The following is a 121896-nucleotide window of genomic DNA, read 5'->3' as shown; positions in this document are numbered from 1 at the left end:
GGATGTGCTCCGCCTTCGGACGTCTCGTGCTGTAGGAAAACAGACCTTCAGTTTCCTTATCGGACTTGGAGGGAGTTGTATTTCATATCTAAAGTCCCGGCTCCAGCGCTGCCGCGTAGACGCCCAGACTCCCCGCACGCTTTCCGCGTCAGTCTCCCAGGAGACCAGCGCCACTTCCGGCAGAGCAGGCGCGTCCTCGGAAGCCCCGCCCCTTCTCAGTGGGCGGCGCTGATTGGCCCGTTTGAAATGTGCCGGGCGCAAGCTCACCTGGGCTCGCCGTCGCGCCGCCCGGCTCCACTGAGCGCAGCGCTTCGGCCCCCGCGTCCGGGTTTCCGCGGCGCTCCTCTGCGACTCGCCGTCCCCGCCAGGCTTCCCCGTCCAGCCCGGCGTCCGCGTGCGCGTCTGGGCAGCGCGGAGCTTGCTGCCATGATGAAGCCAGCGTGAGTACGGGGCCGGGAGCCGGCCGCGGGGATGGGGCGGGCGTCTCCTCACGCCGCGGACCCTACATGCTCCATGGAGTCGGGCGCGGCGCGGAGACCCGGCCGGGGAGGTCGGCCCCAAGTCGGGGGAGTGGGGAGGCTTGTGCCATGCCGCCGGTTCCCGGTAGCTGGGCGGCCGGCACCTGGCTCTGGGCCGCCCCCGCCAGGCCTTTCTGAAGTCGCCCCTTTCCCTCCTGGCCGCCCGCGCTCTCAGGCGGCATTTTGCCGAGTTAGTGCGGGTCGTGTCGTGGGTGGGGTCGAGTGTTGAGCGCCGTGTGGGGGCCGGTTCGGGGGTCCCAGGCCCTGGCTTCGTGAGCGCTGCGGGCGTTCCCCCTGCCGGCGCCGGGGCCTGGGGCCGAGCCCAGCCCGGGTGGAGACGGGTGGCTTCACCGGGTCCTCCGGCCGCAGACGGACCCGCCCACATTCCTCGCCGCGTCGGGGACTTGCTCCGCGCAGCGCAGTTCCCGGACCGCTGCTGGGCAAACAGAATTGTGCAAGGAAGAGGGTCGGTGTTACCATGATTACCGTCATCTGCAAAAGGCAGCTTGGTTTTCTTAAGAGGCAAAGGTCAAAATCCTTTATCTTTTTTTAAAAACGTGCAATGTTAAGTAAACCTATCACAATTATCTTGCACTTAAAACACTAATTTGCTTCTTTTCATTTGGGAAAATGTTGAGAAAATAGTTTCATAATCTGTAGCCCAAGCCAATCATTTCACGTGATTTTAGTGGTAAGTGTTCAGCCTGTAGATAAATTGGAGTGGGGGGTGGGGGCGGCAGGCATCCTAGAGAAATAGTGAAATAAATCAGAATAGCTTTTTCTGTTGTCCCTACTGATAAAATTTCAACTGGGTAAATTTTAAAAATCTTATGGACTTTTACTCAACAGTTCGTGAATTGGGGCGTGGGGGGGGGGGGGGTTCCTCATTTAACAGCTAGAAAGACCTGAGGAACTACATACAAAATGGGAGACTTGTTTTGTATTTATTTTTCAAGTTTTATTTTATTGTTTAAAGTATTACAAATAGTAGTAGATATGTCTCCTTTTTTTCCCCATTGACCTTACCCCGGCCTCTGGTACATGCCCTCACCACCACCACCCCACCCCCAGTGTCTTGCGTCCATTCGTTATGCTTATGTGCATGCATACAAGAGACTTTTCTAGGCTGAAAGGAGCAGGAAGAAGCAAAGAGCCAGGCACCTTCCTTTGAGGGACCACAGGGATCTGTGAAGGTGTTTACCTCATTGATGCTGACTGAGAAATTCCATACTGACTGGCTGAGATTGTATTTCTGGGAGAGACTAAACTGCTATTAGGTATTAAGTCTTGGTTTGGTGACGTGGGCTTAGCACAGGTGGCTCCATTTGAGGCCTGTTGTGTGCATTACATTATTTAAGAGCAAGAAATTGCAGTTTGGGGACCACATTTTGTTTGGGGGACACAGGATGATAGGTTTTAAGAATTCAGTGACCTTGAAAGTATAGACATAGGGAGAAACCAAGATGGCGGCATAGGTAAACACCGGAAATTGCTGCCTCGCACAACCACTTCAAAAATACAACTAAAAGACAAAACAGACATCATCCAGAACCACAGGAAGGCTGCCTGAGTGGAAATTCTACAACTAGAAGGAAAGAGAAAAGCACACAGACTCAGGAGGTGCAGAAGTAAAGTGCAGAGGTACGGAGGCTCGCGCGTGCAGAAAGGGGCTGGCAACGGAAGACGCCGGTGTCTTTTGCAATTGCAATCGGGCCCTGACTCCAGTTCCAGGCGAGTCTCTGAGGACCCAGACTCATATGGGGAGAAACTGGGCTGTCTGGCAGCGGGCGGAACTTGAGTGCGGCTTTCTCTCAGAGGTGCTTGCAGCAATTACCGGGACACTGAGACCCGGACCTCTTAGGGCAGGACTGAGGAGCAGCCATAGCTGTTTGCTCCGTCCCACCCAAGCTGTGCACAGAGACTTTTGCATATGAATGGGCTGGCCCTTTGAGATCTAAAATTGCCTAACAAACTGCAGCTGGGTCAGAAAGACCCAGAACACCCAAAAGAAGGCCCAAGGCCCCACAGCAGCTTGCATTGCTTCACAGCTGGGCCCCATCTGGGCACCTCCAAATCCCAAACAAAGAAGAGGAATCTACAGATCTCTCCTTAGCTCCTGCTGGGTAGCCTCAGGCAGAGGCTAAATTAGCACCTCCTTAGTGATCCAAGAGCCTGTGTACCCAGTGGTCAGATTGGGACCATCCAGATTACAACTCCTCAGATCCATAAGGGACACACTCAGGGGGCAGACTCAGGGAGCACCAAAGCCCCACTGAAGCAAGTCTTGCCCCATAAGGGTGTCTTCAGCACAGAAGTTCTCCCACTGTAGACACAGCTGATTCTCACGGACAATTGGCCTGGAGGTCAATTCCTCCCAGTGATACCTACAACAATCAAGGCTTAACTACAACAAGACTGGGCACACAGCTCACAAAGGGGTGCACCAAGAGTATCCACCCAGGTAATTGGGGAGGGCTGAGCCACTGGGCCCTATAGGACACCTAGCACAAAAAGCCACTCTATCAACACAGGGAAGCATAAAATATGCAGAGACAAAGAAACAGATCACAAATGACAGAAATGGAGGAAAGCAAACTACTGGATATAGAGTTCAAAACCATGGTTATAAGGTTTTTCAAAAATTTTCTAGAAACTGCCGATAAATTTAGTGAGACCCTCGAGGATATGAAAAAGGACCAACTAGAAATTAAGCATACACTGACTGAAATAAAGAATAATATACAGAGATCCAACAGCAGACAAGAGGATCCCAAGAATCAAGTCAAAGATTTGAAATATGAAAAAGTGAAAAACACCCAACCGGAAAAGCAAAAAGAAAAAAGAATCCAAAAATATCAAGATAGTGTAAGGAGCCTCTGGGACAACTTCAAGCATCCCAACATCCGAATTATAGGGGTGCCAGAAGAAGAGAGAGAGCAAAATATTGAAAACCTATTTGAAGAAATACTGACAGAAAACTTCCCCTACCTGGTGAAAGAAATAGACTTACAAGTCCAGGAAGCACAGAGAATTCCAAACAAAAGGAATCCAAAGAGGACCACACCAAGACACATCATAATTAAAATGCCAAGGGCAAAAGACAAAGAGAAAATCTTAAAAGCAGCAAGAGAGAAACAGTCAGTTACCTACAAGGGAGTACCCATACAACTGTCTGCTGATTTCTCAACAGAAACTATGCAGGCCAGAAGGGAGTGGCAAGAAATATTCAAAGTGATGAATAGCAAGAACCTACAACCAAGATTACTTTACCCAGCAAAGCTATCATTCAGAATTGAAAGTCAAATAAAGAGCTTCACTGATAAGAAAAAGCTAAAGGAGTTCATCACCACCAAACCAGTATTATATGAAATGCTGAAAGGTATCCTTTAAGAAGAGGAAGAAGAAGAAAAAGGTAAAGATACAAATTATGAACAACAAATACACATCTATCAACAAGTGAATCTGAAAATCAAGTGAATAATCTGATGAACAGAATGAATTGGTGATTATAATAGAATCAGGGGCATAGAAAGGGAGTGGACTGGCTATTCTTGGGGGGGAAAGGGGTGTGGGGGATGCAGGAAGAGACTGGACAAAAATGCACTTATGGATGAGGACAGTGGATGGGGAGTGAGGGAGGAGGGTGGTGTGGGAACTGGGTGGAGGGTAGTTATGGGGGGGAAAAAGAGGAACAAATGTAATCTGAACAATAAAGATTTAATTAATAAAAAAATTATGAACAAATACATATCTATCAACAAGTGAATCTAAAAATCAAGTGAATAAAAAATCTGATGAACAGAGTAAACTGGTGAATATAATAGAACCAGGGGCATAGAAAGGGAGTGGACTGACAATTCTCGGGGGGGGGGGGGGGAGTAGGGGTGTGGAGGGTGTGGGAAGAGACTGGACAAAAATCGTACACCTACGGATGAGGACAGTGAGGGGGTAAGGGCAGAGGGTGGGGTGGGAACTGGGTGGAAGGGAGCTATGGGGGGGGGGGGGGAAGAGGCACAACTGTAATAATTTGAACAATAAAGATTTATTTTAAAAAGTAAAAAAAAAAAAGTATAGACATAAACCTTGATGAAAGAATGGATTCCTCCACCTGTTTTTATAATTTATTGAAGTTAACCACTTGTCAGTCTACCTTGGGCAATGGCTGTTGGTGCAGCAAGTGTGCTTATGCACACACATAAATGTGTTTTGAGGTAAGTGTGGTCATTTATCATTAGAATTTTCAAACTTGTAGTGCCTCTGTAAAATTGTCACTCAAGAAAATATCCCAGCTATTTTAACTATGAAGTAGGTACATTTAGTACCAAAAATGTCTCCTAAACCAAATTTTAATTATATTTGGATTATGCATGCCACAAACACTACTAATGCAATTTATTCTTTTTTTTTTTTAATGCAATTTATTCTTGTGTTGGTTATTTAGGGTGTAGTGTTTTGGAACTGCTCAGGAATAATTTATAAACCTTGGAAGTTTTTCTCTGTATGAATTATAAGTGAGGTTTTTGAATGTTAGTGCTGAACTGAAATGTTTTGTGTGTGTTTTTTTTAATCTCTGACCAGGAGGACTAAAACACCCAGGAAACCTGCAGGGAAGAAAGGATCCCAAACGAGTCTTAAAGACCCAGTTGGGGTGAGGTCTTCCTGTGAATTTGTGTGTGTTCTTTCTTCATTCCTTTTATGTCTTATGTGTATGCTTGGAATGGATGGAGATGTGGAAGTGGAGTCAAAAGAACATTTAGTTAAAAGAACTGTACTAAATTGCTTAAGGCTGGTTCCAGCTTTCTAATTTTGTTTCTACATATGATTCATTAGTTCAGAAAAATGAAATTTTTAGTTGTCAACTACATGCTATAGTTGACTATAACTAATTATAATTTGAAGAGTTAGGTAATGAAAAATATTCAACTGTCCCAGAGAATTCTTCATACTCTGTAAGATGGGAGAAAACTTTCTGCTTGGACGAGCATCCTCTCCCATCTTCTGGACCAGTGGTCAGCAAACCGCGGCTCGCGAGCCACATGTGGCTCTTTGGCCCCTTGCGTGTGGTTTTTCCACAAAATACCACGTGTGGGCGCGCACATACAGTGCGATTGAAACTTCGAGGCCCATGCGCAGAAGTCGGTTTTCAGAAAGGAGATAGACGAAACAAATATATAAGACGAGTGTGGATGGGAGAGTTGGAAGGGGTCGACCTCAGTGAACTACCTCAATCAGATTGAGGACGTTTTTAGCAAAGGCCAGCTTAGGAGTACCCTAATTAAGTTAATAACAATGTACCTACCTATATAGTTTAAGTTTAAAAAATTTGGCTCTCAAAAGAAATTTCAATCGTTGTACTGTTGATATTTGGCTCTGTTGACTAATGAGTTTGCCGACCACTGTTCTGGACTGTAACACACCAATTGATGGCACGCTTCATGAGGAAAGCCCCAAACTCCATACTTTATGGGACCAAGTTTAAGACTGATATAGAACAGTTTAATTCAGTCTAATGACTATTCATAATTGCATGTACTTCACTAGTTTCAGGCTTTCAAAAGCAGGTGATAACACTGGACGGTGTGGGTCAGTGGTTGGAGCGTCAGCCCATGTACCAAAGAGTCGTGGCTTTGATTCCTGTCACAGGCTCATACCTTGGTTGCAGGTGATGATCCCTGGTCCTGGTCAGGATGCAGTTGATATCTCTCACACTGATGTATCTCTCTCTCTCCCTCTCCCTCCCTTCTCCCTCCCTCTTTAGTTTCTAGAACAGTGATGGCGAACCTATGACACGCGTGTCAGAGGTGACACGCAAACTCATTTTTTTGGTTGATTTTTCTTTGTTAAATGGCATTTAAATATATAAAATAAATATCAAAAATATAAATCTTTGTTTTACTATGGTTGCAAATATCAAAAAATTTCTATATGTGACACGGCACCAGAGTTAAGTTAGGGTTTTTCAAAATGCTGACACGCCGAGCTCAAAAGGTTCACCATCACTGTTGTAGAACATCAATAGAAACAATATCCTTGGGTGAGGATTAACAGCAACAACAAAAGGCAGGGGGCAAACATAGGACTGTTGATTTGCTCTGGAATATTTTATTTTCATTTTTAAATATTTTTAATTGATTTTAGAAAGAGGAAGGGGGAGGGAGAGAGAGATAGAAACATCAATGATGAGAGAGAATCATGGATTGGCTGCCTCCTGTACACCCCCTGCTGGGGATCAAGCCTGCAACCTGGGCATGTACCCTGACAGAATCAAACTGTGACCTCCTGGTTCATAGGTTGATGCTCAACCACTGAGCCACCCTAGCCGGGCTGCTCTGGAATATTTTAAATCTCCCCTTCACTGGTACTGGAATGTGTCTCTTGGTCTGAGGGAACCACATACTCTGCACATAGAGCTAAACAGTTTTTCCTCAACACTGTCATTGATTAAGAAAACCACATTTCAGATCTTGCATCTACTTATGTATACATTAAGTGTTAAGCTGGCAAGTTTTAATTGACATTCAATTCCAAAGAATTTGAACAGATTTTCAAATAATGCTCATTGTGTGATATGTTATTGATTTTTAGAGTTTTAAATTAGTAGTATAACTTTATTAAATTTGTGCCAATACAATAGTGAAAAGAAGCTTTGGGTTTGATGCTTTTGTTACCAAAATGTTTTAGATTTATGTGCATTTAAAATCTCTCATATCACCTGGCCAGTGTTTCTCAGTGGTTGAGCATCGACCCGTGAACCAGGAGGTCATAGTTCGATTCCCATTCAGTACACATGTCTGGTCGATCCCCATTTGGGATGTGCAGGAGGCAGTGATGACTCTCTTTCATCACTGATGTTTTTATCTCTTTCTCCCTCTCCCTTCCTCTCTGAAATCAGAAAAAATATACTTTAAAAATAAGTAATAAAATCTCTTATATCTAATATCTGTATTTAACAGTCTTGGGTAGCAGTTTTCATAGCTCTAAGTTTATTATATTGATTTCTTAATTTAAGATACCAAATATTTGTTGAATGGATGAATAGGAAGCTTAAATGAAAAATCAGGTAAAAAGTCAACTTTTGTTCTTCAAACACTTCCTTGTATTTTCAGGTATATTGTAGGGTGCGCCCACTGAGCTTTCCTGATCAAGAGTGCTGCATAGAAGTGATCAATAACACAACCGTTCAGCTTCATACTCCTGAGGGGTACAGACTCAACCGAAATGGAGACTATAAGGAGGTACTTCCTATTGAAACCAAGCTGTTTTTACTTGATATGTTCTTTCCTAAATGGCTTTATTTTTTTTAATTTAACAAAATTCATGTTGTGTTTTTTAATTTTTTTTAAAATATATTTTATTGATTTTTTACAGAGAGGAAGGGAGAGAGATAGAGAGTTAGAAACATCGATGAGAGAGAAACATCAATCAGCTGCCTCCTGCACATCTCCTACTGGGGATGTGCCTGCAACCCAGGTAGGTACATGCCCTTGACCGGAATCGAACCTGGGACCTTTCAGTCCGCAGGCCGACGCTCTATCCACTGAGCCAAACCGGTTTCAGCTGTTTTTTAATTTTTTTTGAAAGACTTACCTACTTCACTGTAACCACCATACCTAAAGTTTTTAATTCCTGAGATATTCAGGCACACCTTTGGTACACTGGAGTTAGAGAATTGCTTTCTAGAAGATAATTTAATGTATGGGATATTTATTGCTTCTTAGAGGATATGTTAGGGATAGTTTAATGTGGAATGATATATGATCATGCTAGGAACAGACACAAAATTTCATATGTGGAGATTGAAATAACATTTAGTAGGCATTGTACACTTGTACCTACCTCTTATGAAGTGTTTTTAGTAAAATGTGCAAAATGAGTTCAATTCAGTTTAACAAACACATTGTGCTAAGCTTGGAGGGTGGAAGGAGTTTTTAAAAATAAGTGAGACACAGTCCTTGCCTTTTTGGAGTTTATAGCTTGGTTAAGGGCACAGATGGTAAACAAGTAACACTCAAACAGATAAAAGGTGTGCTAAAAGAGATGACTGTGAGAATGCACAAGAAAGGATCAATTCAGGCTGGTTTATACTTTCAAGTTGCCATTCACTCTTTTTTTTTTTTTTATTGCTTAAAGTATTACAAAGGGTATTACATATGTGTCCATTTTATCCCCCCGCCCTAGACAGTCCCCTAGCCTCCCCTATTCCCCAGTGTCTTATGTCCATTGGTTATGCTTATATGCATGCATACAAGTCCTTTAGTTGATCTCTTACCCCCCTACCTCCTGCCCCCCAACCCTCCCCGGCCTTCCCGCTGCAGTTTGACAATCTGTTTGAGGCAGCTCTGCCTCTGTATCTATTATTGTTCAAAAGTTTATAATGGTCTCTATTGTCCATGAATGAGTGAGATCATGTGGTATTTTTCCTTTATTGACTGGCTTATTTCACTTAGCATAATGCTCTCCAGTTCCATCCATGACGTTGCAAATGGTACGAGTTCCTTCCTTTTTACAGCAGCATAGTATTCCATCGTGTAGATGTACCACAGTTTTCTAATCCATTCATCTACTAATGGGCACTTAGGCTGTTTCCAGATCTTAGCTATGGTGAATTGTGCTGCTATGAACATAGGGGTGCATATATCCTTTCTGATTGGTGTTTCCGGTTTCTTGGGATATATTCCTAGAAGTGGGATCACAGGGTCAAATGGGAGTTCCATTTTCAGTTTTTTAAGGAAACTCCATACTGTCTTCCATAGTGGCTGCACCAGTCTGCATTCCCACCAGCAGTGCACAAGTGTTCCTTTTTCTCCACATCCTCTCCAGCACTTGTCGTTTGTTGATTTGTTGATGATAGCCAGTCTGACAGGTGTGAGATGGTACCTCATTGTTGTTTTGATTTGCATCTCTCGGATGATTAGTGACTTTGAGCATGTTTTCATATGTCTCTTGGCTTTCTGAATGTCCTCTTTTGAAAGGTGTCTATTTAGGTCCTTTGCCCATTTTTTGATTGGATTGTTTATCTTCCTTTTGTTAAGTTGTATGAGTTCCCTATAAATTTTGGAGATTAGGCCCTTATCAGATATGACATTGGCTTGCCATTCACTCTTTTGTGCACATTACTCCAGTGAAATTGTTCATCAAAAGCCCATCAGTGACACACCTCTTTGTCCTCATTATAATCTATTTCTCAGGAGTGCCCTCTTTCCTGAAACTCTCCTGTTCCCCCTGCAACTTTCCATGTTCTGTATCTCTTGGCCACTCTTTGCGGGCTCCTCCTCTTCAAACCTCTAAATACCAGGTTGGACTAAACTCGGGGCTCTCTTCTCTATGTGTACTTTTCTATGACTGTAAATGTTGATTATATAGTAACTAGAGGCCCAGTGCATGAAAATTCATGCACTGGAAGGGGTGTCCCTCAGCCCAGCCTGCCCCCACTCACAATCCGGTAGCCCTCAGGGGCAGGAGGCGACCCAGCAATCAGGGGAAGGCAACACCCCATCACACCTCTGCTGCTGCCACTGCCAGCAGCGCAAGCCTTGGCCGGCCCTGGGCAGCTGGGCAGCTGCCATCTGAAGCTTGCCTGTGCCTCGGGCCGGCCCTGGGCAGCTGTGGGAGGCTGAGGGGACTGGGGAACTCTGGAGGCAGGTGCATGGGCGGGCCTAGCCTTGCCATGCACCTGCCGCCCCAGTGGGACTGAGTGGACTGGGCACCATCATCTTGTGGCAGTGGGCACTGCCATCTTGGCGGGGGGGTGGGGGGGGGCAGTCAGTTAGCATATTCCCTCTTTATTAGATAGGATAATTCTGAAATTTTTATCTCCAACCTAAATCTTTTCTCTGGCTCTAAACTTGAACATCCACTGCTTGGATGTCACACAGGCATCTCAAATTTAAGATGTCCAACTCTTTATATTTTTCCCTCCCTCTAAATCACTTTCTCCCTTATCTTCTCAATAAATGGTGCCACCATTATCTGTCTGTTTGCTCAAACCAGAAAGCTTGTTCCTACTTTCTCTGATTCCCCCTCATATCCTATTTATCAGTAAGTCCTACCACTTCTCCAGTGTATATCTTGAACTCATCTTTTCTATTTCCACTGCCACCACCCTCGTGTGAGCCCTGTTATTAATCATGGAGATCAGTGCTTCTCAAACTCTGGTGAAGGAGCAGCTTTTTGAAATTAATTGTGACTGATACATTTATGGAGTTTTGCCACTTGAAACTAACCATGTCAGGGAGCAGAGAACCTGTTTATCTGTTTAGTAAGATAATCACATTAATCACATCCTGTTGGAGCCATGCCAAATGGCTACAAAAGTTTCTAAACATTTCCTCTCAATTTCTGCAGTTATCTCCTAGACTGGAAACAAACATTTCTCAGAGAGGCACTGGTTTGCTGACCTTACCCTGAGTAACATTGACAAGACTGTGCTAAAGCCCAACTGGACTGCCTGCTTCTACTCCAAATCTTCTCTAATCCATTTTCCACAGAGCAGCCAGATGATCTTTTAAAGCATGTCAGACCTCACCATTTTTATGTTTCAAACCTTCTAAGAAAGCTTTTAAATAGGCAAAATCCTACTTAATCTGCTCCTGTCTATATGGCCACCTCATCTCTTAGTACTCCTCCAATCCTGGATTCCTTAGATAAACCAGAATTCTGCCTGGACTTTTCCTTTGCTCTTATCATGGAAGGCTCCTCATCTTGTTTCAACTTAAATATCACCTCCTCAGAGAGTTTATCCAGACTACCTCAGAAGTAACACTGCTCCCCCTTGTCACCTGATCTTGCAGTCACTTTGATAGCATTTACCACAATCTGTAGGTTTATCTACTTGTTTATTGTCTCTTTCCCCTGGTGTAAGGTAAGCATCAAGGGCTGTTGCATCTTCTCTGTCTTGTTTGCCAAACAATAAATATGGATTAATCATGAATGAATGGTCCAGGGAGGCTTCATGGAGGAGTAGATCTTTGAGGATATAAAATAGTTGAAAACGAACTTACTGAATTTTACTTATTAGAGTTAATTTCAAGTGTGTGTAATTAGTACTAAAGGTTTGGTGGAGATTAAAGGTTCTGTCTTGTGACACAGAAGGCAACATTGAATAATGGAAAGAGTGCTTTGATGCTAATTAGCTCTGTGGATTTAGAGCAAGTTCCTCCTTTGGGTCTCATTTTTCTTCACTGGGAAAGGAGGGATTTGTTCATGAGGACTTGGAGTCATCTGGGAGGTCATCTGACTACCCTGCCAGCACCATCCTGTATGTATCCTTTCCATTCTAAGATTGTTTGTTCTTTTTATGAATTCTAGAGCTGTTTCACAGGAGTGGAAGGAAAGCTTCCACAAAGGTGAGAGTTGCCCGGGCTGAAGTAGGTGTGTGATCTTTAACAAGTTATAAAATGAGTATAATAATTAATAGTACTTACATCAGAGGTTGTAAGAATGAAATGATTCATTACCATGCTAAGGTAGTGCTTGGGACATGGTCAGCACTAAGTGTCAGCTGCTGCTGCTGCTGCTGCTGTTGTTATATTTGAGTACTAATCTATATGTCTCCTTTTGGGGGACAAAATTGCTAATTTTAAAAACAAGGGTCATGCCCTGCCAATGTGGCTCAGTAAATTGAGTGTTGATGTGTGAACCAAGAGGACACTGGTTAGATTCCTGGTCAGGGCACATGCCGGGTTGCAGGTGTGATTCCCAGTAGGAGGCATGTAGGAGGCAGCCAGTTGGTGATGTTTCTCTCTCATCGATGCTTCTATCTCTCTATCCCTCTTTGTTCCCTTCTCTCTAAAATCTATAAAAACATTTTCTTAAAAAACATAAGGGTCATGAGATTGGTATCTGAGCAGGTTTAGTTTAAGGTAAAGGTAGTAAAACAGAAAAATGGGGAGCCATTTGCCAAAGGCTGTAATCCATAATAAATTGTAATAAATACTCATGCACCAAATAACTCAGCACTGACATTTCATGAAGCAAAAACTGCAAGAAATTAAGGAAACCTGCAGAAACAATTGCAATATCTACAATCCAATAAAACTAAAAAATAATAAAAATAGAAATAGAACTCTAGCCCCTGAACAATTAGGACATTTTAATTTACATAATTTATACCCCAATCTCCAATGCAATTTTTTTATTTTTTTATGCTGAATTTACCCCCAGACCATAAGTTTTTGTCTCTTCAGTTTCTTCTGGGATATCTTTTTCTTTTTTTAATTTTATTTTATTGTTTAAGGTATTACAAATAGTAGTACATATGTCTCCTTTTTTTTCTCATTGACCTCCCCCGGCCTCCCCTACTCCCCAGTGTCTTGCGTCTGTTGGTTGTGCTTATATGCATGCACACAAGTCCTTTGGTTGATCTCTTATTCCCCCCAACCCTCCCCTACCTTCCCGCTGTAGTTTGACAGTCTGTTCGATGCTTCTTTGCCTCTATTTTTGTTCAACAGTTTATAATCTACACTAATAAAAGAGAAAAATGGTAATTGGCGTACGACGATACCCTTTTCATTGGCTAATCAGGGCTATATGCAAATTAGCTGCCAACTATGATTGGCAATTAACTGCCAACTAAGATTGGCAGTTAACTGCCAACTAAGATTGGCAGTTAACTGCCAACAAGATGGCGGTTAATTTGCATATGTAGGCACAATGCAGGGAGGCGAAAGGGAAAGCAGGAAGAAGCCCCCTGCCACTGACAGTGATCAGAAACCCAGGGGGGAGCTAAGAGCTGGGGGCCGCCTTTGCCCTGCCCCCCAGCCATGATCGGAGGAGAATCAGGTGCCTTTTCCGCCCTGGCTAGTGATAGCAGGAAGTAGGGGTGGAGCCAGCGATGGGAGCTGGCCACGGTCGAAGCTGGCAGTCCCGGGAGCTAGGGGTCCCTTGCCTGGGCCTACAGCGGAGCCCACGATCGCGGGGCCGCTGCAGCTGCAGGTCCCCGCTGCCCGAGCCGGACGCCTCAGCCAGAGGCGTTAGGCCTAGGCAGGGGCGGAGCCTGCAACCGCGGGGAGCTGGGGGTCCCCTGCCCAGGCCTGACACCTCTGCCGGAGGCCTCAGGCCTGGTCAAGGGGCCGATCCGGTGATTGGTGATTGGAGGGTGATGAGGGTCAACTCCTCTGGCCGAGGCATCAGGCCTGGGCGGGGGGATGAGCCGGGGATTGGGGGGATATGATGGTACCCTTGCCCAGGCCTTAAGCCTGGGTCAGAGGCGTCAGGCTTGGGCGGGGGGTGGAGCAAGCGATCAGAGGGAGATGGGGGGTCCCCTGTCCAAGCCTGACACCTCTGGCGGAGGCGTCAGGCCTGGGCAAGGGGCCGATCAGGTGATCAGAGGGTGATGGGGGTCTACGCCTCTGGCTGAGGCATCAGGCCTGGGCAAGGGGCAGAGCCAGCAATCGGAGGGGTCTGGGGGTCCCCTGCCCAGGCCTGATGCCTGGGCCAGAGGCATCAGGCCTGGGCTGGGGGCAGAACCAGTGATGTGGGGAAATGAGGGTCCCCTGCCCAGGCCTGACGCCTCTGTCAGAGGCTCAGGCCTGGGCAAGGGGCCAATCCTGCGATTGGAGGGTGATAGGGGTCAACGCCTGAGGGCTCCCAGTATGTGAGAGGGGGCAGACTGGGCTGAGGGACACTCCCCCCTCCACACACACACCCAGTGCACGAATTTCGTGCACCGGGCCCCTAGTGTTTTTTATATTCTACAAATGAGTGAGATCATGTGGTATTTACTTTTCTCTGACTGGCTTATTTCACTTAGCATGCTTTCCAGTTCCATCCATGCTGTTGCAAATGGTAAGAATTCCTTTCTTTTTTACAGCAGCGTGGTACTCCATTCCATAGATGTACCACAGTTTTCTAATCCATTCATCTGCTGATGGGCATTTAGGCTGTTTCTAAATCTTAGCTATTGTAAATTGTGCTGCTGTGAACATAGGGGTGCATATATCCTTTCTGATTGGTGTTTCTGTTTTCTTGGGATATATTCCTAGAAGTGGTATTCCTGGGTCAAATGGTATTTCCATTTTAAATTTTTTGAGGAAACACCATACTGTTTTCCACAGTGGCTGCACCAGTTTGCATTCCCACCAGCAGTGCATGAGTGTTCCCTTTTCTCCGCATCCTCTCCACACTTGTCATTTGTTGATTTGTTGATGATAGCCATTCTGACAGGTGTGAGATGGTACCTCGTTGTTGTTTTGATTTGCATCTCTCAGATGATTAGTGACTTTGAGCATGTTTTCATATGTCCCTTGGCTTTCTGAATGTACTCTTTCAAAAAGTGTCTATTTAGGTCCTTTGCCCATTTTTTGATTGGATTGTTTATTTTCCTTTTGTTAAGTTGTATGAGTTCCCTATAAATGTTGGAGATTAAACCCTACCAGAGATAACATTGGCAAATATGTTCTCCCAGGAAGTGGGCTTTCTTGTTGTTTTTGCTGATGCTTTCTTTTGCTGTGCAGAAGCTTTTTATTTTGATGTAGTCCCATTTGTTTATTTTCTCTTTAGTTTCCATTGCCTTAGGAGCTGTATCAGTAAAGATATTGCTATGACAAATGTCTGCTATTTTGCTGCCTATGGCTTCTAAGATTTTTATGGTTTCCCATCTTAGGTTTAAGTCCTTTATCCATTTTGAGTTTATTTTTGTGAATAGTATAAGTTGGTGGTCTAGTTTCATTTTTTTGCAAGTATCTGCCCAGTTTTCCCAATACCATTTATTGAAGAGACTGTCTTGTTTCCATTGTATGCTCTTGACTCCTTTGTCAAATATTAATTGAGCATACTGGCGTGTGTCGATTTCTGGGTTCTCCTTTCTGTTCTACTGATCTGTATGTCTGTTCTTTGTGCCAGTACCAGGCAGTTTTGAGAACAGTGGCTTTGTAGTATAGCTAGATATTTGGTATTGTGATCCCTCCAACATTGTTCTTCTTTCTCAAGATTGTTGCAGCTGTTCGGGGTCTTTTTTTTATTCCAGATGAATTTTTAGAGAATTTGTTCTAGGTCTTTGAAGTATGCCGTTGGTATTTTAATGGGGATTGCGTTGAATTTATAGATTGCTTTGGGTAGTATGGACATTTTAATGATGTTGATTGTATCAATTCATGAACATGGTATATTCTTTCATTTGTTCATGTTTTCCTCTATCTGTTTTTTTTAGCGTCCTGAAATTTTCTGAGTACAGGTCCTTTGTCTCCTTGGTTAAGTTTATTCCTAGGTATCTTAATTTTTTTGTTGCAATGGTAAATGGGATTGCTTTTTTAATTTCTCTTTGTGTGAGTTCAGTATTGGTGTATAGAAAAGCCATAGACTTCTGGGTGTTAATTTTGTATCCTGCTACATTGCCAAATTCATTTATTAAGTCTAGTAGCTTTTTGATGGAGTCTTTAGGGTTTTCTATGTACAATATCATGTCACCTGCGAATAAGGACAGTTTTACTTCTTTTCCAATTTGGATGCCTTTTATTTCTTCTTGTCTGATCACAATGGCTAGTACTTTCAATACTTTGTTGAAGAGGAGTGGGCATCCCTGTCTTGTTCCTGTTCTTGAGGGAAATAGTTTTAATTTTTGCCCATTGAGTATGATGTTGGCTGTGGGTTTGTCATATATGGCTTTTATTATGTTGAGGTATGATCCTTCTATTCCCAGCTTGCTGAGAGTTTTTATTAAGAAAGGGTGTTGGATTTTGTCAAATGCTTTTTCTGCATCAATGGATATGATTATATGGTTTTTATCTCTCAGTTTGTTTATGTGGTATATCACATTTATTGATTTGTGGATATTGTACCATCCTTGCATTCCCGGAATAAATCCCACTTGGTCATGGTGTATGATCTTTCTAATGTAATGGTGGATTCGATTTGCTAGAATTTTGTTGAGGATTTTGGCACCTATGTTTATGAGGTATATTGGGCTGTAATTCTCTTTCTTTGTATTGTCTTTATCTGGTTTTGGGATTAGAATAATGCTGGCTTCGTAGAAAGAACTTAGAAGTGTTCCTTCCTCTTGAATTTTTTGGAATAGTCTGAGGAAGATAGGTTTTATTTCTTTGAATGTTTGATAAAACTCCCTTGTGAAGCTGTCTGGTCCGGGGCTTTTGTTTGTTGGAAGTTTTTTTGATTATTGCTTCAATTTCCTCCATAATTATTGGCCTATTCAGATTTTTTTATTCCTCTGGTTGAGTTTTGGAATGTTCTATTTTTCTAGGAATACTAGTATGTGCATTTCCTCCAGGTTATCTAGTTTGTTGGAGTAGAGTTGCCCATAGTATTTTTTAACAATTATTTGTATTTCTGTGGGGTCTGTTGTTATTTCGCCTCTATCATTTCTGATTTTGTTTATTTGGGTCCTCTCTCTTTTCTTCTTAGTGAGCCTGGCTAGAGGTTCATCAATCTTGTTTATCCTTTCAAAGAACCAGCTCTTGGTTTCATTGATCTTTTGTATTGGTTTTTTTTGGTCTCTATGTCATTTACTTCTGCTCTGATCTTTATTATTTCCTTCCTTCTGCTCACTCTGGTCTTTTTTTGTTGTTCTCTAATTTTTCAAGTTGCAGAGTTAGATGGTTTAGTACCAGTTTTTCTTGTTTTTTGAGGTAGGCCTGTAATGCTATGAACTTCCCTCTCAGGATTGCTTTCACTGTGTCCCAAAGATTTTGGATTTTTGTGTTTTCATTATCGTTTTTATTTCTTCTTTGATCTCTTTGGTAACACACTCATTGTTTAATAGTATGCTAGTCAGCCTTCAAGTGTTTCAATTTTTGTGATTGTTTATTCTGTAGTTGATTTCTAATTTTATGCCTTTGTGATCTGAGAAGATGTTTGATATGATTTCAATCCTCTTGAATTTGGAGAGACTTTGCCTGTGTCCCAATACATGGTCTATCTTTGAAAATGTCCCATGTGCGCTTGAGAAGAATGTATATTCTGTAGTTTGGGGGTGGAATGTTCTAAAGATGTCGATTGGGTCCATCTGATCTACAGTAGGTCCTCGGGTTACGTTGGAGATTCATTCCTACGGCATGATGTAACATGATTTTCGCCATAAGTCCGAATCCACCTACATAAGCACCTTCGTCACTCGCATGGAGCACATACACAGCAGTAATGAAGTGAAACAGTAAAAAAAAATTAAAAGAAAGATAACAATTCCTGACCTTTACTTGTGGTAAATAAATAATAAAAAACATAAAACATATGTACATACATCAAACTTTTTTTAAATATATAAATACTGTAAATGGGAGATGGTGATGTAACCACAAAATGATGTATGTTGAGTCCGACGTAACCCGAGGACTGCCTGTAGTGAGTCATTTAGGATTGATGTTTCTTTGCTAATTTTTTATCTAGAGCAGCAGTTCTCAACCTGGGGGTCGAATGACCCTGTCACAGGGGTCGCCTAAGACCATTGGAAAACACACATAAAATTACATATTGTTTTTGTGGTTAATCACTATGCTTTAATTATGTTCAATTTGTAACAATTAAATTGGGGGTGACCACAACATGAGGGACTGTATTAAAGGGTCACAGCATTAGGAAGGTTGAGAACCACTGGTCTAGAGGATTTATCCAGTGATGTTAATGGGGTATTAAAGTCTCCTACTATGATTGTGTTGCCGTCAATCTCTCCCCTGATATCTTCCAGAAGTTTTTTTTATGTATTTGGGTGCTCCTGCATTGGATGCATAAATGTTTACCAGAGTTATATCCTCTTGTTGTATCGATCCCTTTAGAATTATGAAGTGGGCCTTTCTTGTCTCTTGTTATAGTCTTCACTTTGAGGTCTATTTTGTAAGATATAAGTATTGCTACCCCAGCTTTTTTTTTCATTTCCATTTGCCTGATAGATATTTTTCTGTCCCTTCACTTTCAGTCTGTGTGAGTCCCTTGTTCTGAGGTGGGTCTCCTATAGACAGCATATATATGGGTCATGTTTTCTTATCCATTCAGTCACTCGATTTCTTTTGATTGGAGCATTCAATCCATTTATGTTTAATGTTATTATTGACTAGAGGCCCGATGCACAAAAATTTGTGCACTCGGGGGGGAGGGGGGTCCCTCAGCCCGGCCTGTGCCCTCTCGCAGTCTGGGACCCCTCGGGAGATAACGACCTGCTGGCTTAGGCCTGCTCCCGGGTGGCAGAGGGCAGGCCCAATCCCTAGGTGCAGCCCCTGGTCGGGCTCAGAGCAGGGCCGATTGGGGTGTTGGGGCGCCGCCCCCTGTCACGCACAGAGCAGGGCCCATCAGGGGGGTTGGGGCTCCTTACCCTGTCACGCACGGAGCAGGGTCGATCAGGGGGTTGGGGAGCTCCCCCCTGTCACGCACAGAGCAGGGCCCATCAGGGGGTTGAGGAGCTCCCCCCGTCACTCAGAGAGTAGGGCCGATAGGGGAGTTGGGGTGCCGCCCCCTGTCACACACAGAGCAGGGCGGATCAGGGGGTTGGGACGCCGCCACTGTCACACTCAGGGCAGGGCCGATGGGGAGATTATGGCTCTACCCCATCACACACAGAGCAGGTCCCGTTGGGGGGGGGGGGTTGTGGCACTGCCCTCTATCACCCACAGAGTAGGGCCAATCGGGGTTGGGGCACCGCCACTCTCACACTCAGGGCAGGGCTGATGGGGAGGTTATGGCTCTACCCTGTCACACACAGAGCAGGGCCGATCAGGGGGGTGGGGTGCCGCACCCTGTCACACACAGAGCCGCAGGGCGATCAGAGGTTGGGGAGCTCCCCCGTATCAGGCACAGAGCAGGGCGGATAGGGAGGTTGTGGCCCCACCCCCTGTCACACACAGAGCCGCAGGGCAATCAGGGGGTTTGGGCGCTGCCCCCTGTCACGCTGATCCCGGTGCCGGGAGGCCTCTCGGCTCCGCTGATCCCGGTACTGGGAGGCATATACCCTTTTCCTATATAGGGTAGAGGCCTGGTGCATGGGTGGGGCTGGCTGGTTTGCCCTGAAGGGTGTCCTGGATCAGGGTGGGGGTCCCCACTGGGGTGCCTGGCCAGCCTGGGTGAGGGGATGATGGCTGTTTGCAGCTGGTCACACACCCTTCATGGTGGGGGTCCCCACTGGGGTGCCTGGCCAGTCTGGGTGAGGGGCTGAGGGCTGTTTGCAGCTGGTCACACACCCTTCAGGGTGGGGGTCCCCACTGGGGTGCCTGGCCAGTCTGGATGAGGGGCTGAGTGCTGTTTTCAGGCTGGCGGGTGATGGAAGCTCCCAACCGCTCCTTTTTTTTCTTTTTTAATTCTGGGCCAGCTTTAGCTCTGAGGCTCCAGCTCTTAGGCCTCCGCTGCTGAAAGTAGGTATCTAGTTTGTTTCGGTTTGAAACAATGTATAACTCCAGCTCTGACTCCAGCTCTCAGATCCCAGCTCACTGAAAGCTGGTTTCTGGGTTTTTTTTTAGCTTCTATATTTGTTAAAATGTTTCAAACTGCAGGCTCAGAGGCTTGCAAGGCAGGCGGGGAACTTTGGTTTCCTCCGTCACTGAAGCAAGCAAGCCTCATGTTAGTTTCAAGCTGCCTGGCTGCCGGCCGCCATCTTGGCTGACAGTTAATTTGCATATCTCCCTGATTAGCCAATGGGAAGGGTAGCGGTCATACGCCAATTACCATGTTTCTCTTTTATTAGATAGGATAGGTACTTGTTTGTAGCCATTTTTGTACTTTATGCCTTTGTTCCTTTCTATTTCTTCTTTTTACAGAAATGCATTCCCTTTAGCATTTCTTGCATTGCTGGTTTGGTAGTGATAAACTCCCTTAGCCTTTTTTTTTTTGTCTTCGAAGCTCCTGCTTTCCCCTTCAGTTTTGATTGATAGTCTTGCTGGATAGAGTATTCTAACTCACTAATTTGGTCCTCTGCTTCTTCTAGTCTACTGTTGAAACCTTCCATGATGTTTTTGATTATAGCTATATCACCTTTGATTTCTTCCTGATTTTTGCATAGGTTGTTGATTTTTCTCGTCCATTCGGTGTATGAACTCTACAACCATTATGCTTAATTCTTTTTCTGTCATGTTGCATGCCTCTGTTTCACTTACTTCTTTTCTTGGCAATGCCTCTTTTTCTTTCCTCTGGGGGTTGTTTTGTTGTCTCCCCATTCTAACTGTCACCAGAAGGTTCAAATGCTGAGTTGCGGAGGCCTGGGCCATGTGCAGTGGGAACTTCATGCCACCCGGGTGTCATTGAAGAGCTCCGACACCAAGACGTGTAACTGCCATGGGTTGGTGGGAGCCATGCTCACCCAGGATCAGAGTCACCAGTGCTCAGTGCGGCCTCGTGCGTGCACCTAGAATCAGGGCCCCCGCCTGCGCCACGCTGAAAAAAGAGACCCCACTGGCATGTGCCTAAAATCAGAGTCCCCTAGCACATGCCAAGAGTCAGAGTCCCCCTGTGCCCGCGTCGAGAATCAAGTATCAGAGTCTCTGTTGCTTGGTGCGGCCTCGCGCCGAGAATCGGCCTCTGTATGCGCATGCGCCAAGAATTGGAGTCACTGGCTCTTAGTTGTGCAAGCACTGGGAATCAGGGATCCCAGGCGTGTGCGATGAGAAACAGAGTCAAGTCACTAGTGCTCAGTGCTTCCTCTCACGCAGAGAATCGGGGTCCCTGGTCTGCTTGGGGGACCGGGTTGCACAGCCATCCTGTGTTAGCAGGAGATCCACTCTTGTGCTCTGGGAGACAGACTGCCGGGAGCCAGTCCATCCTTGCTGTTTCAAGGGACCTGGCATATATGGCATACGGTTCTTAATATGTTTGCTCACCTTCTTGGCGCTGTGTTGTAACCAAGGTCACCTCTCCGAGAAAGGTTGAATCCCTAGGTAGTGATTTTCCCCTGAAGTTAGGGAGGGAATAAAACCCCTCAACTAAGTGCCAGGCGGGTAATTAATCACTTTAACTATGAACAATCATGCTTAAGCTACATAATCTTTACTCCCTGGAATGGAGATAAGAAACGCCCTAACCTCTGGAATAGAGATTGATAGGATTGGAATCAACTAGTATAAATACAGATGCAACAAGACAACAACAGACAGAATTCAGAACACAGAACCTACACAGAACGTTCTCTAGAGACAGAAGAACTTCGCTGGAGAGAACATGGCAAAAGATCCTGGACTGAACCTGACTACAGAAATATGGCAAGAGAACCTGACTAGAACCTGGTGACCGAACCTGGCTGGAGATCCTGGACAGAACCTGGCTGGAGAACCTAGTGAGGGAACATGGCCACAGAACCTCGCTGGAGATCCAAAGCAGAACCACTCTGGAGATCCAGACCAGAACTTGGCTGGAGATCCGGGCTAGAGATCCTGGCTAGGCTGCTGATCAACTGAACGCTGTCTCCGTGTCATTCCTTCTTCGCCGACTCCGTCCACACCTTTAGGGACCCCTGGACCTGCTGGGGTTGGACCCCGGCAACAGACTTCCTTGTGCGCTTGCCCAGAATCAAAGTCAGGTGGCACTGCCACCCTTTGTGGGCATGGGTTCTGGTCACATGATTGCGTGCTGCGCGAAGCAGATTCCCTGTGTGGGCAGAAGGCTTGCTTGCGCGGGGCGGGTCTAGCAGTTCCTATGGCACTGCAGCAAGCCTGCAGGGAGGGGGATGGGCTCACAGAAATCTGCAGCCAGGATGTCTGGATTCTTGGTGTCTGTGGGTCTGCAGCTGTGGTTGCAGGTCTTTGTTCCTAGTGGCTGTAGCGTCCCGGTTTGCATCTGAGACCAGAATCTAGGATCCTAGTCCCAAGCAGTTCTGTTTCTCAAGATGGTTTGGTCTCTGTGCCTGCGCTGGCCGCCCCCGGAGTGTCCACGGTGGTAGCGGGGTTTCACCATCTAAGACTGCCCAGTTTGGCAGCCCCTTGGAAGACCTGCAGCATCTAACTGTCCCTAGCTCGCTCACACACACACCACACGTCCACACACTCCTCTATCGCTCCCTCACTCTCTCACTCACTCTCCCTCCCCACCTTGCTGGTCACCATCTTTTCTCTCCAGAGAATTGGGATATCTTTTTCTTCTGTGCAACCTTCTCCTCTGGTTTAGGAACAATCTCCTCTTTTTCATTAAGGATCATCTCAATGTGGCAGGGAGAGCTCATGTGGGTTAATCCGCCCATGAGCTCTTAAGTTCTGCGCCCCATCTTGGGAGCTTTGTTCACCTAGATGTGCTCATTGACCAGAGAATCTAAATCTAAATTCTTAAGTTCAGCATTGCTCTCTGCATTTTTAAGATGTGCAGCAAAAATTCAGCACTCTTTGGGCCACTAACCCTGTATCCAGTCCCACTGTTTCTCCTGGGCACACCTACCAACACCACCATTGTAACGACAGAATGGCACACTACTTCTGTAAAGTGACATCCTTCAGATACTTGGTGGCTTTTCGAATATGCATACCCTTAATGGCCTGCACAGTTTCACAGGTATTCTTAAAGTGAACATGAAGATTTGAGCCTCTTGATTTGTGGGGTTTTCTGGGTCAAGTGAAAAGCAAACTATTTTCAGAGGTCACCTCCAGCCACTTTGGGGATCCAATCTAATTTTCCAAGTATAAGTTTGGTAATATTTTTGGCAATATGGTTATACTTTATAATAATTAATTTTTGAAAGAGATTTGATAATTGAATCAAAGATCACAATTAATTTAAAATTTATTTTATATAAAAACTCATTGCCGAAACCGGTTTGGCTCAGTGGATAGAGCGTCGGCTTGCGGACTGAAAGGTCCCAGGTTCGATTCCGGTTAAGGGCATGTACCTGGGTTGCCGGCACATCCCCAGTGGGGGATGTGCAGGAGGCAGCTGATCGATGTCTCTCTCATCGATGTTTCTAGCTCTCTATCTCTCTCCCTTCCTCTCTGTAAAAAATCAATAAAATATATTTAAAAAAAAAATAAATAAAATAAAAACTCATGGGTTTTTATATACAGTTTATATTTACAGTTCACTGCTGGCTTTTTTTAAAAAAACAGCACATCAAAATACTTAGCTCTATGCTGTTATGCCATTTAAAATTACACCTTTATGAGAAAAAATAGAAAGTGGTAAAATGAGGTAATAAATACGTGAGGATTTTTGTATAGTGACTGAATCATTATAATACCTTTTGATCTTCTTGGTCATTTAATTAAAACAAAGTCAGCCTTAGTCTGTGAAGCATTAGTGGGTTTAAGGTTTTTCTACATTCTCTTCAGTAGTTATAAATGTAAATATTTAACATTTATAATTGGTATACTTAGGTAGGTCATGACTTTTTTTAAAAAAATTGTTGATTTTTAGAAAGAGAGGAAGGGAGAGAAAGAGAGAGAGAAACATTGATTGGCTGCCTCCTGTGTGCCTTCTACCAGGGATCTAGCCCAAAACCCGGGCATGTGCCCTGACCGGGAATTGAACTGGTAACCTTTCGATGCATGGGATGATGCCCAATCAATAAAGCCTCACCAGCCAGGGCAGGATTTCTTTTCAGGGTTCCAGGTTTAAAAACCATTTGTACTTTTTCTTTGTGCATCTAGATCTTAGATGTTCATAAAGAAACATCTGAATGCGTTTAAATATGTATATCTAACCTAGAGATAGTGGAATTCATTTATGTACTTTTATTTTTTTCCTTCTCCACAGACTCAGTATTCATTTAAACAAGTATTTGGCATTCATACCACCCAGAAGGAGCTCTTTGATGTTGTGGCTAATCCCTTGGTAGATGACCTCATTCATGGCAAAAATGGTATGATTCTTGGAGTTTGTTGGATTTTCCTTTTTCTCCCCCTCTGATAAAACTTTTTTTAATATTTGTATATTTGATTTATGTTTGGCCTTGAATTCAGATTCGGTAGGTGGTGTTAAACCTGCTTTTTTGAGCTGGTTATTCTTATTTATTTATTTTTACTTTTCTTAGAGAGGAAGGGGGAGGGATAGAAAGATAGAAACATCAATGAGAGAGAACCATCACTGATTGGCTGTCTCATGCACGACCCCTGTTGAGGATCGGGCATGGCCCTGATCGGGAATCTAACCAGTGACCTCTTGGTTCATGGGTTGACACTCAAACACTGAGCCACACTGGTCAGGCGCTGAGCTGGTTAATTTTAAGTGTTTCTTAATACAATGAGTACTACAAGTGGAGGACTTTTGTGATATAACCCAGTGTGACATGCTCTGTTGCAGGTCTCCTTTTCACATATGGTGTGACGGGAAGTGGGAAGACTCACACCATGACTGGTTCCCCAGGGGAAGGAGGGCTGCTTCCTCGTTGTCTGGACATGATCTTTAACAGTGTAGGGTCCTTTCAGGCTAAAAGATATGTAAGTACAATTCTTTTATGTTGTAACAGTTTCACTTGACACAGGGACCAAGATACCTGTGGTTACAGTAGCATTATGGGAGAACTAATTGGATACATTTTGAAACCTTAAATATGTTTAAATAAATGTCTCAGTTCTCAAATATGTTTCTTACAATGTAAGTCAAGTTCTCAAAATCATGACCTGACTTTTGCCCCCACTTCAGGTTTTTAAATCTAATGATAGGAATAGCATGGATATACAGTGTGAAGTTGATGCCTTATTAGAACGGCAGAAAAGAGAGGCCATACCCAACCCAAAGACCCCTTCTAGCAAGTAAGTAATTGCATTTGTCTACAATGCTGGCCTGAAGAGCACGCTGCCTGATGGTTTCCTCAGGCATAGGGAATGATGCACATGAAATAGAGATTATCTGACAAGTTAACATTAGTGAGATCAAAGATGAGGAATGTTCTTAAGTAACTTTATTGGCTCAGATGTTCTCTTTGTTTATGAACACACTGTCCTTGAATCACTGCTTAGAGAAGGTGCCACTCTGAGTGGGAGAGGGTGTAAAAGCCTGTGCTGTTTACCTGGGAGGACATGGGAGTATTGTTGGCTGATGGTGAGTGAATCAAGTTCTTAGTGCATTTCTGCTTGTAAGGCAGGACATTTGTGCTATATCTTTTAGCTTCCTCTTGGGATCATTCATGTTTGATATTAATTCACTCTGTGGAAAATTAGACTTTCTGGCTTTTTCCCCTTTTTCAGAAGACAAATAGATCCAGAGTTCGCAGATATGATAAATGTTCAAGAATTTTGCAAAGCAGAAGAAGTTGATGAGGATAGTGTCTATGGCGTATTTGTCTCTTATATTGAAATATATAATAATTACATATATGATCTACTGGAAGAGGTGCCGTTTGATCCCATAAAACCTAAGTAAGTAGTGAAGATAGTCCCTGCTTAGCTGCTTAATCTTGGGGCAGTCACTCACCTCAGTGAGCCTTAAATAGGAGTAATGCTTATTTTTGTTTTGAAAATGAAATATAACTGTGTATCATGCAACTGGTGCTTGATGATTCATTTTATTATTATCTAGGTATATAGATGTGCTGGGGACCTAGTGGGTTAAAGCATCTAAGGAGGAGACCTGACATTATTTTTGAAAACTCTTGTCCCTGAGCTGTATTTTAAGAAGGAACTTAATTGGATAAGGAAGTGTCACTATCGATGTGCCCTGAGGCTGCCTTTCAAAAAAAAAAAAAAAAGTGACACTGAGTGTTGGGAGTTTGAAGCCATTTTAACCATTTGTCTTGGTGATCTCTACAGAATGGAGCCTAAAGCTGTTGTCTGTACAACTAATATTCACAGACCTTCCCTCATTGATTAATATGAAATGACATCTCTATTGTCATTCTGCCAGAGTTAAAAGACCACTCCCTGTCCTTGAGTCTTGCCCTCTGAGAATGAAGACCAATTACAACCTGACATCACAAACAATGAATCTGCATTTATGCCAGAGCTAACTCTGGAATCCCATGTCTAATATTAATATCTTGTTCTTGAGTTTATGGTTTTGTTCTTAAGCTAAATGCTTGTCTTCAACTAGAGGCCTGGTGCATGAAATTCATGCATGGGTAGGGTCCCTAGGCCTGGCCTGTGATCAGGGCCAATCGGGGCCTTCCAGCTGCCTGCCGGGGCCTCCCTTCCCCCGGCTGTCAGCCAGAGCCTTCCTTTGTTCTGCGCCACCCCCTGGTTGTCAGCGCATGTCATAGCGAGCAATCAAACTCCCGGTCAAACTCCCAAGGGGACACTTTGCATATTAGCCTTTTATATATATAGATGCCCTCTTCATTAGGGCCTTTTAGGACATAAATAATATAAAGATCTGTGTCATATATTTAACTTTTGTGTGTATGTCTAATCCAACATTATTGGAGAAAGAGTTGGATTTAGGAAACCATCATACTGAGAACACTTGTCAGTATATCCACTTTTACTTACATTAAACAGTGTATATACTAATTACTTTCCCATTTGTTTCAAAGTGTCAGTTCTGGCCCTAGCCGGTTTGGCTTAGTGGATAGAGCGTTGGCCTATGGACTAAGGGTTCCAGGTTCGATTCTGGCCAAGGGCACATGCCCAGGTTTTGTGCTCAATCCCCAGTAGGGGGTGTACAGGAGGCAGCCAATCTGATTCTCATCATTGATGTTTCTATCTCTCCCTCTCCTTTTTTCTCTAAAATCAATAAAAATATATTAATTAAAAAAAAAACCCACAAAGTGTCAGTTCTGCATACCCATTTCCCTAAACCTTTGTGATGTTATTCACTGTTAACAGTCAGTTTCATGTCTGCACATGTGCCAAGTTTTTGTTTGTCCTAAATAAGGTTATTTTCATAGGAGCCTTTTATCTTGATTTTATTTCATTACACAAAAGGACTGACAAATAAGACTTGTGTGCCTTCCTTGTAATATTTCTTGTAACTCGAATAAACTCACAAGGTGCTTATTTGGCACTGAGTTCAGTTTTAATTTGTTTAGGTGGTGTATTACCTGCTTTCTTTAACTGATTAATGTTTAGTGTGTGTGTGTTTTTAATACAATGTAGAAATATTGCATTGGAGGATTTTTAAGATACAACTCATTGTGACTCACATACTGTGGACTGAACGTGTTACTATGAGATGGCTGCTGTAGAAACAGTAACTTATACCTTATTCCTTTGGTAGGTGGAACAGTTGCGGCACACCCATGAGGAACACAGACTTTGTGTATGTGATTGTGTTGACTTTTTTCTTCTTCTTTTTATAAGGAGAAGGGTGCAGATATACTAGTGTTTGGCATCTGTGGAGTGTTTGTACGTAGGTGGTTTTTCATTGGCACTTTGCTGTCTGCTACCAATGAGCCCCTCCTTGCTTCCTGAAAAATATCAGCCATTTAGTGGGTGATGGTGGCTGATAAATGTTTTTATCTCCACCACTCACAAGACTGAGGCCAAACAAACAGTGCCCCTTCCCATCTTATCATACAGACTAAAACTTGACCAGCCACTTTGGAAGGATTGCCACTCCTGGTATATACCAAACTCTCTCTGAATTCTTTTTTTTTTTTTCTGACCCTGAGGTCAGAATCAGCTCTATCTATTGATCTTTCAAATTTAGGGAAATACTAAATTTTGATGCTTAACTTGTGCATGTAATGTTGCTATAATACTACTATGATCTCTAATTGTTTAGTGTTATATCGTATACTTTGTTAGAACAAATTAGAGCAAAACTTTTAAAACAAAATAAGTTTTTATAACTAATCTTGACTGTATATCCTTAAAGTTAACTGTTTAATATTTTTCTGGGTTCTTGCTTAGGTTTATTCCCATTATAACAATGGATGTTATGTTGCCTGGCATTTTAGATAACTCGACTTATTAATAACTCTATAACGCACAATTTAGCAAACTTGTATATTTTTTCTTTCCCATAGACCTCTACAATCTAAATTGCTTCGTGAAGACAAGAATCATAATATGTATGTTGCAGGATGTACAGAAGTAGAAGTAAAATCTACTGAAGAGGCTTTTGAAGTTTTCTGGAAAGGTTAGAATTAAAATTAGAAAACTATAAAATGATAAATATATTTAACCAGCAGTACTTTTTGCTTTAGTAGAAAGTGTGTATAGCCCTAGCCAGTGTGGCTCAGTTGGTTGAATATCATTCCTCTGCACCAAAAGGTTGCCAGTTCGATTCCTGGTCAGGGCACACGATTATGGGCTCAATCCCCAGTAGGGGCATGCAGGAGGCAGCCGATCACTGTTTTCTTTCCCTCTTCCTTGCTCTCTCTCTGAAAATCAATTTAAAAAGGAAGACGAAAGAAAGCATATATAATGCAATGGCTGAGTTCAGATTTGGGCAATTATTTTTTTTCCTGTCATTATAGGCCAGAAAAAGAGACGTATTGCTAACACACATTTGAATCGTGAGTCCAGCCGTTCCCATAGTGTATTCAATATTAAATTAGTTCAAGCTCCACTGGATGCAGATGGAGACAATGTCTTACAGGTAAGTTGTAGTGTATCAAATTTTTAAACTGAATACTTAATTTTTGGAATTAGAATTAAATCGGAGGTTTTGTTGCAATGAAGATTGCTCACAGTGATGGCAAACCTATGACACGCACGTCAGAGGTGACACGCGAACTCATTTTTTTGGTTGATGGCATTTAAATATATAAAATAAATATCAAAAATATAAATCTTTGTTTTACTATGGTTGCAAATACCAAAAAATTTCTATATGTGACACGGCACCAGAGTTAAGTTAGGGTTTTTCAAAATGCTGACACGCCGAGCTCAAAAGGTTCGCCATCACTGCTAGAACAAAGATTTTAACCGGTGTGCCACAGAAATTTTTTTTTAGTTTATTAAAATGTAATTTAAAACTTATTTTTACCGATACATATATTAATTTTTTAAATTTTACCAGCTGTTAAAGCATTTGCAGAAATCACACATCTTGCTTCTGCTTTATTGCACAAGGTCTATAAGAAAATACTAATTTTTAACTAGAAAACATAAAAATGCTTTCAGTGCAGAAGAGACCATCTGATTTTTAAGGAGACCATCTGAGTTTTTATATATGTCTGCCCAAAAAGTAACAGACTTTCACACGATACCAAGCTGGACAGATGTTTCGGCAGATCTAGTACAAAGCACTGTGTAATCCAGCCCAAGATACTTAATCCAAACTGTATCATTCTTCATTACAAATCTAGATGCTACTCAGGGTGGTTTCTTATACTTAGAAAAGTTGAGCCCTTGCCAGGTAGCCCAGTTGGTTAGAGCATCATCTCTATACACCAGAGGTGGGGAACCTTTTTTCTGTCAAGGGCCTTTTGGATATTTATAACATTCTTCGGCCACACAAAATTATCAGCTTAAAAATTAGCCTGCTATATTTGGTCAAACACATAATTAACTCATCCCTAATGCCTTGGCAGGGCCAGACAAATGATTTTGCTGGTCTTATATGGCCCATGGGGCAGATGTTCCCCACCGCTGATATACACCATGGTTGTGGGTTTGATCCCGGTCAGGGCACATGCAAGAATCAACCAGTGAATACATAATGGATGGAACAGCAAAATGATGTTTCTCTCTCTCCTTTCCTTCCTTCCCTTCTTCCCTCCCCTTCCTCTGTTTCTCTCTAAAAATCAAATTTTTTTTAAAAAGTTGTATATTTTATTGTGAGTATTCTGATTATCTTACATATTAAAAATAATGCTTCCAACTTATTAGCCATTTGCAAGTTTTTTTCCTCCATGCAGATTATCTCTGGCAACTGTTTTTAATGACTATTAAATGATCTTTATGCTGATTAAAAACATCAAGTTAAATACACATTTAAAATCTAGGTCTTTAATTTTTAAAATAGAAAATCAGTTTATAAATTTGTGCCATAAAAATTAGTGTCAAGACCATCAAAATGGCCTTCAATTATTTTATATTGGTTGGTTCTCCCTGCAAGAATTTTTAAAACAAGTAACACCTGACCATTTAGTAGGCGCACTGACCTATTTTCCCTTAGATTGTCAAATTGAAAAAAATGACAGCCAACACAATAGCCATCTAGTGTGAATGAATCAAAATTATACTTTTTTTTTTGTCAGATAGACAAAAAATATATTTTGTGATGTGCCACAGAATTTTAGTAACTAGTTTATGTGTGCCATGAAATGAAAAAAGTTGAAAATCGCTCCTCTAGGATTAATAATATATGTAGGTGTTGGTTTTAATTATTCTGTTAGATGTGCAGTTTTGGAAAACTAACCTGGATTTTTGCTATGAAAAAGGTTTACAAATATTTATAAATAAGAATTTGTGATCCATTGTTTTACCTTTGAAGACTCGTTTTGTATGTGGAAATTTAGTTAATGGTTTTAAAATGTCAGCAATTAACTTTCCAAGGTAGGATTAGTTCAGGAGATGTCTAATTCTAAATGGTTCTTCTCTTGGCTGATCTATTGGTCACTGTTTATTGCAGGGACTGTCGCACTACAAGGCTTACATCAATTAGTAACCACACTTGAGCCCAAATATAAATTATTTAATAACTTTAAGCTAGTAAAGTGTAATTCTATTCAAAATACATTATGAAATTGTGGTATCACGAAAGTTTCCAGATGGCAGGAAGAAATGATACAGCATGGTACTGAAGGATTCGAATTTTTTTTTTTTTTTACAGTGTAAAATTTTTATATTTAGAATTAGGCAGCTGGACTCAGTTTAGATTATTCCAATTTTTTGGCAACATCCAAAGCATCATAGTCAGGAGCCAGTCGAACATAAGCCTTCCCGCCATCAGGCCTGATGAGGGTGTTGACCTTGGCCACGTCAATGTCATAGAGCTTCTTCACAGCCGGTTTGATCTGGTGCTTGTTGGCCTTGACATCCACAATGAACACCAGTGTATTGTCTTCTGTCATCTTCATGGCTGACTCGGTAGTCAGGGGGGATTTGATGATGTCTTAGTGGTCAAGCTTGTTTCTCCTGGGTGTACTCTTCCAAGGATATTTAAGCTGCCTCCAGAGCCTTAGTGTCTTCGGCCATCAGAAGGTGGGTGACATGTGGATCTTCTTTTTTGTGTGGCTGTGGACGCCTTTCAACACTGCTTTCTTTGCCTTCAAACCCTTTGCTTTGACTTCGGCTTTGGGAGGGGCAGGGGCTTCCTTCTTAGCTTTCGGCGCCATCTTCGTAAAAAAGCCAGGATTTGAATTTTGATTTCCTTTTAATGCCCTGGCTATTTGACCTTATTGTAATAAACTCCTCATATAAAGTTCTTAATCCTGTGTTTGGCTTATAGTCAACACTTGATAAATGTTAGCTAGAAAATGGTTATAAATCAAGCTTCCATATACACTTGATTTCCTTTAAATCACATCTAACATTACAATGTCAGTTATGTACCTCTTGACTTTCATTTCTTACAAAAATTATTAGCATATTATGAAATTACTATATCACAATGTTATTAAAATATCTGATTATAAAAAATTTTAGGCTAGCCCTATTCTAGCCTCACTATTTAGCTTATATTTATTGAGCTCTTGCTGAGAGCTAGGCACTGTGTAAGGTTCTGGAGATAGTCATTACAAGGCAGAGTCCCTTCATGGAGCTTACAGCATAATGTAGAAGACCAGACAATGGGCAAGTAATCATTAATGTCATGAGTATATTTAGCATATGCTTTTAGCAAACTTTTCCCCCAAAAGTTGTGTCCTTTGCCCCTACCAGTACATTTTGTATTGTGCAAATATTATATTCATAATAATTTGTTAATTAAATATGTTTAAAGAACATTGTAAACCACTTATAGCTCATGTTATGTTATTGACATTATGATCTTCTCTTCAGGAAAAAGAACAAATCACTATAAGCCAGTTGTCCTTGGTGGATCTTGCTGGAAGTGAAAGAACTAACCGGACAAAAGCAGAAGGGAACCGATTACGTGAAGCTGGTGAGTAAAAACATACTACTTATCTATTGCTACACCTTTTAAAAGCTTGCAATGCCAATTTATCACCTGCTTATTGATGGGCGATTGAGGCTTAATTGTCTTACGTTTCATAATTTAGAGGCTAAATTTATTGGTTAGTGCTGTTGCTTTAGTTATACTGATTTAGTATCAATCTGTTACATTACACTGATTTGTTTAATAAAGAGCATGGAAAACTGACTAAAATAAATACAAGTTATATTCATATTGAAAGGATTTGTTATATCTATTGCTGGTATTGCCAGTACCTGGGTCCTTAAAGCGAAGTCATTTAACAGTTACTTGAGCATTCATATTGGTAAAAATTGGCTTCTGGAGGGGGAGGGGGGGAAATCTTTGAACACAAAAGCCAATTAAAAGGAACTCTGTGGGTGTTTTGTTTTTATTTTAATCTTTCATTTTGTGTAGCCGTTCAAGTTATGTTTTATGTTAGTAACATTTATGGAGTACCTACTGTGTGCCAGGAATTAACATAGTTATATGGAATTGAGCCCTGCCCTAGAGAGCCCAGCCTCGTACAAGAGATAGGCAGATAAGGAGACCATTTCAGTAGAATGTAATGGAAGTGAGCACAAGTTACTGTGGGAGTACAGAGTAGAGCTGCCTCATCCAATCTGAGGAGGGAGATGGGGGTTGGAGGAAGAATTCATGGAGTTGGCACTTAAGTTGAGGAGTGAGCTCTGTGAAAAAGGACAGGATTAAAGGCATCATCCCCGACAGAGGAGGTTGCTACTTGTAAACAGACCAGTCTTGAGAGAACCTGCAGGGTCAAGGCAACGGAAGTGGAGAGTGTGAGTGGTAAACTGACAAAGAGGCAGGAGAGCAGGCAGAGCAAGGTCATGAAGACCTTGTCTATCATATTAAAAAAATCTGAATTTTATCCTAAGGGAATAATGGTGGCTACCAGTTAGTGATTAAGGGACTGTTGTGTTTCATAGTATCTACTATGCATGTGCTTGATTTATTGATTCTTGGACTTTTCAGAATTGTATCAGCCATTTTTCAGTTGAGGAGGTTGGAAGAAGTAATTTCCACAAGATTAGAGCCTGGGTTCAAACTCAAGTTGGTTGGACTCTCAAAATTTGTGTCTTTCTACCATTGTACAGCTGCCCCATAAAGCCAATGAAGGATTAGTTTTTTTTAGAAAGGTCATTTTTCCAGTGAAGAGAATTAACTTACCAGGGGCAAACCTAGAGATGAAAAGCAGTTAGTTGCCTTTTACTGTAATTCAGATGAGCAATCATATGACCTGGAGGCAAAAGTCAAACAAAACCCGAGAACTAGTTAGGAAGCACGTCCACCCGCTTGTGAAGAGTGACAAAGAGGAGGAGAGGAGCTTGGTTTGGGAGCAGTTTGAGATGCAGGTATGGGCAGTTCATGAATTTTGTGTTGGGTATGTTCAAATTTTCCAAGTGGAAGTGCCTAGAAGTTGGATGCAGAGGCACATAGATTTGGAAGGAGAGAGATTTGACTTGAGACTGACATGTTTAGGTTTTGCCAAAAGAGAAATGATAGAAGCAATGGGGGAGATAAGATTATTCATGGGGAACAGAGAAGAACAAGCTGAGGGCAGAGCCTTGATGATTAATTTAAAGAGCCTATGGAGCCTGGTCACTGTGGCTCAGTGGTTGAGTGTCGACTATGTGGTCACAGCTCAATTCCCGGTCAGCGCACATATCCGGGTTGAGAGCTCAATCCCCAGTGGGGGGCATGCAGTAGGCAGGCAATCAATGATTCTCTCATCATTGCTGTTTCTCTCTCTCTCTCTCCCCCTCTCCTTTTCCTCTCTGAAATCAATAAAAATATATTAAATTATAAATAAAGAGCCTATGAAGAACAAAGAAGGTGACTTAAGGGATTATGAAATAACTAAAAAAAATACACATTACATATGTGTATACAGTAGTCCCCTTATCTGTGAGGTTTTGCTTTCCCTGGTTTCAGTTACCCAAAGTCAACTGCAGTCTGAAATGTTAAATGGAAAATTCTAGAACTAGGTCATAACTTACAGTTTTGCACTGAGTAGCATTATGAAATCTTGCACTGTCCTGCCTGGGACCTGTCCACGTTGTATACACTATCCACCTGTTAGTCACTTAGTAGCCATCTCAGCATAGACTGTCTGGTATCACAGTGCTTGTGTTCAAGAAACCTTTACTTTATTTAACAATGTCACATTTACATAACTTTTATTATAGTATATTTTTATTAGTTATTGTTGCTAATCCCCTACTGTGCCTAATTTATAAATTAAACTTTATCATAGATATGTCTGTGTAGAGAAAAACATAGTATGTATAGGGTTTGGTACTATCAGTCATCCACTGGGGGTCTTGGTACGTATCACTTGTGGATATGGGGGGACTATTGTATAAGAAGATCAGGAATCTGGAATTCAGATAATAAGAAGGATTAACCTTGATGTGGAAAGAGTTGTAGTGGGATTGGGAACAAAGTAGAAACCTGGGATTTATTTGTTGGTGTTTTGTTTTTTGGTGTTTTTTTAAACCTAAGGGTTCAGATGCTTAGAGGGAAGAAACAGGAAGGACTGTCATTGTTAATATGGATGAGAAACACAGGTTTAGGGAGTGAGAGCTAGAAGAGACGACAATTGTGGTTGGGGCATGTGACAGCCTCAGGTTCCCCAAGACGGTGTGGCTGTTTGGCCACATTATTGGTAAGGAGATAAAGATTTACTGGAGTTGAGGACAGGGCCTTCTGACTGCATGTGAGAGTGATTCTCCTCATAAATACTGAAATGACCCAGGAGCTGGCATGTAGGAGGAACATTAGAAGGCAGCAGCAAGGAATTAGGAAAACGTTGCTGGCCTCCCTCTATTCACCATCCTTTTCAATGTCAGGCTTTACAAAACAAGCAACTTTTACTCAAAAAGTGCTGCAGGGGGAGAGCACTACCCTTATGGGAAAATAAGGGTAAGGTTTCAGGGCTTTGTGCCATGGGTACAGGGTAAAGCCTGTGGACATTTTCCAGAATAATACCTATAATAATAAAAGCGTAATGTGCTAATTAGACCGGACGTCCTTCCAGACAACTGTCCAGATGAAGCCAGAGCTGTGAGGGAAGCCCAGGTTCCTGGTGCCGGAGGGAAGCCGGCAGCCAGGGGAAGGAAGGCCTACTCTTGCACAAATTCCATGCATCGGGCTTCTGGTTTTTTAATATATGGCATAAAATACATAGGATTATAAAGGAAACCAATTAGATTGAAATACTTAAAGTATTCTTAAAACATTTGTCATACAGTAATGTATGTGCTGCTTTAAGTAAAAACCCACCAGCAGGTCTAGTAACTACATACTTTCAAAGTAGTAATGAATATAAATATCATGGGATTAGCAATAACTGTAAGTGCTATAAAAATAAAGAAGTAATTTATTTCCCATCAAGTATGCAGACTCCCTGAAGTGTATGCATGGACAATATGGACACCTGGCCATTAGGGAAAGAAATGAATGGATCGTTCTGTGAGAGCTTGAGGATTTAGGGAAATCTGTTAACAAATATGGGTTCCTGAGAGCACTGTGGTAGAAGAAAGGACATTGGGAGTTGGGGGTCAAGGAAGATAAATCATGAATCATGGAATGTTATGAGGGTACAGATGAGCCATGTGTTTTGAGAGGGTGGCCAAGGATGAAAATATGGTTGAGTTAGTCAACCTTAATCAGAGTTCCAAAATAAACAAATTCTTACGTACTTTTGGGGTTTATGCAGGTGAGATCTCCTTTGCTATTGGAGGCTTGATTAATTTTTCAGACTTGTCTTGGTTCAGAAATCCAAACAAGAGTAGTCAAAAGTAACAAGTATGCCACCTAAAAATACTTGTTACTTTAAATGTAGAGGGACAAGAATTAGCTGGGTCCTAAGACATTTGACTTAGAAACAGGAGCCCCTCTTGGTGCAGGAGAGATTTCAGTGTTGATGGAGCCAACTGTAGCCTGAAATGGCCATGCTTTGGAGATAATATTTTATATGAGGACATTAAACAGCTACATCTAATATACTATTTCACGGAATTTAAGATTTGGAAGAAAATGGGTCATGAAGTGTAATGTTGCATTCATTGGAGAGTCCTTTTGATGAATCCCTGAAGGATGATATTTAACCTCTCCTGAAACACTGCTATTAAAATACTGCCAGACCATGCATGGACAGCTCTTTAAATTGAGCCACTAAAATCTGTTAATTCCATCTAATAGTTGTATGCAATAGGGATTTTATAGCCAAACAGACTACACTGTTTTTTTCAGATGTCTTCTGTGTATATTTTTCTGTTAGGTAACATTAACCAATCACTAATGACGCTAAGAACATGTATGGAAGTCCTGAGAGAGAACCAAATGTATGGAACTAACAAGGTAAGCAGCAGCCTTTCATTTGTATAGTTTATTTGTGTGCCTTTTTTGCCTTACATGTTTATTTGGATTTGAATGTATTTATAGATGGTTCCATATCGAGATTCAAAGTTAACCCATCTGTTCAAGAACTACTTTGATGGGGAAGGAAAAGTACGCATGATCGTGTGTGTGAATCCAAAGGCTGAAGATTATGAAGAAAGCTTGGTAATTTTAATGTATTTATCCTATACAGTCTCAGGTTTCTACAGAGAAAACAACTCTCTGACAACTATCTGTGAAGAATGACATTTTGAACATTTAAAGAATTGGTGCTGAACCATCAGTTACAGAAATGAGCTGATGGTCAATTTAATATTGTTTCATAGTAATTTCTGAGGCAGGACTTGGATATGTTTATCTGTAAAAACAAGAACAAACAAAAACACTTCCATTTGTTTTGTGTCTTAGCAAGTCATGAGATTTGCAGAAGTGACCCAGGAAGTTGAAGTAGCAAGACCAGTAGACAAGGCAATATGTGGTTTAACACCTGGACGGCGATACAGGAACCACGTTCGGGCAGGTCCAGTTGGAGATGGTATGTTTTGGAATCAGATTATTTGTCCACTGATTGGTCTGTCTTTTTAATCTATTTCACATAAGAAAACTGTTCATTTCTCTTACCCTAAAGCATCAAGTGCAAAAAGAAATCTGAACCAGTAGTATATAAATGAGACTTCTTTTGTTACATATGATTAACTCATATTTTTTAACTTTTCCTGGTTTTCTTTTTACAGCTAAAAGTATGATTATGACAACTCAAGAAAATACAGTTAATTGGACTGGAGCTCTAATCAGTGTTAAACTTGTGTAAATAAGTTCTTTCTCTGCTGTGTAACTTTAAAATTTTTTTTATAATTCAATACAGAACTGTTGGTTACAGAAGTGGTCTTACAGAGTTTTCCACCCTTGCCGTCCTGCGAGATTTTGGATATCAATGATGAGCAGACTCTCCCCAGGCTTATTGAAACATTAGAGAAACGCCATCAGCTACGACAAATGATGATGGATGAGTTCACCAAACAATGTAAGGCCAAAACCTTTTACAATCATTTTAACTCTAGAAATTTGCAATGAATCTGAGTTTTGTAGTGGGGTGGATCTTTAAGAAAGGATTATTTTGTCTCTCTTTGCACTTGTAGTGAGTGCTCAAGGCATTGTTAATTAGACTGACAAGGAACTTTTCCCATGGCTTTTTTTTTATTATTATTATTCAAAGAAAGTAAAGCAAACGTAAAAAGTTGGTGTGTATTGTCTCCCATTTTAAAACAAGTGATGTACACAAAGGAATAATAGCTACTTGTAGTTCCTACTACTTATTTGCAAGGCACTTTATAACTGTACCTTTGGGCAAATTATTTAATCCTCTCTTTCTTAGTTCCCTGTCTGCAAAATGGGGATTGTAATTGTTCTACTTCAGAGGGTTGTTGTGAGATAATTTATAAAAATCATGTAGAAGAGTGAACAGCCTGGTACATAGTTAATGCTCACTGATATATCTATTTCTAGCACCATCATCAATTCATTTTCATCTTCACCAAAAAAATAAAAAAAGTATGAGATAAGTGGTATTTAAATTCCCACTTTGAAATGAGGAAATGTGCTCAGAGAAATAACTTGCCCAAGTTACATATCCAGTAAGTGGTGACTAGAGATTCGATTTGGATCTAACTGTTCCTAGGATGAATCTGTTATTTCTGGTTTTGTATTTGTTGTTTTAAAGCCAATTATTTACCCATAAGGATTGGGATGTCATAGTGCAAAATGAAAGACTTTATAGTATTGGCTAAAAAAGTAGAGTGCGTTTGTTATTTTGGAATTGGAATAAACAAAACCTGCATGCTTTTGTTTCAGCTTTTACTTTTAAAGGTATGTTGCAAGAATTTGACAAGGGTGTTTCAAATAAAGAAAACTCCATTCAAGGAAAACTGAATGAAAAAGAAAAGGTGATCTCAGGACAAAAATTGGAAATAGAACGACTGGAGAAAAAAACCAAAACTTTAGAATATAAGGTTGGTTTTGACAATATTAGAATGGGTATTTACTACTGTTCTCTGACTTAATCCTTATGCTCTCCAGGTCTATAAATACTGCTGACTAAGAGTTGTCACTTAGTTATTTGCTAATCTTCAACCTACCACCCCCCCAAAAAGAGGAAATGTGAGTGAAAAGCATAAAAGGGATGTTACACTCTTTAATTTTATGAGTTAGATGTTAACAGTTGAAGATGTTCTCTGGCCCAATCAAATAAGCTTTATAAAGGGCTTTCTAGAGCTTAGCTTTGATTATAGCTTGGTTTTCTAACTTATTACTGGACAATATATGTTTGTTCACTCATTTATAGAGAATCATTTGGGGGGAACACTCATTTTAGAGACAAATTAATCTCAACCAAAATAACCTTAAAAATAAAATTTTAGGTTCTGGCCGAGTGGTTCAGTTGGTTGGAGTGTAGTCCCATACACCAAAAGGTGGCAGGTTCGATCCTGGTCATGGGGCATACAGAGGCAACCAAGCGATGTCCCTCCCTCCCTTCTGCCCTCTTTCTTCCCTTTGTCTCTTTTTAAAATTCAATGGAAACATATCCTCTGGTAAGAATTTTTTTAAAATAATAATGAAATAAATTTTAAAAAATTTTAGGCCTGGCGCTCTTTCCCATCTCCCACCCATGCCCCTTCTCCCCCCGCCCCGTGACCTTTACCTTTGTCTTTCCTAAGCTCCAAGGGTCCCTTTTATCTAACTTATTTTTTTCCACTGCTCACTTCTACCTCTGTGACTTTCTAAATAAACTGTCTTATTGTTTGAGTGTTGGCTCTGAATTCTTTCTTAGCCAGAACTCTACTGAGGTTGCTGAACCAAGGTCCATTCTGACTCCACCTTCATACAACACACCTCAGTATAATACATGGTGCCCTTGCTGCCAACACAGTAGTCAGCTGTGCAGAGACCCTGGGCCTGAGGCAGTGATAGATATAGAAAAAGCAACATCTTCCTCCAACATTGACCAGCCTCCACTAGCACAGGCCCAGTGACTAGACTTAGGGCCAAACCAAGCAGCAGTCCAGTGTTTGGGAATTCGGACTTAGGATGACCTGGCTGATAAGAAGAATGAAAAAATATTAGGCCTGATTTTAGGGGAAAATAATTTTTACATTAAATCATTTATAACTTCATCTTTCGGTGTGAGGAACATGTTTAAAAAGTTGTCATTTCTAGGAATTAAGGTAGTAAATTCAGGTGAAATTTTAGAGGAAAATGCTTTATCCATGATTTTCTTTCCACAATTCTGCTTGCCATAAACAAATTATAAAAGACTGTTTTAGAGCTATATATTTACATACCAATTATTGAACATAATGGTCTGCCTTCCAGATTGAAATTTTAGAGAAAACAACTACTATCTATGAAGAAGATAAGCGCAATCTGCAACAGGAACTTGAGGCCCAGAATCAGAAACTTCAGCAACAGTTTTCTGACAAACGCAGACTAGAAGCCAGGTTGCAAGGCATGGTGACGGAAACAACAATGAAGTGGGAGAAAGAATGCGTGAGTGTCATCCCTCTGCTATCGCAGAGACGGGTGACTTATTTCAAATTGTAGTGTTTTGAATGACTACCTGGGTTAGGGTTTTGGTGGTGGTGGCAGTAGTTGCCTATTCAGTTCATTCCTTTCTCTGCCCTTGAAATTCATTAACATGAAGTGCAGTTACCTCAGGAAGAGTTGGAGCACTATAGTTTGTATGACAGTGTTGCAGTCATCTGGCGGACGTGTATAGTGTACATATATTACCATTGATAATCCATAGGAGCGCCGAGTAGCAGCTAAACAACTGGAGATGCAAAATAAGCTCTGGGTGAAAGATGAGAAACTGAAACAACTGAAGGCTATTGTTACTGAACCCAAAACTGAAAAGCCAGAGAGACCCTCTCGGGAGCGGGATCGAGAAAAAGCTGCTCCAAGATCTGTTTCTCCATCGCCAGTACCTGTAAGTTATTTGTAGTTGTGTAGTAACTTAGGGATAGGTTAGGTGACTGTTTTTATGAGAATCAGTTTTTTGTTTTATATTACTTATATTTCTCAGACATCTATTTAATTGTTTTTAATCTAGTATAAACACAAATTTAGTATAAAAATGTAATAATTTAGTACAAATAATTATAATGTTATCTTCATGTGTTAAATTATAGAAAAGTAATGAATTCTTTCTCTCAGTTTTTCAGTCTTGCTCATTAATTTCTTCTCAATTTTTTTAGCTTTCTGGTAACTCTATTGCTCAGATTTCCAACGGCCAGCAACTCATGAGCCAGCCACATCTACATAGGCGCTCTAACTCTTGCAGCAGCATCTCTGTAGCTTCCTGTATTTCGGAATGGGAGCAGAAAATTCCTTCGTACAACACACCTCCCAATGTCACATCCATTGCAAGGCGTAGGCAGCAGGAGCCAGGACAAAGTAAAACTTGTATCGTGTCAGACAGAAGGCGAGGGATGTACTGGACTGAAGGCAGGGAGTTGGTTCCTACATTCAGAAATGAGATAGAAGTAGAAGAGGATCAATGCTACAGGGTTAGTGCCAGTGTCATTTTAAAGCATTATAGCAATAGAATTTAATCTTGTGTTTTTATACCTTGGTTCAGAAAATTCGACAGAAAGGTGGGTGAGGTCCATTATAAACAAGGTCTAATTTTTATATTAATTTGAAAGATAAAATCATCCCAAAATTGAGGCCTAGCTCTTGAGCTGAAAAAGCCTGGCCCATGTGGTTCAATTGGTTGAGCATCATCCCATGCACCACTAGGTCACTGGTTTCATTACTGGTAAGAGCACACACTGAGGTTTCAAGCTCAATCCCCTGTAGGGGGCATGCTGGAGACAGCCAGTCAGTGTTTTTCTCTCTTTCCCTCTCCCTCAAAGAAAAAAAAGATTTTAAAATAATAATTAAAAAACACATTTTTTTAAAGTGCCTGTGTTCAGTGAACACGGTCAGTAGGGCACATGCCGGAGTAATCTGTGCTTTTTAGTTGCATAAGCTAATGAGCATGTGAATATGAGTGTCATAGCACATTTTCTGATTTTTTTTTTAATATTTTCTTGTTGATTTCAAAGAGGGAGAGAGAGAAACACCTATGATGAGAGAGTCATTGATTGGCTGCCTCCTGCATGCCCCCTACTTGGGATCGAGCCCGAAACCTGGGCATGTGTCCTGACGGGGAATACAACCATGACCTGGTTCATGGGTTGATGCTCAACCACTGACCCACACCAGCCGGGCTCCAAATTTTTTTTTCTTATGGCTTCTTCCCAAGTTAGGTTTTTTGCTGCTTTTGAACTTTTATTTTTTTAACTTTTACTTTTTAAAACTATCTTTCCAACTTTTATTTTGAAAAATTTCAAACTCAAAGAAAAGTTGAAAGAATGGTACAGTATCTTTTTTTCCCCTTACCTACACGTACCAATCGTTACTTTATATAGATATGTAAACATTTTTTTCCTTGAACCTTTGAAAGTAGTCAGACTTCATGATACTTCATCCCTAAGAATAAGGACATAATTCTTTATAACCATAATCTTTATCACACTAAAGAAAGGTAATATTAACTCTGAATAAATGTCCTCTGATATATAGTTCATGTTTACATTTCCCCAGTTGTCCCAGTAATGGTTTTCCTGTTTTCCATGCATGATTCTATCAAGGTGAATGCTTTGCATGTGGTTGTTATGTCTCTTTAATCTCTTTTAATATATAGTCCTCTGCTCTTTTTTTTATTTTCATGACATTGACTATTTTGAAGAGTCCAGGCCAGTTATTTTATAACTACTGAAGGTTTGCATGCCTAATAAATTGCTTTTAATCTCAAGACCTTTATTTCAATTTACAAGGGCTCTGCCTCAATCAAGGGTGTTTAAATAAATCCACATTTATATTTTCTTCTTAAGGATTAAGGTAAAGTTTCTCCCTAAGTCTGAATAAATGAACCAAGTTACTAGTGTGAACTTACATTTAGTAAAATCTTAATATATAGCTCTTTTAAATTTTTTCTTCTAAACAAATTAATCTTATAGTAACTATTTGCCTTTGATTTTTTTTTTTTAAGTCTCTTAAGTTCTGTTCTTTGCAGGTACTGCTTTAAACCTTTTTAGGGAGCAAATGATGGTGACTGGTCTTTCTGATCAACTCTAGTAAATCCCCTTTATTTCATGAAAGCTTATGGACAAAACTACTCATGGTTTGCTTATGCCTGGTCAACATTAATTTAACACCTAATTTGGCTAGGAGGTATTTAAGAGGATTTACTAGAGATACTTGAACTTATCACTTGAAATCAAAATCTCTTAAGAAGTGCAGCAGAAAAGTTTAGGCTAGTATCTATGCATTTAGGTTTGTTGGTCAAAAATTATGTCCTGTAGGTTGAAATTATACTTCAGTAAGGATGAAATTTTAAATATCATTTATTTCATAAACTGTAGTAGATTGTTAAGGTCTGTCATCTTTCTGAAGCTTGTTTCAGAATACATTTATTACTAAATGTGCTCAAGAAAACTATCACTTTTGCTAAATGTAGATCATGAGAGCCAGACTATCTAAGAATGGAAAGTTTCCTGCTTGCTGTGAAGCTTGGCGATCTTCTGGGACAAACTATATTGGCCGTGTTTGATACTGTCATGATATAGCACTAGTGCTTCATTTGTTCTAATTATACCGGGAAAATACTTTAGTGCTCTAGATACGCATTTTGAAATTGGAGCCCTCATACTTGACGAGCTTGGAAGGGTTTGGCCTGTGGCACACGGTTTCATTTGCTTTCAGTTTTACAAACAAACAATTGGCAAATTACCAGAGATAACTCATTGTTTCAAACTATTAACTATGTCTTATATGATGTTTTCTCAGACTGAATATGCTCAATTTAGCTTTTCCAAACTTACATGACATTTGACTTGGAAGCAAATAGTTTTTCATTATATGATAGAGAATGGTTTGACATTATATTATCTGGTTCTTGGAACCATTTATGAAATGTTTGGGGGGTGGGGATATGTTATAGCCATTGTTGTATTTGACCTTTTTTAATGAACTTCTGTTTAGAGATTTTAAAATTTCAGAAGTACTTTATTTACATTCATTTGCTCATTTTATACATGGGGTTCTTAATTTTACCTTATGATCTTTAGCGTTTTGTATTATACAGGCCAATCAGCTTTTATTTTTTTTGTCTTTGTATAGGCATGTTTTCTCTTTTATTTAGAGATCTATGAAATGTTTAGGCTTTTATTGATATTATTATTGAAGCTTTTAACATAGTTGTGGGCCTAATAGATTACCTCACAATAACAAGCACAAATACTGGGTTTTGATCAAGAATATGAAATGATTTTGTCTTGAATACTACCTACACAGGGAAGACTAACAGCGTTACCAGAATTTTTCCTTCCGTTCTTTGTTGAAAGGGAAGTTCCTGGTAGAATGTATAATATACAAGCTGGTGTTAAAAGATGTTTGTTGGTTTTGTGTTTAAATTCAAAGAGGACATTTAAAGCATTTGAATAACATATTTAGCTTTTGAAAAAGTTCATGCATTTGTTTTATATTGTCAGCAACTAATGTAGCCAAACCTGCTGCACTTCTAATAATACCCTTAAATTAATTCTGGGTTATGCTTGTTTCTTGATTCCTTTCAACTTGATCAGAACGCACCACCACTTCGTCTCCGACACAGACGATCACGCTCTGCAGGAGACAGATGGGTAGATCATAAGCCTGCCTCTAACGTGCAAACTGCAACAGTCATGCAGCCACATGTCCCTCATGCCATCACAGTGTCTGTTGCAAATGAAAAGGCACTAGCTAAGTGTGAGAAGTACATGCTGACCCACCAAGAACTAGCCTCCGATGGGGAGATTGAAACTAAACTAATTAAGGTAAAAACAAATTTGTACAGGAGAAAAAAAAGTCAACAAAAATCCATTTGTCCTTCCATTCCTTCGATGACACACAGGCAGTGTCTGTCCACTGGGACATAAATGGGTATATGATATAATCTCTTTGTTACAAAACTAAAGTAACTGCTTAGGGTTTGAATCTGTTAAACCAGGTCTAAATTTGCTTTCTATTTAATGAAGTTTAGATTCTCAGGTTTGTTAGAGGAATGCCAGATTTATTATGTACTTTTAATTAATGTGTATTTTGTTTTAACCCCTACTTGAAAAGTAAACCTAAACAAAGAACTACCTTTGCTTCCTGTCAGTTCAAGATAAAAAGCCCACATTAAAATTTGACCTATCAAAATTACTTAGTATTGAGCTACCCAAAGCCCTTTCTTGTCTGTCTATAGAAGAATTTCCCCCTGAATGTAGAGTCAATGAATTATCAGGGAAGATGAAAAAAAAGTTGTAAATTTCAAATTCAATTTAGAGGATGGTTCTAAATTATAACTATAGTTTCAAATAAGACAGTTATTTGAATATGAAGGGGATGGCACACCCAGAGAGAAAAGTATAATGCCTTAGAACATTCAGAAACTTCTTGATCCTAAGCATAGTTTTTATAAGTTGAATGAAAAGGAATACTATTTTCTGCAATTAGAATGTTACTGATTATATCGCATTGGACCTCTTGTTTAGTGAGAGAGCTGTACTCAAATTTCTGAAGTATTTTAATGTACAGGCCCAGCAGTCCCAAGCACCATCTGGTTTTGTGATTGCAGTATCAATTTAAAGTATATCTGTATGCTTATCATTTGGATGTATGAAAGTGTAATGATGACCTTTTTTCTTGGCTCTAGGGTGATGTTTATAAAACAAGGGGTGGTGGACAAGCTGTTCAGTTTACTGATATTGAGACTTTGAAACAAGAATCACCGACTGGGTGAGTTAGCATCAAATGTGTCCTTTAGAGGACTGTCGTTTTCTTAGCTGCTCATTCTCCAGGAACAGACTAGCCCACCCGTGGGCAAACTACGGCCCGCGGGCCGGATCCGGCCCATTTGAAATGAATAAATCTATTGAAAAAAAAGACCGTACCCCTTTTATGTAATGATGTTTACTTTGAATTTATATTAGTTCACACAAACACTCCATCCATGCTTTTGTTCCGGCCCTCTGGTCCAGTTTAAGAACCCATTGTGGCCCTCGAGTCAAAAAGTTTGCCCACCCCTGGACTAGCCTGTAAAAGGGAATTCTGTTCTTGTTCTCTGAAGAACTGTAGTGATATGTCCCCTATTTCTAATGTTTTGTGTTGTTAGATATACAACAGAAATAATTGTTGCATCATGTTTCCCCTTTCTCCAGTCGAAAACGAAGATCTTCCACAGTAGCACCTGCCCAACCAGATGGTGCAGAGTCTGAATGGACCGATGTAGAAACCAGGGTAGGGGTAAAACTTAAATACTTGTCTGCTTAATAAAAATTAGGGGTGTCATATTTTAAGCCCCACAGCTGTAGCTTTTCATGCTCTTTGGAGTAGCTGAGGTCTGATCTCACATTGCCAGTGCAGCCCTGTCTTGAACCATAAATACATAGGTCATATAATAATGTTGAAGTTGCATCTTATTTATTGGTCATGTCGCATAATAAGGTTGTGTCTGTTTGGTTAATTCTTGGTACCAGAAATCCTATACATGTGTAGGCACCTGATTTTTTTTAAAAGTCACATTGGAGCAAAAAGGGTAGATAATTACTACTATTACATATTTTTTTGTAAATCAATCAAAAATATATACCCTTTTTTTTTTGTCAGATAGGCAAAGGTATTTTTGGTATTGCTGCAGAATTTTAGTAATTAGCTTGTGTGCCACGAGATGAAAAAGGTTGAAAATTGCTGCCCTAGGATAACAAGAATTCACTTCAGATGGATGGGAATCTCTGAAGCAGAACTTTGCTGTGGAACTGTTGTTCCTAAGAAGAGGCTCATATGGGAAGTTGGGGGCCAGGCAAGCTGTAGCCACTAATTTCTCAAGGAAAATTACTTGGATAATCTCTAAAGACCATTCCAGATCATAGTCTTTGTGGCCTATGTGAAATAAGCTGCAAGTATCTGACTGGTATTTTAACAGGTACCTGTGCTGAACTAGAAAAGCAAGGTGGATTTCACCTTGATGGAACCTATCTAAACAGAATTGTGTTTTATAGACTCTGAGGGAACTGATCTTTTCCTCTTCTGTAATTTTCCTATCAGTGCTCTGTGGCTGTAGAGATGAGAGCAGGGTCTCAGCTGGGACCTGGATATCAGCATCATGCACAACCCAAGTGAGTATGGGTAATTGGGCCCTGTATGTTTTCCAACAGCACCCTCCTCCCTACCATCCACTTCTTTTCAGAGGACATAAGTGGCTTTTGCTTACCCCTTGGCGTACCTGGGCCCTACTGGAAGAGTGCAGCAGGCAGCAACAGGGCTGAGGACCTTGCAGGGCTTGATAAGAGCACTTAGAGCTGCAAGAACAGAAGGAGATGGAAGATTGGCTCACTCTTGTTCATATTCTGCCAATGGTCAAAGCTTTTAGCGGCTGAACTGAGATCACCTATAAGGAGGGGAGGTTAAAGGCTTTTGTCAGGGATGATAGCTCTTCCTGTAATTCATTCTTTCCTAATGTGCCTCTTGGTCTTGTTACAGCAATTAAGTGTTCACTAAAGTAAAACAATGGTGAAATTTATAGGTTTGGAAAGGAATCATACTTTCCCTCTTCTATTAAACACATATCCAAGAGTCTTGGGTGATCTCTAAAGACCATTCCAGATCACAGTCTTTTTCCATATTAGTAAAACTCCTTCTTTTCAAATATCTACTTAAATTTAAGTCCACGTGTTCATATTTAACACATGTATTCCTTAGGCAATATATAAAATCGCTGTAGCCGAAACCGGTTTGGCTCAGTGGATAGAGCGTCGGCCTGTGGACTGAGGGGTCCCAGGTTCGATTCCGGTCAAGGGCATGTACCTGGGTTGCGGGCACATCCCCAGTGGGAGATGTGCAGGAGGCAGCTGATCGATGTTTCTCTCTCATCGATGTTTCTAACTCTCTCTCTCTCTCTCCCTTCCTCTCTGTGAAAAATCAATAAAATATATATTAAAAAAATAAATAAATAAATAAAATCGCTGTAACAGGATAAAGATGGAAAGACGTCCTGTTTTTTAAGTTTAATACTAGATAAGCATAGTTGGTAACGGTTATTTGCTTTCTCAGGACTTGAATATTTCCCATGATAAAACCAGGAATTATCTTTTCTTATTATTCTTTATTGTTAAAAGTATTACATAAGATTCCTTTTTCTCCCATTGACCTCTTCCCAGCTGTCCCCACCCCCCAGCACATGCCCTCCTCCCCCAACCCCCCAGTCTGTCCATTGGTTATGCTCATATACATGCATGCAAGTCCTTTGGTTGAATTATTTTAAAGCTCTCCTAGAGATTAAACTGCCCTGAATGTGAAATTGATAGCAAAATTCAACACTAAATGCTGTTCTTGCATTTTAGGCGCAAGAAGCCATGAACTAATGTCTCGGTAACGAAAGAACATTTTCATTGTGTTGGTGATTTTTCCAAAACCATGCCGGGAGAAGTCCAGCTTTGTAGACTCTCACAGACCTCAGATACATTATGCACTGGCCTAGATCAAAGATTTCCCAAAGACATCTAGGATTCAACAAACTTTTTATATTATACGCCTTGCCATATTTAATATTAACAGCAAAGAGAGACCCTCTTTTCTCATTGCCGTATGGACCTTTTTAATAATGATATTTTTTTGTATATTTCTTGTATACTCATAAACTAATTCGTGCAAGTGTTTGTCTTGAGTGATTAAGGAAGAGGATATATAGATCACACTTTCTTTTATATTGTGACTTTTCCAGCTCTTGCCTGAATATTTCTTAAGGTTTTATAAACAAAACAAATGCTGCTACTGATTAGCTGCAAAAATGCACTTTAGACATATTGGACAATTCAAACTTTCAAAATAAAGACATCAGTGACTGGCTCTGGCCATTGTGGCTCAGTTGGTTGAAGCGTCATCCCATATACCAAAAGGTGTGGGTTTGATTCCCAGTCAGGGTACATACCCAGGTTGTGGATTCAATCCTTGGTCAGGGAGTATGTGGGAGGCAACCTCTCAATGTTTCTCTCTCTTCCTCTCTCTAGAGTCAATTTTTTTAAAAAGTTTTCTTAAAAATCTTGAAGGAAAATGCCTTTTTTAAAAAATGGCAGTGACTGGCCACTACTAAAACCATTTTAAGAACTTATTTTGTATGTACATATTTACTTTCTGCTACTTAGATATGCCAAAAGAATTGAAATAAAAAGCACTAAGAAATGCAAAGTTGTGTGCCCTGCCCAGGCCGGTGTGACTGAGTTGGTTGAGCATCATCCCATGCACCAAAAGGGTTACTGGCTCAATTCCCGTCAGGGCACATGCCCAGACTGGAGGCTCAATCCCTGATGAGGAGGCAGTCGATTCATGTTTCTCTCTCCCTTCCTCTCTAAAATCAATAAAGACATTTAAACAAAAAGACTATACAAAGTTGTGTGATAGTCATAATACATATTTCCAGGATCTACCATTGTGCCTTGCATTTAGTTGGCCTCATTTGTGGAATGGATTTAAAAGTCTAGCCCTAGCCCTAGCCGGTTTGGTTCAGTGGATAGAGTGTTGGCCTGCAGATAGAAGGGTTCTGGGTTCGATTCCAGTCAAGGGCACATACCTTGGTTGCAGGCTCCTCCCTGGCCCAGGCTCTGGTCGGGAGAGTCCAGGAGGCAACCAATCAATGTATTTCTCTCACATCGATATTTCTGTCTTTCCACTCTAAAAATCCATGGAAAAATATCCTCCCCCAGCTGGTTAGGCTCACTGGATAGAGCATCAGCGTGCAGAATGAAGGGTCCCAGGTTCAATTCCAGCCAAGGGCACATGCCCAGTTGTGGGTTCAATCCCCAGTAGCGGGTGTGCAGGAGGCAGCAAATCAATGATTCTCGTTGATGTTTCTATCTCCCTCTCACTTCCTCTCTAAAATCAATAAAAATATATATTTTTTAAAAATGTCCTCAGGTGAAGATAACCAAAATAAAAGGGAGACGGGGGGGGGGGGGGGGGGGGCCTACAGAAGACCTGAAAATACACCTCTCCCAAGAAGACATACAGACAGCCAATAGATATAAGATGTTCAACCTCACTGGCAATTAGGGAAATGCAAATTAAAACTACAATGAGTAGTTTTACACCTGTTAGAGTGGCCATTATCAACAAGATAAGTGGTGGAGGGTGGCAAAAAAGGAACCTTCATTCACTGCTGGTAGGAATGTAAAATGGTACAGCCACTATGGAAAGCAGTCTGGTTATTCCTCAAAAAATTAAGAATTGAGCTACCAAATGACCCAGCAACCCCACTCCTGGGTATATAACCAAAAAACTCGAATCGCTTATTCGCAAAGATATACACACCCCTATGTTCATTGCAGCATTATTCACGGTGGCCAAGACATGGAAACAACCAAAGTGTTATTCGATAGAGGACTAGGTAAAGATGTGATATATATATAGATAGATAGATAGATAGATAGATAGATAGATAGATAGATAGATAGATATGCATGCAATGGAATACTACTCAGTCATAAGAAAGGATGAATTTGCAACAACATGGATGGATCTTGAGAACATTATGCTAAATGAAATAAGTCGGACAGAAAAAGCTAAGAACCACATGATTTTACTCATGTGGGACATAAAACTGAAACATGAACACAAACAGCAGTGTGGGGTTGCCAGAGGGAAGGGGGTGAGGGGAAAAGGAGGTCCTAACAGGTGACAGGAGAAAATTTGACTTTGGGTGCTGGGCACATGATGCAATATTCAGATTTCATAACACAAATCCACACGTGAAAACTATGTTCATGTTGACCAATGTCATCCCAACCAATTAAATAAATAAATAAATAATGGAGCCCTAGCTAGATTTGCTCACTAGTTAGTGTCAGCCCACAGACTGAAGGGGCATGGGTTCAATTCTAGTCAAGGGCACGTACCTCGATTTGCAGCCTCAATCCCCAGCCCCAGTTGGAGCACATGCAGGAGGCAACAAATTGATGTGTCTCTCTCACATCAATGCTTCTCTCTCCCCCTCCTTCCACTTTCTCTAAAAATCAATGGAGAAAAAAAATATCCTTGGGTGAGGATTAACAACAAAAAAGTGGGATGAATTAAAACACTAGAGGTTTCTCTCACATAGGGGCTACTTGTTTTAGGATACAAAGAAATAGCTTTGAAAGGGGGTGTTTCTCCTGCCAAGAACCAGGAATTCACCCCAAGTCAACATTCATAGCCTGCTGGTGTGCCATGCTCATAGGCAATCCTTAACACAGTGTTTGACCTGGAATTCCCCCCCCCTCCTTTTTTTTTTTAATTAATTCAGGTGACTTACCGAAGCTTCCAGGTATGAAATATTTTAATTCTTGATACTATACATAACTTAAACCCGTATATAAAAAATAGTGACATCAGTATCATGGCAGCATGAGTCCCGTTTTTTCTCCCCTTTTACTTACAACTAACTGGTCACTCATATCTGTACAAAAGTGTCTTTGCTCATTACACCAGGACACCCAAGAGATTTCTACCTTTGCTGCTTCAGAAGTAGGTGGGCAGGACCTGTGGGGGGCGGGGGGGGGGGGGGGAGGAAGGGCTTCGGATCCGAGGGAGTCAGTAAGCCTGCCCCACCCCCACTTGCAGTGAAGTGGGGTTAGGAGGGGAGCGAAACTGGAGAGTGCCAAACAGGTGGACACACAGGGAGATAGAGAATTTGTGGAAATCCAGCCAACCTCATGGGAGAACCAGGCCTGTCATCAAATGGGATAGAGATCAGCTTGGAGGCAGAGGAGAAGTAACTCAAGAAGTCAGCCATCCTCCCCAGGAGACAGGGTAACAAGCTGGGCTTTCACCAGCAGTGACAACAGCTACCTTTGTCACAAAGGAGGTAGAAAGAGAAAAGGATTGAGTAACTGACCATGGGGCTGGGACTGAGGTATCCATTTCTCCTCAGTAGCAGGAGTAACTGAGGAGGGATCTCCTGACTGGGTGGAAGGAGAGGAAAGGGAAGGCAGTTTACAAGGATAATAAAGTGTATTGAAAAAACCTTAGGGTTTCAGCAGGAGTCTGTGCAGGAGCCTCTCCGAGTACCCCCACTGGAGGATTCCCCTCCTGGGCTGTGGGCAACACAAAGCCCCAGATGCTAACCCTGCACTTCCCTTAACTCTACTCCAGATTTTTCTACACCAGCGTTTTTACACTCCTTCCCCAGGGCAGCCAGCCCCAGAGCCAACTCAGGAAAAGAGGAACCAGAAACGAGCTATTCCGCCACCTTCTGGAAAATAAAAGGAGGGTTCCTAATTTCCAGTCTTGAATTGTAACAAGGTGAACAACTAAGAAAGATGTGTGCTATTTCAAATGCAACAGCAGAGACACATGTTGTCAAACACCAGGAAAAATCCTGGTAATATGGTATCGCAAAAATGAAAATGATCACTCTCCAGCACCTGAACCCAAATTAACAGAATATTATGATCTAACTGATAAAGAATTCAAAATAGCTGAAGAGATTCAATGAGCTACTAGAAAAGTCAGAAAGGGATTCCAAAGAATTTAGGAATAAAATTATTGAACAAAAGGCATTCTGTGCCTAAGACTGAAATTTTTAAAAAGAAGCAGACAGGGCGGTGAACACACAATACAGTGTACAGATTATATGTTGTAGAATTGTGCCACTGAGGCCTGTAGAATTTTCTTAACCAGTGTCACCCCAATAAGTTCAATAAAAGGAGGGAAAAGCAGACAAATTCTGGAGCTAAAGTGAATGAATGAAATGAAGAATGCATTAGAGAGCTTAGGGAAAAGGGCAGATCAGATTTTTAAAAAAGCATTCTGGCCGGGACCGGTTTGGCTCAGTGGATAGAGCGTGGGCCTGCGGACTGAAAGGTGCCAGGTTCGATTCCGGTCAAGGGCATGTACCTTGGTTGCGGGCACATCCCCAGTGGGGAGTGTGCAGGAGCCAGCTGATTGATGTTTCTAACTCTCTATCTCTCTCCTTTCTTCTCTGTAAAAAATCAATAAAATATGTTTAAAAAAAAAAAAAGCATTCTGACTTGGAGGACAGGAATTTAGAAATGACTCAGGAAAGGAGAGCAAACTAAGATTTTTAGAAAATGAACCTTACAAGAGCTCTATGATAATGATGAGAGAAACAAATATAAGAATAACTGGTCCAGAAGGAGAAGAGAGGGAGAAGGGAGCAGAGTGTGCTTAGAAAAATAATAGCTGAGAACATCCCAAACCTGGGGAATAAATTCAACGGACAAGTCTAAAAAGCTAATAGAACACCTTACTCTCTCAATGCAAAAAGGCCCAGCTGGCATGGCGCAGTGGTTAAGCGTCGACCTATGAACCAGGAAGTCATGGTTCAATTCCTGGTCAGGGCATATGCCTGGTACCTGGCTCAATCCCCAGTGGGGGGTGTGCAGGAGGCAGCTGATCGATGGTTCTCTCTCATCATTGATGTTTCTATCTCTTCTTCTCCCTCTCTGGAATCAAGAAACATATTTTTTAAAAATACTGTCTCCAAGACACATTATAATGAAACTTAAAAATCAATGGTAAAGAAAAATATATTAAAGACAGTCAAGGAAAAAGAGAAAGTAATCTACCAAGGAGCCTCTATTAGGTTATCAGCAGGTTTCTCAGCAGAAAGTCTACAGGCAGGAGAGAGTGGAATGACATACTCAAAGCACTGAAACATAAAATTGCCAGCCAAGGACACTTCCTCTGGCAAAGTTATCCTTCAGATATGAAGGAGAAATAAAGGCTTTTCCAGACAAACAAAAACTAAAGGGAGTTCATCACCACAAAGCCTGCCTTGCAAGAAATGCTGAGAGTTATTCAAGCTGAAATGAAAAGACACTAATTAGGTTCAACAGTGAATAAATCATCGAAACAGAAAATCAAGGAAAGGAAATTGAAGCACGCTCTAGAACAGCCGTGGGCAAACTATGGCCGCCGGATCCGGCCCATTTGAAATGAATAAAACTAAAAAAAAAAAAAAAAAAGACCGTACCCTTTTATGTAATGATGTTTTACTCTGAATTTATATTAGTTCACACAAACACTCCATCCATGCTTTTGTTCCGGCTCTCCAGTCCAGTTTAAGAACCCATTGTGGCCCTCGAGTCAAAAAGTTTGCCCACCCCTGCTCTAGAACAAATGGACTTAACAGACATAAATAGAACATTCCATACAGCAGGAGCAGAATACACATTCTCCAGTGCACACAGAATATTTTCCAGGATAAATCATATAATAGGGCACAAAACAAATTGCAGCAAATTTAAGAAGACTGAAATCATACCAACTATCTTTTCTGACCGCAATGGTATGAAACTAAAAATCTACACGAGGAAAGCTGGAAAGTCTAAAAATACGTGGAAGCTAAACAACCAATAGGTCAAGAAGAAATCAAAGGGAAGTAAAGAATTATCTCAAATCAAATGAAAATGGAAATACAACATATCAAATGATATGGGTACAGTAAAAGCAGTTCTGAGAGGAGAGTTTATAGTTATATATGCATATATTAAGAAATTCAAAAGATCTCTAATGAACAACCTAACTTTACACATTAAGGAATCAGAAAAAGAAAAACAAGGTAAGCCCAAACTTAGCAGAAAGAAATAAATAATAAAAATCAGAGTGGAAATAAATGAATAGAAAAAAGAAAAGCAATAAAAAAGGATCAACAAAACTAATCGCTGGTTCTTCAAAAAGATAAACAAAACTGACAAGCTTTTAACCAGACTAAGAAAAAAAAGGACTGAAATAAGTAAAATTAGAAATGCAAAAGGAGACATTACAACTGATACTACAGAAACACACAGGAACATAGAGACTATGAATAATTATATGCCAACAAATTAGATAACTTAGAAGAATTGGATAAATTTCTAAAAATACACAACCTACCAAGACTAAATCAGGAAGAAATAGAAAAATCTGATTAGACCAATAATAAGCAAAGAGATTGAATCAGTAATGGAAACCTCCCAACAAAGAATACCCCAGGACTAGACAGCCTCATTGGCAAATTCAACCAAACATTTAAAGAATTAACAGCAATCTTTCTCAAATCTTCCAAAATATCGAGGAGAAGGGAGTACTTCCAAACTCATTCTATGAGGCCAGCATCACCCTGACACCAAAGCCAGATAAGGACACCACAAGAAAACTATAAATCAATATCCCTGATGAATACAGAAATAAAAATTCTCAACAAGATATTAGCAAACCAAATTGAGGAACACATAAAAAGGATTACATGCCATGACCAAATGAGATTTATCCCTGGGTTGTAAGGATAGTTCAACATACAAAAATCAGCCCAGCCTGCGTGGGCTGATTTAAGATACTTAGGAACCAACTTAAAAGCAATATATATACTAGAGGCCCGGTGGACGGGTAGGGTCCCTAGGCCTGGCTGGTGATCAGGGCCAATCGGGCTTTCCTTCCCCTGGCTGCCAGTTGCTGGCCGGAACCTTCCTTCATTTCTTGCCACCCCCTGGTGGTCAGAGCAGTTGAACTCTTGGTTGAACTCCCAAGGGGACAATTTGCATATTAGCTTTTTATTATGTAGGATATTGTTTTTAAGTATGATCCAGCAATTCCACTTGTGAACATTTATCTGAAGAAAATAAGAACAGTAATTTGAAAAAAAATGTTCATTGCAGCATTATTTACAACAGCCAAGGCCTGGAAACAACCTAAGTGTCCACCATAAATGGATGGATCACTATATGTATAAGTGCTCTATATACAATGAAATGTTATTCAGCCATAAAAAATAATAAAATCTTGCCATTGGAGACAACATGAATGGACCCTGAAGGCATTATGCTGGGTGAAATAAGTCAGACAAAGAAAGAGGAATACTATAAATAGCGTAAGATCTCACTTATACCTGAAATCTAAAAGAAAAAGAAACAAAAAAATAAAAAATAAACAAGCTCATAAATACAGAGAACAAATTGGTGGGGCTGCAGGTGTTGGGGGTGTGAGGGTGGAGATAGGAAGGGGATGCAGAGTAGAAAAGGGGTGTGGGGTAGGGGTCGTGAAATAGGTGAAGGGGTCGTGAAATAGGTGAAGGAGTCAAACGGTACAAACTTCCAGGTATAAAAATAAATAAATCCTGGGCATATAATGTACATGGCGACTATAGCTGACAATACTTAAAAGCAGTTGCAAAGAATAGACCTTAAGTCCTCACCAAAGCAAGAAAAGAAATTGCTTCTTTTGGGCGGGAACCATGATCTTCCAGTGATTCACCAAAATGACTAACACAAAGGGCAGGAAAAGAGGCACCTGCTATACGTTCCCCAGGCCTTTAGAGAACGGGGAGCTGTTCCTCTGGCCACATACACGCGTATCTATAAGAAAGGTGATATTGTAGACATCAAGGCACTCTTCCAAAAGCAAATCCCCACAAATGTTGCCGTGGCAAAACTGGAAGAGTCTACAGTGCCACCCAGCATGCAGTAGGCATTATTGTGAACAAGTTAAAGGCAAGATTCTTTTTTTTCCCCTTTTAAATTTAATTTATTGGGGTGACACTGGTTAAAAGTATACAGGTTTCAGGCACAAAATTTTACAACACACCATCTGTACACTGTATTTTATGTTAACCAACCCAAGTCAAGTCTCGTCCATCACCACTTATCCCTGCTATACCCGCCTCCACCCTCCCTAGCCCCTCCAGCAAGCACCACATTGTTGTCCGTGTAAGGGCAAGGTTCTTGCCAAGAAAATTAATGTACATATTGAGCATATTAAGCACTCTAAGAGCTGAGATAGCTTTCTGAACCGGGTGAAGGAAAATGATCAGAAAAAAAAGGAAGCCACAGAGAAAGGTTCCTGGGTTCCACAGAAGCACCTGCCTGCTCCACTCAGAGGAGCACAGGTGCGAGAAGCAATGGAAAGGAGCCCGAGCTGCTGGAACCCATTCCCTATGAATCCACGGCATGATAGGTGTAAATAAAATAAAAGACCTCTGTATTGATTTTTTTATTTTTTTTAACATGGAAAGCTTCATGAATTTGCATGCCATCCTTGCGCAGGGGCCATGCTAATCTTCTCTGTATGTTTCCAATTTTAGTATATGTGCTGCGGAAGCGAGCACTGTATTGATTCTTTAAAAAGAAAGAAAAAGCCGTAACCGGTTTGGCTCAGTGGATAGAGCGTCGGCCTGCGGACTGAAAGGTCCCAGGTTCGATTCCGGTCAAGGGCATGTACCTTGGTTGCGGGCACATCCCCAGTAGGGGGTGTGCAGGAGGCAGCTGATTGATGTTTCTCTCTCATCGATGTTTCTAGCTCTCTATCTCTCTCCCTTCCTCTCTGTAAAAAATCAATAAAATATATTAAATAAATAAATAAAAAGAAAGAAAGAAAAAAATAATAACTATGTGTGGTGATGAAGTGAACGGAATTTATTGTGATCATTTCACAATATATACAAATGTTGAATCATTATGTTGTACGCATTAAACGAATATAATGTTATATGTCAATTGTATCACCATAAGAAATGTTTTAATACCCTCAATATAAACCAAAAGAGGTTTTATTAGCTTCAAAGGACAAAAAGTGCAATACAGCACCGAACCAAGCAGCAGTTGCAGCATGATCTTTAGGCGGTTTCAAGGCATTTCCACCCAATCACCGGGTGCCTTAGTTATAAAAATTGAAGGAAGACAAAGTTTACTCATAATCCCCAAACCCATCCCTCTCCGCACTCACAAGAAGGCGCTTACATTGGGATTCCAGGTTCCAGATCCAGGCTCCACCGCACGCTGTCACCTTAGACGAGTTACGGGGTCTACGCCTTAGTCCATAGTTAATGGCGATTAACAGCACTTAGCTCTTAGGCTGTGTGAACATTAAATGAAACCTTGTAGCCCAGTGGTTCTCAACCTTGGCTGCACATTAGAATCACCTGGGAATCTTTTTAAAATCCTGATTTCTGGGCCTCATCCTCCGGAAATTCTGTTTCTTTGTTACGGAGTGGGACCACAACATTAGTCACAAAGAAACATAATTTCCGGAGGATGAGGCCCAGAAATCAGGATTTTAAAAAGATTCCCAGGTGATTCTCATGTGAAGCCAAGGTTGAGAAACACTGTTGTGGCGTGTGGCTCAGTGTTTGGGGCATAGCAGGCGCTCAAACGCCACCTGCTACCGTAAACCTGCAAGCTTCCTATTTCCTCCTCCGTTCACTGGCCTCACCTGAGACGCTGCGCTAAGACCCTGGGCTAAAGGCGGTAAAGTAGCGCTGCCTCCAGCGGATGGTGGTGCGGGGCGGGTGGGAGGGGGGGGCTGGGACGTCATTAAATGGTTCTCTAAGCAGTGTCACAGCAGCAACGGTGCTTAGGGTAACGTCCACTTACCTAGGTAACCTTTTCCCTAAAACTATGACTACTGTCCACGAGTCCTGGGCTTCGCCAAACCAGTGGAGTTCCTCGGCACTTACAGGTTCCTAGCCACTTCTTGAACTCGGGTCACGCCTTCTGCGCAGGCGCCTCCAGTGGGTCGTCCCGGGCGGCCCCAGCCCCGCCTCTTCCGCCAGGCGCGGGCGCGGATTGGTCCGCGTGGCCTGCATAAGTCCCCGCGCGCAGGCGCGCCGCCCCCTTTCCCCCGCTGCCGGTAAGGTGCTCGGTTCTTCCGAGGGAGCTAAGGCCGCGTTGGGGTGAGGCCCTCACTTCATCCGGCGACTAGCACCGCTCCCGGCAGCGCTCGCCCAGCACTCGCCCTCGCCATGGCCTCGGTCTCGGAGCTCGCCTGCATCTACTCGGCCCTGATCCTGCACGACGATGAGGTGACGGTGACGGTGAGTGCGGGCCCGGGCCCACGGCAGGGGCGGCCCGCGGGCGGCAGACTTCCCCGCCTTTCCAGGCCTCCTGTCCGGCCCTTCCGGCCGTAGTCCGGGCCTTGGACGCCTACTGGGCGGCTTTGGGCCGGCGCCCGTCAGGTGGCCCCACGTGCGAGTGGGCCTGGGGCCTCGGCCACGTGCCGGGTGCGGTCGGGGCTGGATTACATGTGCGACTGCGCGCTCTGGCCGTGAGAACTTGTATTTGGAGAAACTTGGGCAGCGCGTGGGCATCCTGATCCGCAGCCAGTTATACATCATTTTGAATTCTTTTGGTTGTCCTAGTAGGCCCTGTATGGTGTGGAGGAGAGCGCGTGAGCTCTGCTCCACCTCCCAGCCTTTACTCGTAACTTAAAATAGCGAGACTTGGGCACATTCCCAGCCCGTGAAATGGCAGCGATGAACTCGCCACACGGGACCAGATGGCATTTCTGTTACCGTGACGGCCCAAAGAGTGTAAGAAAGGGTCCTCTTAAACATAAGATGCAGGTGAAATAGTGAGACTGGGTAAACATGGCTAGGTACACACGTTTTGAATGATTTCTTTTCAACCTTTTGGAGACATCAGAACGCTACGGTTTGGTCTCTGATGGGTTGTCATTTTATCTGTTTCAGGAGGATAAGATCAACGCCCTCATTAAAGCAGCCGGTGTGAACGTTGAGCCTTTCTGGCCAGGCTTGTTTGCAAAGGTAAGGTGATGGCGGCAACCTGATTTGGAGGGGTAACTTTGGGAAGACCTACTGATTACTAAGGCAGGTGTTCATGCCAATATCCAAAAAATAAATAACTCTTAAGTGATATTTCCTTATTGCTATTGTGTCTGTCTTGATCTCAGATTGGTTTCTCTTTTCTTCTGCTTAGAAACCATGGTAAAAGAATTAACCAGGTTTTTCCTTTAAAAGGGCCATCCAGAAGATAACTCCCATGCTATTACAAGCAAATCCTTCTAGTATGATAGCATGCTTTAATGGAAATTGGGTGTGGCCTTTTAATGTCCGTTTACTGTGTGTTAGGAGATAAAAGACAAGACCCCCTGCCCAAGGAATTTGGCTCTGGCTGCCTTCCATTCTACAGGTTACTGAGTCTCTAGCAAGTGAAGCTTGTGGGTGCTAACTATTCACCTGTGTCCTGCAAAGAGCTTTGAAAGATTGAAAACATTGTACCTCTATCATCTTCAATAAATTTCCCAGAATTACTTAGCAGTCTGAAAAATAAAATTCACTGTTAAGAGGAGACGTGGAACTGGGAAAAACCCTGACTTAAGGAAGCTTGAGTGTTAACAAGTTAAACCAGCATTTTGGGGCCAATTTTCTCGTCTATAAAAGGAATTCAGCTAGCTGTACCTTACTACTTAAAACATAGCAATGCAGCTATGAGATTTACAGCTTGAAATTTTTTGTGATTGCTTATTTTTAGTATAGCTGTGTGGGTTGTTAATGTTTTAGGGAATCTGAATAGCAGACAAGCTGTCACTGGCAGACTCCAGCAAAGGAGAAGGAAGAGAAATTTATGTATTTTTATACTAGAAGCTGATGCATGAAATTCATGCAAGAGTAAGCCTTCCCCCAGCTGCGGCACCTCCCCACCCGGGCTTCCCAGTCTAATTAGCATATTACGCTTTTATTATAGATAGTGGTGGGGGTAGGTCACTGTAAGTTCAAAGGGGTGGTACTTTTTTTCCTGGGTGAGTATTATAACAGGGACAGAACTGAGCACTTAACCTCTGTATGCACTTGTGTTGCAGGCTCTAGCCAACGTCAACATTGGGAGTCTCATCTGCAATGTAGGGGCTGGTGGACCTGCCCCTGCAGCTAGTGCTGCACCAGCAGGAGGTCCTGCCCCCTCCACCGCTGCTGCCCCAGGTAGGAAACTAATTAGAGACAAAATTGCCCTTAATTTACAAAGAGATGATGTCTAGCAATCCCAAAACCAGAAGAAACGTAGTTTGATGAGGGAAGTCTGGGGTATTTTGAGCATGTAAGTTGAAGGGCCTATAGCTCTTTGGAGTTCAAAATAAAGGTGTGTAATTTACCTTTTTTTTTTCTCCTTTTAAGCTGAGGAGAAGAAAGTGGAAGCAAAGAAAGAAGAATCTGAGGAGTCTGATGATGACATGGGCTTTGGTCTTTTTGACTAAACTGGCTCTTTTGTAACACGGCCAATAAAAGCTGACCTCTATTGCTGTTGGGCTTGCTGATTGTGCCTGTATAAAGATGATCTCACTTCTTTAATGCTGGCTTTCAAACTTTTTTGCTATGACACAAGCTAGACACTGTACAAAGAATGCATCTAATATTGCAGCATTGAGAACTACATGTGGGGAGTAAGGATTATGATTTACAGGATTTGTTCCCTGCACATGAATAAGAGTCCAAGGAGAGGGTCCAGACCTCAGATTTAGAAAGTTTCTTTGCTAATTCCCAAGCACAGTCCTGGCAGTTAACAAATGTAGCTTGTCAGGGTGAGGGGTAAGACTGAACAATTACCTAAAGTGGGAATGGGTTGGCTGCTTCCCACATGTGCCCTGATGGGGAATTCAGTGCACTGGATGACCGAACCACACAGGCCAGGTCTAGGCTCACTTTTAAAAATGCCAAGGCACCATAGGACTTGGATTTGTAAGACATGGTATATTCAGAGCACCTATGATGCACTTGGAACATTCTGTTCTTACCCTGTCTGTCTCTATTAGTGAGATTCAGAAGTTGTTGAAAAGCAGGACTTACTAGTCTTACTCTCCAAAATAAGATGCATTAGGTGTACACAGAAAATGTTTGGTAAACAATTTAGGAGTTTGAGAAAGGGGGAAGGCACAATGAGTAAAAGAATAAGTTAAATTTTGCAGTTTCCACATGTGAAGCAGTGAGGAATGCTTCTCAAAGATGACTGATCCACACCACATGCTAAATGCCACTTAATAACTTTCACCAGCTAAAGTCAGCACTGCTAATACAAATGTTACTCTGCACAGCAATCCCATGGGGAGACCCCATGTCAGGTAAGTAGGTCATAAAGGAAAGCACAGCATGTAGAACAACTGAAAATTAATTGGCAAATTGGGATATTATATGCCCTGGCTGGGTAGTTAAGTTGGTTAGAGCATCCCAATGTGCCAGGTTGCAGGTTAAATTCTGCCGCATACAAGAACCAACCAATGAATGCATAAATAAGCGGAATAACAAATTGGTGTTTACTTCCAAAATTTTTTTAATTGGGACATAAATATACAGTTATCCAAACTAAATACAACTGCAAATGATCACTACAGCAAGACTCATGTTAATATGGCCTAGGGGTGGCTGGCTTTTAAAACATCTTTCAATATAGTAATCTAATAGAGTGAAAAACCTTTGGAAAGAATGATGATAATCAGAAGACCCACATGTGTACAAGTGCTAACGTTTTCATATTGAATAAAACCGACCAGTGCCACCCATCTTTTAGTTCTCTGAACAATGATATAAAGTTCTGAAAACTTAATATCTTTTCCCTAGCTGTTTTGGCTCAAACTGAAGTCCTGGGTTCGATTCTTGGTTGCAGGCTTGATCCCAGGCCCCAGTGGATGTATCTCACATCAGTGTTTCTGTCTCCCCCTCTCCCACTCTAAAAATCAATGGGAAACATGTGAGGATTAACAAAATACCTACTTCATATTTGGGAATGAACAGAGTAAGTGAACATGCCCATCAATGCTGGCATGTGATACTTCCTTTCCGCATAAGTTAACCAGAACCCCGGGTCCAGCAGGCCTAAGTCTTATGTTCCTCAAAATCATCCCTGCCAACCTTCACAATCAGACACTAGCTTTGGTTACATGACTGGTTTCCCACTTCAGATTCTTTACCAAGCATACTTCCTACTGTTTAAACAGTTCCATTGTTCTTAAAATTATCCTAAAAACACTAACGTCCATGGCTGGCTAGCTAGCTGACTCACCCTTTTAATAGTCCTGTATCAGCAGGAAGCCAGGATTAGGTGCAAAGGCTCTCATCCCTCCCATGTTCTGGAGAATTTTAGGAAAAGACTGCAGAAGGCTCCCTGACAAACCATCTATGAACAACTTTTTAAAAGTCCTAATTGTCACTGAATGTGTTGCACAGTGTTGGATAAGTAAAAAGAAAATCTGAAGTTCCTGTCAACGGTTTGACTTTTTCTGCTTCTCAGTTAAAAAATGATAGGGAGAGAACCACATGTAAAATTTTATTTCAAATTATAAGAAAATATTTAGGAAGTTAGAGGTAGAAGTGAGCCAGCTGGGCTGGGTAAACTCAAGAAACAAGTTGCAGGGGCAGAAGAAGAGCCCTTGGAATTCAGGAGAGAGAAAGGCAAAGGAAATGTGCCTGGGGGTGGGGAGAAGGGGAAGGGCAAGGCACAGATGTCCTCCCAAAAAGAAGAATGCACCCACATGTGAAATTTTAAAACTACCTTTTGGAACAGATAAACACTAATTAAAATGGAAGAATTCAAAATAATTATACAACAAAGCAACTTGGCATATTGTTACAAATTCAAATAAAATACGTCAAATCCTTGCTCCCTCATAATTTGAAGGAGCATATACAGTAAAATTCTGAAGGAACAGTGTGAGCCAGGTGATTAGTGATTTGGCTGGGTAGCAGCACTTTATAGTTTAGAAATAACTTTCACATGCTTTCCCATTCTGAACTTCACCATTTCAGTAACATAATTAGTGCTGTTTATAAACAGGTATGTCTCAGTGGTATTGCATGATCAGTCTAGTCCACCACAATAAAGTGATTCAAAATATTTTTGCTGGTGGTGCCTTGCCTTCAATTTTTGTTGTTGTTCGTTTGCCTTCAACTTGTAAAAAATACAACAGCTGCGAAGTGTAATAAAGTAAAGTGCAATAAAAATCAGTATGCCTGTATCAAGAAACTTGCTCAGAGTTTGAGTGCCAGGTTCACACAGCTAATGTAGGGCAAAGCAGGGCCTGCTTCCTACCTTAGTTGTCTCACTTCTGCCATGTCATGGTGTCCCCTCTACAAAAGTACAGTAATGTACTTTTGTAATGTACAGTGACCAGCCCTTGATTTCATTTCCTGTCACTTTACAAGCCACTTCTCCCTCATTATCTTTGCAAACAAGCCTGGGTAATTACGCATGAGGTGGACATGGATTGCTTCAAGAGAGCACTAATATTTTTAACTCTTCTGAAACAGCCAAGAGACATTCCTCAAAGTCAGATCACAGTTACCACCCAGCATGCATCTTGGAACTTGGATTATTCAAATCAGACTCAACAATCTTTTGGAACACTCATGTCAGGACACAGGGTCAGGGGCCACCACATATGTTCACAGAACTGAAATAGTTATGGATTTCCAAAGATCTCCCCAGGTTCTATTCAAATTAATTAACTGAAGCTTCCAACCTTCTTATATATTTTGAGGGTTGTTATGATGTCCAATTAAAATAAATGTTTATCATTCACTTTCCAGATCTTTGCACTGCTATCCTCCCTCTCTCTGGGCCATTGACTACCTATCCCAGTTAAATTCTACTTTCAGCTTTAAGAAGCCCACATCGGGCTCTATTAAATGTCTGTGTAAGTTTCCTGTACCACTTCTTAAAAGTAGATGTGTAGCCCTGGCCCGTGATGTTATTTCCTTTCTGCATAAGTTACGGTGTGGCTCAGCTGGTCGGAGTGTCATCCTTTAAACAGAAAGGCCACGGTTTGGATTCAGGTCAGGGTACATGCCTAGGTTGCGGGTGCGATCCCAGATTGGGGCATGTATGGGAGGCAACCAATAATATCTATCTATCTATCTATCTTCCCCTTCTCCTCTCTAAAAATCAATGAACATGTCCTCGGGTAAGGATTTTAAAAAAGTAGGTGTGTAACTATGTGTTTGTGATAGTTCCTTTAATTATCTTTCTCCCTCTCCACATGGTAAGTTTGGGGATCAGGGCTGTTTTGCTCATCTGTATCTCCAGTACTTACCACCATGCCTGGCTCATTGTTGGCGTTCAATATATACTTTATCCGAGTCCAACCTCTCCTTTAATCGTGAGGAAATAGGGCCCAGACAGGCAGAGGAACTTGCTCAGCAGCAGTGATTAGCAGAGCCAGGACTGCAACACAAGTCTCTGGCCCAGCAAATGCTCTCAGGGACCCAGCTGAGGACGGAAGGCCGAGACTCTGGTACCAGGTCTGGTTTTTACACATTGTTTAATCCTAAACCCGGAGGACCCGGCTCCGCAGACGTAACGCTATGGCGTCAGGGAATTTCCCCAGGTGATGCCTAGGCCTCACTGATGGAGGATTCTCTCAGCAGTTGGGACAGTCAAACCAAGGCGTGGCCCCCCTGAGCCCATCAACTTCCTTCCGGACACGGCGACCGGTCAATTCCCGGGTCACGTCATCACCTAGGACAGTGGCTCTCAACCTTCCTAATGCCGCGACCCTTTAATACAGTTCCTCATGTTGTGGTGACCCCCAACCATAAAATTATTTTCATTGCTACTTCATAACTGTAATTTTGCTACTGTTATGAATCGTAATGTAAATACCTGATATGCAGGATGTATTTTCATTGCTACAAATTGAACATAATTAAAGCATTGTGATTAATCACAAAAACAATATTTTGTGTGTTTTCCGATGGTCTTAGGCGACCCCTGTGAAAGGGTCGTTCGACCCCCAAAGGGTTCGCGACTCACAGGTTGAGAACCGCTGGCCTAGGATGAGGCAGGGAAACTCGGGGACTCAGGCCGGTGGCCGTAGAAGTGTTTTCAGCTCTCCTCCGCCTTTCATTCACCAAGAACCAAGCTTCTTAACTGACGCAAGTGCATGAGACTAGCGCTCCAGTTCAAATTCTTCTAGCCCGCCACTTGCCAATCAATGTCCGCGCTGGGCGGAAGAGGCGGGACGAGAGGCGGGGCTAGAAGCCGAATGTGGTTGAACCCAATTGCACTGAGGCCTGTTGACCACTGGGGACGCTCCTAGAGCCTTGGGGCCTTTTGCGCATGCCCATTAGCATCAGTCCCGCCAGTAAAAGCTTTTCAAGGCTGGTTTAGTGATCTTAGAGGAGGCACTCCAGTAGGCTAGCTGCCTGTTTCTTCGTATGCTTCGTGGGGATAATGATACATCACAGAGTTCTTGTAAGAGTAAATCAAATGGTACTGTAAAACAGCACAATTTGTGTTCAGAAAATGTTAGCATTTCTTTGATATCTCTCATAGGATGTATTGACATTTAAAATGTTAAAAAGAGAATCCGATTTAACAAAAAGAATCTCAGAAATAATTCCTACTATTGGAGCCGCTGTTTTCATTGTGGAAACAGCTCAATATTGGATTGTCAAGATTTATATAATTAGCTTGGTAGAACTGCATACAAGCTGAAAGGCTTTGCTTACAAAAGGAATTTTTGAAAGTTTGCTTTTCAGTTACTGGCTCAATGCTGCCCTACAGTGGCTAATGGTAGGAATGGCTAAATTGGCCTTTTCATACCAGAGTGCCCCTAGGCCAGGGTGTGGGAGTCAGGCAGGCAAAGATGTCAGCTGTTGGCCCCAGGGTGAGAGAGTCGGTCCATACCTTGAAAAGGAAAGGCATATTTGTATATTCACCAGTGACCCAGCTAAGAGGAACCAAGTGCACCTTATTATGGTCTTGCCGCCTGTATAATTTACTTAGCATGTTTGACTTTTCCTTTTAATATACTCAAGTTCACTTCTTGCCTAAAAACTAAATACCGTTGCTGAGCTGCAATACTAGCTGGTGTACTCTTGGCTTTCCTCCAAGATTTTTGGAAGAAACGGCCACATAAAACCACTTCTGCTTTTGCCATAAAACTTGTGGAGGCTGCTGTGTCCTTACTGTCCCACAAATAGGGTCACGTATGGAAAATTATTTTAAGATTTAGGTCCAGGAGAAAGTCTGTATATCCTCTGGGGATTGGTAACCATGCCTCCTTTATAAAAAGTGCTCTGTGGCTTGTGGTGCTTGCTTCTCTGCCTCAACTGCTGAGAAACAGTGTCAGGCTTGATGCCCGATCTTAGTAATTAAATTGACCCAAATAAATGATGTATTTGCTTCTTCCCCCTTTTCTGGTCTCTCCAGTGCTGGGTCTTCCTTATCCCTGAGGGCAGCCTGCAAGGCACAATTAATGTCCATTTCCATTGAGCTTAATCTGGTTTGTCCAATTGGCGGTCCTTTAGTCTTGCTGCCACTCCTTGAGGGCAGGCAGCCTAGATCTTCTAGGACAAACACAGCATGTTAGACTTACAAGGAACTCAAAAGTGCACTTGAAAATATATATAATTGATTTCAGGTAAGGGAGAGGGAGAGAGATAGAAACTTCAATGATGAGAGAGAATCATGGATTGGCTGCCTCCTGCAGGCCCCACAATGGGGATCAAGCCCACGATCCAGGCATGTGCCCTGACCAGGAATCGAACCCATGACCTCCTGGTTCATGTTTGATGCTCAACCATTAAGCTACACTGGCTGGGCAACCCTCTTCTTTTTTACATTTGTGGAAGAGGAAGCTCAGAGTGGCAAGGTTAACGTGGCTGTACAATTTTAGAATCAAACCCAGGACATCCACCATCCTTGCCCCCACATCAGGTTACCACCTCCCAACTCCCAGCTTGTCAGGGGAAGGAGCTGTCTTTCTAGAGGCCTCCTTGGCTTGGACAACATAAGCCTTCCTGCTGGTCTGTCTTAGAGACAGGGAGGGCAGAGCTGGGGGCCTGGCTTCTAGGCACTGTCTCTGGGTCTCTCTCAGGCTTAAGTGACACCTCTGCTCCAGCTGCAGGTCCAGAGTCAGCAGCAGGACGCAAAGCTCAGACTGGCACAGGAATCCTTGCCCTAGGGAGTGACCTCAGGCCGGCAGCGGCTCTTTGACCGGTTCTACTCCAAGTGTGGTCCCTGGACCTGTGCTGGTTCATGAACTACTGTTACTTGCCCATATGAAGACAAGTACAGGAAGTTCTTACTGAGAACTTCAAAGTATTTAGAAACTTTTATATCAATTTGACATTGTCACATCATTCTAGCAGCATTTTTTTTAAATGTATTTTTATTGATTTCAGAGAGGAAGGGAGAGGGAGAGATAGAAACATCAACGATGAGAGAGAGAATCATTGATCGGCTGCCTCCTGCACACCCCCTACTGGGGATCAAGCCCGAAACCAGGCATATGCCCTGACCAGGAATTGAACCGGTGATCTCTTGGTTCCTGGGTCAACTCTCAACCGCTGAGCCACACCCGGCTGGGCCAGCATTTTTTTTAAAATATATTTTATTGATTTTCTCACAGAGAGGAAGGGAGAGGGATAGAGAGTTAGAAACATCGATGAGAGAGAAACATCGATCAGCTGCCTCCTGCACACCCCCCACCGGGGATATGCCCGCAACTAAGGTACATGCCCTTGACCGGAATCGAACCTGGGACCTTTCAGTCCCTAGGCCGACGCTCTATCCACTGAGCCAAACCGGTCAGGGCCAGCATTTTTTTTTTTTTTTTACTAATTCATTTTAATTGCATTTTACAAAAAGTTAACAGCAAGCTTAAAAAACCAACCATTCCCCAGTCCTTCGTGGATGCCTTAGGAAGCTACTGACTCCCTTTTCCAGCCTGCAACTGGGCTTCGGAGGCTGCCCGGGGCTGTGGGCATGTGAAGTTCTCCTTCGGGGCAGGAGGGGGCGACAGAGACATGGGTAATCTGTCCTTCCCCAGGAAAGGCCAGCGCACACTTCCAGCAGCCTCCGTTTGACCCTTCTGGATGTTGGCACACAGGAGAAAGGCAGGCTTTCTTCTTCCTGTTCTGCCTCGGCTGAGAGCGAATTCACCAGGGAGGGCGGGCGGCTACGAGGGCTGTCCAGGTACAGAGGCAGGAAAGTGAGGCTCCTGGCCAGGCGCATTTCCCCCAAGGAAGTCTAGTTTTGCGGCGTGGGCACAAGGCTCTGAATCAGGCTGTCTGAGTCCTGGCTCCTCCTTTTCATGGCTGTGAGGCCTGAGATCTCTCGGGAAGCCGTTTCCTTAATGTAAAGGGTCCCTATTAATGCTAGCTGTCCCACGCGGCCCTTTGGGTAAAGTGCATATTAAGGCAGATGGAAAGTAAATCAGTTCATTGTCCGAATATTAATAACTCTAGTTACTTTCCTCTCATGCGTGCAGCTTATGGTTATCATTTAACCTATCTGCCATCATTACATTTTCTTAAATATGAAGTGCAAAGGATGTACCGTATGCTGTTTACCAGCTTCCTTAAAAAAAGAAAAAAATTTCCTGTTTCTCTTTCCTTTGGTTCATTTATTTCAAGTTTCACCTCATTTTACCTTTAAGCCTAACTTTATCACTAACCACTTTGGTACACAAAGGTTCCCTAAAGTTTTCCTTAATACGAGGTTCCCTAATACTATTTAAGCCTCAGACGGAGTGCAGCGAGCAAGGCCAGTATGACACCGTTACAACACGAGACAAACTTAGAAAGGTTCGACGCCTGATCCAGGCCACAGGAGTCGTTCGTTTTTCTGATTCTAAGTCCTATGCTAGGATTATATCATCTTTGCCTCTTAAAGTGCATAACGGGGGCTGGGCGAGAAGCCACTACTAACAGCACTAAACGGATCTATTCAAACACGAACAGTTACCACATTCTAAAAAGTTGAAAATGCGGCATGGCACAGAGCTCTTGATAATACCGTAACTTTTAGGAAACGGGCGAGATGTACAAAGACGGGGCTCAGACACTTAAAGGCCGGGCTTCAGAGCAGAGCCGAGCTGGGAGAAACACTGCACTCGCCGCCTGGCAAATCCCACAGGAAGCGCTGGTCCCCCACGTGTCCCGCAGGAAGCGCCGAGCACGGGGAGTGAAGGCGGCCGGGGGAGGTAAAAGCAGCGGACAGGGCTGTCCCTCATGGACGGGGAGCGCGGAGGCAGGGGCGGCGTGGGGGGAACAGCCGGAGCATCGGGCGGGCCACGAGGTCTGAGAAAAGACCCGGAAGCAGCCCGCAGAGGCGTTCGTCCCGGGAGCGGGCAACCACGCGCCCGCCCTGTGCGGCCCCCCGGGGTTTTGCTCCTCTAGTTCGAGTGGGGGTGTCGGGGAAGAGGAAGGCAGAGACGGGAGGAGACGCTGGAGCAGCGACGGGTGGGCAGCGGTCGGAGTCCGGGCTGCGCGGGTCCCGGACGGCCGCCCCTGAGGGCCCTCCGGGCCGCCGTAGCCCCGCCCCTCAGCGCGTGGCGCCCCTGACGCTGGGCGCGCGGGCGCTTTCCTTCCAGAGGTCGCTCTGGTCCGAACGGTCGGCCCGTGCTGCGCGTGCGCGTGCGCAGTCGGGAGGGGAAGTGAGGCGGTTTCTTCGGCGCCTTTTCCGGCGGCGGCGGCGGCAGAGCTGGGAGGAGGAGGTGGCGGCCGGAGGGAGCCCGCGCTCGGGGCGGCGGCTGGAGGTAATCCCCCGGGCCTCGCTGGAAAGGCGGGCCGCCTCGGCCCCCGCGCCCCGCCGGGACCCCGGCAGTAACTCCCTCTCGCTTTCTGTGTCTCTGCAGGCGGCGCACCGAGTTCCCGCGAGGATCCATGACCCTGACGAGCCGCCGGAGCCTCGCTGCCTCTCGGTGGCCTGGGTCGGTGGGGAGCCGGTGCCCGCGGGCCGGAGGGTCGTAGTCTCCCGCGGCGTCGGGAGGCGGCGGCGGAGCGGGAACCGGCGGCGCTCGCGCGGCGCCCGCGGGGGGAAGGGCAGTTCCGGGCCGGGCCGCGCCTCAGCAGGGCGGCGGCTCTCCCGTCGCAGACTCAGGGCCCCGGCGGCGGCGGCGACTGGAGGGATCAAGTTGTGCGGCCGGTGATGCCCGAGTGAGCGGCGGGCCCGGCCTCTGCCCCCAGGAGGCAACTCCCGCGTAGGCCCCACGGGCGCCCTCGCGGCTGGAGGCTCGGTGTTGGTGTCGCGGCGGCGTTGTCGGCTGAGGGGACCCGGGACACCTGAATGCCCCCGGCCCCGGCTCCTCCGACGCGATGGGGAAGGTGCTATCCAAGATCTTCGGGAACAAGGAAATGCGGATCCTCATGCTGGGCCTGGACGCGGCCGGCAAGACGACAATCCTGTACAAGTTGAAGCTGGGCCAGTCGGTGACCACCATCCCCACCGTGGGGTTCAACGTGGAGACGGTGACTTACAAAAACGTCAAGTTCAACGTGTGGGATGTGGGCGGCCAGGACAAGATCCGGCCGCTCTGGCGGCATTACTACACCGGGACCCAGGGCCTGATCTTCGTGGTGGACTGTGCCGACCGCGACCGCATCGACGAGGCCCGCCAGGAGCTGCACCGCATCATCAATGACCGGGAGATGAGGGACGCCATCATCCTCATCTTCGCCAACAAGCAGGACCTGCCCGATGCCATGAAGCCCCACGAGATCCAGGAGAAACTGGGCCTGACCCGGATTCGGGACAGGAACTGGTATGTGCAGCCCTCCTGTGCCACCTCGGGGGACGGACTCTACGAGGGGCTCACATGGTTAACCTCTAACTACAAATCCTAATGAGCCTTCTCCACCCATCCCCCCGGAAGGAGAGAAATCAGACACCCATTCATAGGATTATCGCCACCATCACCTCTTCCAGTTGCCACTTTCTCTTGAATTTGAACTCGAGTTACTGTTCTACGGTTGGGGGTTCGGGGCGGGGGGGGGGGGCGGTTAGGGAGTTTCCTTTTTGTTTCTTTTCTCTTTTTTTGCTTTGCGTTTAGGATGCTCTGATCTGACATTTGACATGAACACGAAGTGCTAGAGGCTCTTGTTACCTTCCAGCAAATGGGACGGGGAAAATATAGCAGTTCTTGGTAAAAGTCCTTTATAATAATGGTATGATTTTTTTATTTTGAGAGATTTTTTTTTTCCATTGTATGCTTTTTTCTCCCCCCTTTTTGCCCAGTTTCCTTACCATTTGCTGTAGATGGCTTATTTTGCATTAATGCAGACTATGTTGCAAGTCTGTTTCATCTAGTAAACTGAAAATTATTGCTTAATCAAACTGCCGTTTGTCTTTTATATTTAAGGCCTTCCCCCCCACCCTTATGAGTTCTAACTTAGTAATTTCAAATGTGACGTTTTATACCGAAGACCAGTATAGTAAAACTTAGACCACAGTGGCAAAGAATGAGTAATACGGGAAAATGTTCCAGTTGCACATCAGTATGTTAAAAAGGTAATATAAGAAGTTATTTGAAATGCCAGCTGTTAAGTTTTGAAACATCATGCATGAGTAGGGATAAAACTCAAATTCCCCATTACATAACTAACTTACACTGCATAAAAATATGAAATTGTAACTCATTGAGAACACAGATTTTTTTCACTGCAAAGTTAGCGTCTTTGCTGTGTTTTCCCTTTTTTAACTTTAAAAAGACTCTTTCCAGAAAATAGAGCAATAATGGTGTATCTACACACAGTCGAAATATTTGTAGATATTTTAAGGGACTTTTGGGCAAAACTGGAATATATACTTTTACCATGTTTCAAATATCTTCAGACCAATAGTTTTTAAATTACTAGAATGTTTACTTTGTTCATTAGTAAAGCATTTAACAATTCAAATTGTATGCACCTTTTACCTGGTTGGAAAGTATACATTCCTGTTTTCACATCACATTACAGCAACTGATTAAAGATAAAAGCGTTTTTATAGATGAGTGATCCACACCTCCATTAATAACACTGGAAAAGATGTTTTGTAGAAAAGGTATTTAATTCTGTCTGATTGTAGGATTGACTCATGCAAATAGTAAGTCAGATATTCTGTTGGTTCAGTAATACAGTATCTCCTTTAGGGAAGGAAACGTGATGAATGAATGACGTGTAAACTTGAGGGATGACAATTAAAGGGGAAGTAGGATGAAGAGAAGGAACCTACAGATGACAATGAATGTAAGCTTATTTTTCTTCAAGGGTAAGCAGTGTGCTCACTTGGTGATATCCAGGTCCTAACCAGATTACTTGCTAAGTTGGTTAGGACTAGTAACTAGATTATTGAGACCAGTGTGAAATATTTTGAACCAAATGTTAATGCCTGATAAAGAATTGTGAAGCAGCATGTGGTTCTTATTTAGCCTTAAGGATTAATTTTAGAGATCCTCAAGGAATTAAACTTAGGGAACTTGAGAAATGTAGACTGCAAAGGCAGTATACAGGAAAAGATGTGGGTTTTATGAGGGTATATGAAAACTAAAGTTGAGCGGGATATCATGGTATATAGTTGGACAGTATTGGTCCTTCATGCTTTGGCCATATTGTATAATGGAGCTCTTACCAAAGATGTATGAGAAGCATAAAGCTATAAAAAAAGTAATTATTCAAAGTAAAACTCTTAAACATTTTACTTAAAGCAGATGAGCAAAGGTGCTATGCTTGCAGGCTCCAGAGGATGCATAGGGGTTTTTTAATTAAAAATACAACAAAAGTATAAAATGCTCAGTTTCACTTTAGTAGACGTACCTCTAGAAATGAAGCTGGGAGCCACATCTAAGAACATTTTAGTTGCTTTTAAGATTCCCAAGCTCCACCATAAATTAATTCTTAGTGTTTTAAATTATTACATTAAGGTACATACATGGGTAATACAAATATCAATGCTATAATAACATCGTGAAACAAGACAAGCACAAAGGTATAAATGCCTAAACTGGAGGAAACTTGAAACCCTCGTGTTAATTCTTAAATGTAGTATTTCTAACTTATGAGTTAGATTGATAGGCAGCCATTTTTTGTGTGTCTTAAAATAACGGGGCGTAGTTAAAATTTTATATATCAAGTGATTGCTGTTGAATGTTGCAGGTGAGATGTTATTTTTAGTTTACTTGAAATGTCAAATAACTGAAGGGGGTGGGGAGGGGGGAAGCAAATATTTGAAATTTGGGAAAATCCTAAACCTTTTGGTAAATTGTTAATTTTCACTTACTTTTTTTAAGGATATAAAAGGCTGATACTTGTAGTTAAATTGAACCCTAACAATGCTGATCATGGGGCAAGTAATTAATAGCCTGCAACAACAGTTATAACCTAAGAATTTTAAAAATGAGATCCTGAAGTTTTTGTTTAATTGCATCAATTTCTGTATTTATGTGAATTTATAAACTACAGTAAGCTTTGAATGAGGTTAATCTTGTCTAATATAAGTAAACGAGTCTGTAGACTGATTGCCCCAAACTAAAAAGTAAAGTACCTGGAATTGTGTTCTTAATGGTTGTAGTGTTGGTAAAGCACTAATATGCAGAAAATAAAAGAATTACACAGTGCAGTTTCTCACGTTATGTTACTCCTTTGAACTAGATTAAGTGGGACATGTGGTGTGTTGGGCCATGTTATTCTCCAGGGACATACGGTATAAAGTGCCTTAATTTGGGAGTCAACTAGCTTTTTTAAGAACAAAAAAGAGAATCAATTTGGTTCTTGATTACAAGCTAGCTCTATAAGGAGGTTTTGCCCTGATTAGGTTCCAATGAAATTAATCTGATTTTATGATAATTTAGAACACAAAAAGTTGAAAATAATTTTTAGAAAGTTCTATAGCAGTTTTTATTATGCTAGTTTTTTCAAAATCACATCCTTAGCATTTTTAGGAGTACAGAATTGTGTCTGTAAAGAATTGGCTGGAAGAATCATCTTAACCCTTAACAACTGACTTGGATTTTAAAGTTGGACTTTCTTGCTTGATTGATAAGAATGGCAGAATTGTAGCCATTTAGAAAATAGTAGGTGAAGAATAACTTGTTGGATAAAAGGGTTTTTTTTTTTTTTAAATATATTTTATTGATTTTTTACAGAGAGGAAGGGAGAGAGATAGAGAGTTAGAAACATCGATGAAAGAGAAACATCGACCAGCTGCCTCCTGCACATCTTCTACTGGGGATGTGCCCGCAACCCAGGTATATGCCCTTGACCGGAATCGAACCTGGGACCTTTCAGTCCGCAGGTCGACGCTCTATCCACTGAGCCAAACCAGTCTCGGCGATAAAAGGGTTTTTTAAAACACATTTCCTTTGCTGTAAGCATTCCTTCTTATCACCAGTTGCAGTTTGATTTTAGAATATCTTAGCATGATCTCTAGTGTGACTTAACTCCTACATTGTTATTAATATATTTAGTATTGTCATTTACTAATAGCTATCAAGTATCAATTTATTAGTGATAGCAGTAGAAGAAGCTATTCTTTAGTTGATTTTTATGTTTTAATATGTTTAGAAATATAGTAGCCATAATCTGAATGGTGGTGGCAATTACTAAGTTCCCAAAGTTATATCCTTAACACCTTGCCAAGTATATATCAGGGTGATGGTAAAGCAAATCTTGTCCTTTTTTTAAATAGGTAAAAACTTGGCCCTATAGCTCAGGGGTTAGAGCACTGGTCTTGTAAATAGGTAAAAACTGTAAAACCATGTATAATAAAAGTAACTTTTAAGTCTCATTAATCACAGAGAATAATGTATTTTGATAATAGCATTCAATAGAAACAGCTTTTTGCTTTATATTGAATAGTAAAGACAAAGTAGGAAAGATTACAATATTAGGAAGTTTAATAAAAAGGTATATTGGGTAATGGAACCATAGATGAGGCAAAGTAACTTTGCTAAACTTTAAAGTTGCCAGACTGGATCAGTGAGTTGAATGGGCAGGGAATACTTACCGATGAGATCAAAGAGGCAGAACAGGTCTGTGGAGGGGTTTAGGAATGACAATTGAAATATATTATTAAATAAGCTAAAGTCATTGTAAACTTCCAGGGAATTATTGTATGAGAGATAACCTCACATTGTGAGACAGTAAGAAAATGGTTTAATTTTGAATCTTTTTTCCCTTTAAAATGTTTTAGAAACAATTTTAAAGTAAAAGTATTTGTCAATCTTGTCCTCAAGTACTTTTTCACTTATTAAATTACTTTATTAGGATACTATGTATTTCCTCCATAGTATTTGCTTTCTAAGTGTGAGGGTAAATTTATTTATTAAGCACCTATTATATGCCTGACACTGTTCTAGGGACAGGAGATGCATCAGTGAAAAAAACCTATCTGCCTTCATAGAACTCATTTTGGTGGTGGGCGTGGATGGAGGTGAAGAGACAAAGATCAGATGGCAAAAATGTTAGTTGATATACTGTGTATTATATACGATGTTATATATATGTGGGGACAGGTAGGAATGTGTTCTGAGAAGGTGACATTTGAACAAATATTTGAAGGAAGAAAAATTAATATCAGTGGAATTGACATTATAACAAAAAGATAATATATATAGTGTTAAGCAGGGGTGGGGAAACTATGGCCAAGGGCAAATCTGGCTGTAGCCTGTTTTTATAGGGATTGAGCTAAGAATTTTTACATTTGTTAAGGGGTTCTTAAAGACTACAAAAAAAAAATGTGGATATGCAACAGAGACAGTATTTAGCCTGAAAAACCTAAAATATTTACTGTCTGGCCCTCTATGAAAAACGTTTGTTGACACCAAATCTAAAGCCCAATTAAAAAAAAATTACCAAAATATATGGGAAATCCAACAATTTAAAGTAAAAGACCAGTTAAATGAATGAGGCTAATAAAAACTTTAGGATACAGTGCACATACAATTTACTACATTTGGACATTTAGGGATCCTTGGGACTTGTTATTTGTTACTGAGTAGTCTAACTGGGATTTTCTTTTTCCCCAAGTTTAAATGTATGAAATCAGTAGTTTTTCAGTTTCCATTTTAACATTCTCTAAAATTTTATGATTCATTTCATTAAAAATATTTTCCTTATTTTTATGATAGTTTTACTGGTCTTTGGGTATAAGTTAAATGTGCTTCTCTGTCACAGTGCCTCCAGATAACCTAGATTAGTTTGGAATAGGTTCAGTTAACATCATTGAACTGTGGCTGTTACTCAGTTGGTATTACTGTAATCAAGTCCTGAGTCCAGTATTTTATATTATGAAACTTTGTAAGAGGCAGTATTTTATTGACTTGGAAACTAATATGTTGCATGATACTTGGTTTCTTCTAGTGTTCTGAAACTAATACAAAATAGGAAAAATAACTTCACACATCAATTCTTACCTACAGTTGTATACTACTCTTAAAAGAGAAACTAAAAGTAATTAAGCAGAAGTTATGGAAGCACTTCATTGAAGACATTTACAATTAGGCTTTAAAAAATAAAAAACACTTGTAGTTCACAGAAAGACTTACGTGAATCTGGTTATTCATGACCATAAAAGCTGTTTCCCAAAACAACAACAAAATTATTGCCCATTACAACTGAATGAACTGGCCTAAGAAGGTCATAACATAGTAGAGGGGAAAAAACAAATTTGTTAATCGAGTTATAAAAGCAGGACTTTGGATCTTTGAAGTTTATTTAATGTGGCAAACCGAAGTGCTTTCTCTTTCTTTTTGTTTCTAAAAGTTAGTTTTTGTGACTAAGTCCTTGGTTGGGTCTAAGCCTAAAGAGATCAAATTGGGAAACAGAATAACAAGAGCATTTTTTTATTGTTTGCCATATGCCAGTCACTGTTCTAAGCATTTTTATGCAAATTAATTCTCTTAATCCTCAACAATCTTGGGGAAAGAGCTCCCATTTCATAGCTGAGAAAACTGAGCCTCAGAAAAGTATGTTACTAAACAGCAGAGCCAGACTGAACTTAGGTAGTCTGTACTAGAACTATACATTACGGTTAATAATGTACTTAATTTGTGTGTGTGTTTGCTTACAAAAAACTTACTTTGAGTAACATTCTGTAATTTTCTTATTTGATCATTAATAGATTTTAAAAATAAATTTTATTGATTCTTTTTTAGAGAGAGAGGAAAGGAGGAGAGAGAGAAACACTGATGTGAGAAGCATCAATCAGCTGCCTCTTGCACACAACACCACCCAGGATCTAGCCCGCCCAACCCAGGCATGTGCCCTGCCCAGGAATTGAACCAGCAACCTCTCAGAGTATGGGATGCCCAACCAACTGAGCCACACTGGCCAGGGCTAGAAATTTTTTTTTCAATTAGCAATAATCTTGCCTCAGATAAATCTCATTGGTTCTGCAAAGCTATCTACAGACTTTGAGTTGCTTAATTTGAGTCATCTGTATAATGGAGAACATGGCATTAGATTCTTTTTTTTTTTTCTGTAAAAATCATGTGAGTACTTGGTAGATTGTGAATTTTATAGGTCTTTGTGAAAAACAAAAAGTTTTCAATGATCTGATTATTTGTATATATATATACTCATGGAACAGACTGGGGGATTGGAATCAGAATCCAATCTTGTATGCACATAGACAATAGGGTGGTGAAGGCCTGAGGCGGGAGGCAGGGGGCCGGCTGGAGGTCAATGGGGGGAAAAAAGGGGACATATGTAATACTTTTCAACAATAAAAAAATATTTAAAAAGAAGAGGAGGAGAAGACCAGGGAAGAAGGCCAAGTGACCACAGAGGCAGAGACAGGGATGCGTCTCCATGCCAAGGAGTGCCATGGACTGCCGGCAGCCACCAGAAGAGGGTAGAGACAGGAAGGATCCTCCTTTAGGAGGGAGCCCAGCCCTGCCCACACCTTGATCTTGGACTGCTGGCCTCTAAAACATTATATATATACTAGGGGCCCAGTGCACGAATTCGAGCACCTTGAAAGGAACTGTGGACCGCGAGGCTGCGGTGGGCACAGGGGTGGGTCTTGGCCCGTCCTCCGTGCCCCTGCCCAGCCCCTCCTGCCACAGCCCCCTGGGTCTCTTGTCTGCCGGCAGCCCAGCTCCTGCCAGCGTGGAACTAATGAGGCCGGCACCAGCAATGGGTGCAGGTGGGGCTGGTGCCAGCAGTGGGTGTGAGCGGCAGCTCTGGCGCCAGCAGCAGGTGTGAGTGGGGTTGTCGCTGGCAGCGGGTCCGAGCGGTGGCTACTGCCCCGATCACCCCTCAGGAGCAGGGAGAGGTGGGGAAGGCCTGAGGGGCAATCGGAGCCGGTAGCTGCTACTCGCACCCGCTGATGGCGCCAAGCAATCGGGGCTGGCACTGGGTGCCAGAAGTGGGTGTGAGTGGCAGCTCTGGTGCAGGCAGTGGGTGCAAGCAGGGCCAGTGCCAACAGCAGGTGTGAGCGCCCAGTGGGACCACGGCGCACAGGAGCAAAGAATTTTCAGTAACCACCAGAGGCTTTCCCCGATGACAGCAACCGACCACCCGCCTTGGTCTGGTGCCTCCACTCATCCTCTCCACCATCCTGCTGCGTCTGATGCCCGCCATGTTCTGCATGCACCCCCTGGTGGTCAGCGCATGTCATAGTGACTGGTTGTTCAGTTCTGCCTTTCGGTGTATTTACATATTAGGGTTTTATATATATACTAGAGGCCCAGTGCACAAAAATTTGTGCACTTGGGCGGGAGGGGGGCAGTCACTCAGCCTGGCCTGTGCCCTCTCGCAGTCTGGAACCCCTCAGGGGATGACCACCTGCTGGCGTAGGCCCGCTCCCTGGGGGATTGGGCCTAAGATGGCAATCAGACATCCCTCTGGCAACCTGGCAGCCCTTGGGGGATGTCCACTTGCCAGCGGGGAGCAGGCCTACACTGCAGTCGGACATCCTTAGCGCTGCTGAGGAGGCAGGAGAAACTCCCACCACCACCACTGTACTGGCAGCCGTCAGCCTGGCTTGTGGCTGAGCAGAGCTCCCCCTGTGGGAGCGCACTGACCACCAGAGGGCAGCTCCTGCATTGAGCGTCTGCCCCCTTGTGTTCAGTGTGTGTCACAGTGACCAGTCATTCCCAGTCCTTCTGCTGTTAGGGTCAGTTTGCATATTACCCTTTTACTATATAGGATAGAGGCCTGGTGCACGGGTGGGGGCCGGCTGGTTTGCCTTGAAGGGTGTCCCGGATCAGGGTGGGGGTCCCGCTTGGGTGCCTGGCCACCCTGGATGACGGGCTGATGGCTGTTTGCAGCTGGTCACACCCCCTTCAGGGTGGGGGGTCCCCACTGGGGTGCCTGGCCAGTCTGGGTGAGGGGCTGAGGGCCGTTTTCAGGCTGGCGGGTGACTGAAGCTCCCAACCTCTCCTTTTTTTCTTTCTTTTTATTATTCTGGGATTTATTTACCTTCTATGGCTGTCACTGGAGCTGAGAGCCGGCTTTAGCTCTGAGGCTCGGCTCCAGCTCTGAGACCTCGGCTGCTGAAAGCACGTATCTGGGTTTGTTTGGCTTCTATAATTGAAACATTGTTTCTTAGAGTGCAGCTCAGAGGCTGGCAGCGGCAGGCAGGGAACCTTGGCTTCCTCCATCACTGGAGCAAGCAAGCCTCCTGTTCGCTTCAGCAGCCTGGCTGCTGGCTGCCATCTTGGTTGGCAGTTAATTTACATATTGCCCTGATTAGCCAATGGGAAGCATGTCGGAGGTATGGTTAATTACCATGTTTGTCTATTATTAGATAGGATAGATTCCTTTTGATTTAAGAAAAAAGTTTTAGCCCTGGCTGGTTTGGCTCAGTGGATAGAACCTGGTTGGCCCTCTTGCCCTAGCCAGTCTGGCTCAGTGGTGGAGCATCATCTGGTGGACTGAAGGGTCCTGGGTTCGATTCTGGTTAAGGGCATGTACCGCGGTTGCAGGCTCCATCCCTGCTTGCCCTGTGTGCAGGATGCAACCAATCGGTATGTCTCTCTCGAATGGATGTTTCTATCTCTCTGTCTCTCCTCCTCCCTTCCATTTTCTCTAAAAATCAATGGAAAAATATCCTCAGGTGAGGATTAAAAAAAAAAAAAAACCCACAAAAAATAACTTTAGCCCTGGCCAGGCAGCTCAGTTGATTATAGAGTATCCTCCTTCTGCCAAGGTTTGCCACAAAATACCAATTTCTGCGCATGGGCCACTAAGTTTTAATTGCACTGTACATGTGCGCCCGCACGCGGTATTTTGTGGAAGAGCCACACCCAAGGGGCCAAAGAGCTGCATGTGGCTCGTGAGCCGCAGTTTGCCGACCACGGGTCTAGGGTAAGCTAGAGTGCTTTAATCATGTACTTTGGAGGTTTAAGCCTCGACTTATGAACAAAAGTTGATAATTTTTGTAAAATGCAAAAATGCCTTCCTTAAAAATCCTATTTGTGAATAATTTCTATGCACTGTTCTAAATGCATTACATGCATTATCTCATTAAAATGTATGAGCAAAGGCAAAAGGGTAGTGATCTATATATAATATTTGGGAGATAGAGAATAGACTTATCAGAGACTAGGGTTGCCAGATTCACACAGTTAAATGTCAATTTCACATAAACAGTATTTTTAAAATATGTTTTTAAAATTGATTTTAGAGAGAGAGGAAGGGAGGGGGGAAGAGAGAGAGAGAGAGAGAGAGAGGTGAGAAACATCAATTTGGTTGCCTCCTGTATATGCTCCAACCGGGGACTGAACCCACAACCTGGGCATGTGCCCTGACTGGGAATCCAACCAGTGACCTTTCAGTGCATGGGATGATGCTCACTCAACTGAGCCACACTGGCCAGGGCTAAACAGTATTTTGAGTACAAGTATATTTCAATACCATTCTAAAATTATATACTAAAAATTGTTGTTTATTTGAAATTCCAAATTAAAATACAGGGTAGCCTATATTTTATTTGCAAGCTTATGTCTGACTTGAGTAGGAGAGGAGGTAAGGTTTAAAATGGAAGTTGAAAATGAGATCTTAAGAAGGCCTCAAGAGTTAGATGAAATAGTTTGGATATTGTTTTTGTCTAAACGGGGCCACTGAAATGTTAAAAATGTTTATATGGCTGGAGAGAATCACAACATTTAGCTTTATATAGAATCACGGGTGTCAGGATCAGGGACAGAGGTTGAGAGAAAGAAGTCCTTTCAAGAGACTTAATAACTTAGGTGAGAAAAGGTGTAGCATAGAGAAAATTAGAAACAAGTGAGATAAAGTGAATTGGTGGACATACATTATTTGTGGGAAGACAAAGAATTAAAGATTTTGATCCTTAATTCTTATGTAAAGGATATGATAGAGCCATCGATAGAAAGAAACCAGGATACACAGCAGATGTGAATAGAGGCACTTTGGTAACGGTACAGTATCTCATTTGCAATCTTGAAGAGGCATATATTCTCTTCTATAACTATTCTGTCCTAGAGCAGTGCAGTCCAATACAAATATAATGCAAGCTATATGTGTAATTTTAAATATATATTTTAGCAGTCACATTTTAAAAAGTAAAAGGAAACAGGTCAAATAATTTAATAATGTTTAACACAATGAATCAAATATATTCAATGTCGGAGAACCAAGATGGCGGCATAGGTTAACGCCAGAGTTTGCTGCTTTGAACAACTACTTCAAAAGTGAAACTAAAACACGGAACGGACATCACCCAGAACCACAGGAACGCTGGCTGAGTGGAAGTCCTACAACTAGGAGGAAAGAGAAACGCACACGGACACTCAGAGGAGGCGCAGTGCTGAAGTCAAATTCTGAGGTGCGGAGTGCGCGGAGCAGGCTGGCGGCGGAGGGCGCGGTTGTTGTTTTCAATCGGGAGGGAGTCGCAGACTCTGAGCTCCAGATCCGGGCGAGTCTTTAGGGACCCAGACTCAAACGGGAGAAGCGGGACTGTCTGGCTTCGGTCAGAGCGAGTGCAGCTTTCTCTCCCAGCTTTGCAGCGGGTGCTGGGACTCAGAGAGGCAGAGCCCCTGGGGACAGGACTGAGAGCCGCCATAACTGCTCTCTCTGGCCCACCCTGTTGATCCTGTGCGACCCGCCCCGCCCAAGCCCTGCACAGAGGCATTTGCCGGATAGCCTCAGGCAAAGGCTAGATTAGCACCTCCCTAGAGGACAGAAGTTCTCTCTCTGCTGACACAGCTGATTCTCATAGCCACTTGGCCTGGAGGTCAAACCCTCCCTGGAATTAGCTACAACAATCAAGATTTAACTATAAGACTGCGAACAAAGACCACTAGGGGGTGCACCAAGGAAGCATAACAAAATGCGGAGACAAAGAAACAGGACAAAATTGTCAATGGAAGATATAGAGTTCAGAACCACACTTTTAAGGTCTCTCAAGAACTGTTTAGAAGCTGTCGATAAACTTAATGAGATCTACACGAAAACTAATAAGACCCTCGATCTTATATTGGGGAACCAACGAGAAATTAAGCATACACGGACTGAAATAACGAATATTATACAGACGCCCGACAGCAGACCAGAGGAGCGCAAGAATCAAGTCAATGATTTGAAATGCGAGGAAGCAAAAAACATCCAACCGGAAAAGCAAATGAAAAAAGAATCCAAAAATGCGAGGATAGTGTAAGGAGCCTCTGGGACAGCTTCAAGCGTACCAACATCAGAATTATAGGGGTGCCAGAAGATGAGAGAGAGCAAGATATTGAAAACCTATTTGAAGAAATAATGACAGAAAACTTCCCCCACCTGGTGAAAGAAATGGACTTACAGGTCCAAGAAGCGCGGAGAACCCCAAACAAAAGGAATCCAAAGAGGACCACACCAAGACACATCATAATTAAAATGCCAAGAGCAAAAGATAAAGAGAGAATCTTAAAAACAGCAAGAGAAAGAAACTCAGTTACCTACAAGGGAATACCCATACGACTGTCAGCTGATTTCTCAACAGAAACTTTGCAGGCCAGAAGGGAGTGGCAAGAAATATTCAAAGTGATGAATACCAAGAACCTACAACCAAGATTACTTTATCCAGCAAAGCTATCATTCAGAATTGAAGGTCAGATAAAGAGCTTCACAGATAAGGAAAAGCTAAAGGAGTTCATCACCACCAAACCAGGATTATATGAAATGCTGAAAGGTATCCTTTAAGAAGAGGAAGAGGAAGAAAAAGGTAAAGATACACATTATGAACAACAAATATGCATCTATCAACAAGTGAATCTAAGAATCAAGTGAATTAATAATCTGATGAACAGAATGAACTGTTGATTATAATAGAATCAGGGACATAGAAAGGGAATGGACTGACTATTCTTGGGGGGGAAAGGGGTGTGGGAGATGTGGGAAGAGACTGGACAAAAATCGTGCACCTATGGATGAGGACAGTGGGTGGGGAGTGAGGGCGGAGGGTGGGGGGGGAACTGGGAGGAGGGGAGTTATGGGGGGGAAAAAAAAGAGGAACAAATGTAATAATCTGAACAATAAAGATTTAATTAAAAAATAAAAAAAAAATAAAAAAAATATATTCAATGTCACCAGTATAAAGTAATTATTAATGAGATATTTTACATTCTTTGTGTCATACAAAATCTTCACAATCCAAAAACATTTATTTTATACTTAAAGCACATCTCAATTTGGACTAGCTACATTCCAGTGCTCAATAGGTATACGTATTACACAGTTCATTTTTATCTTATTTTTTTAGGCTTATTTATTTATTTATTTATTTTAGAGAGAGAGAAACATCGATGTGAGAGCAAGATATGGCTCAGCTGCTTCCCACATGCACCCTATCAGGGATCGAGCCTGCAACCTAGGCGTGTGCCCTGACCAGGAATCAAACTGGCAACCTTTTGGTGCTTGAGATGATGCCCAACCAACTGAGTCATTCTGGCCAGGGCTGCACAGTTAATTTTTAGAGGGAAGTTATTTCTTCCTAATGCCATGCCTTCAGTTTCAGTAACTGCACTAGAGGGTACCAGTTAAGATAATTAAGATACGGTAAACTTTCTAGGCCAGGTATTGGCAAACTATGGTCTATGAGCCAAATCTGGCTCACTGTCTACTTTTTAAAAATATATATATATTTTATTGATTTTTTTACAGAGAGGAAGGGAGAGAGAGTTAGAAACATCGATGAGAGAGAAACATCGATCAGCTGCCTCCTGTACACCCCCTACTGGGGATGTGCCTGCAACCAAGATACATGCCCTTGATCAGAATCAAACCTGGAACCCTTCAGTCTGCAGGCCGACGCTCTATCCACTGAGCCAAACTGGTTAGGGCACTGCCTACTTTTATAAGTCAAGTTTTAGTGGAGTCTAACCATGGTCATTTATTTGTGTGTTGTTATGGCTGCTTTTGCGTAGTTATGATAGAGATCATATGGCCCACAAAGCCTAAAACATTCTAGGCCCCAAAATAAAGTTTCAGGAATAAAATACATACTTTATACATTTACATGAATTTTTAGTAATAAATAATGAAATAGTTAAAAGATTATAAATATATATATTAGAGGCCCGGTGCACAAAAATTTGTGCACTCGGGGGGGGGGGGTCCCCTCAGCCCAGCCTGTGCCCTCTCGCAGTCTGGGACCCCTCGGGGGATGTCCACCTGCTGGCTTAGGCCTGCTCCCTGGGGGATTGGGCCTAAGCTGGCAGTCAGACATCCCTCTGGCAGCCCAGGAACCCTCGGGGGATGTCCACTTGCCAGCAGGGACCAGGCCTAAGCTGCAGTCAGACATCCTTAGTGCTGTGGAGGAGGCGGTAGAGGCTCCCGCCATCACTGCTGTGCTGGCAGCCGTCAGCCTGGCTTGTGGCTGAGCAGAGCTCCCCCTGTGGGAGCGCACTGACCACCAGGGGACAGCTCCTGCATTGAGCGTTGCCCCCTGGTGGTCAGTGTGTGTCATAGTGATCAGTCATTCCCAGTCATTCTCCTGTTAGGGTCAATTTGCATATTACCCTTTTATTATATGCCTGATGCATGGGTGGGCTGGCTGGTTTGACCTGAAGATGTCCCGGATCAGGTTGGGGGTCCCTCTGGGAGCCTGGCCAGCCTGGGTGAGGGGCTGAGGGCCATTTTCAGACTGGCCACACCCCCTTCAGGGTGGGGGTCCCTGCTGGAGTGCCTGGCCAGCCTGGGTGAGTGGCTGAGGGCTGTTTGCAGGTTGGCCACACCCCCTTCAGGGTGGGGGTCCCTGCTGGAGTGCCTGGCCAGCCTGGATGAGTGTCTGAGGGCTGTTTGCAGGCTGGTCAAGCCCCCCAGCAGGGACCCTCACCCCTTGAGGGTGTGGCCAGCCTGGGTGAGGCACTGATGGCTGTTTTCAGGCTAGCCACAGCCTCTTCAGGGTGGGGGTACCCCCTGGGGTGCCTGGCCAGCCTGGGTGAGGGGCTGATGGCTGTTTGCAGGCTGGCCACGGCCCCCAGCCACCGAAGCTCCCAGTGGAGGCTGGCTGGGAGCAGGTATCTCGGATTTATTTGTCTTCTATAATTGAAACTTTGTTGCCTTTAGCAGAGGCCACGGCCAGCCAGGGCAGACGGGAAGCTTGGCTTCCTCCATTGCCGGGGCAACCAAGCCTCCTGCTTGCTCCAGATCTGTGGCTTCCAGCTGCCATCTTGGTTGGGTTAATGTGCATATAGTCACTCTGATTGGCTGGTGGGCGTGGCTTGGGGCATAGCAAAGTTACAGTCAATTTGCATGTTTCTCTTTTATTAGATTAGATATTAATGTATTCATCAAGGACTTATTTACTGGTTGCAGGCACTGTACTAGGCTCAAAAAACAGGAATAAATAAATGTTCTTAATCTTCAAGGAGTTCACAGTCTAGAAAAATAGATGTGTACACAGATAATTAGCAAGATATACTATAATGGATGGTGCATTGAGAGCACACCAGTTAGGTACTTTCCTCTGACTAAGGAATGGGAGGTAGTCAAAAGAATAGAAGGCTTCAGAAGAAGAGGTCCATTTGAGGTGAATTTTAAGGCCGAGTAGGAGTTATTCAGATAAACAAAAGGTGGATGCCATTTTAGGCAGTGTAATGTTTATGTGCAAAAGCCAGAAGGTGTAAGTATAACCATTGAGAATTAATAGCTAGTTTATGCCTGGAGCATAGAGTGAACTGGAATGAGATGAAGATGGTCAGGGGCTGGATCATGAAGTGCCTTTGGTTTTTTAAGGACTTTGGATTTTGTAATTTGGGTACTGGGAAAACCTTTTGGAATTTTAAAGCATGAAACTGCATGAGATTTACATTTTAGGGAGCTTACTGACAACTTTGTAAGTGATGAGTGAAGATCCTAGGTAGGAAACCTATTGTAGAATGGGTGAGAGAGGAATTCCCTAATCGAAGCAATGGTTATGATGGTGGAGATGGGAAAACACATTTGAGAAATACTTGAATGGCATTTTGTAAAGTATGTTCTGTAGAACACTGATCACAATCCTTGAAAGAAAGGCTTCCAAGCTATTTGGCAAATGCTTCATATTTGATCTGTATTTGGGATTCACAAGGCGCTTTAGCAATATACAGGGGTGGGCAAAAGTAGATTAAATTACCAGCCATTGTAACCTAAAAGATAAATCATAAGTAAGGATACAAAATAATAATAAAAGCCCTGGCCGGTGTTTCTCAGTGGTTAGAGCATCGGCCTGTGGACAGAAGGGTCACAGGTTTGATTCCTGGTCAAGAGCACATATCTGGGTTGTGGGTTCAATCCCTGGCCCTAGCTGGGGCTCATATGGGAGGCAACCAACTGATGTGTTTCTCTCACATCTATGTTTCTCTCTCTCTTTCTCTTCCCTTTCCTCCCTCCCTTCCATTCTCTCTAAAAAATAAATGGGGGAAAAAAGAATCAGGAGACAAATGACACAAATAAATAATATAATAAATAAATGATAATACAAGAATACTCTGTTTCACGTACTCACAACTGTAAATCTATGTTTGCCCACCCCCGTATTGAAGGTTCTTGAGAAGTCCTGCTTTAACCCAGCATATCCCAAACTAATTTGATTACAGAACCACCACCCTCATCCCCTTTTTTAAAACAAGAACCCATCTCTATCCTATGGTTCCAAGGACTATAGTTTGGGAAGCCCTGTTTTAGAGGCAGAATCAACAAGTTTTGGCCAACAAAATGAAAGGAAACAAGGGAAAATGTCTAAATGAGTGACTGCCAACAAGGTCACATTTATACAGATATAAATTAGAGAGAAAAGAGCAAGTTTAATGTGAGGAGGGAGATTCCAGGCCTATTTTTGACAGCAGGCGCCTATGGCATGGACATCTACATGGAGCTATGCAATAGGTAGGTCAGGAGACATTGAGACAGATAGAGGTTCAGGAGTTCACTTGTAAATGGATTTTAAAGCCATAGAAGGTAGTGAGATTTCCTGGGAGTGAGAAGAAGAAAGGGCAGAGGATGGAACACCTCCTTGGGGAACACCAATGTTTAAGGGATGGGTAGAAGGAGAGGTTGTTAACAGAAAACTGAGAAGGCATGGGAGATGATGACATCATATCCTACAGGGAGATCAAGAAGGTTCAAAACGAATTCTGTAGAATTTACATTGGAAAGTCATTGGGGCCTTGGGTAAGTTTGAGTGAAGTGGTCAGAAATTAGTTAGCAATGAAAGAGACAGGAGGCAGTAGAGAAGCAGCTAATAGAAGTGTTCCAAGAACCTGGAGATGAAGGATTGTTAATAGTGTTAAGGGTGTGTTAAAAGCAGATGCATATGAAAATTGGTAAAAGCAGGACTATTAGAGGTTCGTTTAATTTTCAAAACATTGACTATTGTATTGATTGTTGAGGGGGGAGTGGGGCATGAGGAGCATGTGCTCCGTACCCCCCGTTTCTTGGAGGTAAAGGAAAATTGAAAAAAGAATCCATTTGAAAAATGTTAATTCTTTTAAGGTGCTTTTTTTTCTTTTCTTTTTTTGCATAGGTAGAGCTCTCCTCTTGGAAATGACTACAATGACCTTGCCCAAGTAAATTCTAGTCCATTATTATTATAGATATGATGGTGGCATCCATACCACACAAATGCAGATAGTAAGCCATGGTGGCTATGACTTGTCCAGTAAATCACAACAGTTAGTGATACAGCTGAGACTAGGCTCAACATTTCTTTGTACTGATCACTCATATAGCTATGGAGTGAAATTTAAAAGAATTTCTGATATGCAGGCATCATGCTGATGAACTTAATGCCTCTGAAAATTCTCTTAAAATTTGCAAATTGAGGTTTTAATACTTTCAGTTCTGAATTTTAGGGTACAGTTGACCCTTGATCAACTTAAGAGTTAGGGGCACTGACACCCTCCCTCCCCCTACTACAGTTGAAAATCCACGTATAACTTTTGACTCCCCAAAAAGTGTACTAATAACCTACTGTTGACCAGAAGCCTTACTGATAACATAAACAGTTTATTAACACATATTTTACATGTATTATATACTGTATTCTTATAATAAAGTAAGTTAGAGAAAACATTAAGAAAATCATAAGGAAGAGAAAATACATTTATAGTACTGTATATATTTATTATATTGTAAGTTTAAAAAAATCTGCCCACACATTTCAAACCCATATTTAACTGTATTTTCTTTTTTTTTAAAAAAAATACATTTTTATTGATTTCAGACGGGAAGGGAGAGGGAGAGAGAGATAGAAACATCAATGATGAGAGAGAATCATTGATTGGCTGCCTCCTGCATGCCCCACACTGGGGATCGAGTCCACAACTGGGCATATGCCCTGACTAGGAATCGAACCTTAACCTCCAGGTTCATAGGTCAATGCTCAACCACTGAGCCATGCCGGCCAGGCTAACTGTATTTTCTTTACAGTGATTTAGGAGTTAGAGGGGATAAAAATCTACAGAATGACAAATGTAATATAGAATTAAATAATAGTACACACTACTGAATAATTATTGTGTACCTGCCAATGTGCTAAGGGCTTTAAATGTAATCCTCAAAACAGACTAGCAAAATAGGTGGTATTATCTCCCATTTTACAGATAAGAAACTTAATACACTAAAACGTAAGTATTTTGTCCATGATACCACAATTATTAAATGGGAGAGCCTATATTCAAACCCATTTTGTTGACTCCAAAACAATGGCCTTTAGGAAGGGGGGAAGGTCTAAGAAACTGCCAATATATTTTTTAAATTTTTAAAAAAACTGATGTTAGAGAAGAAGTGAGAGGGATAGAGAGAGAAACATCAATGGTGAGAGATAATCATCAATCAGTTGCCTCTTCCACACACCCCCACCTGGACCGAGTATGTGCCCCTACTAGGAATCAAACCGTGACTTCCTAGTTCACAGGTTGATGCTCAACCACTTAGACACACAGGCAGGGCCAAATATATATATATATTTTAAATATATTTTATTGATTTTTTAAAAATATATTTTATTGATTTTACAGAGAGGAAGGGAGAGAGATAGAGAGTCAGAAACATTGATGAGAGAAAAACATCGATCAGCTGCCTCCTGCACATCCCCCACTGGGGATGTGCCCACAACCCAGGTACATGCCCTTGACCGGAATCGAACCCAGGACCCTTCAGTCCGCAGGCCGACGCTCTATCCACTGAGCCAAACCGGTTTCGGCAAAAATATATATTTTAAAACATCGAATCAGTAAGGCATGGTGGCTGTGATTCAGCAGATCTGTCTGTCATCAATCCACTTAATCAGTTGCTTGTGTGTGCTCCTGGGAACAAAGCAGCATTTTTGAGGGGCAGGGACTTATTTGAAATGTATGAGGAAGACACTTCCCGCCAATGAATGAAAGAGCTGGCCGTTTTAAATAACTCCCAAACGTTCTCCTCTGCACATCCCCTAGCACCTAAGGGAAAGGCTTTCAGGAAGCGGGTGGGTAATGGGTGGCGAGGAGGAAGAGGCATTCCTTTCAGTTTACAAGTTGCTCTTTGTCGAAAGTGCACGTCATTTCTGAACCCTTTATAGCTGGCTAGGTCTTGTCTTGCCAGGACTTGGAGAGGAGGAGCCAGATGTAGTCTGTTTCTGTTGTGCATTTGGCCAGGAGTTCTGGGCATGTGTAGACGTGCCTTTGTCGTCTTCCTACTTAACTCTCTTCATTTGTTTTTGTGGGTCTGGACTTTGTGTTGGGTAAATTCATGAACTTATTCATAAGGACCTCAACATTTGAGGCGTATGAGTAGTTAAAGAATTCATGGAAAATCGATGAAGCACAGCCTTATTTTTCAAATGTTTGTGCAGAGTGGCAGAAAAATACAATGAAATCATCTTTGTGCCAGTTGCTATTTAAGTATTCATTTGGGTAAAGACATCCCTAAACTTCTTCAAAAACTTTTATAAAAATCCATGTAGCATGTTTGAGTTTGATCCTCTGTTAATTGAATTATATAATAGGACTTTAGTATATAAGCTTGTAGAAAGACTTCGTTTATTTAAAAGATTAGATGAGGCCGCACAGGAAAGCTAGTTCTACAGTATCAGTGGTTTCTTTCCCCCCTGCACTGAATTAAAGTCGGAAGGGGGAGGGGAAGGCAAGGCAGTGTTAAAGCCAGGAGGTTGAATCATCTAAGGAAATGAGTCAGTGGCTATGAACCAAAACTTTCCTTTTTCTGAGGCTTTGACTTTGAGAGCTTAACACTGAATTATTTAAAAATTGTTCTTGCTTGCTATCAGTAAATTAAAAGTAGAGTTATTATTTTTTTTAAAATATATTTTATTGATTATTTTACAGAGAAGAAGGGAGAGGGAAGGGAGAGGGATAGAGAGTTAGAAACATTGATGAGAGAGAAACATCGATCAGCTGCCTCCTGCACACTCCCCACTGGGGATGTGCCTGCAACCAAGGTACATGCCCTTGACCGGAATCGAACCTGGGACCCTTCAGTCCGCAGGCTAACGCTCTATCCACTGAGCCAAACAGGTTAGGGCTAGAGTTATTATTTTTTAAAGAAATCTTTTAACATTAGTATTTGGGATTCATTCATTCTTTCAATAAATAATATGTAATGGTATCTGGAAAAATACTATAAATAAATGCTAATAGGTACTCTTATTTGTTGCATATCTCATTGAATAGAGTATAGATTTTAGACTAGCATGGCACATTTTCTAAATTATATCCTGGGTAACTAATCTTCTGATGAATATGGTTGGCAGGGCTATTGTTTCCATATGTTTAGACATGTTAATTTTTCTCCTGTCACACCTATGGTGATTTCTAGGCTTTTTTTTTGTTTTGTTTTTTCTTGCTGCCTGTTTCACACCTCAGAGTCCATGTTGCTTTGCTGAGCACCAGAATAGTGACTTAGAAAACTGTGACTTTTGGATTCTGGATTACAGTGTTAGAGATCATAGAGGAATTAGGGTCTGGAAACATCCTGTGCATGGTGTTGTGAATGTCATTCATAGCATGGAGAGCAGCCTGAAGATGGAAGAGATCCCCTTCCGTAAGTGGGTTATATAAGACACTTCCTGCCTTTCACGGGGCATTTTTAGTTCCCTGCCTGACATCACTGATTTGGGGAAAGAGCATGGGATTTTGAGTCAGACAGACTTAGGTTTGAATCTCAGCCCTGCCAACTCAGTAGCTAAGTGATATTGGAAAGTTGATCTCTTTGTCTGTTTCCTTTTCTGAAAAATGAGAATTGTAATATTCACCCAGCAGGGTTCACCCAGCAGTAACTCAGGAGAAAGTCTCTAGCATAATATCTGGCATTGTAAGCACTCAATAGACGTTAGTTCTATTTTCCTTCTTCCCTCTAGTTTAATAATTTAAAAACTAAAGCCAAAATAAAATTCGAGATTTATGGTTAGTATCATTAAAATATTTAAAGATGAAATTATCTGACAAGGATTTGTATTGAAATAATCTTCTGGGAGTGGGGGAAGTGGGATTATAGATGAAACAATATTGACCATGAGTTGATAACTGTTGAAGTTTAGTGAATGGGGTGTATAGGTGGGTGTTCATTTGTATGTTTGAAATGATCCATAATAAAAAGTTTAAAAAAGTATGCCATGCATAAAAAAAAATTCAGTGAACAAAGACTTTCTCAAGGGAATGAGGAACCAACTATTTGTGGTACTGTACCTTTTTAAAGTTAATGATTGGAAACAATGATTATTGGTTTATGAATAGAGGTAGTTTTTTTCCTTCACCTACACAAAATGTGTGGTCACCAATTTTTTTTACTAAGACAAGGAATGTGAGGAGGGCAGCCTGAGGAAATCCTGGAGAGGCTTAAATGCTTTTGTCTAATTATCTGAGTCACTCCTCAGGGTGGAGGTTCTGTGGCATGGCTCTCAGCCAACATAATTTTCAGCTGAAAAAAAGGGAGCAGTTGGACCAAGAAACACATTAACCAAAATGACTACTATGACACGGGAGCCAGCTTTAAACACAGACATTTACTGTGTTATCTCAGGATAATAATGGAGAAGTACCAGTGTTTCCTCTTCTGAACCACATTAATTTTCAACACTGAAAATATTGAAAAAAATCCAGAGAGCGACCAAATGTGAGTCACTTGCTCATAGGGATGTGGCTATTCTACCCAGCGCTGAGATGCCCAGGAAAAAAGTAGGACTTTCTTGTGTTTAATGGTTGGTTAAAGGCTCACTGATTATTGCAGAAAGCTAAAGATGTGCTTTAAAAAAATCCTTGCAAATCTTGTTGGGGTCAATTCTAGAGACTAATGTATTTGAGAAACGTTCCTGATATGTTTAAACAATTGGCATTCATAATATAGGAATATAGTTAGATTACTTTGCTTAGTATTTCAATCAGGTTTGATATTCTTAATCATTAAATATTTATTTATTATTGTTATTATTATTTAATCCTCATCCAGGATATTTTTCCATTGACTTTTTAGAGAGTGGAAGGGAGGGGAGAGAGAGAGAGAGAGAGAGAGAGAGAGAGAGAGAGAGAGAGAGAGAGAGAGAGACATTGATGTGAGAGAGACACATTCATTGATCCCCCTATTGGACTGGGGATCAAACCTGCAACCCAGCTACCTGCTCTTGAACACAGGAATTGAACCTGCAACCTTTGGTGTGACGTTTGATGCTCTAACCATTTGGGAACAGGTACTTTTTTAAAAGTCAGGACTTTTTTATTTTTAATACACATCCAAGGATATGTTTTTATTGATTTTCTCTCATTTTTTTTAGAGAGAGAGCAAGAGAGAGAGAAGCATCGATGTGAGACAGAAACATTGACTGGTTGCTTTCCTTACCCCAATCAGGGCCAACGTAGGTATGTGCTCTGACCGGAGCTGAACCTGCAACCCTTTGGTATAGGAGATGATGCTTCACCCAACTGAGCCTCCCAGCTAGGGCCGTCAAAGATTTATTTTTAAAGAACAAAATTAGAAGTCAAGTGTCTATTTAGCAGGAATAAGGATTTTCACTTCCTTGTTCTGCATTTACAAAGTAATTGTTTATTTCTTAAAGCTTTCCCCAATGCTATAGGTATTCTTACCATAACCTGATAATGGATATGTACGGTAAGTAACTTTTCATTAAAGTCTCAATTCAAGAATTATGATCATTCAACACTGACACTCACTTGTAGAATATTACTGTGAAAGAGGTAAGCGAAGAGCTATGGGCACCCAAAGGGTTGATTTAATCTAATGGTATTGGGGTGTATGTAGTAAGGAAGGGAAGAAAGACACCTAGAAGGGAAGTAGCAATTATTGAAAATTTCCTCTTATGGGTACCAAGTCCTTTTATACACTTACTAGAGGCCCAGTGCACAAAATTCGTGCGGGGGGGGGGGGGGCTCAGCTTGGCCTGCACCCTCTCCACTCTGGGACATCCCTCTCGCAATCCGGGACCGCTGACTCCTAACTTCTCCCCTGCCTACTTGCCTGATCGTCCCTGACTGCCTTTGCTTGCCTGCCTGATCCCCCTACCTGCTCTCCCCTGCCGGCCTGATCCCCCTACCTGCTCTCCCCTGCCGGCCCGATCCCCCTAACCGCCTCTGCCTCGGCCCCCACCACCGTGGCTTTGTCCAGAAGGACATCAGTCTAATTGGCATATTACCCTTTTATTAGTATAGATTTGTCTTGCAGAGCTGCTTGAAGTTACTCGAAGTTAGCAGCAATTGTTCCGAGTCAGACTGCCTAGGTTCCCATCCTGGCACCTAACAGCATTTACTACTATGATGATCTTGGACAAAGATTGCGTAGGACATAGTCATACTAAAAATTATATATATATATATATATATATATATATATATATATATATATATATATTTTTTATTTTTTTATTTTTTTTTAAGGAGAGAGAGATATAAACATCAGTGATGAGAGAGACTCATTGATCAGCTGTCTTCTGCACACCCCACACAAAACCTCCTGGTTCATAGATCAATGCTCAACCACTGAGTCATGCTGGCCGAGCTAAAAATTATTCATTTTTTAAATCTGAAATTTAAATTCAACTGAGTATCGTTAATTTTATCTGACAACCCTATCACAGAGGATTAAGTTAGTAAAAGCTTAGAAATTACCAAAAACAGCACTGGGGCATATAATGGCCAATAAAATATTGGTCTTTATTTTTGACATTATCCCATTTTATAAATGATGGAAAACTCAGGTTAAATAATTTGCATTTTATTCCGTAGATTAAAAAGTAGTTTATCTGGATTGTAAAATTCAGCAGCTACTTTAGAAAAGCAGTTTGGCACTTGGCAACTAAATCCAGCCCGCACTCTAGGGGAGCAGATTAACCCAGTGTGTAAATATGGGGAAGGAGGAGTGCTGGGGGCCTCCTTGGAGGATGGCTGCCATAGCACAGAACTATCATCTGTCCAAATCAGGATGGAGGATGCTTCAGGTTTCTACTCAGAGAGGTTGCCCATCTCGTTTGAGAGGGAAAACAAAAACTTAATATATAAAAATTTGACAACTTAGAACTCGTTTGAATTACAGTAAAGGAGAACTAAATGCTTATAGAATAACAAATATATTGCTATTGAAAAACTGAAACTCTCCCTTTAACTAATACAAGTTGAACGTTTTAATTGTTAGCTCTCCTAGACTCTGTGAACTTCAGAGGGAATAGCTGAAGGGACTTTTGCATTAGTTTGGGAATATGACCATTTCTTCTCCAAGTACCCAGATCTTACCCATTACCTTGGGTTTTTGACCTCCATATTTCCATAATTGGTGGAATATGTGTGTCTACATATCTACGCTGGCTTTTTACTAGATACATGTTTGAACTATTAAGTTAATGTTATTTTTGTGCATAAAGACCCATGTGAACTTATTGCCTATAAAGGTATGTTATTGCTTGAGAATATATAATGTGAGCATGCCACGTATATCAATTTGGAATTGTTTTCTGCAGAAACTACAACAAACAAGCAACAAGATAGGCATCTGGAGCCTAAACAATTAGGCCTGACTGTCTCCCATAGCTTAAGGGCAGAGATAGGCAGTCCTGGCCTGCTGTAAGGAAGTAGCTGATATGTTAAGTTAATGATATGTTTGTTGGCTTAGCTTGTCTCCAGGTTACATCCAGTCCAGATATCTAAAGCAGAACTTTTCCCTGTTACTTTGATCTGTAGTTTCAAAACAAGTACTGTCATATGAGCTTAAAGGAACTCAACCTATATGTTTTTGTACTGAAGTACAAATTAGTTTTAATATGGTGAGGAGACATACAGAGGGAAAATGTTTGAATCGAAAAATCCTTCCTAGGGGTACGTTCTTTCCTAGTCCCTCACCAAGTTGACACAGCCCCTTTGTCATGCTTTGAAATAATACACAGTTTCTGGGGATGTTACTGCCCATGCTCAGCATTGCTCACCTGACTGTACTCAGCTCTCTGAGAGTGAGTAGCAATCTCTTCTTATATTCACCAACCACCAAAGTGACATTATCATATAAATTCTAACTAGAGGAAAAACTAACATATGCTTCACTTCATATATATATACTAGAGGCCCGGTGCACAAAAATTTGTGCACTCGGGGGGGAAGGGGGGGTCCCTCAGCCTGGCCTGTGCCCTCTCGCAGTCTGGGACCCCTCGGGAGATAACGACCTGCTGGCTTAGGCCTGCTCCCGGGTGGAGGAGGGCAGGCCCAATCCCTAGGTGCAGCCCCTGGTCGGGCTCAGAGCAGGGCTGATTGGGGAGTTGGGGCGCTGCCCCCTGTCACACTCAAGGCAGGGTCGATGGGGAGGTTGTGGAGCAACCCCCTGTCACACACAGAGCAGGGCCCATCAGGGGGTTGGGGCTCTGTACCCTGTCACGCACAGAGCAGGGCCCATCAGGGGGTTGGGGTGCTGCCCTCTATCACCCACAGAGCAGGGCGGATCAGGGGGTTGGGGTGCCGCCACTCTCACACTCAGGGCAGGGCTGATGGGGAGGTTATGGCTCTACCCCGTCACACACAGAGCAGGGCCCGTGGGGGTGGGGGAGCTCCCCCCTATCAGGCACAGAGCAGGGTGGATAGGGAGGTTGTGGCCCCGCCCCCTGTCACACACAGAGCCGCAGGACGATCAGGGGGTTTGGGTGCTGCCCCCTGTCATGCTGATTCCAGTGCCGGGAGGCCTCACGGCTCCGCTGATCCCGGTTCTGGGAGGCATATTACCCTTTTACTATATAGGGTAGAGGCCTGGTGCACGGGTGGGGCCGGCTGGTTTGCCCTGAAGGGTGTCCTAGATCAGGGTGGGGGTCCCCACTGGGGTGCCTGGCCAGTCTGGGTGAGGAGCTGAGGGCTGTTTTCAGGCTGGGGGTGACTGGATTCTTTTTTCATTTTGCTTTTCCGGTTGGATGTTTTTTGCTTCCTCGCATTTCAAATCATTGACTTGATTCTTGCGCTCCTCTGGTCTGCTGTCGGGCGTCTGTATAATATTCGTTATTTCAGTCCGTGTATGCTTAATTTCTCGTTGGTTCCCCAATATAAGATCAAGGGTCTTATTAGTTTTCGTGTAGATCTCATTAAGTTTATCGACAGCTTCTAAACAGTTCTTGAGAGACCTTAAAAGTGTGGTTCTGAACTCTATATCTTCCATTGACAATTTTGTCCTGTTTCTTTGTCTCCGCATTTTGTTATGCTTCCTTGGTGCACCCCCTAGTGGTCTTTGTGCGCAGTCTTATAGTTAAATCTTGATTGTTGTAGCTAATTCCAGGGAGGGTTTGACCTCCAGGCCAAGTGGCTATGAGAATCAGCTGTGTCAGCAGTGAGAGAACTTCTGTCCTCTAGGGAGGTGCTAATCTAGCCTTTGCCTGAGGCTATCCGGCAAATGCCTCTGTGCAGGGCTTGGGCGGGGCGGGTCGCACAGGATCAACAGGGTGGGCCGGAGAGAGCAGTTATGGCGGCTCTCAGTCCTGTCCCCAGGGGCTCTGCCTCTCTGAGTCCCAGCACCCGCTGCAAAGCTGGGAGAGAAAGCTGCACTCGTTCTGACCGAAGCCAGACAGTCCCGCTTCTCCCGTTTGAGTCTGGGTCCCTAAAGACTCGCCCGGATCTGGAGCTCAGAGTCTGCGACTCCCTCCCGATTGAAAACAACAACCGCGCCCTCCGCCGCCAGCCTGCTCCGCGCACTCCGCACCTCAGAATTTGACTTCAGCACTGCGCCTCCTCTGAGTGTCCGTGTGTGTTTCTCTTTCCTCCTAGTTGTAGGACTTCCACTCAGCCAGCGTTCCTGGGGTTCTGGGTGATGTCCCTTCCGTTTTTTGGTTTCACTTTTGAAGTAGTTGTTCAAAGCAGCAAACTCCGGCGTTAACCTATGCCGCCATCTTGGTTCTCCTGGGTCTGTATTTGTTACAATGTTTCTTAAACTGCCCGCTCAGAGGCAGCGGCAGGCGGGGAACGTTGGTTTCCTCCGTCACTGAGGCAACCAAGCCTCGTGTTAGTTTCAAGCTGCCTGGCTGCCGGCCGCCATCTTGGCTGACAGTTAATTTGCATAACTTGCTGATTAGCCAATGAAAAGGGTATCGGTCGTACGCCAATTACCATGTTTCTCTTTTATTAGATAGGATATATATATATATATTTAAATATTTTTTTTTATTTCAGAGAGGAAGGGAGAGGGAGAGAGAGATAGAAACACCAATGATGAGAGAGAATCATTGATTTGCTGTATCCTGCATGCCTCACACTGGGGTTTGAGCCCACAACCTGGCATGTGCCCTGCAGGAATCAAACCATGACCTCCTGGTTCATAGGTTGACTTTCAACCATTGAGCCACACCAGCCAGGCCATATGCTTCATATGTTAATTTCCAATTGTTTATAACCAAGTGCTTATACTCCACTACATGTAAAAAAAATCTTTGATTTTTCTTGTGTGGTTTAGTGTTCTATTGATTAATCCAAATATACATACTACAATACCACCTATATAGAGTGTTTACATTAGTCTTCCCATTCTACCTGTTATTTGGATGATTACTATGCCCATATATTCTCTTCTATGTTTCTTTTCTTTTTTTTACTTCCTACTGGCCTTGACTCCTAGGACTCTATAAACTCTATTTTTCTTGGGTTTGTGCCATATATGTTCAATTTTTCCCTAATCAAATTTTCCAAGTTGTAGCCTCACGAAATTGCTTCCCCTTTCACTAACTTACCTTACTACCAACATCTGCTCTTGATCAAGCCCCAAGTTGCTCACAATGGTGGAAATAGCTGTGTCCATGAATATGAAAATGGGTAACTGTACTGTGGTATAGCAGAATATGACTCGGCAATAAAAATTAACAAATTACTGACACAATAAAACAACATGGATGAATCTCAAAAGCATTATGCTGAGCAAAAGAAAGCTTATAAAAAAGAGTGCATTCTTCATGGTTCCATTTATATGAAATTCTAGAACAAGCAAAACTAATCTACATTGGAAAGAAATCAGAAAAATGACAGCTTCTAAGGGCTTGGAAGCGTGAATTAACTGGGAAGGTGCTTGAGGGAGCTTTAGGGGTAATGGTAATATTCTATGTTCTGATAGAAATTTGGGTTACACAGGTGTAGGCATTTATTAAAACAGTAAATATATGCATTTTTCAAAACACTGCAAACATTAAAATGTGTAGTCATTGTATATAAATTTTACACAAATACTATAAACAAATATTGAATTCTAGCTAATAATAGGCAAAAAGTATGTGGGGAAAGTGTACTAATGTCTGTAATTTTCTTTGAAATGCATCAAAAATTAGAATGGCTTGATGATGATGAAGGGATGGATAGAGTACAAAGTATAATAAAATGGAAATGGTTGAATCAAGGCAGTGGGTACATAGGTATCCATCACAAAATTCTTTCAACTTTGCTGTTTAAAATTTTTCATAATAAGATTTTTTGGGGAAATGCCCTAGACTTTCTTTAACTTGCTTTGGCTGGATGTATCCTTTACTATTAATTTCTCAAATAAATGTTCAATTATTTCCTCTCAAGGGAAACCTATGTCATGATCTCCCAGTCCATCTAATGTCTAATTTAAACGATTTCACAGGTTAATGGTCCTCAATCTAGATATAACTCACTTTGAAAATCAGGTCAATGTTGATACATTTTGACACATTTGCCTTGATGTACTGTGTTCACGGTGGGATATTCCCAGGATATTGCATATGGCACCAGATTTACATATCTCATATGATTTCAAAATAAACTCAGTGTTAGCAAGTTTTTTTAAAAATTGAGAACAGTTCCTGTTATGCTAGCAGAAGACCTGGTAAATCAATAATACTGATGTCAACATGCCTCTCACCATCTAGCTTGCCCTCTTTTCACTTAACTAGCTTGAATTCAATAGCCTAATAGACCAAAGGTGTGGGCTGTGAAATATCTTTATCCCAGAAAAGGCCAGGTTAACCAGGACCATTGTAGTTTGTTCCCTATCCAACATTTTGTGTTGATGTAGCACATAATGACTGCCAAGGTCAGCAAACAGAGGAAGCTCAGTAGTGGAGAAGAGAAACCAGCTGGTAAGATGGTGTGAGTAAGGCAGACTCTTCCCTAAATGGAATTTATAATTTTTAATTGATTTTTTAGAGAGAGAGAAAGGAAGGTTTGTTTTGTTCATTAAATTCCACATATGAGAAAAAAGAAGACATGAATTACAGTTTGGAATATATACTTTCTTTCTGGTAGAATTTTCTAGGTATTGTTACACTCTATCTAATATTGATTGTTATCATGGAGAAATGGGAAGCCAATCTGATTTTTCATCCTTATAAATTTCTTGATTCCTCCCTTCCCCCACCTCCTTCCACCTTTTCTGTTCAAAGAATCTTTTCTTATTTTATTTTATTATTTATTGATTGATTTTAGAAAGAGAGAGATAAACAGAGAGAAACATAGATTTGTTGTTCCACTTAGTTATGCATTCATTGATTGCTTCTTGTATGTGCCCTGACCAGAGATCAAACCTGCAACCTTGGTGTATCGGGACGATCCTCATACTGAGCTATCTAGCCAGAGCTTTCTTTATTTTAAAATAATATTTTATCTTCAAAGTTTAGTAAACTTATGACCATTGTAGCTCAAGATTTTTGTGGGATGTGACATGCCATTTCATTTTGTAAATTCAAGTCTTCTTTTATTCCAGGAAAGTTTTTTTTGTGTTTTTTTTAATCCTCACCTGAGGATATGTGTTGTTGTTTTTTTAAATTGACTTTAAAGAGAGAGGAAAAGGGGGGGGGGGGGAAGAGAAACATCAATGGGAGAGAGAAATATTGATCAGCTTCCTTCCCCATGAGCCCTGACTGGTAATTGAACCTGAAACCCAGGTATGTGCCCTGACCAGGAATCAATCCCCCAATCCTTTGATGTACCGGACAAGGCTCCAACCAACTGAGCCACCCAGCCAGGACCAGGAAAGTGTTTTTGAAATGTATTTTTAAATGTCTGTTCTCATCCATTATTCATGTTATCTTCTCCAGGTCCTCTTATTTCGTGAATTCTTAGTTGTCTACTCCTGCTTTCTTATTTATAAGTTTATCCCTGAAGATTTTATCTTATTTATATTTCATTTTGTACCTTTTGCTCACTTCCGACCCTCAAGTTTCATGCTGTATCGCTTTACCTTTGCCCTCCCTCCAGTTTTGCGTATGTCTCTGCCAGGATTTTATTTTATTTTTATTTTTCATTCACTTTTCCCCCAAACTCTGTCAGCTTACGTTTCATCTTTTGTTAACTCACCCTCCCTTCTCTGAGTTGTTTCTTTGTTTCTGGAAACAGTTGCTTCATTAATGTCTTTAATATTGAAGGTAAAAGGTGTGTTCAAAATTTTCATCTGCTCTGAGGTAACATGTTCATGGTGACTTTTCATTAGTTTTTCTGTTTGACATTTTTTCTTATACCATACCTTTGTCCGTTCCTTTTTTATTCCTCTTCTTTGAATGAGGAGATTTTTCCCCCTAGACTCACTCTTTATTTACAGGAGGTTTGTGTTGTGAGGGGGGCAAGGACGCCTCCATCAGTGAGAATTTCTCTTTTGACCCCAGCCGATGGAAACAGGCAGCTGCAGAGCTGTTCACAGCGAAGTCTCTTTCCTCCCGCGTGAACACATGACTTCATATGTTTGTGGGATTCTAGTTTAGCCTCACCTCCTCTGCTACGCCAAACCAAACCAGATCCAGGGAAACGCGTGCGACCGGCCTGTCCCTGTGAATTAGACGGTTCAGGCCTACCGACTAGTTGGCTTAAAACAACAGAAATATATTCTCTCACGGTTCTGGAGGCTAGAAGTTGGAAATCAAGGTATAGGTAGGGTTGGGTCCTTCTGAGGCTCTGAGGGAGAATCTGTTCCATGCCTCCATCCTAGTCCCTGGAGGCTGCTGGCAAGCCTGGTGTTTCTTGGCCAGTAAACGCATCCCTCCAATCTCTGTCCTCATCGTCACATGGCGTTCTCCTCTCTGTGTCCTGTGTCTAAATTTCTGTCTTCTTATAAAGACACCAGTCATTGCCTTAGGGTTCCCTAATTCAGTATGACCTCATCTTACCTTGATTATATCTGTAAACTCTATTTCCAAATATTTATAGATACCAGGGGTTAGACTTCAACATATCTCATGTTGAAATGTGTGGGACACAATTCAACCCATAATACTACATTATTCCCAGGGCTGTATAAACAGCCATTGATTTTTTTTTTTTACCTCACTATAAGCATCTTTTTTTTTTTTTAATATATTCTTATTGATTTCAGAGAGGAAGGGAGAAGGAGAGATAGAAACATCAATAATGAGAGAGAATCATTGATTGGCTGCTGCCTGCACGCCCCACTGAGAATTGAGCCCGCAACCCAGGCATGTGGCCCGACCGGGAATTGAACCGTGATCTCCAGGTTCATAGGTTGTTGCTTACCCACTGAGCCACACCGGCCGGGCACTATATGCATCTTATATCGGTTGAACTATTAAGTTCTTTCTGAGATATATAGCCTTGGGTGCCCTCACGCAGCTTCCTTTCATGCCTTTTCTCAAACCCCACTGCTTTTGGTACCCCTGCCACTGATTTTGTGGTTAGGAGCCTCACCTGTTTTCAATATTTTATTGAAGATGGGATTCGTATTCCTGTCTCTTGCTTCGTTTTTGTTGTTGTTATTGTTGGGTGGTTTCTGAGGGATGACAGAAATGCCAATATTATGTGACATCTCCAAACTGAAAATGACTTGGGTGTCTCTCATTCTTTAGGGGTCACTGATACTGAATTGAATAAGAAAGGAATGTATGCCATTTTCGGTGCTTATTTCAATAAAATAGCCTCTAGTAGCCTACTAATAGGCCAGTTCGACCAACACTGTCTCACAGGTGGAAACTAATAGAATTTACTTATATTGAGACTTAATTTTTTTAAAATAAGGATTATATTCAGCTGATATGCAATTGTAATTATTTTTTTGCTTTTATATAACAATTAGTGTCATACTTCTTTAATTACATGCTGGTTAGGAAGTTAATATTTATTTTTCTCAGTATATAACAAGTCTGTGCTGTATCTTTATAACATTGTATTGTTGAAAAAAGCTTTAAGCTTTACATGATTTTGGCTCTAGTTGAATCTTTCTACACATTTAACAAAATCTAAAACTACTCTGTCAACCTAAGGCGTTCCTGTCCAGGAATAGCCATCATTTTTTATATATAGAATACTTAAAATATTCTTAGCCCTCAAATATTCCTGGAATCTGCTGCTTTATTGAGACTTATTCTTGTAATACTTTCTACTACAGTCTGCTAAATGCTTGATTCTGTTAAATGCTAATAACAGACATGACTGTTCCAGTCTCTCCAAGATTGTCAATTTTGAATTATTACCACTTCAGCTTCAATGTGATTCCTCTGAATGGCCGAGTCAGCAGCTCCATGCTGCTAAGTAGTAGATGCACTCAGCATACAGAGCTGCTTGGAACTACAGAACGCACGAAGCAGCTTATTTTAGCCACTTCTTTGTTCAGGACTATGAGAGGTAAAATATAGTTTCAGAGATGACTTTTGCCAGGTTTGGCATGTGCGGGAAATATTTGTGCACATTTTGAATAACAACATTCCTGAGCTACTATTAACCTGATTATGTGAACACCAATGTAGCATCGTGTTTATGAATGTAGACTCGGAGCCCAACTCCCTGGGCTCAGATCTTGGCTCTAGGAGCTATCTGAGCTTGGGCAAGTTGCTTACCCTTCTGTGCCTCCGTGTCTTCATCTATAAAATTGACCGTTGGTGTTGGATTAAACAGGTTAACAAGTGTAAGGCTCTCTGAACTAGTACTGGCCCAACCTAACCACATGAGTGTTAGCAATCATGATAAGTATTAATTATTTTCTTTCTTTTTTTTTTTAATATATTTTATTGATTTTTTACAGAGAGGAAGGGAGAGAGATAGAGAGTTAGAAACAACGATGAGAGAGAAACATCGATCAGCTGCCTCCTGCACATCTCCTACTGGGGATATGCCCGCAACCAAGGTACATGCCCTTGACCGGAATCGAACCTGGGACCCTTCAGTCCGCAGACCGACGCTCTATCCACTGAGCCAAACCGGTTTTGGCATAATTATTTTCTTTATTTACTCTCTGGACCTGCAGTCAAACCAGCAGAGTAGCAACTACTGATCTGCTACACTGAGAATTGCTAGCCGAGTGATTAAAGGTGTTCAAAAACCATTGTTGGAACAAGTCGCTGACTGGGGAAGTTGTGTGTAAAGGAGAGCATATCAAGCTCAAACCCTCACCTCAACATCTGCCAGACAGGAAGTTGCATTCAAGAGACAAAGCACCTCAAGTCTCCAAGAACAGTGTCTAGCACGTGGGTGCTTTGTGGCTGTCAGTGGAAGCTGAATAGTTAATGACACTGTTTCAAATGAGCATCTTTTATGTTAAACCCCTTCATTCCAACTATGGAAAAGGAAGGGTAAGGTCCTGAACGCCAAGGAAGGGATCGTTTCTAATCGGAAGAAATCAACTGGTAGCTCTGCAAGCAAATAAAAATTGCTGGCCCAGGAAATAAGCATCTGGTAAAAAATGAACGAGATTAAGTAATAAGATTAAGTTACTGTATCTGGTCTGGTCGGTGAGTATTTTAACTCTTGTGAGTAAAACGTTCCCCTTCTTTTTCAGGAAGGACTTATAAATGTTTAACAATTGAAAGTTCTGGGCCAGGTGTTTGGTTTCCATTTTCTGTCTGTGTAGGAAAGGCCGAGGTATGGCGGCCTCTACACATCCTCTATAGATCCCCAACCTCTCTCACAGACCTCCACCCGCAGTTCCTCAGGAGCTACGTCAGTTTCCTATGGGAAGACAAAGACCTGTAAAGCTATACTGGTGCAGGTAACAGGAGCACTGGGGATAAGATGGAAAATAAGAGCCCGTTTAATAGGTCCGGAGGTGCTATGAAAGGACAAAGGCCTGCCCTAGCCGGTTTGGCTCAGTGGATAGAGTGTCAGCCTGCAGACTGAAAGGTCCCAGGTTTGATTCCAGTCAAGGGCACATGCCCAGGTTGTGGACCCAATCCCCAATGCGGGGTGGGGGTGGGGGGGTGCAGGAGGCAGCTGATCGATGATTCTCTTTCATTATTGATGTTTCTATCTCTCTCTCTCTGGGAATATATATATATATATATATATATATATATATATATATATATATATATATATATATATTTATATACATAAATATATATGTTTGTTTGTTTGTTTGTTTATTTATTTATTTAAAAAAGAAAAGAAAAGAAAAGAAAAAAGGCCTTGGAGTTACAGACTGAGTTTGTAATCCAGGCTCCAGGGCTAACCAGCTGGGAGATTTTCGGTAAGTTACTTAACGCTTTGAGCCACATTTTCCCTCCCTGGGAAATGGGGTTACTATTATCCTTTTGAGGCTGTTGTAAGGATTAAAGATAATGCTAGGTACAAAGTAGCCCCTCAACAGTATTTTTCTCCCTATGAACTGAAGATAGAAGCATCTGACCTGATTCTGTTTAAGCCAGCTTGGTACTTCCTGTCTCCAGCAGTGAGGTGAAAACTAGAAATAAGTATATAGCATCTTTATGAATATATATATTATATATAGATGCTATTCAAGGCTCTACGCATTAGAGAATAATGAAGGATCTAAATTTTCAGAAAATCTTCTGTTATAGCGAATGATCAGAACAATATGGCCATTTGCTTACAATGAAACAAATGAGTTTTGCTGTTAGCTGAGGAGTGGCTTAAAGTAAGATTTAGACTCTGAGGGCGGAAACTGTCTTCTTCAGGATTCCCGGAAACAGCTGCTCTGGTGTGGCATGCACAGGAAGTGCTGAAAGATGCTTATTTGACTAAAGTGCACGTTATACATATTTATACAGACATACATTCTTACTACTTGTTTCTGTACCTTTGAGAATGAGTCTTAAAATAAAAAAATGTAGCCAAGCAAAGCTTTTGCTAGGATTGTTGAGGTTAGGATTCAACATTGATTCATCCTTTGTCACTGTCAACAACCCCTGGTGCTGCACAAAACCAGCAAGCCTGAGTAGGCAAAAATATGTGAAGGAAGGAAGCAACAAGGCAGTTCTATTACCGTCTGGACTTCAAGTAATTTTTTCTGCCTATTTTCATTTTCTTTAGTAAACTGAATTACTTTTATACTTTTAAACTCTGATCTTTTCCCTCCAATCATGGACCCGTAAGCCTGCATGTGTCTCCCCCTCCACCTCAATACACACACACTCTTTTACAGATTCATTCTTGGCGAGGCTGAAGCTGAACTAAAACATTAAATATAGGACTGAAGGCCTGAATAAAAGGGTCCTCATTTCATTGTTCTCTTGGGATCGAAGTACTGATGTGCCAGAAGAAGGTCTGAAGAGATTTGGTTCTTGCATATACAAGCTGACCTTACCACTCATCATTTTGTCCATAGTCCTGAATTTTCATATTTGTTATGGGTCCCAGGAAATACGTGAAAATATTATGATACAACAGATTTTCATTTTAAAAACCAAAGTTATATGAGCATGTAATATAGTTTTTTAAAATACATTTTTTATTGATTTTAAAGAGAAAGAAAGAGAGAAGGAGGGAGAGATAGAAACATTGCTGAGAGATAAACATCAACATTGATTGGCTGCCTCCTGCACACCCACCTGCCAGGGATCGAGCCCGCAATCTGGGCATGTGCCCTGACCGGGAATCAAACCAGTGACCTCGTGATGCACGAGTTGACACTCAACCACTGAGCAACACTGGCTGGGCATGTAATAGACATAGTTTTTATACTGGTTTTCTATCGCTGCATAACAAGTTAACCTAAAATTCAATGGCATAAAACAATGACAATTTATTATCTCATAGTCTGTGAACTAAGAATTTGGGACAAGCTTAGCCGGATGGTTCTGGGGTCTTTTAGGATCTTTCATGAGTTCCAGCCAAGACACTGGCATTCTGAAGCTACAGATATCTGAAGGCTTGCCTGGGGCTGGAGGGTCTCCTTTCAAAGTGGCTCATTCTCATAGTTGGCACGCAGTGCTGGATGTTGGCAGATCTTAGTTCTTACCACATGGGCTTCTCCATAGGCTGCTTGTGTGTCTCCATGGCAGGACAACTGCCTCCCTCAGATCATCTGAGGTATGAGAGAGAGGGAAGCTGCAGTATCACTGTTTTTTATTTTTTTAAAAAATGTTTTTATTGATTTCAGAGAGGAAGGGGGAGAGAGAGAGACATCAATGATGAGAGAGAATCATTGATAGGCTTCCTTCTGCACATCCCCTACTGGGGACCGAACTCGCCATCAGGCATGTGCCCTTGACAGGAATTGAACCCAGGACCCTTCAGTCCATAGGCCGATGCTCTATTCACTGAGCAAACTGGCTAGGGCTATGCTTATTGATTTTTATTTTTTTTTATTTTTTCTTTTTAAAAAATAACTTTTATTTATTTATTTTTAAATATGTTTTTATTGTTTTCAGAGAGAGGAAGGGAGAGTGATAGAAAAATCAATGATGCAACAGAATCATTGATCAGCTACCTCTTTTTTTTTTTTAATTAAATCTTTATTGTTCAGATTATTACATTTGTTCCTCTTCCCCCCCCCCCATAACTCCCCTCCTCCCAGTTCCCGCCCCACCCTCCGCCCTCACTCCCCACCCACTGTCCTCATCCATAGGTGCACGATTTTTGTCCAGTCTCTTCCCACATCTCCCACACCCCTTTCCCCCCCAAGAATAGTCAGTCCATTCCCTTTCTATGTCCCTGATTCTATTATAATCAACAGTTCATTCTGTTCATCAGATTATTTATTCACTTGATTCTTAGATTCACTTGTTGATAGATGCATATTTGTTGTTCATAATTTGTATCTTTACCTTTTTCTTCCTCTTCCTCTTCTTAAAGGATACCTTTCAGCATTTCATATAATCCTGGTTTGGTGGTGATGAACTCCTTTAGCTTTTCCTTATCTGTGAAGCTCTTTATCTGACCTTCAATTCTGAATGATAGCTTTGCTGGATAAAGTAATCTTGGTTGTAGGTTCTTGGTATTCATCACTTTGAATATTTCTTGCCACTCCCTTCTGGCCTGCAAAGTTTCTGTTGAGAAATCAGCTGACAGTCGTATGGGTATTCCCTTGTAGGTAACTGAGTTTCTTTCTCTTGCTGTTTTTTTTAAGATTCTCTCTTTATCTTTTGCTCTTGGCATTTTAATTATGATGTGTCTTGGTGTGGTCCTCTTTGGATTCCTTTTGTTTGGGGTTCTCCGCGCTTCTTGGACCTGTAGGTCCATTTCTTTCACCAGGTGGGGGAAGTTTTCTGTCATTATTTCTTCAAATAGGTTTTCAATATCTTGCTCTCTCTCATCTTCTGGCACCCCTATAATTCTGATGTTGGTACGCTTGAAGCTGTCCCAGAGGCTCCTTACACTATCCTCGCATTTTTGGATTCTTTTTTCATTTTGCTTTTCCGGTTGGATGTTTTTTGCTTCCTCGCATTTCAAATCATTGACTTGATTCTTGCGCTCCCCTGGTCTGCTGTCGGGCGTCTGTATAATATTCGTTATTTCAGTCCGTGTATGCTTAATTTCTCGTTGGTTCCCCAATATAAGATCGAGGGTCTTATTAGTTTTCGTGTAGATCTCATTAAGTTTATCGACAGCTTCTAAACAGTTCTTGAGAGACCTTAAAAGTGTGGTTCTGAACTCTATATCTTCCATTGACAATTTTGTCCTGTTTCTTTGTCTCCGCATTTTGTTATGCTTCCTTGGTGCACCCCCTAGTGGTCTTTGTGCGCAGTCTTATAGTTAAATCTTGATTGTTGTAGCTAATTCCAGGGAGGGTTTGACCTCCAGGCCAAGTGGCTATGAGAATCAGCTGTGTCAGCAGTGAGAGAACTTCTGTCCTCTAGGGAGGTGCTAATCTAGCCTTTGCCTGAGGCTATCCGGCAAATGCCTCTGTGCAGGGCTTGGGCGGGGCGGGTCGCACAGGATCAACAGGGTGGGCCAGAGAGAGCAGTTATGGCGGCTCTCAGTCCTGTCCCCAGGGGCTCTGCCTCTCTGAGTCCCAGCACCCGCTGCAAAGCTGGGAGAGAAAGCTGCACTCGCTCTGACCGAAGCCAGACAGTCCCGCTTCTCCCGTTTGAGTCTGGGTCCCTAAAGACTCGCCTGTATCTGGTGCTCAGAGTCTGCGACTCCCTCCCGATTGAAAACAACAACCGCGCCCTCCGCCGCCAGCCTGCTCCGCGCACTCCGCACCTCAGAATTTGACTTCAGCACTGCGCCTCCTCTGAGTGTCTGTGTGCGTTTCTCTTTCCTCCTAGTTGTAGGACTTCCACTCAGCCAGCGTTCCTGTGGTTCTGGGTGATGTCCCTTCCGTTTTTTGGTTTCACTTTTGAAGTAGTTGTTCAAAGCAGCAAACTCCGGCGTTAACCTATGCCGCCATCTTGGTTCTCTCCAATGCTTATTGATTTTTAGAGAGAGGGGGACGGAGGGGTGGGGAGAGAGAGGAGAGAGAGAGAAAGAGAGAGAGAGGGAGAGAGAGAGAAACATCAATGTGAAAGAGAACATTGATTGGTTGCCTTCCACATGCACCCTGACAGGGGATTGAACCGGAAACCTAGGTGTGTGAACTGACTGGAGATGAACTGGAAACCTTCCAGTGCAGGCAACAACACTCCAACCAACTGATCCACACTGGCAGGGCAGAAGTGAAAGTATCTTTTATGACTTAGTCTCTGTTAGGGTCGCCGAAGGAGGTATGCATGAGGCCGAAAAAGGTAATTTATGAATTTATTAGATCACCTGGATCCCAGATGGGCTGAGCCCTCAAACGGCGGCAGCACCCAGGGAAGGGGAGTCAGGGGTTTGAAAGGACTCTAGGCGGGCTTTACCATGGGGAACGCTCTGAGCCATCAGATCCTGGGCAAGTCCGGAGGGGAAAGATAATGGTCTTAGCCAATGGAATGTGGTCTAAGTGAAAGGAAACGTTGGTTGTGAAGCGGTCTAAAGGTCAGTTCCCAGGGCAGGGGCTATCGATTCAATTATTTGATCAAACCTATCAGTCTCAGAAAGTCATATTCCATCATTTTCACAATATCCTATTGTTTATACAAGTCAGGCCTATTTATTGTGGGAAGGGACTGTATGACAGTGTGAATACCTCCAGACACACATCATCAGAGTCAGCATGGAGGCTGACTACCAGAATTCTACAAAATTTGATACAAAAAAATCATTTTTTTCACATTGTAGAGTATAGATGGCAATAGGGATGTGTGTGGGGAGATTACGTTCCCTCCTGAGATACTCATTTTCAACTTTTAGTTGATTCTTTTGCTATGGTTACTTTGGATATAAATTTTCTCCCTTCCACTTTTTTTTTTTTTCCAAAACCTTTCACCTTCTATTATTTCTTTAATCCTTACCTGAGGATATGCTTCATTGATTTTAGAGAGAGGGGAAGGGAGAAAGAGAGAGAGAGAGAGAGAGAGAGAGAGAGAGAGAGAGATTGGGGAGAGAAATATCCATTGGTTGCCTTCTGTATACTCCTTGACCCAGGGTCAAACCATACAACCCAGGTATGTGCCCTGACCTGGAATCTAACCTGCAACCTTTTGGTGCACAGGACGATGCTCCAACCAACTGAGCCATCTGGCCAGGGCTCTTTTTCTGCTTTTTCTCACCACTTGTCCCTCTCAGTGTCCCGTTTCTAAAATGTTCTTCCTACTCTTTTTATTCACATCCTAATCTGTTTGGATCTGTGGGAAAATAACAGCATGGGGTGCTGATGAAGGAACTGGCCATTTAAGTTTCAGGGAATGACTTCTCTGGAATTATATTTAAAGCAAAACATTTACAAACTGAACAGTGTTTAAAATAAGGATGCACTGCCCTGGCTGCATGTCTCAGTTGGTTGGAGCATTGTTCCATGCACCAAATAGTCACTTCCAGTCAGGGAACATACCCATCAGGCCTCTTTTCAGCCTGATGTTGCAGGCTCGATCCCTGGTTGGGGGATGTGTGGGAGACAACCCTTAGATGTTTCTCTCTCTCCCTTCCTCTCTTTCTAAAATCAATTAAAACATATCCTCGGGTGAGGATAAAAATAAAATAAAAAAGAGTGTACAATTGGTTCATCACAGAAAGAAAAAGAATTCATTATCTATGTAGTAAAGACACTTGGGTATCAAGCGCTAAGGTGACACATGAAGTTAGCTTTATTAGATGTGACTTCTGGCCTCAAAACTACCAACTAGTGAAGAGCCACGATGAATTTAGATATTTGTAAAGACAGTTTGATGAGTGTGTATTTATAAAAAGATACCTTCTTAAGAAAGAAAGAAAGAAAGAAAGAAAGAAAGAAAGAAAGAAAGAAAGAAAGAAAGAAAACAGATTCTTAATTCCTATGTAAGCTCTTTAGCAGGCTCACGTTTGCCAGCTCTGCAGGGCTATGGCTGTCCCCAGGGCCCTGGAGGACCCACTTCATGTCATGCTTCTGTCCTTCAGTGTCTGAGAAGCAGAATGAGGAGCCTTGGGAAGGGTGGGCTCGGCACGTTTAGAGTTCCTGTGTCTTCCTTTAACTGTTTTTCAAGCTTTTCTAACTCTACCAGTTATCTATAGATGTTTTCTGGGATCAGCCTCTACCTCACAGTCACGTCTAAGTTTTTTTTTTTTAATTTTTATTTTATTTTTTTTAAGTTTTTATTCCTTTAGAATTGCTGTGAACCAGGAAGGAAAATAACCAAGTGTGGAGAAAAAGGGGTCCTACAGAAAGTAACATCACAGTAAGTAATCTGATCATAAATTCCTAAATGAGCAGGTCACGGTGGGTAGCCACATCCCAGGCATAACATAACTTCTTTTTAAAAAATATATATTTTTTTGATTTTTTACAGAGAGGAAGGGAGAGGGATAGAGAGATAGAAACATTGATGAGAGAGAAACATCGCTCAGCTGCCTCCTGCACATTCCCTACTGGGTATGTGCCCGCAACCCAGGTACATGCCCTTGGCCAGAATCAAACCTGGGACCCTTCAGTCCAAAGGCCGACGCTCTATCCTCTGAGCCAAACCGGTTAGGGCATAACATAACTTCTTTAGTAAAAGGCTTGTCTTTACCTTAAGCAAGCCCTGTCCATTGTTTCTGTGCATCTTGGTCAACGTGCCTTTGAAATGCCTCTTTTCAGCCCTAACCGGTTTGGCTCAGTGGATAGAGCGTCGGCCTGAGGACTGAAGGGTCCCATGTTCGATTCCGGTCAAGGGCATGTACCTTGGTTGCGGGCACATCCCCAGTAGAGGGTGTGCAGGAGGCAGCTGATCAATGTTTCTCTCTCATTGATGTTTCTAACTCTCTATTCCTCTCCCTTCCTCTCTGTAAAAAATCAATAAAATATTAAAAAAAAAGAAAAAAAAAAGAAATGCCTCTTTTCAGATCCCTCCTTCTGAAGTGAAAGTGTGAACACCCTCAAGAGAGCACATAATCTCAACTATTTTGTAATCTGACCCCACCTTGCTTTCTCCTACCTTCACATAATCTTCCTTACATCCCCTCCGTAATTCCAAATGCATAAAGAAGATGCAAACTGCCATTTCTTGGAAGCCTTTTTCTGTCTCTTGAGATCTTGCTTCCAGGTGTATCTATCCTCTATTTGACGCAAATAATTTTTATAAAAATTCTCTACAGGTTTGGATGCACTTATGTCGACACAAGCATATTTCATTGAAGCCTAAAAATGGATAGAATACTATTACTGAAATGAATAATTTTATGCTGCTCTGGCAGTATTACATGAATGCAGCCACTGGGACGACCTGGGATCCAGCCGCGAGTTTGAGGGAGCCCAGTGCTGGGTGACCACAGTAGAAGAGCTGTGAGTTAACCCAGGTAAAACGCTGACCTGCGAGTCCTAAATTACTTGTGCAGAGCAACTCCAAAGGAAGCCTCATTGGGACATTCCAAGAAGGCAAATGCCTGTGACTAGTGGTGGTAGGCGTGGGGGTGGTAAGAGGGCCTTTGGGTTAGGTCACTTCAGCGACTTCAGCTTGTCAGCTGTGCGACCTTGCGTAGTTTATTTACACCTCTTTTAAAAATGGGAGATAAAAGTACCTGGCACATAAGGTTGTCATAAGGATTAATGAAAAATGTGTGTAGGGTTTTTCTTGCCTGACATACAAGTGTCCAAATATTAGCATTTATTTCAAAGCACATACACATATTGGATCCTTACTGCAGTTCATCATGGGAGCCCATTTTTAACAGGCAGGTCACTTTAAAATGAGAATCCTCTTCTTTTCGGCAATTAAAATCTTTGGTTAAAGAACAGTGTTTCAGGAAGAACAGGCCTTATGGAATAGCTCTCAGGATCTGACTACGGGGTGGAATCTATCCATGTATGTAAACATTGAAGACTGTAAGGCTTTGGAAGGTATGGGTTAAATAGGCAGTGTCTCTGTACAAGTTAGATTTCGGCCTGAGTTTAAAGGGTTGGAGGAGAGGATATGGAGAATTTTAGGCAAAGACCATAAAAGGAAAGAAGATAATCACCTGAATAAGTTATGCAGAAGCCAAGGAGGGGATGAGGTTAGGTGTTTATGGAGTAGGGAAGCTTTCAGAGAAAGAACTATATCCTAGGTAGCTTATGTAAAAATGGGATTTGATTAGCTCGTGGAAGTGAAATCAGGCTAATCTTGGCTCCAGGAAGGGCTGGATCCAGGGCCCAAATGCTGTGGTATGCGAGGCTCCTGTCTACACCTGGTAGATAGATTCTCTCTAAGTGGTGAGCAAGCTTAGTGACCTGGGAGAAAGTCTTTTCTGAGAAATCAAATTTCAAAGAGGTCTTGGTCCTGACCTGGATCATAGGCCCAACTTTCCCCAGTCCCCGTGGCCTTGGAGGAAATGGGGTGTGCTGGCCGAGGGTCAGCTGACTGAACCGCATGGAAGGGTTCACCACCACCAAGGGGAGTTTTGCTCCCAGCAGGCAGGGCAAAACATGCTGAGCGGGCAAGAGGAACACAGCCGCAGCAGGGATCCCTCTGCCTAACCTCCCACACCATCTGCCAATACCCCTTGGGCAGACGTAGCTTGTGTTTCAGCTTGACACGAGCCCCCTGAGCTAACAGAACCCCCTGCGGTGATTGTATGATCACATGAGCTCCTGGAAAACCCATCTTACAGCAGATCCTTGTTAAGAGGACAAATGTAGACAGTTCTTTTGTTCCAAGAGATTTGTAGCTATGACACAACCCAGTGAGTACAACGTCGGCAGAGCCAAGAGTGGAGTGAGGGTAGTGCTCAAGCAGTATTAAATGAAGGCAGCCACTGGGGCCACCTGGGATCGGCTGCAGGTTGGAGCCCAGTGCTGGGTAGGTCACAGTAGAAGAGCGGTGAGTTAACTCTGGGAGAACGCTGACCCGCTAGTACTGAGTGACATGTGCATCTCCATTGCCAGTGTCCTTCCCCTGTACCATAGGTGGTCTTCAGTTCAATGGAATGTACTCTTTATTCCTAGTAGAAAAATCCCATGAACACTTTCAGGGAATTGTTTATTTACAGTCAGAATTAGCATGGTGCTTGATATGCTTGCTTCAAAGTCTTCTGGGCGAGGAGGCACGTGGGGCTGGGGCCTGGACCAGTGGAGAGAATGAGCACAGATTACTAGAATGCTGTAGAAATCCTTTTCTGCTTCAGATAAATGGCTAATTAAATTTGGGGCTGGCTACTGGAACGATGCCAGTTTTGGAAACGAGCATCTGTTGATCACACTTTGTTTCAGATGCTTGGCTCCTGCAAGAGCCGCGTTGGGAAGAAAGCAGGGAACGGCTGCTAGCACCACGACAAGCAGGCAGGGCAGGAGGAGTGATTCATCATATTTACTTTCAGGCTTTCATCTCGTAGCGAGATTAATTCAGTAGAACTCAACTTCCAGAGAAAAATGGACCATTTACTGTTTTAGATTCAGGTTGAGGCACAGCAGGTGGATTTTCCAAATTGCCTCATTTGACATTTCCTAGAAATGTAAGCTAGCATTATTCCATTTTTTGGGCTACTGGAAAATTATATTCGAGCGTTCCACAAGTCAGCTGGCAGGACCTGGAATTTCCAACACTTAACTATCTCTTTTGAGCTTGAGCTTGATTTTGTCAAGTGATTTTTAACCATGAGAGGCGATCTTTTTTCAGATCTGGAAATCGACTCAGAAAATTGAAGGCATTTGCCAAAGGTCACACATTAGAGCTGGGAACTGACAACCATTGTTTAAATCCAGCTCTCTTCTATCTTGGAGTCACTTGTAATAAGTGACTTAAATTTTTCATGCGTGTAACTTTGTTTAGCACATGGAATAAGTGGAGATTTTTTACTTCCCTCTTCTGGCTTTTCTCCTGGTACTTCTAGAGCTTGCTCACTGAGGTCTGCTCTTACCATCAGTGAGCACGGAAGGCTGCAAGTCACATGTGCTCTTCTCCTAAAAGCAAATTTTCCTGCTGTGTTGGGCAGATTCCACAGGCAAATCCACTTTGCCAACAGTAATACTATATTCCAGGTAATGATGTCCTTTGATCTTTTCAATTGGAAATGGTAAGCCTAAGCAAATTAAATCCAAGCAAATACCATCAGTTAATGACTCCTTAATTGTTAGACATGTCTGATCTTCACCAGTTGCCTCGAAGACACCACTTTAATTCACTATTTTAATATATTTAAACTCCTTTGGGGTTTCTCTATTCAATCATCTTTTAGGTTATTCTTTGGTATTTTTGCTTGTTTGTTTTTATGGGGGTCATAGATTTCCCTCATATACTTCTGTACCTTTGGGGTTATTTAATGTAAATGTAGTCTTTTCTTGTTTATAGAATTTTTGATATTTGAAAATACCTCTTTGGTTGATAAAATGTAGGCATTTTCTGGAGATGTGGGTTTGAGAAGAGATGAGCCAGTGGGTGAGTTTGGATTTAGATTTGTTTATTTAGGTGCCTCTACTCTACCCAGGTGGGAATGGCCAATATACACTTAGAAATGGTTTGGAGCTCAGAAGAGAATTCAGGGCTAAAGATAGATCTTTGGAATTATCAGTTTATAAGTAATATGTGAAACCATAAGAATAGATGTAAATATCCACGGAAGAAAACAAAGTTGAATAAAGGTTAGCATTAAGGGCAATCAGGAGAAGTATGAATGACTGGTGAAGAGAGAGGAGTACAGTACATTCAAAAAGATTGGCAATTAAGAAGTTGAGAAATAGAACTGAGAGGTTTTCTAGGATGAAGAGTGTTGACCATGTTTCTTGGGGAGAAGAGGCAAAGAGGAATTTGTCGCAAGGGAGAAATTAAAGACAGGAGAGAACTGAGCCTGTTGATGGCTTGGGGTTTCAGGGTGGTAAGGATAGTCTCAGGAGCTCCATGGTGAGCCTTGGAAGGAAGGAGTTGACTGAAAATATAAGCTAGAAAGTAGAAAGGAGAGACATTGTGGGCATTATCAGCCCTGATGCCCTTTCCCTTCTGAATGAAGCAGGAGGCTGAGCACAGAGGGAGCATTGGGAGGTCTTTATAAGTTAAAATATATGATGCACCTAGGTTTGGTGGAACTCATAGACTATGTTTCCATTTTGGAATATGTCATTTTTCACTTCCTTCTGAACATCATGATCAAGAGCCAACAACTTAAAAAAAAAAAAAAAGAGCCAACAATTTACACCAAAAGCCACAGAAGAATGGAGGTGTCCACCCACCACTGCTCATAAAACTCACACTGGGACTGTCTGCCCAGCTGAAGGCTTGTCTTCAAATGTGTAACCTGATCTAACGTAGCAAATCTATGCAGCTGTGAGAGATGTAAAGATTGATGGCTGAGTAATATATGCCTTAACCGACCTGACAAATTGACTCAGTCTTGGAGAACGTTGGATCTTCTTTGGAGATAGAGTAGAAGCTCCTTGGGGTAGGGCGGTCCCCTGAGAACTGTTAGTGTTCCTGAAGTAATAATGGGCTAAAAAGCCTTTTATTATGGGATGAGTGTCACCGCTAAGAAATGGGAAGGAAGAACGGTGAGTCATACAAAGTCCTCATTCCATGACCTTCAGGCGTTGTCAGTCATGTTTGGGAAAATGTGAAGGATTTCAATATTACATAGTCTATTTATACTCCATGTAATACTTATAAAGGTTATAACGTCAGCTTCACTTCTGGTGGAAAATGAGGCCAATATAAAGTTTCACTTTCCTCCTTTATTTCAGCCTTTTTGCTGCCACAAGAGGCAGAAACGCCTTCTGTCGCGGTGTGACCAGCAGCGAGAGAGGGGACAGGGGGAGGAGACGAGGGCTTCTGCAGCTCAGAGGAGCCCTTAGACTTTTAAAATTTGCTCTGCTTCCTGTGGGACTCCTCAGCCCCAGGCTTCCCACTGCAGAGCCGGGTGTGAAGTAAGCTCGGAGCAGGCTTCCCACATCCACACATTCAGCAGAAGCCTGCCTGTTCTTGTCCAGGCTTCACGCCGCACCTCCGGGTTAGGTGCAGAGTCGCTTTCAAAACCTCAGGGCTGGCCGGCCAGAACCTGTTTGTTCTTGGCCAGTGGCCAACTTGGGTGCTGTGACTCTCAAGGTCTTGCTAATTGGCACATTCAGTGACATACTGGTTGGGGACTGTGGACATCCTGGGAGGACTTTGCCCTTCCTTTGACCAAACTGACAACACAAGACCCTTAAATATGGAGCAAGCTAAGTGAAGAAGTGCAGGAAAATTAGAACCAGAAGCACTGGAAAGGTTTGCCTTTATGTAAACTCCCCCAACCTTTTCTTTTAAAAAGAAAATTAGCTAATAAACATTTATTAAGCATTGGTCATTTATGGCTTATAAAACTTTCTAAGACTTGGAAGCACTCACTGTTGCACAGCTGTAGGTTCCAATGGGCCCTTAGACCTCATCTAGCTCCTCCTTTTCCAGAGCCTGTGTACGCTCTGTCATGCCCTGGATCCCGATGAACCTCCCGAAGAAAGGAGATTCTTTTGTCAGACACAGGTCCCATCCGGTGCTGCCAGATGTAAGAGGGGACTCCTGCCCTGCCTCAGGGGGCACACAGGCTGTCTGCTCACTGTCCATTGCTCAGAGCTGGAGACGCAGCAAGGAGCAGGCACAGGTGTGGGGATGCCATGCCCCCTGCCATTGTCATGATCCCTTGGACATACTCCTCCTGTGCTCATGAACGGATTTGGAGACAGCCTTTGAGTATCATCTCCCCCCCCCCCCCCCCGCCTTTTTTTTAAAACAAGTGTTCTTTGTTTTCTACTGAATCTTCAAACACAGCTTGTATTTTATTTACTGTTGTATATATCAAGGATAGTGTTTTCCCGCTTCTAAAGAGCTTTAAAAAACAAGTCGCATTCCTATTTTTCTGAGAATTTGGTTCTGCCTATAAGTAAGGAGACAAAAATAGCCCTCTAAATCTACGGTCCTTACGTTTATCTTCCCTCTTAACTTTACCAGGAAGTCCACAGGACCCAAGTGCGCTCAGGGTGGAGGTAAGAGGTGACACATGAAGTGAAGAGGTTGTTCTGGACTTAGAGGCCTGGCAGGAGTTTCAGTCCCCGAGCCGGGGGAATTGCTGCAGTAATCTAAAATCAACAGAAGAAGCAATCCAGGGCCAACGAGCAGGGCAAAGTACACAGCAGGAATCAGGGCCATGGTTTACAAATCGACGTGGGAGTGAAATTATGAGCCTGCATAAAGCTTTTACAGGGCTCGATGACAGGAAATAAGGTGAATACATTTCCAAGGTGGTTAATTTAAAGCTGGAGTTTTCAGAACTTTAACACCTTTTTGTTTTCCCTAAGTGTCGGGGGACGTGGTGGGCATGTGTCTAGTCTGTTTGTGTTCCATTCAGCTTCCCCCTTTCACCTGGAGGGAACTCCCCCTGCATGTCGAATTGGGAGGTGCAGTGTTCCACACGGGATCAAGGATGATTCCCTTCCCCCTACCCCAGGCATCCATGGTATGATGCAGGACCCAGGCTCGGTCCCTCCTCTCTGGGCCTTTGAATAATAAGGGAGTGAAACAAAGATTCAAGAATATTTCAGAAGTCACTTGTGTTGCCAGTGTCTTCCTGTGGCAGCAGTGGGGTAGATTATCCTGGGACAGGACCTTGACTATGACCCTTACAGCCCATTCTCGCTTGGTTTCCAGCCCATTTCCTGAGCTTTGTTCGCCAGACTTCCCATCCACCCTGTGAACTATTCAAAATCCTTCCAGTACATTCTAGTTTAGATAAAATTAGCCAGGGCTGGCTTCTGTTGCTTGCGACCAAGAATTAGACGGGGGCCACCTGATGTTCCTGTCCTCAAATCTAAAGAGGTGTTTCCAGTCCTGCCGGTTGGTCTCTATTTAGAATGGTCTGGAAACAAGCCTGAGAGCAGCTGTAGCTACAGATTTTAAGACCAATCTAGAGTTAAGGTTTTCTGGTGTGTTCCCAAAATGGATACAACCAAAAATGTAGAGAGAAATTTCATTGAGTATGGGGTCTAATTGTCAACATTTGCAGGTGTGAATCCCAGGCCACAGACCTAGGTGACAAGAGATAATGAGTTTTTTATGTATTTAAATCAACTTAATTTCAGCATCATCTTTTCCTACAAAGCAAGAAGGAAATATGTTCCCAGGCATACTTGACTGGCCCCAAGCTCCCTCACTCCAAGAGTCATTTGGAAGCTCAGGGTCTCATAGTGCCGAGATATGGAGGAGGCCCTCTGGTCACCAGTCATTGGATTGCATGGTGACTGCTGAGACACCCATGTTCCTGGCCAGTGCAGTCCCTTCAAACCTGTTGACTCTGTTCCTCTGTGGGATCTTTGGCAAGGCTGCTGCCTAGTGTCTTATCTCCCTAGGTGTACGACAACGATAAACTTTTGAAGATTTGGTCACCTCCTTAGGGCACTATTAGGGAGATGTCTCTGTCCCTAAAGCTGAGGAATCCAGAGAACTCTGTCCCTCTTTCTTCTCCCTGATTGCACTTTCTTCATGTTTCCCTTACAACCCCTCCCCTGCTACACCAACGGGTTAATGTCCTCTACTTCTGAAAACCAAAGTCCAGAAGGCCAGCGTGGCTTAGTTGAGCATCATCCCATGCACCAGGAAGTCGCCAGTTTGGGGCACATGCCCTGATCGCCGGCTCGATCCCCAGTGGGGGGGGGGGGGGTGTGAGACAGCCAATCAATATTTCTCTCTCTCTTTTTCTCTCTCCCTTTTCCTCTCTCTCTAAAATCAACAAAAACATGTTTGTTTGTTTTTTTTAAAAGTCAAGAAAGAAAGTATCTTGCCGGAAAACTGTGCTTTCTGCTCTGCCACAGATCTCCTTTGAGACAAGGAAGCACAGAACTTATTTTTTGCTTAAACGGGAGAAGGGAGAAGGGTCACTACATGGGGAATAAAAACAAATTAATAGATTTTAAAGTTTTGCCAATAAAATTTAAAATTAACGAGGGGAAAAATAAAATAGAAGTGCTGAAAGGCCATGTGCTGCCAAATAGAAGTCTTAATTGTATTAGGTGTCACTATCTTCTGTGATTCCTTAAAGTTTCATAAGAGATGCAATTTATTTAGGTATGAATTATGTCACTCCCTCCTTTCACACCCTAACTTTTTAGAGTCAGGAATGAGGAGTGTTTCTTGTCTGCATTCTGTAAACCAAGTCAGCGTTTCTATCTCTAATTAATAAGGGACTTCTACTACAGCTAGAAATAAGTATTTGCATTACAAACGAAATGGCATACAACCCACAGTCAAGCTTCTGACTAAGGACCAGGCGCTTCTTTGAATAGAATCCATTTACTACAGACTTTCCAATCTTGGGTGGCAAGGTGGCTTCGGTGCAATATCTCTGACAGCTTGTGAGCTTAATAATTCACGGATGCATTTAAAATAACCATTTGCTAAATTTTTTATTCATTATAGATGCTGATCCCAAGAAACAAAGAATCCACATTTTGGGAATTCATAGGTCTAGTTTATTTCACACATATGAAGCCTGGATCCTGGTAAAACTAATGAATCACTAGAAGAGGGGCAGTCAGGTCTTCATAAAACCATAACCACTACTGACTTCAGAAATGGATTCAATGGGCTTAAGTCACAGTGGGATTTAGGTTCCATTTAACAAGGCCAGAGGTAGGTTAGGCCTAGGATCGGTCAATCCAGGGGCTCAGCAACATCAAAGAAAACCCAGCTTCTGCCCTAATTCCCCTCGGCCACCCTATATGTGTTGGCTTTTCCCCTATGGTCCCAAGACAGCTGAGGCACTTCTAAGCATCAAGCTTCCCAGATCTTCTTGGTTCTCTCTCTTTTTAAGAAAATATGCTTTATTGTTTTTGTTTTTTTTTTGAGAGAGAGAGAGAGGAAAGGAAATGGATAGAGAGACAGAAACATTGATGAGAGCGAAACATCATCAATTGGCCACCACCTGCATGCCCCTCACTGAGGAGCAAGCCCACAATCCAGGCATATGTCCTACCTGGGAATCGAACCAGTGACCCCTTGGTGCCTGGGTCGATGCTCAACCAGAGCCACATCAGCTGGGCACTTGTCTTTCTCTGTGTGTGTGTGTGTGTGTGTGTGTGTGTGTTTTGTCAGCTCTCATGCAAGGATATTTT

General features: G+C 42.3%; 3 protein-coding genes, 2 long non-coding RNA genes, 1 other non-coding gene and 1 pseudogene across 10 annotated transcripts; 4 read left to right on the top strand and 3 right to left on the bottom strand.

Annotated features, from left to right (window-relative positions):
• Positions 1-283: 283 nt before the first annotated feature.
• KIF23 (kinesin family member 23) lies at positions 284-48719 on the top strand. Of its 5 annotated transcripts, XM_059696923.1 has the most exons (24): positions 284-440; positions 5097-5166; positions 7625-7753; positions 24117-24222; positions 24663-24799; positions 25005-25114; positions 25550-25720; positions 27513-27554; positions 28264-28376; positions 28717-28838; positions 32189-32291; positions 36625-36704; positions 36789-36908; positions 37152-37278; positions 37609-37767; positions 38595-38752; positions 40113-40286; positions 40546-40725; positions 40994-41305; positions 44429-44659; positions 45523-45605; positions 46028-46106; positions 46914-46984; positions 48209-48719. In XM_059696923.1, exons 1-24 carry the CDS (start codon positions 427-429, stop codon positions 48222-48224), a joined length of 2907 nt encoding a protein of 968 aa, XP_059552906.1. In that variant the 5' UTR covers positions 284-426; the 3' UTR covers positions 48225-48719. The 5 variants fall into 5 exon arrangements, with proteins under 5 accessions (XP_059552906.1, XP_059552915.1, XP_059552938.1 ...); XM_059696932.1 differs by lacking the exon at positions 27513-27554; XM_059696955.1 differs by lacking the exon at positions 40994-41305.
• LOC132235127 (large ribosomal subunit protein uL23-like) lies at positions 30989-31994 on the bottom strand (annotated as a pseudogene).
• LOC132235131 (uncharacterized) lies at positions 39981-58332 on the bottom strand. The gene is made up of 3 exons (XR_009452983.1): positions 58205-58332; positions 47080-47167; positions 39981-41258 (listed from the first exon to the last, which is right to left on the bottom strand). It is a non-coding gene; the product is annotated as an uncharacterized LOC132235131 (long non-coding RNA).
• Positions 56834-56940, bottom strand: LOC132223714 (U6 spliceosomal RNA). The gene has a single exon (XR_009450510.1). It is a non-coding gene; the product is annotated as a U6 spliceosomal RNA (small nuclear RNA).
• Positions 58333-58429: 97 nt separating the features above from the next.
• Positions 58430-60861, top strand: RPLP1 (ribosomal protein lateral stalk subunit P1). The gene is made up of 4 exons (XM_059696984.1): positions 58430-58644; positions 59299-59373; positions 60429-60546; positions 60739-60861. Exons 1-4 carry the CDS (start codon positions 58573-58575, stop codon positions 60816-60818), a joined length of 345 nt encoding a protein of 114 aa, XP_059552967.1. The 5' UTR covers positions 58430-58572; the 3' UTR covers positions 60819-60861.
• A 9567-nt stretch (positions 60862-70428) lies between these two features.
• ARF6 (ADP ribosylation factor 6) lies at positions 70429-73933 on the top strand. Its single transcript, XM_059696908.1, has one exon. The coding sequence runs from the start codon at positions 70654-70656 to the stop codon at positions 71179-71181; it is 528 nt and encodes a 175-aa protein (XP_059552891.1). The 5' UTR covers positions 70429-70653; the 3' UTR covers positions 71182-73933.
• A 935-nt stretch (positions 73934-74868) lies between these two features.
• Positions 74869-75100, top strand: LOC132235095 (uncharacterized). The gene is made up of 2 exons (XR_009452975.1): positions 74869-75001; positions 75054-75100. It is a non-coding gene; the product is annotated as an uncharacterized LOC132235095 (long non-coding RNA).
• Positions 75101-121896: the final 46796 nt, after the last annotated feature.

Source organism: Myotis daubentonii, chromosome 1, assembly GCF_963259705.1.
Source record: "Myotis daubentonii chromosome 1, mMyoDau2.1, whole genome shotgun sequence".
NCBI lineage: Eukaryota > Metazoa > Chordata > Mammalia > Chiroptera > Vespertilionidae > Myotis > Myotis daubentonii.
This window is presented reverse-complemented; position numbering and strand designations above follow the sequence as displayed.

Bases quoted from the DNA above. Each gene is read 5' to 3' on its own strand.
- KIF23 (XM_059696923.1), top strand. The intron at 25,115-25,549 runs GTAAGTAATTGC...CCCCTTTTTCAG, and splicing joins CCAAAGACCCCTTCTAGCAA to AAGACAAATAGATCCAGAGT. The intron at 36,705-36,788 runs GTAAGCAGCAGC...ATGTATTTATAG, and splicing joins AAATGTATGGAACTAACAAG to ATGGTTCCATATCGAGATTC.
- RPLP1 (XM_059696984.1), top strand. From the start codon at position 58,573: ATGGCCTCGGTCTCGGAGCTCGCCTGCATCTACTCGGCCCTGATCCTG. The intron at 58,645-59,298 runs GTGAGTGCGGGC...TATCTGTTTCAG, and splicing joins ACGATGAGGTGACGGTGACG to GAGGATAAGATCAACGCCCT. The intron at 60,547-60,738 runs GTAGGAAACTAA...TCTCCTTTTAAG, and splicing joins CTCCACCGCTGCTGCCCCAG to CTGAGGAGAAGAAAGTGGAA.
- ARF6 (XM_059696908.1), top strand. From the start codon at position 70,654: ATGGGGAAGGTGCTATCCAAGATCTTCGGGAACAAGGAAATGCGGATC.